This window comes from Aulonocara stuartgranti, assembly GCF_965226115.1.
Source record: "Aulonocara stuartgranti genome assembly, chromosome: 19".
NCBI lineage: Eukaryota > Metazoa > Chordata > Actinopteri > Cichliformes > Cichlidae > Aulonocara > Aulonocara stuartgranti.
The window spans coordinates 24,896,365-25,040,543 of record NC_138955.1 but is presented as its reverse complement, the minus strand read 5'-3'; the positions used below and the strand labels follow the sequence as shown (position 1 = coordinate 25,040,543).

The window sequence follows — 144,179 nt, the reverse complement described above, 5'->3', positions numbered from 1 at the left end:
GAGAGAGCAGAATGTCCTCTCTTATGTTGTTAGCATAATCTGCCCACGACACCACAAGACTATCTCTGCTTCCTCCTCCGCCTCCCCAGTAATGCTGGAGAGTGCTGTGAAGTGGATGAAAGATGAAATATTCATCTTCCTGAATTTATGATAGAGAACAGTGGATGGGGGCGGATGGGTAATGTTGGTAAGAGTGAAAAAGAGGAAGATGAAAGGTGTCTAAAGAACTGAGAAACATTAGACCAAGATGTCATGTGAAGTGAGGAGTGAAAGTAAACAGAGAAAAGCACAAAGTTCTCCTTTACATTCTTACTGCCAAACTCTTCATTTGAAATCTCAAGTGTAACAAATGACAGAAACTACCAAGTAAAAACAGATCAAACTTTTCTTTCTTTTAAAACAAACATTTTTCAAGAATGTCCTTGAACGAAAAAGGAACTTTTTCACAGTAAATTTGTTTCTACACATAATGATACCAGAAATGGTGAGGAAATGTGAATACAAATAAGACTAAAGAAGAGACAGAACCTTTAAACTTAAATTATTGAACACTGGTGACCTGTCCAGGGGGTACCCTCCCTCTCGCCCTGGGGTAACTAGGATAGGCTCTGTGCGCCTCACAACCCTGATAAAGATAAGGAGGAGAGAATGGATGGATGGACTAAAGTCTTAGCATTAGTGCCATTTCCACTTTGGCTTTTGAAGTCAGAAGTGACCACATTTGAAAAAATAGGATTCTTAACTTGTCAGTCTGTATAGACACAGTAGAGGTGGGTGTATTGATCCAAATATCGATAGTATCCATACCAGTGCTGATATTGATATGGGATCGATGCTAGCAGGATAGGATTGGTAATTTGTTTCTATCCTCTAACTTGTCTCACTTTTTTTAATGAAAAAAATATACCTCAAGCATAGACTATGAGAAATGTATAGCCTATATCACATTTAAACAACAGAAGTTGACACCAGTGTTGTGGAGACCGGCACATTTACATTCCAGGTCTCCAAAAAACTGCTTTGAGTACTCAGAACAGAGAAGCGCTTTATAAGAACGAATCCGTTTAGCATTTACTCACTAAAAGTGGAGCATAGACTTCTTAAACTGGCTGTTCAAGAAGTTCAAGTAACTACTCAGAAAGCTGTATTATTGTTAAACAGAAACAACAACAAAACACATGCTTTTTTGAAGGTACAGTTCAGCCATTTAAACTAGCTGAGGTGATGATTAGCAGAAAGCCAGCAGCTCCAACTGCCTGTGTCGACACCCACGTGATACTCGTTTAAAAGCCCCTGGGCCATGAGAGCAAAAGGTGTCATCATTTTTCGTTTGTTGTGCTGTGCTTTGTCCTGCAGGTGCTGATCAGAGGCTAATTAACTGTATGAGCTACACCTGTGTGCTCGGCTATAAAAGCTCTATCATCTCTGCAGCCTCTGGTGCTGCAAGGGGAGGATCGCTTACGTGGCATCCTGAGCGGCTTTTCGTTTGTACTTGTAATATACTTCCGCCTATCAAAACAATCTTTTACACTCCTGACCTGTTGATAAATACGTCTTCTGGTAAGTTACTTGTGTTATCACGGGGCTCTATGAGGACTGACTCACTTTTGGAGTCAGCCTCAAGGAGTCATTAGAGGAACTGCAGTTTCTGGCATCTCAATATTGCCCCAGAAGTTGTCACTTTGCACAAACCCAAACCATTTTTTTTAAAGCAGAGGAAAAACTCCATCCTGAACCAAACTGTCCCAATAAAACACCCCCCCCCCCCAGACATGACAGTAAGGTCTTGATTGCTTATGAATTACAAAAAGAAAATCTGAAACAGCATCTGCTGGAGTACAGATCATTTAAATTACCTGCATATTCATAGAAGTTACTCGTCATTTGTCAGGGTTTGACTGTGGCAGCACAAATTCATGCTTTTAAAAAAACTGCGAGCTGAGCTGTTTCACATTTGGCGACCTTTTTAGAAAAAGAGAGGGATTCTGATGCTGATAAAGCATCGAGTTCATACTGTAACCCTGTGGACGGCAGGCAGGGGCGGAGTTCTGCTCATGAGGCAAAGGAGAAGACAAAGGAGAGACAGAGAACAGCACCTGATCCCCATTAATCGTGCCCGCAGTGTAGATTTCTCTTGGTTTGTGTCAGCAGGAGCAGCAGAGTGGAAAGAAAGGACACAGCGAGGGAGTGTTTGAGTCCAAGTCGTGACATGAAGAGTATTACACTGACCAGAGTTAACAAAGGAACACCGAATGGGTGCTCTGTCTCACCGAGAGGTTCTAAAAATAACCCACCTGGTAAAGTCACTGTTTGATGACTGAGTTACACTTTAACAGTTTCTTATCATCATCTCAGATAGTAGCTAACTTAAATTTAAGGCATTCACATTAACTTTGTCTGCATAAAAGTAGAGAAAAGTTGGTCCAAAAAAGTCCAAATTGTAAAACATATTTAGAGTAAAAGGAGTTTTCCTTGTTGCTATTAAATTATTTTTGGTATTCTGATTAACTTGCTGCATGTTCACACCAAGAACAGACAGACTGTAGGAAATAAATCCTTAAGTCTCTGCATTACACTGTGCTGCAAAAAGGGGGTAAAGGTTAGAAGGAGGTGGTTCTGCCACACTTTTATATATGTATGCATGTGTGATGTATTTATTCCAAAGTGCATACCTATGAACTGATTCAGGAGCGTAGTTGCTCATTACAGCCGCTCATAGATTCACAGCATTTATATGGGATCCATCCAGAACAGCCAAAGTCATGTACTGCTGACCACTGAGCAGATGTACTGTAGCAGCAGGAGGCTAAGCACCTTGCTCAAGGGCACCTTGGATCTGCTGAAATCAACCTTCATATCCAGTGAACTATCAGTCCAATTAAAATCTAATTTCCTCAGACTTATTTGGGTGGAACACACAAAAGTTGGAGTTTGGGAAAACAAAAGGTTTTGATTTTGGATTCATTAACTGTTATCTGTGACCTTGTCCTACCACTGCAGTGCAGTAACACCAAAAACAACACCTGAAGAAATGAACTGCAACATCAAATATGTTGTAAAAGATATAATAGATAAAAGATTAAAGTCTTGGGATTCAAGTTTTTCATCAGTATTCCAGAAAGCTGGCACACGACCTCTCTCGCTTCATAAAAAATCAAAAAGAAAAAGTTTAGAGGCTGACAGGAGAACAAGCACTATTTCATGGTTTTGAAAGTATGTTCATACTTTGTTTTAATTAGGGTATCAGGCGTATAATTAAAACTGAAAAAGGATGGGAAGCTAATGTGTGTTTTGAGCTTCTTCTTTTTTTTTTTTTTAAACACTTTATGTGACTAATGGCATAATTACAATAAATGGAATTTTTACCATATCATATTTTATTTGGAATGACAATGCAATTAAATTTACTTACAAAAACTTAATGGTAGGCAGTGTTGGTCAAGTTACTTGAAAAAAGAAATCAGTAACTAATTACTGATTACTTCCCCCAAAAAGTAATCCCGTTACTTTACTGATTACTTATTTTCAAAAGTAATTAATTACTTAGTTACTTAGTTACTTTTTAAAAACACGATTTACAACCTGAATAGGTGATAAAGCGATAGATCTTTCAGCCCAATTCTACTTTTTCTGCATAATTCATCATACAAAATGTAATCAAATGGAAAAGTCTCTTTTTAAAACTTGTGTTATTAGTTTTAATCTTTTAACTTTATGCATCAAGCAAAAATTTAATTATATGCAACATGCTCTGACTGGAAGAAATTTGTTTAACATTTAAACCTATTTTCTGCACATTCCAGCACATAAATTTTGTGTGTGTGTGTGTTTACACTCAGTCTTTCAAATAGATGCAAGTAAAACACAGCAGAAAATAAATAAAATCAAAGACTAGCGGTCCTGTTGCTCTATTTTCACCTGTAAAGCAGGAGTAGCGTAGGCGGAGGTTTACCCTGGTGCAGGTGTGCCGCAGCGGTCAGTGGAAGAATCCGCGAGTTTCTCAGCGCACTTGGTGCTTGCTTGGAAGTTTAGGGGTTTTTTCGCTGTAGAGAGAAGTTTTCTTCCCACGCACAAGGGACGCTAATGTTTTTGTCACTTTTTATGGAATTAAACTCAAAGTAAGGTCAGTACTTCCACGCTTTAAACGCTGCACGCTCATACTCTCTCCCACACTCGATATATGATCCATTGTTGATCTGCACGCAGCTGTTGTCACGAACATCGCACTTGCTTACGTCACTGTCATGAGACATTCTCACAAAAAAAATCACGGTTTTAGTAACGCAGTAACGCAGCGTTCTGTTCAAAAACGGTAATCTAATTACCGTTTTTGCAATAGTAATCCCTTACTTTACTCGTTACCTGAAAAAAGTAATCAGAATACAGTAACGTGTTACTGCCCATCTCTGATGGTAGGTACTAGAATAGGGAGGTAACGTGAGGTTTCTACAGGAAATAAAGACATAATTATACTGTAAATAATTTTAAGTGGCATGTAAGTAATTTACAGTAATGTGTAAATCATTTTACATACTGCATGAGTAATTCTAAATAATTTCACAACTTCACAAATTTGACAAAAAAAAGAAGTTGTAAGTAAATTTAAGTAGTAAGTAATAAGTGTGTAAATAATTTGAAGTACTACACAATTTCTTGATAATTTTTCTTGAAAAACAAACAGCATTTCCCCATTTTACATTGTAAATTCACTGTACTTTTTGGGGCATTGGCCAAATGATGGACTAGATATATCTTGCCTAAAATATGACTTAGTATTAAAAGTATTAGTATTAAAAGTTACTTACAGTATAATTCTTTCTTTGTTTCCTGTAAAAACTGATGTGGCACTCCCTTCTAGTGTACGTTCATAAACTATTTGTAGGTAAATATAATTAAATTGTAATTTCAAATAAAATATGTTGAAATTATATTTAATTACAGGGGAATTATGACTTGAATCGCAGGCCATATTATACTGTTACCTTTTTTAACCGTTTTCATTGATGGATTAAAAAGATTATTAGATTCTGGTTTTGTATTTCTGAAATGGGCCCTCTTTGTTATCTGGATTGCAGCCTGCAGCATTAGGCTGAGGATGGTAGGATGTTTGTAGTATTGCATACATATAGATACATCCTCAGTTTTAAGAACACACATGCTTATTCCTTTTTTAAGACTTTCATGTTCAAAAACTACAGCAAAAGGCAAAATGGAGTGGGTCTTTTATTCCTCAAGTAGCTGATGGAGAAAAGGCAGAAAACAATACATACACTTCAACCATAGTAAAGAAAGCAAAGTGTTTAAAGTTCACTTTTATATGCAAGAGATGTAAAATAAAACTGCTAAAGAAGACATTTACCCTTGTAAATGCAGTCGGATAAAATATTGTTTCGATCATTTATTAAAATTTTAGTGCAACACAAAGTGATATTCAGGTACTCAGACACAAAGAGAAACCTCCTCCTGTCAGATGAATGAGAGTAATAAATGTAAATTATATTATAATGCAGATGGTGCCCTCTGTGGGTCCCTCCCTCTGCCTCAACCCCCGCCTTGCCTTCTGGGTCACCACTACAACACGGGTCACCAGCAATTGATTTGCTCCGTCCCTACCACATGGATCATCCATTCAGCACTTCACGTGCTGAAGGCTGACGTCTGGCAAAAATCAATTCATCAGCAACAAAAAAAAGACCATTTGCTGCAACTCGCACACACTTCTAGGTTTGTAGTAGAGCGCTGTTGCCTCGCTGCATGGGAGCCTGCTTTAAAGCTATTGCTAGGCTATAAGCTCACTTACACATCAACCATCAGGCTGTCAGAGACAATCATGAAAGACCGCAGTGGATGAAGGCTGGCGCAGCTACGTGGCTGGAAGGCGGGGGGTGTTTTGACAGATACAGCTGATGTCCTGAAAATGACACCATTCATCTAAAAGCTCAGCACAGTGACGCTGCACTTGGGAATTTTCTGGTGTGATTAAGGGATCTATCCCTTGTTTAATAGAATAATTACCTCAGTGTGTGTACTTATTAATATTACATCCTTTTAAGCTTAATAATGCAATGAACCGTGAAAGTAATTGACATTATATTGTCCTAATTAAATGAATGCAATAAATCCGTCCCCTTGGTACACCAAGTGTTTAAATCCCCATTGTTGAACCACTGTAAACAGATGCAGAATATGCATCATAGTCATACACTGTGTAAATTAAATTAATCAGGGGTCAAAGGATTGTATTAGATTTACACTATTATTTCTATTACCGTATTTTCGCAACTATAAGGCGCACATAAAAGCCTTAGATTTTCTTTAAAAAGTGCGGCGCGCCCTATAGTGCAGTGCGCCCTGTGTGTTGTAAGGAGGACGCAGTAGAGAACACCATGAGAATGCTAAAGGGTGAAGTGTGGGCGTTGATCGTATATACCGGACAATCGCACATACCTGTCTAAAAGGACAGGTATGTGCATTATGTGGAACATCATTGTTTTAACAACCCTGAAAATGGCAAAGAGACACGCTTATGAAGCACAGTTTAAACTGAAGGCCATCAGCTACGCGGAGGAACATGGAAATCGAGCAGCCGCGAGAGAATTTAAGATTAATGAATCGATGGTTCGCAAGTGGAGGAAGCTGGAAAACAAGCTCCGACAGGTCAAGAAGACGCAGCTGAGTTTCCGCGGACATAAGGCGAGGTGGCCCGAGTTGGAGGAAAGACTCGAGCGGTGGATCATCGAGCAAAGAACGAGTGGGAGAAGCGTTTCGACGGTCACCATTCGACTAAAAGCGGTTTCGCTAGCAGAAGAAATGAAAATTGAACATTTCCGAGGAGGTCCGTCTTGGTGCTTTCGTTTCATGAAACGGTGCCATTTTTCCATCTGGACCAGGACTACGGTAGCGCAGCAACTTCCAGCAGATTATACCGGTAATGAAAAGCTGGCCATCTTCCGCTCCTACTGCAGCAAACACATCGCCGACAAACACATCCAGCCCAGCCACATCACAAACATGGACGAGGTGCCGCTCACTTTCGACATCCCGGTGAGTCACACTGTGGAGAAGAAGGGGACCAGCACGGTAGCGATACGCACGACGGAGCACGAAAAGTCTTCTTTCACTGTTGTGCTTGGCTGCCATGCTAATGGACAGAAACTGCCGCCTATGGTGATTTTTAAGAGAAAGACTTTGCCTAAAGAGAAGTTTCCAGCAGGAATCATCATTAAGGCAAATGAAAAGGGCTGGATGGATGAGGAAATGATGAAAGACTGGCTGAGGGAGGTGTATGTAAGGAGACCAGGTGGTTTTTTCCACGCATCACCATCGCTGTTGATCTGTGACTCTATGCGTGCCCATCTCGCAGCCGATGTGAAAAAACTAGTGAAACAAATGAACTGTGAGCTTGCTGTCATTCCGGGAGGCCTGACAAAGGAACTCCAGCCGCTGGACATCGGTGTGAACCACCCGTTCAAAGTAAGGCTGCGAGCGGCGTGGGAGCGATGGATGACCGATGGAGACCACAGTTTCACTAAGAGTGGAAGGCAGCGCCGGGCGATTTACGCCACAATTTGCGAATGGATTGTAGATGCTTGGGCTAACATGTCTGCTGGCACTGTTGTTCGAGCTTTCGCAAAAGCCGGCATCATTTCCGAGGAGCCGCACGGCACGGAAAGTGACTCTGACAGTGAAGAAAGTGAACCTGGAATGTTTGATGGAGATTTAGCGCAGCTGTTCAATTCAGACACAGAGGATGAGGACTTCGATGGGTTTGATTGATGACAATTACCGGTAATAAAAATGTGAGTACCAAACTCAGTTTTGCTCCCGCTTCATTTTTAATTACGCATACTTGTATGCGCCCTATAATCAGGTGCGCCTTATGTGTGTGTTAAATACAGTAATGGCACACATAACTGAGACTGCGCCTTTTAGTACGGTGCGTCTTATGGTCGTGAAAATACGGTATATATATGATATTATTTTTTGTATTTTAATACTTGTACTGAAATGTAATGTTTGAAGCACTCTGAGATGCTTATCTAGAAAGGCACTTATATGAATACATTTTACTTACTTATGACTTATCTTACACTCAAATCTCAGCAACAGCCAAATCAAAGAGTGACTGTTGGTCTGCTCCTTCTTGTTCAATGGTATATCCCAGCTCCTGCAATCAAATATCAATGATACTAATACTCTGTCGACAGGCTTTTTTTTCTCCAAAAAACTAAAATTAAATGTGTAGGAGTAAAAAAACTCAATAAAATATAGACAAACATAATCTAAATAAATAAGAAAAGCAAACTTGAGCCAATCTACTGGCCTGAGTGGCATCTTCCATTTGTATCAGCGAAAGACCAGTGGCACTTCCAAGGTCTTCCAGTTATAACACTGCTCAACATAGACAGACACTCATCTGATCTTTGCTTTCAGATCAGTGTCACTCCAAATCATTTACAAACAGCCTGCACCGGTGCAAAATCCTCTTTTTGGCATTAAAAAACAACTGTCAGGATTTACTAAAAAGACCAATTATACGACTGAAAGGCGTGGAGTATTCCTTATTGCACATGCGTATGTGTTTACCTTCTGGAGTGCAAAATTTTGAGAGGTCAAAAAATGATTTGCTAAGATGCAACACAGACTTACTGTAAATTGAGCTAATTTCAAAATAAGAAAAGCTGTTAGTTTGCATCTGATGTTGCTGCGATATGTTCTGCCAGGACCATTCATTTACTAGGAATGCCAGCAGGAGATGTTGTTAGGATAAGCATGTTAATTTGACATGGACAGACTGCACAAAGCTGTAGTGTCAAAGTTAGTCTCTGGGCACACTTCACACAATAATGGTCCTCAATACTACCAATATTTGGAGCACAGCAGAACTTGACATGGAGTGGTATAGAGGAGGAGAATACCAATACAGGGCACTTGCTTTTTACAGATAGCCAAGTTCCAAGTAAGCTCATGCATTTGCAGTGTTTAACACAATGACAACTCTGGAAGTCTTTTTGTTTCTCAGCACAACCTTTGCTCTCTAGTATTATAACTGTTACATACTATACTTGTCTACATATACATACTGACACTCCTTCCTCACTTTCCTTCTCCTTCCATTCCCCATCTTCCCATTTTTCCTAAATGATCCTTTCTCTTCCTTCATCTCTTCCAACCTCACCCCGTTCTCGCCCCCATTCACCCTGTATCTTTCATCCTCCTTCCCTCACAATTGAAATGAAGATTATTCTTCATCATCACAACTCAATAAAAATCAGTAAATATTTCTGCCTCTATGATGGTATACATTGTGGTTGTTGGATGCTGTGTTAGGATTTGAAAAGGACTAAGGCTCTCATTATTGGCATTTGTTACAAGAATAAATTTACAGGATAAAATATGTTAAGTGCTTTAAATGTAATATATCCTTAATGAGTCATGTGTGTGAGTGGAATAAATTTCATCTTCCTCACTATTCAGAGATCCTGCAGTCTCAAAATGTGGTCATTTGTTTTACGTGCATTCACAAAAACATTGCTTATTAGGACAAGTCATTTCTTTTTTTTATTTAGTAGTCATGAAATAAGTAGCCTCTAACTGTCTTCGTAGGCTCTGGTTTTGTAACACTTACATCGTTATTTACAGTTTACATCAACTTACAGTTTGTATCAACTTGAAATTACAACCTGTTTCCTTAACTTGCTATTTTTATTTAAGTCGAAGCATGCAAGTTATTTTCACTTATTCTGCGTTGTATGTAACTTATTATTTGGGTTGATCTGAATGTTAACTTAAATTAATAAGTCTATACTTTAGTAAACCAGGTGTTACCAGCTGACATAACAGAGTTTAGTTGTCACAACAGGTTTTTTTCAGTGTGACTAAGTTTAGAAAAGTGAGTCCAAATTAAAAGCCTGATCTAAAATGATACCAAGATTCTACACCAATGATTTGATATTGTTGGGAGGGGCCGATGTAAGGACTGACCTCTTTAGAGTAGCTATATTGATTTTAAATTTAACAGGCTTTGCAATCTCGTCCCGCACAGCAAGCAGACACATCCACTTTGTTTACTGCCACTGGCACACATCCAGGAATTCATAGTTAGCTTCATAATTTCAGTTTTCCCTTGTTTTTACTGGTTGGTTTTACTTCCTGTCATTCCTCCTATTTTCCTGATTGTCTGCCTGTGTGCTAACCCACTTTTTTCCAATGCTAGTTCTAGCTTCTTATGTTTTGTTTCCAAAGTAAAAGCTCACTCTTCGTTGAACATGCAGCCTCCACTGTTCTGGCCATAGGACCTCCATATTGCATCCTAACATATCTGGAATAAATTACAATGGCACACAATGACACACTATACCATTAACCAATAAGTAGTAATTCATTCTGGATCTTTTATTTTCAGTAATGTTTTTGTTGTTGTTGTTGTTGCATATGAATTCCCAGCCCATTCCACACAGAATATGTTGTTCTTAAAGCATTTCTTCATGCCATGCACATCCACACACACGTTTCCACAAAGACATAACTAATATTCATACAGTTGTCAATTCAGATTTGAGATAAACAATGAAGCTCTTATCAAAGATGTGTTTCTCTACTTCAAGCTGATTAAGTTAGCAGTGGTTAGGGGGGGAGTAGGGCCAATGGGCTAAATGGGGCAAACACAAAAGAATTCCTACTTCTGTTCCTTTGATGCCAATGTGCTCATTTCAACAAACCGGGGCAAATGAGCATCTGTGCCCTTGGAGAAGACAAAAGGGCAAACTGTCGACCCAGTGGGGACTTATCTGAACATGCTTGTTACCCCAAAACCTTTTTAAAAAAGAGACCTGGGATAAAACAGACAGAGGAAGGATTAATGAGGTTTAAGAGCTAAAGCAGGTTCAGAAGGGAGAAGAAAAATGGATAAAGCCTATGACGTGAGTAACATTAATCAATTAAAAAAAACATGTTAATGATAGACGAATGCCAACTTTTGTGCCAAACTTATGTAAATATCACTGTCGTGTTCTCTCTCTCTTCCTATCTACATGCATATATATATATATACAGCCCCAATCAAAAGTTTAAGATCACTTGAAAAATGGCAAAAATATATATTTTGCATGGTTGGATCTTAACAAGGTTCCAAGTAGAGCTTCGACATGCAGCAAGAAGAAATGGGAGTGAAACGAAACCTTTTACTGAGCATGCAATTTATTGAAAACAACGCTTAAACTGTAACAGGCTGTTTTACAGCTGATCAAAACTTTAGGACCACATGCCTTTAAAAGGCCAGATCTGTGCAAAAATGTGGATTCATTGTCATTTTCTGTCAGGTTTTTCTGTCACACTGTCATGACGTTCTGATGGCAACAGACTGAGTGGGGATTTTCTTTTTAAATCCTAGCAAATCAGGCTTCATACTGTAGTAGGATGCCACAACAGGTCTGGCGATCTCATCTATACATTGTTGGTGATGGCTTCAGTAATGGTCATGGTGGAGTTAACTTGGCATATTCAGCTAGCTTTCTAGTTCCTCTACTTTTTCAGCCACGCCAAAAGCTTCAAGGCAGCTATTTTCTTTCCCCCTACATTTCTAAATTTCATGGTACAGCTGCTCATACAAGACAACAACTTTTCAAGAATTCTGTCACCAAAAATCCCGCTGCCTTGGATCTGTGACTGCAAATGTTTCTGTCTGTCCTCAAGTTATGGCATAGTTTCTCTGTGACAGTGGTGACAGTTGCTTCTCCTTCCTCCATCTAGAGAAATTGCACCACGTTCATGTTTAGATGCACCATAAATTCTCACATACAGGAGGAGCACAGGGAATTCTGGAATACAGACAGTTGTTGAAAACAGACAAAACAAAAATGCCAACAATAAAATAAGACAGAGGAGCAATGTGTGAAGCAGTTCTTCAGTACGGGCAAACCAGAAACGCAAACAGATGAGGGCAAGGAAAGAAAAAAACATCACCCCAGTTCTTTAACACCCTGTTGAAAGACTATAAAATGCACACCCTGATTAACATCCAGACACACACATGCCAACGCACACGACAGCCAACACTGGAGGGGTGCGAGACACAACAGCTGTCCTTTTTTGAAAGGAACCACAATGGAGAAGCTCTGCGGGGTGGGGGAGACGGCACCTGCCTCTGTGAGCACCCTCCACCCCTCCCCTCTCCATCCTCACCCATAGGACACGACTGAGAGATGAAGGCAAGAGGCAATAAGGGTGAAGGCGTGCGTGCCTCCAGTCGGGAGTTGTCTATTCACCCCATTCAGCTGCCTCATCTGCATACTGTTTGACTTGCTGCTTCTAATTTGGGTGCCTTCCCCTTTGAAGGCAGATGTATGTAAACGATGTCTCTTTTCATCTCAACAAGGATTGGAAGATGATGGATTCTAGGTCATTAACCCCCGGAGGACTGACAGCTAACAAAGGCAAACCTGCTGGGGGGCATAATCACCCACAACAGTTGAGACTGACTGTCCAAAGTGTGTTGAATAATTCAGGGAAGTGTTCAGCCAGCAAATGAACACAGCTAGTGAGAGCCTTGACTGATCAGTGAAAACCTGAGGCCTTTCTAAACATATAGAGGTTTATTTCTTTATCAATATTAATAAATATGTACTGAGATGAGAATGAAGGTTCTCATACCATAATGATCTTAAGGCATATGTTTATGTTCATAAAGCGTATCTCATGTGATGTGATAGAACCAATGATCAGCCTTCAGTCATATGCAAGAGTTCAGACACAAACCTTGTGTTAGTGGAAAATGATTCTATGTTTCTTTACCTTCTTTTAAATGTACAAAGATGCCTTTTCTCTGCCCTTTGTCTATGGTTAGATTAGTTTAGAATTATCCTTTTAGACTTTCCCAGCGAAGACATATTGTTTTGGGACATATTGTTTTAGATTGTTTTATCTCTCACAGCTTTCTCACAGCTCTCTGCTGACGAGACTAGCGCCACATATGGAGTTGTTTATTTTATCTGTTTATTATTTTCTTATCCTGTTCTCACTGTCTTTCCTATAAAAAGTGCCAAGCCTCTGTTCACGGTGTGAGTTGTTTTTAACAGCTTACCCGTGTGCACGTTAAAGCATCAAAAGTAATTCTGTCTCATTGTGTCTTTATTTCTCCTGGGTCTTTTGCAGAGTTTTCCCCCAACATTTCTTGGTCCTTCGGAGCCGGAGCGCCTCCATCGTGTCCCATCTCCGTGACCAGTCCACGTTGTTCGCCTGTCGACAGCTCACACACCAGGTGTGTGATAAAAGACCAAGAGCGTTTAAATTCGGGTCTTGGCCAACGTCTTAGAAAGCGACCCACGGTGGTGGGGCCCGATCGAGGTGGACCAGACCCAGCGACACTGACCAGGTAGATACAGACACACTGACACAATCTTGCGTAAAAGCGCATTTTAAATTCAGGGAATTTAAAATAGCGGAAGTAGCTCGTCGACTGGTAGCTCGTCGACTGGTAGCTTTGGAGCTCTGGGTAGCTCCCCCAGCTGGGTCTAGAGAGTAAGTAGCTCTGGGAGCTCCCCTTATCATAAGGGTTCCGGTCGCGCGCGTCGAAGCTCTGTGTGTGTGTGTGTGTGTGTGTGTGTGTGTGTGTATGTATTGTTTTAATTAACAGAGCAAGCTGAATTTTCACGGTCCAATAAGAGACTGAGCTGCTCCTACTGTGTTTTTCTTTTACTGCTGTTCACTGACGTGCTGGTGAGTTGAGAGAACGGTCGAGTTCCGTCTCGTAAAGTTCACACCGCTTTCGGAACTAGTCCGAAAGTCAAAGGGCGTGTGAGCAACCACTCTCGTCTCTAATACCAGCGAAGGTGATAGCAGCTGTATCGTGTATATATTACTTAAACAAAAATAAGTAAATACATAAATAAGATGGGTAATCAAGCAAGTGAAATTGAAACTCACTCCTGCTGATGAGCAGTGGTGAGAAAAGAAAAGTCCAGACGCCGGACAAAACAATGTCTGTAAATTGAGAGATTTAAGAAAACAAAATATAAACAGTCAGAAGAACAGAACTCAACTGCCAGTTTAGTAAAACCAGAAGACGAGACACTGTGCAGTCCCCACAATCCTTTTAGTAAACCGACACTCATTCCTGCAGCCGCATCTGCAGCAACACCCATATCAGGAAGAACATAATAATCCCTTATTAAGTGAAAACTAGAGATCACAGTAGTTTTGTAGTAGTTTAAAAGGGTTGAAAACAGACCCCACTGAGTAGATATAAATATAAAAAGTACGAAATAAAGATGAACAAAGGGAAAGTTACAGTAGAAATGATCTTTAGAGTATTTGAAATTAATAATAGCAAGGATAACAACCTGTAAAGTGATATTATCAATGAAACACAGTTGGCATGATGACCATGCCCACAATGTATAAAATGGATATAAAGCAAATAATTCACATGAAAATATTTTAATAACATAAATAAAGTATATTAAGGCTGTGTCACTGTTCAGCCAAGGACAGTGTGTGAAAAGGTAACTGTCTCCACCCTGGGAAAAGGATGATACTGCAGGTCATCTGAAGCCCTTGATGGATACAAAATAAAATATAAATAATATAATAGAACTGCCTGGTCCGCCATGCAACAGAGAGAACAAATGTGACCGCAGATTGGATGAATTCTAAATTATCTGTTTGCTGAATAAGATGATCCTAACTAACAAATTGGCTCAGTAGTAGTATAGTGGTACACACTGATAAAATATTATAATATGCTATTGCTGTTATATAAGACAAAGAGGATAATATTAACAATGACATAATATTAATATGAAGAGGCACCTTAATCGGTTATGTTGTGAGGTGGATAATTGTTAAGCAGTAGTCTGCATCAAGCTTAAGGTTTGCTGAAACTCAGTGTAATGACATGTGAGATGAAGACAATACGGAGAATAACTAAACTAATGAAGTGCATAGAGGCACTTGACCAGCTTGAAACCTATCATCCTAGAATGACACATTGCTGAGATATAGAGCACACCTATAATAACAACCAATAAGCAAAACCCTGTAGACAACAGCTACAACTACAGGAGAAGCTGAATTAAATATGTAGACACTGCTCAGCTGATGAGCATGTTCCACATTTTCTTTTTCTTTTTTGTTTCTTTTAGAGCAGAAGCTGCTGTAACACACCCAAAGAAAGACTCTAGGTCTGACCAATCGTCTCAGTCGTGGGCAAAAAGATGACAGTCAATAAAATTCTAAAAGATAATTTATTGACGAAAAATATATCAAGAGATAAAAGATAAAACAGTCCAGTGTCCCACTTATGAATTGTATAAAAACACACAGTCCCAAGGCCAGAGCCAGCTATGCCACACGGCCAAGTTACACTCCACATGTTGCCTTTAACAGGGTTAGAAGTTGTCCTTGGAGACCCACCACCCTGCAAGCATATAGTCAGTGGTCACTCAAGCCTCTGCAACTCTGCTGCCTTTAGGCTGTGGCATATAATAGGCCCTGGACTGCACAGAAAGACAAAACGACACACTTAATATAAAATTCATAGCGCAAAACCCATCCATCCCAAACATATCTGATTTCATCACATTACATACCTGCACAGAGAGACAAAACGACACAGCAGTGTTTGTAGTGTGGGCTATAAGTAGACCAGTGTATCAGTGCAATCAAGTACACCTGCCTCTAATTAGTCCAACGCCATTCCAGCCATTGGCTCACCAAAAATGTGACACACACAAAACCACTCCCATCCCAGTGCAACTTGACACAATAATATGGAGCTGAATTAACAGGCACATTAGTCTACCATGTTACAAGCTGCATGCTATTAAAAGCCAACATATGCAGACTTCTGCCTTGTTCGGGTGGCAGCATTTTTCTTTTTTCTTTTGTGTCCTGACACGTTTATGTCTTTGTTTTTTGTTTGATTATTTTGTTGGTTTTGGAAACAAATTTAAACGAACTTGTGACAATACTTGAGAGTCACAGTGACACATAGTGATTAGGCATATGATTGAAAAATGCCTAGGTTTAGAGCTGTGAGCTATGCAAAGTTAAATATATATATTTATATGTATAAATGGGAAACATTTCAAAGTTTGAAATGTGTGAGATCCATGATTTGTTTGAAAAACTAGAAATTATTTAAAACTGCCTTAAGTGAAAATGTAGTGTTGCATCTATTCTCCCAAACCAAGACAAAAAAAGAAGAAGCATTCTGTAACTTAAAAATAAGGCTGACGTGTTGACAATAGACTAAAACACTAATTCGCAGGTGGCTATCAGGAACAGAGAGGCGAGCAAAGTCACAAACACCAAGGCTGCAGACAGCCACGCAGAAACAGCAGATAACATAGAGACAACGCCTGCTAGAACCGTGGAGAGGAAGGTCACTTCACACGAGATTGTAGGAGGAGGCCACAGAGAAATAATGCAAAACAGTTTTGGGGCAGCCACTTAAGAACTTATTTGACCTTACAGCACAGGCCGAAATTGTGTAGGTTACGCAGTAACCACAGATAGTAAAATAATAGAAGCAAAACCACTTTCTTCTTCATATTCTGCACAGAGCGCTGAGCTGATAGCTGTGATTCGCGCATGTGAAATACACAAAGATAAACAAATAAACATATATACAGACAGCCAGTATGTTTTCTCTGCTGTGCATCATTTTGCAAAAAATTTGGCAAAACAGAGGAATGATTAGACCAACCGGAAAACCGGTTCAGCATGCCAGCCTGCTACAACGCCTACTGACTGTAATACATTTACCACAACAACTCGCATTGTGTAAATGTGCAGCACACAAAACTGATGGCTCTTTCATAACTACAGGCAATAACTTTGCTGACAGAGCAGCAAAACAGGCGGCGCAAACGACAAACATCACATTGATGGCAGTAGACACACATCAGATTCCACTGGATGTGTTGAAAAATGAACAACAAGCAGCAAGCACAGCCGAGCAGGCAAAATGGCTAAAACATGGTGCAGTTCTGACAAACAACTTAATGATGCGTTATGGCAAGCCAGTGTTGCCAAAATCCCTCCACAAAACGGCCGCATTTGTCAACGGGGGGACTGACCAGTATTGTCAACTCTCATTTCTACACTGTAAATTCTACACTGTAAATTTTGAAACATCAGCAAAACAATTTGTCAGAACGTGCATGACGTGTCAAAACAATCCACATGGACTTTATTGAGCTAAATGAATGCCAAGGGTAAAAATACGCCCTAGTGGTTATAGATGTATTCTCAAAGTGGCCAGAAATCTACCCAGTGAAAAAGGCAGATACAATTTCAGTAGCAAAATGTATGTCTAAGTAGGAAAATAAAGAGATGATTGTAAATAACGAAGAATGTAATGATGTCTATCAAGTGTCTTGCAGATTACAGCCCAGTGTCCGGGTTCTGATCAAGGTGCTCCAAAGGAAAAACTGGAGCGCACCCAGGTGGGAGGGACCACATCAGGTTCTCCTCACCACGCCCACCGCTTGCAAAATTGCGGAACGACCATCCTGGATCCATCAGAGTCACTGCAGGCGAGTAAGTGAAGCCATCTAAACTCAGTCGACACAGGCTCGCCCAATTGTTGTGATCTCGCCCGGTGGAGGGAACAGCCTTTCTGGCCGGGGGGTCTACTCACGACAGGAGGGTGTGTCCTGTTGTCATGAGGTGGTGGCTCCTAATAACTGCCCCTATCCTCACAGACGTCTGGCCTGTGGCCATACAGCATACCTGAAGATCGCAGTTGGTGCCTGTTGGGCCTGGCAACACACCCAGGCTACAGTACTCTTTGGTCCAAGGCCAACTACAGCATCCCAGCAAAAGCAACCTGGAGGTCATCATCACCCACAAATGTGAACTGTTCCGGACAGACCTACCTACTGACCTGGCCCCAAGTCTCAGACCCACTGCCTGATGTAATTCTACTGAACAAACTGAACGCAGCACAACTGCCAGTATGTGTGATGAATAATGGATCGCGGGCAGTGGGGGAGCTGCCTACTCACCTATGTAAATACATATACACTTTCTGCCCACCGAGGAATGAGAGGAAGTGTATGGCCTGTTCAACCAACACAACCTGTGCCAGTAACGCGACGCTGATGAGCCTCAACTGTCGCTCCGACTACAGCTACCGAATGCCACTACAAACAAAGACTCAGTACCAGACAGGATGTGCACGGACGGCACCCAGCAGTAGAGGAACCAGAGTTTTGGCTGACTGGTACTTCCTATGTGGCAATAAGGCTTATCTGTCACTCCCTGAAGGTTGGGGGGGGGTCTGTGCGCCCTGGTGCAACTATCAGATCACGTCTTCTTCATGCAAAGTGTTGCACATCACCCAAGCAGCCGACAGAGACGTGAAGTGGACATCGCCGCACCCAATTCTTTCGGCATTACAGTGGACACTGGAGTGCCGGGAGAGTTTCGCATCTGAGGAGGAGTGAAATTCTTACAGAGCTTGATCCCCGGCATTGGAGTTGCCGAGGTGCGGGATCACGTGGAAATCAACCGATATGCTCTGCTACGACACATCAACTTAACTAAGACCCTGGGAACGGCCTTAGCAGGAGAACAGAAGGCCATCAGAACGATGGTGGTGCAGAACAGACTGACACTAGACCTGCTAACAGCATCACAAGGAGGAGTTTGCACGTTTATCCCTGATGGATACGAAGCTGGAGGAGACATTTATGAAGCTTTGCAGAATTTGACCGTTCTGCAAAAATATGTCACTGACCACACACCTGGAGCAGCTACAGCACAAGGCTGGCTGGACTGGCTGGACTGGCTGTTCGGCGGTTCATGGCTGGCTGCTGTAGCAAAGCCGTTTGTCCTTGTAGGTCTCATCATGGTAGCACTGCTCATATTAGTGTTGTGTGTGGTGCCATGTCTAAGAGTAATGATTTCAAAGATGATAACAACTACAATGACTGCTTATGTTGCCGTGCCTCAAGAAGAACAGCATCCCGTCGCAATTCTGTTAGAGGAACTTGTAATAGCTGCCAATAAATGACGTGGTGATTAAAAAGGACTTGTCAAGTGATCATGCACTGATTAACACATTAGTAGTTTATACAGGTACAACATAAGGTTTTCTTATTCTTTTATCCTTTTATTTTTTGTAGTTTTAGTTTTATTGTTTTCTCTTGATTATTCCTGTTGTTATTTCATTTACTATGCTTTTCTTTGTTCTTTTATTATCTTTTTATTTGTTTTATTCTTTAGACCACATGATTTACATTTCTGCTATGTTGACATTTTGAAAATTAAAAAATTGCTAAAGATACTTAATAAATAACCTTCACAGACAATTGTTGTATACATTTAAAATAAGTTAAAACAGGAGGGAATGTTAGTGTTAGTGTTCTTCTAGCATTAATTTCAGCTCAAATACTGACTAAAAACCTTGAAACACAGGCCCTTAAAAACATATTAAAACAAATCTTTCAGGTCATTCTGTGAGCAGTTCCCTTATTGGACTTGAAGCGATGTCCTTTAACCATGACTGAGGAACCACAGCTGCTCTACATACATTTGAGTGCAGCCTTTTACTTTACACGTGCACATGTTATTTACAAAGTATAACCACAGTTAATACTCTTAGCAACCCATGAAATAACTGGTCCTTGGTTACTGTGAAACGTGACACTGTGATGAGATAAATTAATGCAAAGATAGAAATCACAACACAGCTGTTTATGAATTAATGACATCTATGTGTTCATCTATTATTTATTAAGCATAACCACCTATCCTTTAGAGTTTCATGAGCAAACCCTGACAGGTGGCTCCTACACTTCCATGCTCAGGGTTACCTTTTTTTTTTCTTTCATTCTGTATTTTTGTCACGGCTGCCGAGGCGAGCCGTGTGGAATAAATGAGGATCCAAGCGCAGGCAGTCGTAGAGGAGTGAAGGTGATTTATTGAACACAAAAGAATGTGGACAAACAGCAAACGGGGCTCGAACTAAACTAAACTGGGAAACAACTAAACTACAGAGCACAAACCTGAATGAAAACGAGCAGAGGAGGATGACGATGAACAGCAGGGAGAAGACACGGTGGAAACACAGACTGACACAGAGTAATACAGACTGACACGGAGGAACACAGACGAACCGGCAACAGGCAGGAGAACACACAGGGCTTAAATACACACACCAGTAATCAGGGGATGAGAGACAGGAGGGCAACACAGCTGGGAGGAATCTGGGCTGACGGGACAGGGGAAACGTAAACTGATCACACTCACATACGACACGGACCTTCACAATAAAACAGGAAACTCAGATACATGGAACCAGACAAGACATTGAACTAAACAGACAGATTCACAAACAGATGGGGAGACACCATAGACAGACAGGTACAGACGCAGACTTAGAGGCAGATCGAAAATAACACAGAACTTAAACAATCATCATCTAGAAAATGATAACAAACCAAAAGCGCTGGGTCACCGACCCAGGACCATGACAATTTTATAGTTTGGTTTTGTTTGTTTTTATTCATTGGATCAGAATCTAACACCACTGGTCAAGATGCTATCTTGTGTGTATATCAGAAAGATTACAAATACTACCAGGCCTATTTGCAGAGAAACCTAAGAGAGAGGTAGAGCGTGGGCAAAGGAAGAAAGGAAAAGAAGGTCTGACTTGTTTAAAAAATGGAGATACATGGAGTAGGGTTGTTGCTGATTTACATTATTGTCTTAATGATCTGTGCTCTCCAAGTGGCCTTTTGGTTGTAATATAAATACAGGAATTTATGCAGCTGTAATCACAGTGTGCATTAAAGAAATATACGATGTAATAATTACTGTTCAAAATTAAGTAAAGTAAAAGTAGCGTAGTAACCAAACTAAACTAATAAGACTATTATGTCATTGCTTTTGTTGCATGTGGTTACAATGTGTTTTCACTCTTGGATAAATTTGCAAGAATTTCAAGCCAGCCTTTTTTACTTTGTCATCACAGGGTATGTAGTATTTTGTGTGTGTGGTATTTTGAAGTAAGAAATGATTTCAAACATTTGTGAATAAATTTGTAACATGAAAAAATGTGGAACAAATGAAGCACTGTACATGCTGTCTGGATCTACGGTAAAATAGAAGGACGTAATTGTTCTTTTATCCAGCAAATGTTTGCTTTCTGTTATAATTACTGTATTTCCTGACATAGGAAGTTTGGCAAAAGTGTTTTTCACATTTCATTTTCAAACTAGTCCCTCACAAACCTACTTTCACCCAAATTTAGTTTGTTAGGATCTGGTTTTTAATTTGCTGTCGGCTCAGTGTTAGAACTTAAAAACTAGCAGATCGTGTTTGTGTCCCTAATAGAAATTTGAAAGTGTGTGGGACTGTAACTTAAAGTTTAAGACTTCCTGGGTAGTTATATGACAAAACATTCTTGCATCATGATTTGGAATAGCAAAAATAAACAAGTAGCATAATAGATTACTTTCTTCAGGGAGTAAATAAGAAACATAATGCAAGCAGTAAAATACAATGATAAAAACCCAAGAATAGAAAAAAAAAACTTGATAAAAACAAGAACACTATCAGCATCTAGAATATTCACATATTGTTTTTATGACAGTGTCTCCTTTATAAACATTCATGGTAAATTACAGCTGACCTAACAGGAAATACCGAATGTTTTTTCAACTTTACCAGACAATAAAACATTAATGACTGTGAACCACGGTACGTAAAGTATGTTGTTTTAGTGGGAGATTATTTGCCTTGCCACAACATGAGAATTTTTAGTTCACTAATGAGTACATCACTACATAACACACTCGTACCTATCCCACATCAGCACTTGAGTTGAATCTAGTTGTTGCCCCGCAGCAATGTTGAGTATATTCACAGGCAACATGTGCAAGCAGGTATTTCTTAAGTAGTATTTATGACTACTCTGTTATGTGAGATGAATACCTTCACACATGTGAGAGAGATGGGAGACAGGAGCCTATATGTTTCATTGCAACAAGAATCCCTGCAGTCAGAATTGGTTAATGTTGGAAGTAATGAAAGCTTTAACAAAAATGCCTGTTATTTATGTAGCACAGGTCTTGTTGCTCCTATAAGTTGGACATGAATCTCTGGGCTGTACTTTGTCACACATTGTATGGACAGAATTTCCAGGCGTAGCCCGATGGTGGAAGGTTTCCACTTTGGTTGCCTCAGAACAGAGCTGGAAAGTAACTCTGTTCTCTGTAAACTTTGTTATTGTACTCAAGTAAAATTTTCAGGTATCTAAACTTTAATTGGGTAGTTATTTTTCTAGCACTTTTTTTAGTTTTACCCTCTACATTCTACTTCTTATATTTTCAAAACATACTCGTTACTTTTGGTTTAACGCCTTTGAGGAGTTATTATCTCACATTACACGGGCTTTCAAACATCAAACTGATTTGAGCCTAAGCAGTAAGACATGAAAGGCAATCCTGTTCATTTATTTATTACAAGGAGACACCACATTAAAAGAGAGGTGAAAACCATGTGCCATAGTCAGGGTTTAAAGTGTTCTCGGCACAACACCAGAAACGACTGCACATGTCCAAAAGTTGGGATACTTCAGGATCTAGCTAGCCCTGCAGAAGACGAGTGAGTATAAAGGGAATAATATGTTGTGGCGAGTAATTTGAAATGCAACATTTCTGTCAGCCTGATAAACATCAGCAAACACACAAACTGTTTGTGTGCAGTTTGTTGCACAGTGTGTTGCAAGCTAAAGGTTCAGCTGCTGTAGTTCACAGGGAGAAGAAAGAAAGAGGGCTAACTTCACTCAGTGATGGAGGAAGATGAGGACCGAGCAGGAGAGGAAGAACAGAGGTTCGATTTAAAGGTAAGGACTTCTCAGTAGTGCTTGATAAACTCAAAATATAAAGCTTACATGTAAGTCTTCATGTTTTTAAATCACATACTGGGTTTGTACATGTGACATTATGCTTTTTTTTCATATTGTTAAACATGCTGCAAAACAAGTTGACGTTGACTAACTGCATTATTGAACGGTGGCATCAAAATCCTCTGCAGGTTAATGCAGGCTAAACAGGTTAGTTTGCTGAGCTGTGATGGGTTGAAAGTAAAGAGTAGTGTGGGACTGGTGCAGAGTGGCTGTGGTGCTCATGGTCAGAGTAAGGTTACATCAGGTGTAGCAGAGATTAATGGGATGTTTAGCTGATGATGCTTCACTGAATTTCACCTTTATACCAACTTTATACCATCTAGTATAAAGACAGCATTTACTGTCAGTGTACTTATGAAACATCATGTTAAATCTTACTGAATTCAGATGTGTAAATCTATAAAGAGCAGTAAACCCCAGAGCACAGATCACAGCATGTAGAAAATATACTGGAGCTCTCAATAGAAATTATTTTGACTTATTTTTCTTTTGCCCGTGCTATGCCATTACAACAAATATTAGGGTTCCCCCATCCGGTGAATCCCATTTTAACCCCCGACTGTACACATTTTCCTATCTAGAGGCAATTTAACTTTCTAGAATGTAGGCAACAGAAAATAGAGTTTTTTTCCTTATTTTTCTCTGCTCATGTTCTACTTAAATTAGACCAAAGTAAAGTTTGTATGGTAAAATTTGTGCATGGTTCATACTTGATATGGATGCTTTGAAGCAGGGGTCCCCAATCCCAGTCCACGAGGGCCGGTGTCTCTGCAGGTTTTAGATCTCACCCTGGGTCAACACACCTGAATCACATGATTAGTTCATTACCAGGCCTCTGGAGAACTTCAAGACATGAGGAGGTAATTTATCCATTTAAATCAGCTGTGATGGATCAAGGACACATCTAAAACCTGCAGGGACACCGGCCCTCATGGACTGGGATTGGGGACCCCTGCTTTAAAGTATCCTCAAAAACAAAGCTTTTCAGGTGGTTACAAAAATATCAGCAATTTCATTTCCTATCCATTTTCTGTTATGCAAATGTTTTTTGGTGCTGTTGCTAAATAAAATTATTTAGGTATTTGATCCCTTTACTACTTCCATTTCTCTCCCATAGGTTGCGCTAAAGAGCACTGCATGCCAGTGCTATTGACTTCACCAAGACAGTGAACTGTCAAATTTAGATTTTTGCCCGAGACAAACATGTATACAACCCATATTTACAACTGCTTACCCAAGTTCAAATCAACTGGCCAATGAGATTGTTGAGACACAAGTTTGGATGCACTGACCCAAACAGGAAGCTGAAGAAGCAGAAAGTCTTCACTCCTTAATGGGGTGGTCTTTAGAGTGTGTATGTTGTTTGTGCGTGCAGTTCATCTGGGTTAGTTGGTCTGGGTGTGTGCAGTTCATCTGGGTTAGTTGGTCTGGGGCAATACAAACACACATTTACCACCGTGTATAAACAAACATCTGCAGCCTGAAGTCTGCCTTCTGCTCTGTGTGTGACTGTGTCCTTGCATGTGAACACATGCGTGTTTGGGCGTGTTTGTATGCGTGCTTATGTTACACTTGTTTGATAATATACATCTGTTTTCACTATCACATTATTGAGTTATAGCAAAAGAAAATCCCCCAGTTTAAAGGTTTAGGTTGATGAGTTGGTTTAAACATGCATATATGTGAACACACTGCAAACCCATAATAGCCTATGGACTGATATCTACATGATACAGTATGGATTTTCTGCAAAACTTTAAAGGATGATGCATCACTCCCAAGGACCTTACCTCAAAACCTATTTTCTGCTTCCCTACAGCAGCAGCAGTTCTAGCTATGTCAGCAACACCAGCTAACATCAGCCAAAGGGAAGCTCCAAGCACAACAAACTCTACAGTGGCCAAAATGAAAAATTGTTGTGGCTTTGGATATTTTCATATTCATATATTTTCACATTGTATTGTTAACAGTTGAGTAGGTGATAAATTCAGGAAACAACCTGTGCACCGCAATCCCAGTGGCACACTCTGTACTCACAGGAGTATCCCAGATCCACTCAACGTGTCTACATATGTCTGAATCTTCTGTTGCCTTAGAGATGGATCTACTGAGCCTGTGCTGACAGGTCAGATTTAGGACTGAATACTGACTCTCTGAACCCGAAGAGACTGCCTGCCACAACTTTGAAGAATCAGTCAGACAAACTTTAGTTGTGCAGAAAGTTCAGTACAAAGAGTGCGCTGTGCAACACACAGGAATATTAAAACACAAACGATCGGGTTTGATCAAGCGTTAAAGCTGCCAAGCACCTGCTCTTCTCATGAAGCACACAGACCGGGGGAATTCCACTGACTGCTGTGATCCATGACTGATTTCAGGGGTTAAACCCACGAGTGACAAAGAGGTTAAAGAGGCTTTCTGTGCTTTGATGCGATGCAGAGACAGATTGCAAAGGTTATCAAACCTGTAGAGTTCAAACACCACAGAAGAAGGAACTTGGAATGTGCAGTTTTAGAAATCCTCCTGTGGTTTTAAACTTACACCTGCTTATTTTTTAACTTATTTCCTTATTTGTCTTCTCAGGATGCAGCTTTTAAAACATCACAGTCAGTGAAAGATCAGCTTCTGATGTCTCACTGCATAGAGACATCAGAAGCTGTGCAGTTGAAGAGGTGAGGAATTACGTACATTCTCAGGAATAAGAAAAACGTGCATCAGGAGGTTCCGATTAATCTGGACTAATATTTAAAATGATTATGCAAATCTTTTTGAAAACACTTTCAGTAAAACAGCATGCTTTACCTGGTAAATCCAGGGATTTATTAAGAAAGGCAAATTTCTTCTTTTTACCGGCAACTGAAGAGGTTCATTACAAGAACCTGAAACCTGTAGCAGCCACTCTCATCAACCATGACAAAGACATAATCAAATATACTGAGCAGAGTGGGTGATGCCTGGAAATGAATAACAAAATGAAAACGGGACTTTGATTATCAAAAAACTCCTGGAAAACATTGTGGGCCGAACTCCATTTTTACCACTCAGTCATGAACTTTCTGCAAACAGGCTCAACACAGTTTGAATGATGTCTTATGTGCAGTTGCATATACAGCCATCCTGATTATGATTCTAAAAAGAAAAGAAAAAAACATACCATACAGTATGTGACTGAGCAAAGTTCCCCAAGCTCTTCCAGTGTACACATCTCCTGTTCCCTTCGGCCCCAAAACTTTGAGGTACTTTGAGGGCAAATTTCTCTGAGGCATCACAATCAGCCTGGAGGAAAGAGCTGGGGAGGTGATGAATAAAAAATACGGTGGGAGTAGTAAAGCACTTTGTATTTTAAGCACTTGACTGGCTCTTTTTCAGCCTAGGCAGGTAAAGATTTTAGAGAGTTGCTCCAGGGCATTTTTTCGGGGGTGGGGAGTAAAGAAAGCTGCTGATGGACACAAAAGAACTAAAAGTAATAGATCATTTTTATAATGAATTTACAGATTCCATCCTTGTTTTAACATGATCAGATATGTCTGGGGTTTAGGTACCAGTGCATATTTGTGATGTGCTCCCACTAATCACGGTTTCTATGTACAATGCACAGCATGATTGTCCCCTAACTCCTCTGTGCTCATTCTGGGTTTACTCCTGTTAAGGTTCAAAATATTGGGGATGGAGACAAGAGCAAAAACCACAATAACAACACTGGTCCGGCCGGGTTGAGTCAAACGATGATTTAATGATCACACACGTGGGAGATGGACACTGATGCAGACAGCCTCAAAATCTCAAAATGGTGGAGCATTGCTCAAACTTTTATAGCCTCTGGTGCCTCCACCTTATCATACAAAGCCTAAACATTCACATGCTTTCTCTCACACAGCGCCTGAGCTACGACCTTGGCTCCCTGTTTATCTGCTCCTGCTGAAATGGGGCAGAAAACTCCAGCACACTCTGTTCTCTTCTACTCAGACAAATTAGATTTCTTATAACTCAGCAGTATAATGCATCATAAAACAATATCATTCATTCACAACAAGTCAGCAGTTTAATGTAATGCAAATCAGTTTAACTAATGCAATAGTTATCAGCTTCTTCTAATTCAGGAGAATAATGCAAACTAAAACTACATAATAATTCACAATCTTTAATTAGGGGTATAACATGGCATAAAATAATATCATAATTTTACACTCCATTGTTCTGTCTTTCTTTCATCACTCAAAGTCCCTGGCACGTGCTCTCGTGCACAATCATTTTTATATATTTTCAGCTTAATCATTAAGTGGACTCCCTATCCTCTTGCATGCCATATAGAATTATGTCCTAAAATCCAGAAATTTTGGAAAGATGTCATCAAATGTCTATCTGAAGTGTTAAAGGTAAAAATCCATTTAAAAGGTAAACTCTGTGTACTTGGAATATACCCAAGAGAATTTAAGCAACTGGAAAAACAAACTAAATTACTGGTCCATGGGCTACTTCAAGCCAGAAGAGCCACTACACTATGTTGGAGGAGTATGGATGCTGCCTCTGTGAGACTCAGGAAGAAGGAAATTGCAGACTCTCGGCCTGGAAAGACTAACATAGATTGCCACGGGCAAACAATGGGACTTTGTGAATATGTGGAAGCCATATATGGATATTTTAGGGAGTGGAGGTGAAGGACGTTTATGAGAAAGAAGGAAAAGAAGAAGGGAAGGAGGGGAGAATCTTGTTTATCCTAATTCCTTGTATTTTTGTAATACTGTGTGAACTATGCTCAATTCTACATTTGAATATGATGTATGCAGGTTTGATGTATGGATGGGTGTGTGAATGTGAGGGTGTTCAAATTTCAATAAAAATATATGGAAAGAAGGGGAAAAAAATAAGTGGACTCCATGTCCTCTTGCATGCCATATAGAACTATTGATTGTCTCAACACAGTGATTTTTCTTTTTGTTGAGCTCAAAGATGTTCTGTGTAGGTTTACAAGTAGTGTCGAACAGTAGGAGGTAAACTCAACAAACTCTCAAGAGTAGGAAGCTTTTCCATTACCATTTAAGTTTGAGATGTCTTAGAAATTGTCAGTACAGACAGAACAAGCTTTCTAACATAATCTTCCCATTACTGTCATCTTTAATCTCTTTTTGTTCCACAAGCACGTGAAGTCTGGATGCTGTTACTAATCCATGACGGTTAAAACAATTTCATCTCCGACCTGGTCCAGTTTTATGCTACACAATAAAACATTTCCCCAGGTCGACGTCAACGTTCTCTGATTTTATTAAAAGTGCGAATCGAGTGTGGAAAAACACAGAAATGGACGCGTTTTCAATATCGCTCAGCCTTTTCCAATTCCACTTTAGGTCGACATGCATTATTAAGAGCTGCATCTCTGTGAAAGTACCTGCGCTGTGTCGAATGAACAAATTGTGATGGCAAATAGGATGTGAGTGAGAACTGGGTCAGAACGACTCGGTACAATATGACTCAGCATTATCGCACATCTCTCCATTTCCTTACCTCCCCCCCACCACCACCACCACCACCGCTAAGCTCCCAGTGCCATACAAACACACTCAGTCCATTAAAACTTCCAAAGCTTCCATTTCCTACATTTAGATGCTCAGCGTGTAGCAGCCTCGCTCTCACCCTGCTGCAGCATGCAAACTGATCTGCTGTGAGGAGGGAGGAAAAAAGCTGCAGTCGATATTCATTTTCAATAAATCAAACTTTTCTTTGTTCCTACATTTCTCTCCTACTCAGGCATAAAATTACATTCTCTTCGCTAACATGCTGTCACCATTTCAAACCTCTTTACAGGATTATAAGTGCCTTTATTTTCAGTGCAGCGAGATGGGATTCCTTGCAGTGTTAATGCAAAACTGAATGCTACCCAGGGAGGCAACAGCCACACAGGACTTTGCTCTTTTTAGATCTGTTTCGATGGTTTGGATGTAGTGGACGCACTTCCCACATTCGCATTTTGGACTTTTCTAGAGGCCCCTGATTGCTCTCCAGTTCTAAACGGTGCCACGCACTCAGTCACTGTCAACAGCCTCAGTTTCACAAGCGGAGCTGCTTCACAGCAGCAGGCAAAAATAGACCTCGAAGTGGCTGCTATCGGGGTGAAGTCTTTGACGAGATAATAAATGTCTGCTGGAGGAGATGATAAATGTCTCAGTGCTTTCTCCGTTCCCCCCAAGAGGACATCATGTGCCCACACCCTGTCATTTCAGGAGAGGCTCCAAGCTCATTCGCTTCGAGAGAGAGAGAGCAGAGCAATCACTATTTTTATTGTCTGAGCAAAAAACAGGCAACACTTCCATGATGGCTTGTTCTGACTAAACTGCTTGCTGACTGTGTGCTAGATGTAAGGGGCAGCATGACCCCTAGAGGTCACATTAAGTCTTTCCAAAATGCATCAGTAAGAGCTCTTATGTAATAAAAAATGATGGCTCCCGTTTCAACCACTTATCCACACATGTACACTATCAATCACAGCGATAGCCTTTAGACAAGTGTATAATATATGCTGCTTAAAAACAAGTCGTTGTGACAACAACAAAATTTTACTCTTATTACATCTGCTCCCGTTATTATTACAGGTGCAGTTACAATGGCTCATAAAGCAGTTTCATGGCATCATGAAAGTCAGGGGACAGGGCTGCGTATAGGGCGGCCAGGGCAGACCTGAGTAGAGGCATCAGGAAAGCTAAGGCTGCCTATAGGAGGAGGATTGAAGATCACTTTGCTGACAACGACCCCAGAAAAATGTGGCAGGGGATCAATCACATTACCAACTACAGAAGCAATAACCAGGCAACATCTAGGACTGATGCCTCACTGGCTGAGGATCTAAACCGTTTCTTCGCCCGCTTTGAGACGACCAAGCCCTCAGCTGCCACACCACTTCCACCCGCCCCCAGCACTGGCACACTAACACTTAGGGAGCACCAAGTGAGGTGTGTTCTAAGGTCAGTGAATCCCAGGAAGGCGGCAGGTCCTGATGGAATACATGGAAAGGTTCTCAGAGCATGTGCTGACGAACTGACCGGAGTCTTCACTAAAATCTTCAACCTTTCCTTGTCATCAAACACCGTCCCACCCTGCCTCAAAACCTCCACCATCATCCCCATCGCCAAGAAGACAGCTGTGGCCAGCCCAAATGACTACAGGCCTGTTGCACTTACGCCTGTAGTGATGAAGTGCTTTGAGAGACTGGTCTGTCAGCACATCAGGGCCGGTCTGCCTCCCACTCTGGACCCTCACCAATTTGCCTACAGGACAAATCGTTCCACCGAGGACGCTATCACCATAGCGCTCCACACTGCGCCGAGTCACCTGGAGCATCGAGGAAGCTATGTGAGAATGCTCTTTCTGGACTTCAGCTCAGCATTCAATCATATCATCCCGGAGATCCTGGTCCAGAAACTGTCTCACCTGGGACTCTCCACCCCCATCTGCCTCTGGATCAAGGACTTCCTGACAAATAGACCACAGTCTGTCAGACTCGGCCCCCACCGGTCCAGCACCATCACACTCAGCACCGGGTCTCCACAAGGATGTGTTTTGAGTCCCCTCCTGTTTACGCTCTACACATCCGACTGCTCCCCTACCCATCTCTCAAACACCATCATGGACTCATCTCAAGGGGGGATGAGTCGGACTACAGAGATGAGGTCAACAGACTGACTGAGTGGTGTTCAGTTAACAACCTCCAACTGAACACCATGAAAACTAAAGAACTTATCTTGGACTTCAGGAAGGGCAGAGCAGACCCGGCCCCACTTTACATTCACGGGAGCTGTGTGGAGAGGGTACACTCCATGAGGTTTCTGGGCGTGCAGATATCTGATGACCTCTCCTGGACTGCAAATACTACAGCGGTGGTTAAAAAGGCCCAGCAGCGTCTCCACTTTCTGAGAGTGCTCAGGAGGAACAACCTGGAGGAGAGGCTGCTGGTGACATTTTACAGAGCCACCATAGAGAGCATCCTAACGTACGGCATAACAACATGGTATGCAGGGTGCTCAGCTGCAGACAGGAAAGTACTGCAGAGGGTCATCAACACAGCCCAGAAGATCACTGGCTGCTCTCTGCCCAGCCTGGAGGTCACTGCAAACTCTCGGTACCTCAGCAGAGCTGGCAATATCATCAAGGACCACTCTCACCCCAGCAACCAACTGTTTGAACTATTACCGTCAGGCCGACGGTACAGGTCACATAAAACCAGGACAAACAGATTCAGGGATAGCTTCTTTCCCAGAGCTATCACCGTAGTAAATAAGCACAAAAACAATTGAACCTATTCCATACCGTCACTGTCATTATATTATGCTGCTATTCATACTGTTTTAGCGCGCGGCGGACACTAAAGCGGTCGCGCCAGAATGTCACGCTAAAAAGAAAGATTCTTTAAAATACAAGGGGGAGCAAGCAAGTCAGATACCACGGGCACAGAGAGGAAGCAGGTCTGATCAGAAACAGTTTATTACTAGGCCAGGGAGCACAAATAAAACACCCTTAAAATGTACATAATAAAATGTTTGCTCTCTACTAAAAACAATTCTAAAACCCGTAAAACTACCATTTTCTACATTCACTAAACCCCCCCCCCTTGCTATAATTAGGCCACATGTTCATTATGGGTCCATCAGCAGGCCAGGAATTCCTCCTTTAGAGCAGAGTCCACGCCAGCCCCGTCTTCAGCAGACAAGAAAGAGCCACCCATCTTCTTGTCCTTCCGCTGGCCCATCACTTCCCAGCCCGGCTTGCGTTCTGCACCCGAATCCATGATGCGACCACCGCCACAGCTCCCCTTGCGTCGGTGTCCTGCAACATAACAAATAGGGGCCAGAACAATGGTCCCAGAAGCGGCCCTGGCTCATGGCCATGGTGACCCTCTCCCAATCCAGCTGCACCCAGTAAACAACAGTAGAGACCCTACTCACAAATGCAGGCAGAGGTAAACCTCTGCCCTGCTGCCAATCACACGCGTTGTCTCTTACTGTTGCCGTTCCATGAGGTCAGGACTTGGTCGCCGCATCACACTGGCCGTCTCGCATTAACCTTCCAGCCTCTCTCCTTCAGTGCCCAGCTAGCCTGTTTTTAAAAGGTCTTTACACAGCTGATAGGCCACCTCTGGACACACCCCTGCCTCAGCAGGTGGTCCCTATCAGCTAATTAGTCCCATGTGCAGCCAGTCCACAGTGGATAAAAACCATGTCACATAAAACACTAAAAACCATGCAATAGAAACAGAATAAAACCATGCAAATAAAACACTCATAAATAAACACTAAAAATCAGAATAAAAACAATATACAAGATAAATACAAATTTCCACTGTGTGACACTGTCATTATATTAATGCTGCTATCCTGTATATATTGTACATACTATTGTTTGAGTACTTACGATTGTTTTTTTTTTGTACTTTTTATATTTTACATTTATATTTATTATTGAAACTTGCACCAAGGGAGTGGCACTCCAATTTCGTTGTACTCTGTACAATGACAATAAAGGCTATTCTATTCTATATTTAGACTGCAGGGCTTGTTCAGAAATGGTCAGAGCTTTAAGGTGTGGACTTGGCATCAAAGTCCCTCATTAGTCAGATGGACTTTTAAGGCTCTGCTGCTAATGTGTTGTTTGTTGATAACAAATAACACCTTCAAAAATCCTGTGGAGCCTCTGAGTCACCAAATCAGCACAAGACAAGACACACTGACTCATAATTGGACAAATACTATATTATGAATAATGTGGCTGGAAGTTAAACTTTGTGCATGTCAAAAGTACTCAAGTGTTGACTTGTAACACTGTAATGCTTGTAGATCACCATATACAATTAATCTGGCAACAGTATCATTTGCTTGTTTATTCCGTTAATTCATGTCTCGTGCTTGGAGACACCTAATAGAAACATTATGTAATGTATGTAATGCTTTTAAATTAGGACTTGGTAACGTTATTACTGCCCAGTGTTGTCGTTACTCAAAAAAGGGTAATGTGTTACATATTACTCGTTACTTTTCTTTAGCCCTTTCATGCATAGTAGTAACTACTTGGACAGCTATTCAAAGGCTGTTTTCTTGTATTTGTGTCAGTGCTGATGGTATACTTGCACATAAACCACTCTATACCCGCCACCCACTGGTCGTTTAATGTTACTATAGATGTACGACGTGTTTCACTGTAATCATTGTTATTTAAACCTGTCATGCATGAATTATGACAACCTCTTTAGTATTTTATTCATCTTTTATGCCTAAAGATAAAAATACTTAAGTATAGTTCATGCATGAAAGGGTTAAGGTAATGCAAAATGTTGCTTAATTACTCGCCTGGGAAAGTAATTTGTTACACTACTCATTACATTACTTTCTCGTTACTCTGTAAAATGGCGTAAAACATATGTTGTCATAGTTACCAGTTAACAATATTACCCCCGAGACTACAGTTCCACACATCAACACAAATGCCTGTCCTAATGAGGACACGCATACAATCCTTCTTTTAGTTTTTCTAAGCAGAAAACGGACAATCCAAAGCAAAGTTGGAAACCAGCCCAAAGAGACTGCAAAGCGATCGCCACACTGATTAGACACATGAACTGGTAGGAATGGAGGATAGGAACCTGACTGCTCATCACTGCCTTTGTTACTTGTTAAAGTTCAGGTTCTGGCTGCTGATCTGGGGTCAGGGTGCACTCAGCTTTAAAATCAGCCTTTCCACTTTTGACTAGCTTCTAACCTTCACACACAATCACCAAAACTCGGGGTGTAGTATCTTGCCCATGCAGATTGGAGACTGGAGACTGGAGCCTTCTGATTAGAAGATGACCTGCTCTATCTCCTAAGCTACAGCCACCCTGTTAGCATGGGTTCATCACTATGGGGGTATTTATATCACACACCCTTGTCTGTTCTTATAATGTTTCAACTCCTTATCTATAAGACTGAGGTGTGCAAATGTTCTTTGACCTTCTGCTCTGACCACAATGAGGTGGTCAGACAAGTTAGAGGAGTTCTCAAATCCTTGTCTGAACACTTGCCTCTGTCTGTACGTGCCAGTATTTCAGCACTGACTGCGAGAGTGTGTGCACATAGATTCAGGAATGCAAAGAACAAGCATGTGGTCACAATAATCAGATCTTTTTGTTTTTTTCTCCCTTTTTTTAAAAAGAGGGTCTGGCTTTGCATAGCATCCTTTTGTTGGTTTCTAATAATGCCTGCAATCTGGACAACAAAATAAAAGGAGGAGCAGGGGTAGGGATGGCATGGGGGGTTGGGGGTGCGTGATTTTGTTTTGGGGAGGAAGACGGAGGCGGATGTGGCACTGACTATGAATCGCTTTAATTGCTTTTCTTGGCTGAGTGGGAGTAACTGATTGACTTCTGTGGTATGAAGAGGACAGACTTGCTGCCACAAGACTGTGCATTCATGCACGTGTGCACATTTGTGCAACTGATTCCAGTGCTTCTGCAATATTTGGAGATTAGCTTTTGTCTCCCTGCATTTACAGCATATGCATGTAGGGCTGCATGAACATCAGTGTGTGTATTTGTGTGTGTTTATGTGAGTGTAGGAAGTCTGTCAGCTGTGTGTGTGTTTGTCAGAAGCATCTGCTAAGGCACGGGCCAGATGGAGTGTGTATGAGGATTTGGTGTGGAGGCACGAGCTCAATTCTTCCGCCTCCTCCTTCTATTCTGCCTTCTGCTCTGTTGCTCCAATAAAGAGGAGGCCCAGCCGGGGGCCCGACAGATGTGTCAGTTTAACATTGGAGGCCCCTGAAGGAGACAAAAGGAGGCAGGAGACAGCAAAGTGACCGTGCAACTGGCCTGACTGACCTCTGAATTTAGCTATAGATAAACATGCTTCATATGTAGACAGGGATCTGCAGCAGTGACCTGAATTTACATGACTGAAACACCCCGCTAATTCACTTGTTGCTCCTTTTGAACCAAGCAGAGTGGTGCAGAATGTCATCCCAGTGGAAATGAAGAGGTTCCGTGTGTTAAAGGTTCAAACCTATCAATAAAGATGCATTAAAGATACATGTGGTTTAATGTGAATATACCAAATTACATATTGCGAAATACATTAATATTTTATATACTGCCATTTTGGTTAATTGAGCTTTAAAGCCTTCTGCCCCGTTAATCATTCTAAAAAAAGAACAATGCATAATTTTATTCTAAATTGTTGTGCAGATCCATTTTTCAAACTTTGAAATCTAATATAATACTTTACCCCTCTGCTGTATCATATAGCATATCTTTTGCATAATTACTCTTCAAAAATGTATGGAACAACCAGCTGATAAGAAATCTGAGAGAAAGAAGTTGATGGTTGTTGATTCAAAACAAGGGTCAAAACAAAGAGGTCTATAACAGCATGTAATCTAGATTTAATCTACATGCAACAGCCTTAATAGTGCACTAATCATGTCAGGTTAAGATGACAATGATATTAAATATGACATTCCAAACAGTGTGTAGATTCTTTGCACAAGACAAGTCAGCTCATATTTAGCTAGCATCTGTACTAGTATTTGCTAGAGTTCAGGACTCACATAGCAGCTATGATACAAAAAGATTAGAAAGCATAAAAAAATTAAATAACTAATAAAACACCAGGTTACTGTCAAGGGTGATGTAAGCTAAGTCGAGCAGCAAACATCATGGCTTTCCTGAGACTAAAGCAAGAATGGAATTGCAATCTCAGAGATTTTAATATAACGTTTTTAAATTTCTATAAATGTTGGATCAATATTTACTCAGGGTTTGTCACAAGTCTGTGGCGGCAAACTGAGCCAAATGCAGACACTCAAGGCAGGGACAGGGTTCAAGATTTTAAAAAAAGAAGGAGCTGGAGTTCAAAACCAGAGAACAAGAATCTAAAACCAAACACTGTTCAGGAGGTCGGTAGAAAGACCACATGGAAAGTGGCGGCGACGGAGCAGTTCAGGGGCCGACATCTTGGAAAGTGGTGGCGGCCCAGGCAAAGCAGATCCAGAGGCCAAGCAGGATGTGTGGACGCACTGACCTCTGGCAGAGATGGAGCTGGACCAGGTGACAGCACGGCAGCCACCGGCGGTCGAGCTGGTGGCGGCATAGAAGCTGGAGGAAGGTGGAGCTGCAGGCAACAGCGTGGAGGCAGCGGGTGGATAGACGGACTCACCAGAGCCCCCAGCGGAGACGGACAGCGGCGTGGGAGCCGCAAATGGCTGGGTGGACTCTCCTGGGCCTCCAGAAACACTGACAGACAGAGGAAACAGCTCAGAGGTAACCACAGGTAACACAGCAGTCTCAGAGCTGATAAAAGCAGAAAAACAGTCCACACTAAATATCAACATTAACAGTCTGTGAATGGGCGACCCAAGGAACAGAAAATGCAGCTTTAGGAAGCTGGAAAATGTACAGTTCAGTTTCTTTAGGATCCAGTTTGGGTTCAACAAAAACCTGAGGGTCCTCAGTTTTAACCTTCAGAGTAAAGTTCTCAGTCAAGGAGAAATGGTCTCCAAATGTCCTGCTGTGAGGTTATCAGTCTTGATTTTTGATCCGAGAGGAGCACAAGGAAAGCATTCATTTTCACTCACCGTGGTGGACAAACCGTAACCCGAGGCTTGGAAAGCTGGTGTCGGAAGGTCTGTTTCTTCTGAGAGGAGGGAGGCAGCGGACCGGGCTGCTAATCCCCTGGCGGGCCCAGGAGGTCGGCAGCCAAGGCTGGAGGGTGAAGGTGGAGTGTGGTGAGGAGGAACTCCTATACCAAGGGGTGTAGCGACTCCAGTAGAGCTCGAAATGACAAGTTGTGACTAAGAATCTTAGCACAAAAAACCAAAGCAGCTAACATTACTATGTTTGTGGGTTAGTTGCTAGTCTCAAATCTCCTACTCCTGCGTGTATATATACAGTGGACATCTCTGAATCTTGTTTGTAAAGATATGAAGTGGAAGGTCCAATTTTCCCCGATCCTTGCAGTTATAAGCAGATCTATTTTGCGGAAAGCTTTGCTTAGGAACTCAATGCCTTAATTACAACATTTTCATTAGTTTGTGTTTAATTTAATATGATTAACCTTTTAAAAATGTATAATGTCTCATATGGAGGGAAATGTATTTATTGTTGTCTTGTTTGCTTTGGTTCTTGATGATTGTAAATGGATGTGATTCCCTACTCTAGCTGTACACTCTTTTGTTGATTGCAATCATAGAACAAATTCCATTTTAGCCACTGGGGACACACATTATATCAGCATCACATAGATGCTCTCATTATGACTATTATTTTCAGGGTTTATTACGTTTTATATTTCAGTGCTTATTACCTTTCGAGTCTCGGCTGGCCGATCTACTCGTCTATTATCTGCTGTTGTGATGACTGCATTTTCCGTCAGGGATCAATAAAATGAAACCTATCTGATTTTATATTATTTTGCTTCACAGAAGGAGGAACCCCAATGCCAAAGAGTTTACAGCTAACAAGCAGTCTCATGATGCTTTTCAACGCTATGACTCCAAAAAACAAATCTACTGTTGATTTATTCCTCTGTGAAGTGCATATTTCTACTTGTTTGTGAATTCCACCATATTATATTCCCCAGTATTTTACAAGACATACAAATGTAATGAAACATCTGCTTTTGCAAGTGCTGTGTGTTCTTTCATTAAGTCAGATTTAACAATTAATGTTTTGACGGATTGCATCCGTGATCCCTTTCATGTCCCCTGCACACGTTCTTATAACCACTGGCACAAAATCCCTCTTTTACCTCCTTGTTCTGCATATTAACCTCCAAATGAAACTTGTACCCATGTATGTAGTTACACAACCAGTCAACAACCATTTAGCAAAAAAAAAATTATCGTTGCAGGCGGTCCACTGCCATAAACTGGCCAAGCACAAAAAACTTGGATTAAGTATATTTGACTTAGTATAGAAATGTGTGACAAAAGGACCCGAGGCTCACAGCGTTGTTAGTCCAGTGATCTTTTATTTTCAATTGGGGCAGCTTCACAGCAATCCTGATTGGCTCTCTCTTTAGGTCACGGCATCCTACTGAAATAGGGAAGGCAAGACCAGGTGATGTAGAACAGCTGTGTGGGTCAGCCTCCTCTGACACCACACCCTGAACCCACCACTCCACCCCTCCCCTGCAACTGTGCCACAAAATGTCTTGTTATGAATTAAGGGCTCGGTTTTGGTGGGATAGAAACTCATTATTAAAGAGCCTGAAAATAACTGCAAATCTAAAGGACTTGGTTCTATATTAGTGCCAGTTGTAATGGGTTTACTCACTTTTTAAGACCCCCCCCAAACAATAATACCCAATCATAATGTCTTAAAATGTTATAATGTATTCATTCATTTATGAATCATTTGCCTATAATCACTGTTTAGCTGCAAAGTTCAGTGTCAGTGACAGTGAACCTCCGGAAACAAACTTGTCACGGTCTGGCTGGCAGACCGTGGGGATGTGGGGAAAGGAGGACCCAAAACGCAGACTCTGCGATGCAAACTGGCGGTAGCGGCGCTGCTGCTCCTCCGGCGGCCTGCCCCGGGTCCGACGGCGGCGGCGCTGCTCCCCAGGCGGCCTGCCTGGGATCCAGAGGCGGTAGCGGCGCTGCTGCTCCTCCGGCGGCCTGCCCCGGGTCCGAAGGCGGCGGCGCTGCTCCCCAGGCGGCCTGCCCGGGATCCAGTGACGGTAGCTGCGCTGCGGCTCCTCCGGCGGCCTGCCCCGGGTCCGACGGCGGCGGCGCTGCTCCCCAGGCGGCCTGCCACGGGTCCGGTGGCGGCGCTGCTCCTCCGGTGAGCAACAGCGAGGTGTGGCACACGGTTCATGACGCGCTGGTCGCTGACGTGGATGCAGAGGACGTGGATGGCGTGGATGGCGTGGAGGCCGCGCCAGACGTGGAGGTCCCTCCGGTTCGCTGACCTCCGGCTCCGGCTGAGCGGGCCCCTCCTCGGCTGCTGGCAGCGAGAGCCCCTCCTCGGCTGCTGGCAGCGAGAGCTCCCTCGGCTCGCCGAGCTCCTCCTCGGCTGGCAGCGCCGGTTGTTCCTTCCGCTCGCCGAGCTCCTCTGCTGGTGGTTCACTGAGCTGCTCCTGCTTGCTGAGCTGCTCCTGCTCCTGCTCGCTGAGCTGCTCCGGCTCGCTGAGCTGCTCCCGCCCGCTGAGCTCCGGCTCGGGCAGAGCGAGCTCCTCCTGCTCGCTGAGCGAGCTCCGGCTCCCGCTCGCTGAGCTCCGGCTCGGGCAGATCGAGCTCCTCCCGCTCGCTGGACTCCTGCTCCGCCACGCTGAGCCGCTCCTCCGGCTCGCCGGGCTCCTGCTCCGGCTCGCAGGGCTTCACAGCTGGCGGTGCGGGCTCCTCCCGCTCTCCGAGCACCCTGAGCACCTCCGGCTGCGCTACAGCTACTGACGGTCGATCTGGAGGTGAAGATGGTGATGCGGTGTCTGCAGGTGGGGAAGGTGAAGGTAGAGTAGGTGATGCAGATGGCGAAGCCGAGAGTGCTGCGGTCGCTGCAGTCTGATGGGACTCTGGTGGAGAAGTAGCTGCAGAGGGAGAAGGTGATGATGGTGCGGCAGCTGCTCCCGGTGGACTGGACAGCGATGCAGGGACAGACGGGTGAAATGATGGCAGAGGTGGTCCAGCAGGCATATCGGCCTCCAACTGAGGATGAAGGTGAGAGGCTGACCGGACTGAAGACTCAGTCACCAGCTGGGCAGCAGACTCCGTTACTAGCTGGGCAGCGGACTGAGTTGAGGGTGATATGGCTATTATGAAGGGTGGAGAGGATGAGAATGTTACAGCTGGCTCAACAAATTCCAGGGGTCCAGAGGCAACTGAGGCCTCCAGTTCGGCCTCTGGGGAAGCCCTGGGGAGAACCTCTGTCTCCATATGGCCAGACTGAGCCAAAAAGTCATCTGGGTCTGTATGCTGTGAACTCCCTAGCTCCCAGCTCACAGTCTCAGAGTGAACATCTTCTGAGTTTTTGGAGGTAAAGCAAACAGTTTCTGATCCCACCGACTCTGAGCTAACTACCTCAGGGCTGTCTATGCAAAACTCTGCCCCAGTATTAGCACTCAGGCCACCTTCGTCCGTCGGTGGTCCAAAAATCCCCACTGGGAGTTCAGTTACACCTCTTACAGTCTCTCCATTGTTAATTGCCGTAGTGGCTATAGTCTCTATGTCCATGTTCACAGGAAGGGAATTTACGACACCGGCAGAGTCCATTTTACTCACTGTGGCGTCCAGAGCCGCTGGTCCTGAGCCTTCGACCAGCACAGGAGTGAGTGTAGAGGTGGCTGAACGCTGCTTGCGAGGACGCCTTCTCCTCCGTGAAGGCGGGACCGGGTGTACGGAAACAGTCCTCTGCTGTTCATCTGTGTTTTGATTTTCAATGACAGGATTAATAGAAACAAATGAGTCGGGTTTACTCACTGCGGTGATGAGCGCTGTTGGTCCGTTGCCAGCTGACTGGGCTGAAACCGCAGGAGTGGGTTGAGGCGTAACGGGATGATGGTAGAGAGTGCGGCATGCCTTCCGTAACGGCGGATCAAACGATTGTGCCGCGAGCATCGACGGGAAAGCCCTCCGCCGACGCGTGAAAAACCAAGCGGCTAGAGTCTCTAGGAGAGCAGCCGAACTGTCCATGCTCGGACCACCCAAGCCAAATAGTTCAAAACTCGAGCTCTCCCTTAAACTAGCGACCAGGTGCCTAAGTTTGTTAATGTCCAGAATGTTCGTGGTGAAGGTAGTGGATGAGAGATAATTGTCAAAGAACACTACCTGTATATGTCTCTTGGGTGGGTCTACAGCCTGGATTACGCTCCGGCAGTAATCCCATAGCTGCGTGAGCGATCTCTCCTCCGTGGCAACTCCTGAGTTTGCTGGGTCCATGGTGGTTGGCGGGATCATTCTGTCACGGTCTGGCTGGCAGACCGTGGGGATGTGGGGAAAGGAGGACCCAAAACGCAGACTCTGCGATGCAAACAGTGCTCTTTATTTACAGTGAAAAGGCTGTAAATACAATAACTCCCCGTTGCTCCCTCGAACCCCGTGTGCGTGCTTCCCTCCGATATCTGTGCTCGTGCTCCCCGCTGTTGTGTTTCTGCACCCCCGTGCGTGACGCAGCCGTCAACACTAACCCTCGGCGGGCATATACGCACAGCACAGACCTAAGCTAACACACACTGACTTGGTAAGATAACTCAATGATCCCGCGTCGGTGGGAGCTCCAAGACTCTCCTAAGTAGCTCCCCCGACGAGCCCTGATCAGCGGCAGGTGTGTGGCTTCGGGTGTGGCCAGTCCCTCCGCAGGGCCACACCCCTCAGGCCTGCAGGTGGCCGAGCTCCATCCTCCAGGCACACCCGCAGACATACACACCCATACCTCGCCTAAACATATGAGTGGGACACAGACTAACACAGCACAGAGAAACACACATATGTACACGCACAGAGAAGGGGAAACGACACCAAAAATACATAATAATAATAATAATACACAGGTCCATGACTGCCCAGGGATCCTGGGTCGCCCAGTCCCAGGACCCTGACAAAACTGGGCTTAAAAAAATATAAAACTGCTCAATTCTGGGGATCAGAGTTGTTACAGGATTGTGAAGAAGTAAAGTATTAGATGTTACTAGTTACTTTTCTTAAAAGTAATGCAGTTATTTAATTACCTACCAGAGAAAGTAATTCATTACACTTTGTGTAGCATTGATTTTACATTACTCAATTATCAGTTAACAGCATAAACTTTAGGCTACAGTCCCACATGCAAACACAAACCCATATCAGAATGAGGACACAAGATCTTTCTTTTAGTGTGTAAGTGTTTTGAACACAAAACCAGCAACACAAAGAAAAGTTTAAAACTTCAAAGAGACTTCAAAGTGATCGCCATAGTGATTCTACTGTAGAATCATTTTACAGGTAGAAATGGAGGCTACAGTGCTACACGTTTGCCTTTATTACCTGCTAAAGATCATGCTGTTCCCCTTCATCGTCAACCTTCATCATCACTCTGACTTTGGCTAGCTTTGTGTTAGCATGTTGTCTGTGTAGATGCTTGCAAAGAGCCTATGTTGTTTTTGGATTATAAGGCAGCTGTTTCTGCTGCACGCAGTTTGCACTTCCACCATGCTCCTGTCCTTTCATACAATAAAAACAACGTGCAAATCTCCACTCCTCAAATTGTAGTCCACTCCACCCTCATGCACAAAAAAACTAACATTAGCTGATTGTAGCACAACTGCGCAGGAAGAAAAGGGCATCTCTTTAGCCTTTATGCAGATCTCTAGAGAACAACATAACTGTAACTGTAATGTGATTACTGAAGTACACTAGAGTAAAGCCTTACATTAGTAAAGCATTACTGCAAAATGTAATTTCATTACAGTAACATGTCACGCCTTACACCCATCACTGAGGCGGACCCTTGGTTATGTTTCCTCCCAGAAGCCTGTTTGCTGTGACATCTTTTACTAAAGTTGATCCATGACCCAATTGCCTCAGCCGCAATTTTTAGCTGCTACGCGCAAACAGAAACATCAAACTGTAAAATGTATTTCACTGATAATTTGATCAATCTGATATGCTGCCGACACCAAATTCAACAAGCATTTTCAAGCAATTCCATCTTGGAGTAGAATGTGCATACTGAAACGTGGACAGAAAGCTGAACTGATTTGATTAGACGAGCGTGTGCGACCCACCAACATCACCACTGCAACATGATACGGTTTCAAATAGCCAACCTACAGCGGCAGCTCTGGTGAATGTTAGAGAGAATTAGCTCCCAGTGATTTAGCCTGAGAGCATCTGTTTGTAGATGGGAGTTTGATCTGTGTGTGTGTGTGTGTGTGTGTGTAGTCTAATTACATGTACTGCTGTGTATGTGACATTTTGCATGCATGGCCGTGTGTGGGGGACTCATGCTGTGCTTACTGTAACCTTTGTTTACCATAAGCACAGGAGACAGATGCTGTAGGCTGTGACTCTGATGTGGGTTGTTCTGTTTAGCTTCACTGAGTGGGGGACACAATAGGACACTGAGGACATCCCTTTCAATTAAACTGAAAACTTTAACTGCTCTATGTGTGCGTGTGTCCTTTTGTCCTTCAGTGGTTGTGGGAAGCAGTTTATGATTTGTATCTTTGAAGAAATAACATTTATGTTTGTTTTAGTTCTCATAATCAAGGTCATTTTGGCTGCTGTGTTGGTCGCTTGTTTGCATACGCATGGAAACATGGCAGCACAGCTAGTGAGTTGCTGGAGAAGGCTTAATTTTGATAGTCAGCGATTGTATTTACTCACATTATAAAGCTCCAAGTGTGAGCTAATGTGTATCGTAATGCTAGTTTTCAATGCTCTCGGTTAAAGCAGGCTTTTTGCTGCAGGTTCTGTGGGTGCTTACATAAACGGGCGCTTGATTCTTCATTTGATTCCTCTTTCATATCAAATTGACCAATTCAGTGCAAAATGCAACACTGCTGCTGTTGCAAATAAAAAAGAAGGAAAAAGAAAACAAGAGCGACAAGTGCCAAACTGCAGAACATCGGTAATCTTGTGAACTCATGAGCTAATGTATTTATTGGTGTGTTGCAGCTTGTTTCTAAAGTCACAGCTGCACATTTGAGATCTGAATCTTTAAACTGGATACATTTGAACATTAAACTTTACTTATTGTGTTTTGTTATGACACTGTCCCATGAAAATCATTATAGTTTGTTTTCAAATCAAAGTGAAATTGATTTTACTGACTGGATATTTCCTGTGACTGTGGAGTCCATCTGGCATTTGCCATAGAATACCAGAATTTGCAGGTCCACCACTGGCGCCCTGTGCTTTCACAGATGAGAGCAGATTCGCCGTGAGCATATATGACAGGCATGAAGGGTGTGGAGAAGCTGTGGAGAACATTGTGCTGCCTTTAACATCATACACTCTGAGTTGGGAGTCAGTGATGGTCTGCAGAGGCATATCCACGGAGAGATGCATGGGTTGCTACAGGCTAGGCAGCCCTGACTGCCATTAGGTAGCTGGATCTAATCCTTGGACCCTGGTGCAGTGGGTCTTGGGTTCCTCCTGGTGCACAGCAATACCCAGTGTCATGTGGCAAGAGTATGCAGGCAGTTCCTGGAGGATGAAGGAATTGATACCACTGATTGGCCCAATGCTCACCTGACCTAATGTATAACCAATAGAAACCCCCTGGGTCATTTTTTCACTTTGATTTTTGAGGCGGTTTTTGAATTCAGCTCTCTGTACATTGATAATTTTCATTTCCATCAAATGACGTGGCATCCTTTCTTTCTTAATATATCACCAAGTCCATATCAGTATAGATATAGATAGTATAGATGGTATAGATATCACACATGATTTTTTTTTTTCTTATTAAGCTCTTAAGTGTTTTCAAAATTTTCCTTTCATTTTCTATCAGTGTAAATATCTGTAAATTCCAGTGACAATGCAGAGTTTTGTGCTGCTGCAACAAAGACATGGCCTTATTATTATTCTATTAGTAGGAACGTTTCATGCATTAAAATATATTCTGTCAGCAGATAATCTATAGCACACCTAAACTGAAACTACAGGAATCAGAGAAAATGTGTCATTTAAAGCAAAACAATCAACATAACCAGCTGTGGACAAAGTTGTGTTCAACATTAGTCACTATGGTGATCTAAGCAGGTAAAAAGAGAGACACTACTATGACTAAACTATGACTTTTAAGCTCAACATACTTCACTAGCTTGTTAATCTCCCCTTGTAATAATAATACTTCTGGCCGGGTAAATGCAAATGAACTGTGTGCTAATAACAAAATTAATTTGCATTATTATTATAGTATTCTGAGATATCTGGGGGACCAGATGTGTTACTGATGTGTTACTGGTCTGTGTAATAGCCGAATAGATTTATTTCCAAGTAGTTTGAGAAGACCACAAGGCTAAAATGAATTAAAATTAAGTCTGAGTGAAACCTCGTCTTTTAAGGGTCTTGACATACACCAAACATGGAAGGTTTGATGTTATTTTAGCGAATTGTGTTTCTTTCTTTGGTTTCAAAATAAACAGTGCAATGACAGTTTTCTGCCAATCACAATAAAGTACTGAGTAAACGCTGCAATTGCGAGAACTATAATCTCCCTAATTTTTAGTTGGAAAGCATTGCTATATATCTTGTGGTAGCATCTATAATCACATCCACTCTCGAAGGAGTTTTGCTTTGCCGCTCTCTGATGTGTCCTGACCATTAAAAGCTCTGTTTATTCTTGCGGATGGGAAGCAGAGTAGGGCCCAAAGTCCTCTGTGTGCCATTCTGTGTGTGTTAGTGCTTTTACAAGTCCCAGTCGCTTGTCATTTGCTGACATCTTAGCGCTCTTCTCTGCTGTGAGCCTAATCACAGAGCTGCTCGGGTAATTATCTTGCAAGCAAGGATAGAGACCAGCTAGCACAGGCAGAATATTTTCCATTCATTCCCCTCTGATGACTGTGTCTTCAAACATCTTTTAACTCTTTTTCATTTTCCCCTCTCGCTCCACTGATGAGGCAGCTACTGAAGTGATTGTGTCATGTCTGAAGGGTGACGCGGTTGTGTAGGTGCATGTGTGTGTAACCCAGATGGAAACACCTTTGTGGTCGGGCCGCACCGTGAGTCAACATGAGATAAGGTGGAGATGTCTTAGAGAGAGTTGTCACTCTGACAGGAAAATAAACACAGACTGACTCGTTTGCACTCTGAGCCCATCTGCGCACACACACACACACACACACACACACACACACACACACACACACACACACACACACACACACACACACACACAAAGGTGCAGATATACAGTCATACACTCCCTCATCCATACTTATGACACAAACAAGGACTGACTTGCTGTTACTCCATTTTTATCAGCCTCACGTACACACACAAACATTCAAAAGCTAGGATAGACTGAAGGCTGTAAAATGAGGTTTAAAGTGATTCAGCCTAATTTTTCTCCCGTTTGACTTTTTTTCTGTCTCAAATCAAGGTCAATCGACACGAATCCAAGTCAACTTCAGAAAATATCATTATTTAAACCTTTCCTCTGTACTGAGAGGCTGTATAAGTTATTAAAATGGACATTGTTGCCATGAGCATGGCTGGCTGTGGACCATAAGGAGATGGTCCAGTATTCCTGGAATGCTGTGTTTTTTCTGTGGCATTCACTTTTCTAGAGCTTTAGTTAAGCACTTTTGAGGCAAGCAGAAAATTACCAGTGACTCTGGCTCATTACAAGGAATTTAAGAATTATCTGATATCCAGATTTGCTTAAGCAGATGAATTTTTGCAGCAGTTTTCACCTCTCACTTTGGCTCCAAGAAGCTTTATTGTGCTTCAAAATTGTCCAAAATGTTTCTGTTTCATAGAGCTTAATGTTTAAGTCTCAACACACAGTGAAGCTGTTACTAATTGAATTAGGAGGTAGAGGTATCTGTTTGGTTTAAGTTTTAACAAACTTTGCCATGTCAAAGTTAGAAAATAATTCCAGTCAAGTCTCAAACCATTTCAGGACAACTCAAGAAATTGTGCAAGTAAGAGATGTTCGAGACAGTTTGCAAGTAAACAAAAGAACCTACAAGTAAAGCTTGAAGGTTTTCTGTTACACAAAGACAAGTTTTATTCTTGTTCAATTAACTAAAAAAAACTGTGGTCGTTCTAGAAGTCTAACAAACTAACCTAGGAGCAAAAGTGCATTTCAAGATAAATGCCCCAGGAAAGGGATTTCTCCAAAGGATTACGGTAGGCCAAAAACTCAACAGGGAGCCTTTTACAGAGATGAATCATGATTAAATCAAAGCTACTTTCAGAAAAATACCTCAAAGCATCCAAGACCAGTCCAAGTTAAATCATGAGTATTTCATAAGCAATTTTTTAAAGCACTTAGGACAAAGTAAAGGCTGAAACTAAAGTTAACTGAGGCAAGTAAATTAGCATTAGCAAAGGTGTCAAAGTAAGTGAATCACGAACTTGTGAGTCAAATTAAGTTGGTATAAGAAAAGGTTTCTGTATATAATCTATACAAGTCCATGTTAAGTTTAAGTTGTTTCGAGAAAATTACTGTTTGAATTTAAGTCACAAATGAACAAATCTGAGTTGATTGTGAAGGAAAAGATGATCATACACAGCAAATTCAAAAGTGTTAAATGTTTTGGTGTTAATAGTCTTCTTGCAAAAGTAGAGTTAATTTTACTCTAAGTAGAGTCACATTCTTTTAATGTAACTCTGAGGTGTAAAATGATAGTAGTTAAAATCGAGTGTTAAAAATGAGTGTTTCTCTGTCAAATCTGGAGGTGTTACAATGGAAACATTAACTCTTGACCTCTTAACTCTGAACTCCTACAGGGGCTATGACACCAACAGAGTAAATTCACAGACTCCGCCCCCAGCACGGCTCCAATCGAAGCTGAAGTGAAGCCGTTTCAGAACATTTTGCTCTACATATTTGAGTTGTTTGCCATGCTTGGTAAGTCATTTTTTCAAAGATTGTTTCAATTATTATTATGAGCTTTTACTTCTGTGGCTCTTTGGAGTTGAGACAAAGCTGTGTGAAAGGCATTAGCCATGTTGCTCGGTGATAGCATAATATTCTGTTTTAGCTAGCTGAAAGGTATTGTTTGCGGGCAAATACCACAGCCTTGAAAAAAAGCTTGCATGTGAATTTTCAGTCAAATTTTTGGTCAAATACACCTAAAACAATGTCTAGAATGTGAAATGTTGGTATAATGGTGCTACTTGAAGCCTGAAAACGATCGCCCATAAAAAAAACGAGCAAACAGCAGTAGCAGACGTCCTGACTGGTTTCTACGTTAGCATAGATCCCTCCAGAGTTTTGTGCACACGGTTTAGGTAAAAATGAAAAAGGTTGAGGTTTTACATTTAGTTCAGTATTACCTGTTGCCTGTGTCCTTGTCCTTTGGGAAAATACTTTACACAAGTAATGGCTCAAAGAGGATTCCTTTTTTTTTTTTACTGTGCTGCAATTGTTTACTGGATTATTTGTGCCATTAATTAGTGTCAACTAATTTTTATTCAATCTCCACACAGGATATGCTTGTGAAGATGGAATATGGGGGAGAGCAGAAGTGCGTTGAAGTTCCACAAAGTGATGAATGAAGGACATGCATATTGTATTGAAGAAATAAGTGATGAGAATGCTGTTATTTGCATTTACCATGTCAGACCTTTTGATAAACAAAATTCTAATGAAAGTGAGAACATGTATACTGTTACATCTTTCAGAAAATGTTTTGAAATTGTGGTGCACAGTTCAGAATAAATGTTTTTCAAAAACCATTGCATCTTTTTAGTAAATGTTTATTTCCAAAATAAATTTCTAGAAGTTCAGAACAGTAAAATTCCCGCTTTTTAGAATGAATTAGAAGATAACTCTTACGTAGTTAAACTAAAATACTCTTTGAGAGTTAATATATAAACTCTTAACACCAAGTGTTAAATTATCAACTCCAGACAGATTTGGTGTTTAACACTAAATCAGAGTTAACGTACCAACTCTCCAAAAAGAGTTAAATTAACACTCTCTGGTGTGGACCCATATAGACACTTTAATAGTGTTGAAATCAAATCCGACAGTGTTAATTTGGACATGCTGGATTTGCTGTGTAGTGTTTAGGAGTCAGTTCTCAAGTCAAAGTTCAATCACTTATTCTACAGGGTGGGCCATTTATATGGATACACCGTAATAACATGGGAATGGTTGGTGATATTAAAGTCCTGTTTGTGGCACATTAATATATGTGAGGGGGCAAACTCCTCAAGATGGGTGGTGACCATGGGGGCCATTTAGAAGTCGGCCATCTTGGATACAACTTTTGTTTTTCAAAAGGAAGAGGGCCATGTGACACAGACTTATTGGTAATGTCACAAGAAAAACAATGGTGTGCTTGGTTTCAAGGTAACTTTATTCTTTATTCTTTCATTCAGTTATTTACAAGTTTCTCTTTATTCGAAGAGGTTAACACATGAGGAGCGGATCGAAATCGTGTTGATATCTGGTGAACGCAGTAACCGGGTCATTGCAGCAGATTTCAATGCACGACACCCTACGAGACCACCCATCTCCCATGCTACAGCTAGCAAACTGCTTGCTAAGTTTCGTGAAACTGGTTCAGTGTTGGTTTTGCCAAAACGTGGATGCAAGAAAACTGTCACTAATGAAGAAACATCAGTGGCTGTCCTAGCTTCATTCGGCAAGAGCCCACAGCGTAGCACTCGCCGCATGTCACTGTTGAGTGGCATTAGTCGAACATCCCTTCGGCGGATATTACCTACTCACAAATGGCACCCTTACAAACTCCAGCTACTGCAGCATCTCAACGAGGATGACCCAGATCGGTGCACAGAATTTGCAGAATGGGCAAAACAAAAATTGGAACAGGACCCTCAATTCACGCAGAAGATTCTGTTCAGTGATGAGGCAAACTTTTATGTGAATGGTGAAGTTAACAAACAAAACCACCACTAAGCCACAATGGATGGATCCCTCCAAGACTGTTGGAACAACAAAAGTGATGGTTTGGTGTGGTATATGGTAATTGGTAAATGGTAAATGGCCTGTATTTGTATAGCGCTTTACTTGGTCCTAAGGACCCCAAAGCGCTTTACACTATACACAATCATCCACCCATTCACACACACATTCACACACTGGTGATGGCAAGCTACAGTGTAGCCATAGTCGCCCTGGGGCGCACTGACAGAGGCGATATGGGGTACAATGATAGTGGATCCATTCTCCATCAATGGAAACCTCAAGGCCACTGGATATTTGAAATTGCTACATGATGATGTGTTCCCCTCTTTATGCACTGAAGCTGGACCGTTCCCTGAGTTTTTCCAGCAAGATGGTGCACCACCACATTATGGGTGCCAGGTCCGAGCATTCCTAGATGAACAGTTTCCTGGAAAGTGGATTGGTCGTCGTGGGCCAGTTGAATGGCCCCCAAGGTCTCCCGATCTGACCCCCTTAGACTTTTATCTTTGGGGTCATCTGAAGGCAATTGTCTATGGTGTGAAGATACGAGATGTGCAGCACCTGAAACTACGGATACTGGATGCCTGTGCTGGCATTTCTCCTGCGGTGTTGCTATCAGTGTGTGAAGAGTGGGAGAAGAGGGTTGCATTGACAATCCAACACAATGGGCAGCACACTGAACACGTTTTATAAGTGGTCAGAAACTTGTAAATAACTCATGAAAGAATAAAGTTACCTTGAAACCAAGCACACCATTGTTTTTCTTGTGACATTACCAATAAGTTTGATATGTCACATGGCCCTCTTCCTATTGAAAAAACAAAAGCTGTATCCAAGATGGCCGACTTCTAAATGGCCACCATGGTCACCACCCATCTTGAGGAGTTTGCCCCCTCACATATACTAATGTGCCACAAACAGGACTTTAATATCACCAACCATTCCCATTTTATTACGGTGTATCCATATAAATGGCCCACCCTGTACAAGGCCTTCAAGACAGATTCAGGACAAAGAACTCAGAAACAGTTGCCAACAGTTAATAACTTGTCAGTTATTAATAATGGCAATAAAAAAAACGAATTGTAACACAGCATTTGAGCATTTTCCTAAATTAAGATTTGGCAGGCATGCCTAATATAAGCCAAGGTCCATTATCCAGCTGAAAGAGACCACAGGGAATACCATTTATATGAAAAGGGTGTACATGGTCTGCAACAATACTTAGGTAGGTGGTACATGTTGTATGGGGGTGGGGGGGGGGGGGGGGGGGGGGGAGGTGTGGGTTAGACAACAATAACAACTGTTTTAAATATTCTAATTTGGATTCATAACAATAGATATAAGCAAACAGAGTTGGAAGTATCTGGACAATTTGAACATACATATCAATTTGATTTTTGGAGCCAGTCTCAAGTGGGCATGAAAGGAACTGCAGTTTTAAGCCATTTGGAAAAACATGTCACTATGGATACAGAGAAAATGAAGCTTTCTAACATGTTAAACACTATAAAAATGCAAATTTGAAAAGAGTTCTGGTACCTAAACACTAGACAGCAAAAGAAAATAAAACTATATTTCATACTAGAGCTATAACTCTTTTAAACTGGAAACTCTCTAACAATGCTAACAGTTAGAGCACCCTCATTATGAGGCGAAGCTTTGAGGTGGAGAATCTATATGAACGTCATTACTTTTCAAATTACTCGAGTTTCTCAAGTAATCATTTCAGACCAATTTCTCATCTTTGCGTATCTGCACCTGTTGTGCTTTCAAATACTTTCCATGTTTTCAAGCTTATATGAGACTAGAAAGGTTTCATATAATTTAGCATCGTTGCTCAAATGCAGCAGTTTGAGACTGAGACACAGAGCAGATGGGAGCTCTGATTGTGTTATTGTTTGCTCTTCTATAACCATACCTTACTTCCCACTTTCCACTGCTGGAGTACAGGTGAGCTCAGATTGACTCTACAGCCATGTCCTGCTTCTACTGCACACAACAGCTGCAGGCTTCATATATGCACACTTGATATGATAAAAGAAATAATTTGATCTGACCACAACCTGCAAAATCACCATTGGTGCAATAAAGACTCCCAACATGGAACCAGGAAGATTTACCTGGATTAGGAATGAGCTGTAATAGTATTAATATTTTTTACAGTAGCAAATGCTGTAGACAAAAACTGCATAAGGTTGCTATTACTATCGATTTTCTACAGAATAGTTTGGATTTACTCAATTTCCTTTTATTGGTAGAGAACAGTTTTACATGTCAAACAATAGCTACCATTAAAAACAACATGCATGTGACCAAAAGCAACAAGTTCATTGCTAACAAGTGCATGAAAATTAGGTATTTTAATTTCAAATTAGGTGCAGGTTGTCATGCTTGAGCAGCAACTGTAAGCCAAAAAATATTTAACCAAATGCCTCCAAAGTGAAAGCAGGATTAAAACAAATAGAATGAACAGAGAATTTTAAAAAGTAGGGGATATATGGAAGGAGCAAACGTTTCCCAGTAGAACATTGTCCAAAGCATCATGCTGCCTCTGCCAGGGTACCTTCTTCCCATAATTCATCCTGGTGCCAGGTGTTCCCCAGGGAAGTAATGCACATGCAGCCGGCCATCTACGTGTTACTCATCACACCAGGACACCTTCTTCCATTGCTCTTTGGTCCAGTTTTGATGCTCACATGCTCAGTGTCGGTGCAGCATGGGCACCCTGACTGGTCTGAAGCTGTGTAACCACATAAACAACAAACTGTGATGCCCTGTGTATTCTGAAACCTTTATATCAGAACCAGCATTAACTTTTTCTCATATTATGTTACATCTTCCTGAGTTCAACACTTAATCAGATACATATTTATAGTCAATGTAGGAGACGTCCAGTAAAAGAAAAAAAGAAAAAAACAACTGTTTTTCTAGTGCTCAAAGTTTAAGACAAGTGCTAATTCATACTTTTCTTCCTCTAGCAGTTCTTTTTGTACAGGTTCTAGCTGACTTAATGCTCCTTTTAAGAAAAGACCTACATTTCCCTTAACTGCCTGGAATGAGGCCAGAAAACAAAGTACACAGTTACTTTCTGCTCTTTATTCTGGATGCCAAAGATGATTACTGTTTCATCTTAATGTAGTTGCAACATAAATTGGAGGAGACGCCTGCCCAACCCAGTCGTCTGCAAATTATGTTAATACACAATTAATTTGCAAGAGCTGGAGGAAGAGTAGTGTGATTCTGTGATGATTATTTTTCTCAGTATAGCTACAGAATGATAAGTGTTTTTGATGTGTTTGATAATTGCATATTTTTTTTAATTGTATTAAAAAAAAGTTTTACAGAACCCAAAGCAGAAGGTCAGAAGCAAAAGGAAAATGTTGATACTGTTGAGTTAAATCACTAAACCACAATATGACCTCTGTCATGTGCTTTTTCACATGCTGCATTAAAAATTCTTTGCTATGAGTCCTTGCCAAACTTTATCCTCCAATGACCGTTCTTGTTTAATTAAATCATCATCAGCTGTTCGAACATAACCCAAACTCAGTAAGACTGTTGACCGGCACACAGCTCCTTATAACACTCAAGTAGCTCGTCTGTAAAGCAGTAAACAAAAAGCACAGCAATCCTCCCTCCTCATAATTGACTTACTGTATATGAGCCTTCTGCTGCTGCAGTCTGAAAAACTACTCTGTCACAAACAGTGATTAGGGAAGGCTTCTTTCAAAAAGAGGCAAGCACAGTTTTATACCTGAAACGATGAGTGGTGAAACTGCGTGGCTTTATTAGACAAATATAACAAATTCACACAGCAGACATAATTGATTTAAAGTGCTGCCAAATTAGCATTGATATAAGTCAGAGACTTGGGTTGCATTTGCTCAACACTTGCCATTGAATGTTTTTCGGTCACGCTCTCTTACCAGCAGACCACCCAGCCTTTGCAACCTCCCACAACTAATGGAGCAATCAGAATCTTGGCTGAAATCCTCTAAAGTGAAACGATGGTGCATGTGAGAGGCACGAAATTCCCACAACAAATCTAATTCACTCAAATTTTCTTTAATTGGATAATAAAGGCGATATTTCTTGCTGTGTGGGGAAATACCCTTTCAAATCTTGTCTCGATTATCAAGTCCCACAGGAGGCTGCAGAAGGTCTGAGGTTCAAGGTGGCTCTGGCAAGGGAAGGAGGGCATCTCTAGTTTGATAAGATTATACAGCTCCCTTTGTGTAAATGCTGCACGTGTATCCCTTAAATCTCATGTTTAAACCCATTTTAATGACTCACGTTTAATCCTGCTCACTTATAGACTGGTTTATTGTTTCCTACAGATTTATGTGTCTTTCAGATGTATGTGGATTTATATATCCTGATTATGTTGGTTATACTTGTTTTCTCTTGTCTGATAAACCACTTGTTTAACCCCCTTTAATGAAAAGAATTAATGAGGTATGTTGTGCTTTCTTCCTTTTTTTCAGTTCAGTGGTTAAAAGAGACCAAAGGATTTACAGTGTGTTTGAACTTCATGTCTGTCAGTCGGGCAGAGTTGAAAACTCGTACCACATTTTTCCAGTTTTGAGGGTGCCTGAGTCAACCACTATCTTTGATTTGCTGAAATTCAGAAAGAAATCAGGCATTTTACTCCAATTCTATTTGCAAATCTTGTTAATAATGCTTATCTTATCTAATATAATTGACACATTTATTGACTGATTGCATAAAACCAACAGAAATAAGAAACCCATCTCGAGGCTATATTCAACAAAAAAAAACAACCAAAGTGAAATCTAAGTGGGTGAAACAGTCTGAGGTTTCCATTTCAGAGGATGATTAAAAGAATATCTGTCTGATGCAGCGGAGCTCTACCAGCTCAGGTGTTTGGATGTGCTTTTATAACCCCTAAATAAAAGAATGTGCAGAGGAGCACAGCACAGCGAAAAGTGATTTATTTTGGCGGAAGTGCAGAGAACAGGTAGCAAACCACTACCATGTATTTTGGAGTTGCCTGGTCGTTTTTGCCAACTGGGGAAGAGGGGGCATAACAAGGTCAGTACAGCCTGTACTTGAAAGTGAGATGGACTTTCTACACCCATAAATGGTTTAAAAGTGGACTAAATCGACTGAGTCAACTAAATTGGCCAATTAAATAATATTCAAAACATGAAGAAAATTACTTTTTTTAAATTTTTGGGCTAATTACTTTACAAAAAATTGAGAGAAATGCTAAATTCCCTGTTTTTTATTATTACGTCTTTTATCTACACTGATACTCTGAGTGCATCTATGACCAGCCGTTTCTGTGTCTGTGTTTATACAGCTAAACAAAAAGATTTTAAAAAAATGCTTATAATAATGTCAACAGTTTGTTATAATATCAAATAAATGGTTATAAAACAAAATTACAATGAAAAACTCAATTAGTCCCGAAGTCAAAATTAATCTTTTATCAAAATTGCATGGCTGCTTAACCAACAGCTGTCGAGATATTAAACAGCCTTATGGCGATGCAGTCAAAGGATCACTCACACATGCTGACAGGGTGATTTTGGCAGCAAGCAAGTACAACCACGCGGAGATCCTTAATGCAGTTAGCAAATTAGCCGTTGTAGGCAGCTAATTTCTCTGTTTACTTTCAGACAGGCTAAATACAATCATTTAAAGTTATTTCCCCAAAATCAGACATTTTTCCTCTAATAAAAGCCATCTGATAGAACTTGTTTGCTTCTACGAGAGATGGAAAAGAGAAAAGTTAGTGTGATGCATAGATCAGCAATACAGCAACACCGATCTGTCTGCATATAGCAGGTATATTTAGCATTTCAGTTTGACTCAGACTGAAATATTTTAACCACTGAAGATGGTCCTCAGATTATAAGTCTAAAACTCAAATTGTTTTTTATTTGAGAATTAACCAAATATAATCCATAGAGTGCAGATAGTAATTGTAACTCCGAAATGACAACACAGGCACGGCTTCTTCAAGACGGGCGCTTCGCTGCATTTATTGAATGCCGTGAAAACTACAAACATAAAACACAAAGGCTTTAAGCGCTTCAGTCTATCAAAAGTAACACTTGTGCTTTAACAACAAAAATTACCTTGTGGCCGCCTGCCACTTCGGAGGTCCTAGAAGAATAGCTTTACAGTCTTGTGCATTCTAAATTAAAACATAAAATAATTAGAACACCATACATTACAAATTTTCACAATATTACAATACAGTTATGGCAAATGACAAATACCTTGTACCGCTGGTAGACTAACCAGGCCTTTGCAGATAGCTCGCTGGACTCCTTAGCGTGATTATTAAACGTGGGCTCACAGCCTATACTATCACGCCCAAACCTCGCGATAATAGCGGTGTAACAAAACTGGTTCTTTGTGACAAGATAAACACACCCTTACAATATTGACCACAGAAACGTACAAGCAAGAACATTTTAACTGCTGGAACCATCTATTAAACTTCTTTATACATAAGCCATTTCTGTGACACTTACAGTAATCTTGGTCTGCTTAATCAGGTAGGTCAAATTAAAATGCAGTGGTTAACTCATAAGTTAATTCGAAGCCCTGTTTTGCTCAGTCCATTGCAGGTGGAAACTGCGCCCGTGGAAAGCCAACATGCTGTTGGTCCCAGCTGACTTCCATTATACAGGGCAGTTTCATTATTTTTTCAGTTAACCAGAAACAAACAAAAAATTTTAAATTATTGTAAACACAAAATGACAGATTTTCTTAACACTGCATCCATAAACCAATCAGATATTATAGTGTGGATTTAGGACAGTGAAGAATCCTTCACATGCAAAGCTAAATAGAACAATATATTTTTTAAAAACGAAAGGTTCAAATATATCTAATAATGCAGAAAAAAATAAAGAGGAGAAAACCAGTAAACCTTACAGCGTGTGACCCCTGGCAGTGGCTCATTTTGCCAGGCTGGTAATCCAGACTATGTGCATGGCATGTGTTCCTAGGGTCTCTTTTAATGAGATAGTCATGGCCTAGTTAACATCAGGCCCGGGCAGGTCTCATTCCTTATTGAACTCCAGGGACGAGTGCTTGTGAATCCCTCAGCGAGCAGGCCAAGGCGCATCCCTCCCCCCAGTTGCAAATTAGAGCTGATCATTCAGCCACTTTTTACAAGGTGAGTGATTGGCTTTCATCTGCAGGATTACACTATGCCAGAGACCCAGCAGGCAAACACCTCCAAGTAGTTAATAAGCAGATGTGTGAAGAAAAAAAATGACATTGTGCCGTAACCACATCTGAAGTCAGAAATAACAGAGCAGGGAAAACGATATTTCTTTTTATGACTCACTGCAGGCAGCCTGTCAAAACGTTCAGTTGGCAGATCTCACGTCAGCCAAAACCACAGAAGTGATCTTTGAACACTTGAAATCGCCTCATCCCAAGAATCCCTTTTTCATCCCTTTTTTGTACTTGGCTTTTTTTCATCTATACTGGAAACACCCCTTCCTGAAGAAATTTTAAAAAGTTGCAGTCAAAGAGGACGAAATAACTACATTATACACATTTTAATTATTTGAAAAAATGGTGAGGGGTAGCTTTTTGTGGGGGTTGGGGGTTAGCTAGCTACAGAAAGAGCAGTAATTTAAAGGTTATATGAACATACCAGACAGTTTAGGGCAGCGAAATAGCAACACAGGTTTCAAGGATAACTTTAGTTCCTTTTGATTGTCTTTTTTCGGTCCTTCTTTACTTTACATTTCCTTTGCTCACAGATCAGCAGCTACATGCTTGAAGTTCAGTTTAAGTGCAACAGTTGTTGTAGCAGCCCGAACAGACTTGAGCTGGGGTTGTAGCAGGACACTGCTTGGAATTGGATCAGAGCTCTGTTCTTCTAGCACTGTCTAGAGCAGAGGTGGGGAACTCCAGGCCTCAAGGACCGGTGTCCTGCAGGTTTTAGATATCATCCTGGGTCAAATGATTTTTTTCATTACCAGGCCTCTGGAGAATTTCAAGACATGTTGATGAGGTAATTTAGTCATTTAAAACAGTTGTGTTGGATTAATGACACATCTAAAACCTACAGGACACCGGCCCTTGAGGCCTGGAGTTCCACCACCCCTGGTCTAGCCTCAGTATCTCATTTGTACAGGCTGGAACCATATGCTGGGACTACAGTATGCGGTGGCTCAGCATGCTGCTGCACTTTGCCCACCTGGCATTACACCTTGATTTGGACAGCTCAATGGGCAGTGTGGGCATCACTGCATGGATGATGTTTTGGTTTGTATTCAGATTTCACACACCGACTTCATGTGACTGCTCTTGGGAACCTTGATGGATCATGAAGCTAATCTCCAGACATGCCTGTGAAACCTCTCACAGAGGAATTCATAAAATCAAAGCACTTGCATGCAATTTGTCATCTATCTGTAACTTTGCCTACAAGCCCCTGCAAACTTATACACTTCAGCCCTCATTTATAAGGAACAAAGTCCAGTACCGGATAATTTAACTCAAGTCAAATTTAGCAAAGTTCAATATGTAGAATTAAACCAGAATTTCAGTTTTGAATTATGTTTAACTCTCTAACTAAAGAAAATGAGTGGGATTCATTTTCCTCTTCTCCTGTCACGGTCCTGGGTCGGTGACCCAGTGTTTTTGGTTTTGTACTTTTACTTTTGATTTTATTGTAATAAAATCAAAGTATGACTGTTTGTTTTGGTTTCTGTCCTAGTATTTCAGCTTCCTAGTTTTGGTAGTACTTCCTGAGTTATTGTTTTTAGGTTTTGTTATTTGGTTTCCCAGTGTTTATTCTGTGCTCCCTCTTCTCTGCGTTCCTTCTGTCTGTCCATGGTGTTATTTTGTCTGCACATGAGTCTGCGTCTGTTTAGTTCCGTGTCTCGTCTGTCTGTTGTGTACTTCCTGTTGCTTCCTTTTTAGGTCTGTGCCTTATGTCTGTGCGTTCAGCTTCGTGCTCTCCCTGTCTCGTCAGTGTAATCAGCGTCAGCCGTGTCTCCCAGTTGTTTCCTCTCAGCTCTGTTCACCTCTTGTATTTAGTGTCTGCGTCTCCCCCTGCTCGTGGTTGCGTCGTACCCTCACTTCCACTGTGCGTTCTGTTTGCCAACCTGTTTAGTTAGTTTTCTGTTCAGTTTCTTCCCAGCAATAAAACTGAGTATTCTGAGTTACTTCTGCCTCCATGAGTCCTGCATTTTGGGTCCTCTCTTCCTTCCTTCCTGCCTGCACACAGCCACGACATCTCCTGGATCGCAATCTGTTTTTAATGCGTATATTATTGAATTGACCAAGTTGCATGGTCAGAGGGAGAATAGAAGCTTTATATCTAACCAATGCACAATCATTTCCTAAACGCACGATCAGTCTTTATAGCTGCCACTAGAAAACTATGGAAAAGCAAATTAAATTCATTTTCAAATACAGTTCTACAAATACTTTTAATCTAAGAATTTTTTTCAGCTGCCATAATAAAAAACTAATTATGAGATGATACTAAGTCATGAATACAAGACAAGTTCTTATTTTTTTTTCCCTTTAGTTAACACACTGTGCTCTATCATGTGCCTAATTCTGACTGCGAGCACACAAATAAGATGTGGCATCTGAGTACTCACAACAATATTTTGTTCCTTCAGCAAGTCACCTAGGCCGTGCTGATTTGAATCACCACTAAAGAGAGGAGAGCCTTTTATCTTTCGGATTATTTGCCTTCCACAGACGTCACAAAAAGTTTGAACAGTGTAAGTCTGGGAGGGGATAAAAGGGAGGAGGATAATGCTTTGGCCTCTTCCTCCCAGATTGCTCTCCCCTTTGAACAGCAGCAGAATCGCTTTAATCACCAAGTACAAAGGCTACTCACAGAACCACACTCTGTTTAATTATTGCTGACACATTACAAGACAGTTACACGTTCTGGTACTGACAGTGCGCGACTCAACTGAATACTCCCCACGAGTGTAGATGGGTACACGGATAGTCCAGGAAACATTATTAAAACTAATTTAATATAGAAACATATTGGAAACAAGCAGCTGACATGCTTTTGCTGCTCAACAAATCGAATCAAATATGAGAGTTTATACCTGCCGGAATAGGCAATTTCATACAGTTGAAATTCCATTGCTTCCCAATATTCAAATCCACTTACCTAGTTCAGATTTGACAGTCTTGTCTTTACATATGGAAAGAGTGAGGTTTCTCCATTTTCATGATGTCTGTGCAGAAGTGGAAAATGAACAGCTGAAACAACAGTTGATTCAAGATGGAAATGACTGTAGTAGAACACATAAACCATGCTCTGCTTATCAGATTTTCAAGTTAATTAAGTGAAATTCTCTGGTTTCACAACAGGAGATGGAGATATTTTCATGACTAGCTTAAAATTAGAAATGTGTTATGCCTTGTCAGATTCTGCCACTAAAGTGTTTTAGTTGATTTTTTTTTAGAACAGCTCAACTGTATGTATATGCAGTCCAGACGACTCTATGGGCAGTGATACACTTTTTCTTCTGCAGGCTCTCTGCTTCAGCAAATTCAATTTTAAGTGTAATTGCATAATATATTAAAGTGCCAAGTTTCAGCTTTAATTTGAGTAGGTGGAGGTTAATATAGAAAGAAATGTCTGCGCCATAACGTCCTTTTAACACCTAATGCCAAGAGTTTAGAGGTCCAAGAGTAATTGGACTGGAAAAGTCAAACACAGTCATCATATTAAAGGGGGTTGTAGAGAACCCTTTTCCACAAAGATATCAGCAGACTGTTTGGATCATCCTTTACTTCAGTCACCTGCAGTGGTTATTTCCGGCGTGTGCACTTCATGGAAAGTAAAGCAGGCAGCAGTGTTAAAGCTGCTGCAGAAGTGTAGCTTAACGACGGTTCCCAGGAATTTGTAACCGGCGTGGAAAACTTCAAGGAACTGTCAGATATTGATGTGGAAATTGAATTTTTAGTACTTTTATAAGCCTGACAAGTCTGGCTGCTCAACACCAACCACTATGCCTGACTTGTAGTGCTTGTAGTGCATTTTAATGTTGCGAGCTACAAAAATGTAAATGAGGATAGCAGGAAGCCACCACTACTCCGGTGCAAACAGTTAATGCTGACTGTTGTTGTCCTTGTTCACAGTACCATGCCCCGAAAGTGGCATCAGGATAGTGTGCTTCGGTGTTGTTATGGCATGTCATGCACCAAAGAATGCTTGTAACCTGATGCGTACATAATGGCCAGGCTGAATGGGAGAGTATGCAAGCAGGTTTGTCTCTATAGGTATTGAAGTAGTACAGATTCCCAAATGGCCAAGTTGGAGATTGCTGCAAAAGAGTTGTTCTGCCAAATGTTCTGCCAAAAAGTTAGGGAAAAAAACTCCACTTGTTTGCTGTTTCAGCTTCTTCTATTCATATTCCAGCAGTGAATATTAGATTTTTTGAGTTGCAACAGTTTTCTCTTAGGAGTAGACTTAAGCCGAGTCAGGCATGCCTCAAGCATGAGTGTAAGTGGTTAGTGGACTGTGTTTACGCCAAAGTTCACACAGGCAGTAGCCAACATATCAAGTCTCCTTTTCATCTCTGTATCGCTGTCTGTATGTTTGAGATTACTATCCTTCAGAATGATCAGCTGTTGACATCTGAAGTTTCCATCAAGTTTCCATCATTCATCACTTCAAAAACTCCACTGGAATCTTTCTGCATTTTTGTAAACTGAAGCCTGACCTTTTTGTTTTGTGCACTCCCAGCAGTTTGCATCATCTAAGGTTCTTGAGGGCATCCCTGACCTGTTAAGAGTGCTTTCATCACCACACAAGTACTTCTCTACTCCTCCATGAGACTCATGCTTCTTACTGTATTCAAGACTTACAAGGTCTTGAATAATCAAGCCCCATCTTATCTTAGAGACCTCATAGTACCATATCACTCGATATGGTAATATGAGGTCTTACTTATGAGGTCTTACTTATGAGGTCAGACTGTGGGCTTACTTGTGGTTCCTAGGATATTTAAAAGAAGAATGGGAGGTAAAGCCTTCAGCTTTCAGGCTCCTCTTCTGTGGAACTCTGCTGCAGGTCTCTAAGTCAAACGATCACTGTGGCATTACTGAGAGTTGAAAAACTGTCTAAATTCTTTCATCTGTAATAAAATGATCAGTGTGGCTGCTCTACCAGGTGTAACAATTAAGTTTAACATCCAGACATCCATGAAAACAGAAATTATGAAATTTTAACGGAGTTAGAAGTTAGCAGGAAGTTAGCTCGCAAGCTTCCATCTAAATATAATATACCATGTTCAGACTGAGGGGTTTTGGAAACAAATTAAAACATACAGCTCTGCTATCACTTCTGACATAAATGAAGACAGGAAAGTAAACAGCAGTGACATTTGTAGGGTTAATGAAGTTTGGCTAGCTGGTATATAATGATGTGCTACGTGATCGTTAGCGACACAGCTATGTTAGCATAATATAAACAGTGAAGCTGGAGGATGAAAGCTAATGAACGGAGAAGTTCTTTCAACTCGATAAAAGTTAACGGGAGGATTCCCGATGGTTAGGGGCAAATGCAATCACATGGCAGGATGCTGTAAACGGACCAAACTTCAGTCAGGAGAACAACTGAGATAATCCATCCATACGAGGTTAGTCATTAATATACTGCAGCATGGGCTGAGCTATAGTTACATGCAAGGTTTTAAAAACTGAGCTTTAAAACAATAGCGGTAATAAAAACTGAGAGAGGCTGACAGTGATGACTGACTGTTTCTAGGGGCTTGTTGAGATTAAATAGAAGAAGATAAAAAGCATTAAAACATGTTAAAAACACAACAGCCTAGTTAAACGCAGAGTAGTTTGGACCTCAAAGTGACTCTTGTCGTGTCTCCCTCCCCCGCCCCTTCCGTGAACCTGGTGCTGAGAGTTTTTCCTTACCACTGTCACCAAGTGCTTGCTCACAGCAATGGCGTGTCCAGCGGGGTGGCCTGGGGGGGCACAGGCCACCCCCCAAACCAGACTGGCCACCCCAGGTGCCACCCCAAAGGCAAAACAATAAAATTCAATCAAATATCAAATGTCCGATTATGTTTTCACGGTGACGCTCAGATATCCGAGTGTAAGTGAATGCAGCATCGCTTCTGCGCTATGCGCATCACGTTAGCAAAGGTAGGAGAGCCAAGCGCGAAAGATGGCACTGCAGGAAACAATTTTTCGGTGAAAGAAAATGAGGACAGAATAAATGTCCCGGTAAGTAATATTAAGTTTGTTGAGTTTAGTAAACTTCGGTGAAATTAGAATACCAAGGAAAAAATAACACTTAAAGAATTATTGCAGCCGTCGAATATTTCTGACAGTATGCTACTGAGGGCAGCTAACATAAGAGTTATGAGTTATAAGATATAATCTAAGTCGTAACATTGCTGTATGGAGCTGCAGATTTGGTTGCAGGTTAACATAGCTGGACTGGCCATCGGGCATACCGGGCATATCCCCAGTGACTTATTTTTTATTTTTTTTGTAATGGCATGAACAATGAGAGGTGGTGGATTGGCCAGATGCAGGTCGATGTGTAGAAATAACTCCGTTGTTTGGTGGTGGCTATGACGGGGCTTCCACAGAGGCAACAGGTGGATGAGGGAAGGGGAGGCAGGAGGAGAGACCCGAAGCAGCCGCCAGTCCGAGTGTCAGGTGAACTGAACTTCAGGTAAGTATGACCTGCAGTCTATCTGGGTCAGATATAAACCAAGTTTAGGTGGAGTTTATTTTCATGTTGCTGACTTTTTACTGTCAGTTGCAATAACTCATACTGCGTTCTAGCCAGTTTGACGGAGTTTTTATACAGCTGGGTGGGTGCTATGATGTTACTGATAGTGAACTTTATTTTATTCATAAGGTTAGTAGAGTTGCCAACGGCTCCTTAAAAAAATGGAATGGTCCCTCATTCAGAGAAAATATTACGCGTTTCATATTGAGCTGAGAAGAGACGCAGTTTGTCCCGGACTTTAGCTAGAATGGAAAAAAGACACAAAGCTGGATTTATTCTGTCCTTACGCTGCACAGCTGGCTCTTCTTCTCTCATTCTCTCCCCTCCCTCTCCTGTTGCTACTTCAATCATGAAACTGATCAATGATCAGCTGATCAATGATCAGCTGATCGGCTTTTCTCTCTTGTTTGTTTATCGCCCACTTTGCGCCAGAAAGAGGAAACCAGCGGATATTGCGCTAAACAACAGCAGCACGTTTAAGCTTGATCAGCTGTTGTTAGAATGTATTTAATATTAATTTCTAGTATCAGCTGATGTTTGCTGGAGCCACAGCTGTAAAGCTGCTGGTCATGATGTCTGTTTAGATATGTGGTGAGAGGGAAACATGAAGATGAAACCAGGAGATGTCCTTACTGAACCATCAGAGCTGAACAGGTGATGGAGAAACAGGTTTACCTTTTAGGTGACATGAATGAGTTGAAGTTATGAACTGTTTCTGAGAGACAAATAACACCAGGATCCTTTTTTATGTAGCTGACAGCTGGTAACTGTGCAGGGGCGGGTCTAGCAAAGTTTTGCCAGGGGGCCAGGTAGGGCATTAACAGGGAAAGGGGGGCACAAAGAAATACTTTTCTTTCTTATTCTCATTTAAAATACCTAGTTTTTATTAAATAATTATCTAAATCTTACAACCAAAGTTTTTATCTGACGTAAAATGTATAGAAATCATACATATACCAACAAGACTGTACATCACTGTCACAACAGCGTTTGTTTTCAGTCAAAGTCTTTATGGCTTTACTACCTGGTGGGCCGGTCTGTAGTAAAAATGCCCAATTTTTTTGTCCCAGTCCAGCCCTGCAGGTTAATACTGGCAGTGTCACCATGCCAGCTGACTGTATTTTATCATCAGCCAGTGTTGTTCTTTATCAATATTACCAAAGTTTACCATAAGGCAGCATAGAAAGTATTTACTTGCTTTCAGGTTTTATTCAAATGTTAGTCTTTTCAGTTGTTTCTCCACTTTTTTCCTGTTTCAAAATCAAACACCAGTTTGTGAGAAGATTATCTTCTTTTTTTAACAGGCAGATAAAGTTTTGCATTGGCTAATTTGTCAATTGTTTGTTACAAATGTTCGTATTTTAATTTTCAAAAATGTTTTTGCCCAAAACATATGTGCACTATATGTCAGTAAAAATACTATGCAAATATTGCTGTCCTTGAATGCTGAGTAAGCACTGACAAAGCACTGATTGTATCTCTTGTACTTTATCAACGCAGTATCTAAAAACTTTGCACCGTAGTGGTTAAAATCTCATTCTAATAAGAGTTAAAAGTGCATTTGGTTATTAGGTTTATAGGATTATTGAATTATGGTTAAGGGTTGGTAGAATTTTTTTTTTAAACATTATCTGCCAATTAAATCTGCCACCCTTCTCCAAATCTGTGCCCCTACCTGGCCCCCCCAACAAAAATTTTCTAGACACGCCACTGGCTCACAGGGGTTTACCATAGTACTGGCTGTGAAAAAATATTGTCACAAATCCACAAACACATCTCCTCTTTATGGAAACGTATATGATAAGAAGCTTAGGTTTCCTTTGAGTGATTGTTCTGAAAGGTGCCCTTTTTTCCTGTTCCCTGATGTCAGTTGCAGAACTCATGCTATTTTGAGCTTTGTTGAAGTCAAACTTTTTTGGACACTTTTTAGTTTTCTTTCTTTTTTTTTTCAACAAGGGATGTCCGTCTCCATTAAAGCGATTCCCCTTCTGTGATAGTGATGTGGGAATTGAACAGGACAGTCGACAGTCTACGCTCTGTCGCTTCATCCCAGGGTTTCTGTTTGGCTCCACACAATCTGAGCAGTGTGTGTGTCTGCGTCTGTCTTTGTCTGAATTTGTGTGTGTGCAGTCATCCTGAGTCTCATTGGGCAACGCCAACATAAAGTGAGGATACATTTAAAGGGTCAGACAGGACTGTGGGTGGAGGAGAGGACAGCCGTGTGCCAACTCTCTGCATGCTGTCAGTACCCATCTAGGTCTAAGACACACACACACAATAAAAACCTCAAAGTACCGTCCAAACACAAACATGCCATAAATACCACACCTTCCAAAGACACACACTCATTTCTACGTCACATAAATAAACATCACAGAAAACACACTCATCACAAAAGACACACACACACCCCTTCAGACCACAAAAACACACCCTCTTCAAGCATAAGACACATGAGCCGTGACAGTGGTGTCGACTCTTTTCACATATCGCCGAAAACGTGACTCAGCTTGTGTGTTTGTTTGTCCACATCGGCACAGTGTCCTGTTTCAGAGCATATCAAGGATTATATGCTTTGATTGTGTTATTTTTCTTATTTTATTGAAAGAAGGTTCATCATGAGACAAAAGAAGTCATGTCTCTTATTATTAAACTGGCCCATTAAACATTTTCTTGTACAATATAATATTTCAAACTTTCAACTAATTTCATATTTTTCAAATTATTATGCAGAAAAAATTCAAAAGGCAAAAAGTCCCACTTTCATAAAGAAATTCATACTTTCTTTAATCTACAGGTAATTTTTCAGAATATGCATTAATCTCACTTTCAACAAGACAAGTGATTGAGTGAATGGGTCTTTTGTGGGAGTATCCTGTCGAAGCTAAGAATCACCCTCCAATACTGAAATAATTCAGCTAATATGTAAGTGGCAAAAATTGCAATTCCTCTTATGATCTCTCTACAAGTCACTCAGCATCCATACACTGCCATGGTAAAATTAACAGCATTAAAAAAGCATATTTACAGTTGTGTTTTGTGAGGTTTTGTGTTTCAGTGTTCATTCTAGAGTACAGTAGTGGTGTTTTTTGATTTAATTGGCAGTTTTCATGAAAACCTGAAACAAAGACTTCTTGGAGCCTCTTCAAGTACAGTTACCAGCAGCAAACCATTTTATGTCACATCATTTCAATTTCAAATGCTTATAAAGCAAAAACAAAGACGCTCAACAAAAGCTGATACGGGAAGGAGTAGAAACCTACCTGTCAGTGAAAGAAGTCATGTCCCTAATGATAACTGAAACTAAGACACAATTAAAATAGTTGAGTTGGGAAACGCTGCTTGAAGCATCTCAGTCAGATAAATATGTAACTTTAAACATCTTTAAACATTTGTATTTAAACATTTACCCATTTCAAACACGTTTGATACTTTTAATACAGAGAAGTTTAGAATTCAGCACCTAAACAGCAAGAATCTGGTGGAGACCCAAAACGAGGCTAAAATAAATATTCAGATTACCTGAAATCATAGATTTTCACAGAATTTTGATTTTGAAAGCAATTTTTTGGCACCTGGTACAAATATTAATTTACTATAATAAATATATTTCTAACCAAAGACAATGTTATGCTTGTCTGCAAATATCACATTTTTGCATATTAATTTGCCCTGATATGGATTATCTCATAGTCTGTAGGCTTTTTGGTTTAGGGGGGTTGTGAGATTGAGATACTGGTAATCTAAGTTCATAGTGTCATCTGTTGTTTGGTTTTTAACATTATTCCTGGGATTATGAGCTTTTAGTTATGTTTATATTTCAGTACTGTTTGTGTCCAAGACCTCGTTACAACTCTGTGTATATATAATGCGCGTTTCTTTGTCTCATCGTCTGTTAACCCTTCTATTATGTTTGGACCTTAAATATGGACTTTCTTTTTTTCTTTTTCTTTTTTTTTTAGATAAGACAATGTAAAATTATATAATTATACAATTTAGCCGTAGCAGCAGAACAAAATATTTCATAATGCAATGGTTGGGTGTTGATAGCATCAGGTTTTGTGTATTACACATTGAAATATGTGCAGACCCCACTGTGTGTCTGTGTGGTCTGTTTTTATTAGACAAAATAAAAGCTCACCTTTTGTTCACTCGGTCTGCCTCCTGTGCGTCTGCATGTGGGTCTTTATTACCTTTACTTCGTTACACATTAAGATTTATTATGCCAGTATAACTGATGAAAATGTATTACTTAGCACTTAACATGTTGTATTTTGGTCACAAATGTGAAACAACAACTGTAAAAAAAAAAACAAAAAAAACAATAATAACACCTAAAAGAAAAAGGACATATCTGAGAATATCTTCCAAGTTACAGTCACGGTATTTTGTGTGTAAGGAAAATGTCCTAAACCTTACCTGAGCTTTAGAGGTAAATGAAGGTAAATAAAGGAAATGCTGTTAATGTGCCTTCTTCCAGTTTACACTGTCAAGTGGAGGCGAAAATAAATATAAGAGAAAACACAAAATAGTAACTAAGTGCTGCTATTACTCTGTCTTTAACAACAAAATTCAGAGCAGCTACATTTTCATCTCCTGCTCTATTTACTAAGATGAGGCGGGGAATTTAGCTTTTATTTTGTTTGTGTACAGAGATTTACTGAGCTAATATATTGGCCACAGGAGTGCTCAGTGCAATAAAAGAAGAATGCAAATACAGCACCTCCACACTCGTGTCTCTTAACCACATGCTGTTATTTGGCAGAGATGGGGCATACAAATATTTAATAAGAAATTTAGAAAGACACAATCCCATAAGAACCTGTGCTCAAGTGTTTTATTTTTGTGTGCTGTAAATAATAAGTGAATAATAATTATTGTCTCTTAATCATGGCACCTGTTAGTGGGTGGGATATATTAGGGAGCAGGTAAAGAGCCGATTTTGGCCAAAATTGGCATGCTTAGGATTTCACCGAGTTTGACAACTGGGTCAGAGTATCTTCAAAACTCCAGCTCTTATTGGGTGTTTAGACTGGGAGACTGTACTGCAGACTGGGAACATCTCTTTCCTTTGGGCAATGTTCTGCTGGGAAACCTTGGGTCCTGCCATCCATGTTGATGCTGTTTTGACAGATACTGCCTACCCAAGCATTGCTGCAGATCATGAACACCCTTTCATGGAAACAGTATTCCCTGATGCCTGTGGCCTCTTTCAGCAGGATAATGCACCCTGTCACAAAGCAAAAGTGGTTCAGGGATGGTTTGAAGAACACAACATCCAGTTTGAGGTGTTGACTTGGCTTCCAAATTCCCCAGATCTCAGTCCAATCAAGCTTCTGCTGGACAAACAAGTCCAACCCACGGAGGCCACCTCAAAACTTACAGGACTTGTTGTTCACATCTTGGTGCAGATACCAAAGCACGCCTTCAGAGATCTAGTGGAGTCCATGCCTCGATGTGTCAGGGCACACGTGGCAGCAAAAAGACGAAAAATACAATATTAGTCTGTGGCCATAATGTTATGGCTGACTGGAGTACGGTCCATATGATTCTTTGCTGCACTCTAAGCTACAAAGTATTTTCTGTGACATTTTATGAAGAATTAAAACGTGAAACAACAAAATACTATGTTCAGGAAAACAACAGAAACATGTTTCCCCTCCTGTTGCCAGTGATTCACAGGTTAAAGAGGGAAATTAAATGATGCACAAATAGCAGTTTGTGTATTCTGTTACTTCTGTTCTGATTACCAAACATGATGAGTTTTTTGCTAGTCTACCGGAACAAAGTTGGATATTTTGTCTACTGCAGCTGCACAGACTTACTAAGGGGTCATTGCATTCCACTCATTTTCATTTCACTCATTTTCTTCCATGTTTTTAGTCCACACATCAGTTATAAAATAAAGTGACATGGTCATCTGTCTCTGGTAGCAATGAACCTACAGAGAATTCTATACTGAATTTGTAGATTCTCTCGGCTTTACAGAGTTCAGTAATGAGTTCATTGTTTAACGATCCAGATACAATTTCATTCATTCTTACTGCTCTCATACAGCCACTGACTCACAGCAGCCAGATGCTTTTAGAGAAAAAGCTCTCAAGAGCCACTATAGCTGCACCTTATTATGGTTACCGCTCAGCAGCAGACAGCTATAGTTAGAGGTGAACATGTTAATATAGTGGAGAGCTAAAGAAGCGGATAAAAAGTGAATCAGTACTGGATCTACGGAGGTTCATCAGATTCCTCAAGTGAACACAGACAGGACAGCATCAGGTCAATAAAAAAGATTGAGTGGAGAAGTGCATTTAAGTTTAAGTACAGAGAAATAACAATTGACAAAATAAGTCGAAGAAATTTCATTGTAATTTTTCTTAATCAGATTATGCTGATACTTCTGTTAGTTCAGCATTTGGATAGATGATCAGACAGGCAGTCAACATTTTACCATTTGGATTTTATCAGATCTAAAAAAAAATGTTTAGTGATTCACTTTGTTGGAACAACTTCATTATATTATTTAACTTAAGTTACACACCACATCTTAATAAGTGAAGCTACAGTTCAACTTCAATTACAATTCAAATATCCTTTATAAAACATATAAGACCTGCAGTGATTTATATGATGGCTGTGTTGCAGAACCCAACATCTATGTGCATACATTTAAAGCCAAAAGGTGAGCGGAGCAGCAGCAAGACCCCCACACAGAACAAAGCACAGCTAACATTCAGAAATAGCATGAATAGCATTTAACAGAGGAGCTGGGCTGGAGGTGGGTTACAATGCAGCTTGTAGAAGCATCAACAACTCTACGCAGGCTGAAGCCACTTAAATAGTAAATAGTTATCAGCCAAACCATCAGCTGATGTGGAGTTACTGAAGTCAGCTGATCTGCCTAGATTGCTGGCTGAAATTGAGTCCCTGACCTCCCTGAATTAATCATATGCCCAAAGTAACAATATATTTATATTAAAAGAATGGGTTAACTCTTAAACTAGTCAATAGTGGGTTAGTTTAAGCCCAGCATATTCTCCTGGTTGTATTTGTTTAACAAGGTCTTCAGTAAAGGAGTTCTGTAATAGTGTAATGATGTGTTTTTGCACTGTGGTGTTAACGCTGTACTTCAATAAACAACATAAATATTTAAGTACTCTTGTCAGGAAACTTTTACACAGATTTGCCATGAGCACATAGGACAAAAATAGGACAAAGTAAACAAAAATAAACAAAAAGTTTCATAATTGTCAGTTTCATCCCTTCAAAATTTCTGCAAAACCAACCTTTTTAATGACTGGGCCAAATTTAGTGTGAACAATAATACCCACATACACACACAGTCACAAAGACTCACACGCACACACACACACACCAGGCTGTGAAGGCATGTTTATGAATGATGGATTGCCTGGTGGAGGCAGAGGAGAGGAAACGCTGAATATTCATAATGCCTTTTGAAGCGGACCTCCTCCGGCTACATCAGACATCAGTCATACGGTGAAGGTCGGAGTAAAGCTGACTCACGATAAAATGACCACGTCCACCCCACCCACTCACACACATACACAACCCTCAATCCCCATCAGTCCAACCTTCCACAGTATCCCCCCTGCCTCAGTACGCTTGTCCGCTCAGCATGTGACGCATACCATCTGTAGTCAGACAGCGGCAAGCCGGCACACACATGGAGATGATATAGAACACATGCGCGCGCACACACACACACACACACACACACACACACACACACACACACACACACACGGAAATATACATCCAACATGTGCAATGTAAGCCCACAAGACTGGAATCATGCTTTAATACACATGCCAGGAAACATTCCACATACATGCAAGCATAAGAAAGCAAATACACACAAACATACACAAAATGACTTGCAGACACACAAACACATACACAGGAAGTCAAATCTACATCCACACAAACACACACACATGTCAAATCTCAACTGCCGCTTCATCACTCAGACTCATCTCTCGGTCAGGATTGGTTGATTCAGTTTGGCAAGTCATGTACCGTGAACCGTGATTGGCCGGCTCACGGGAGCATGCTAATCTTGACACATATTGAACCAGCTGGTAGATCCTCTGAATACCAACAAGGTGTGAGGTAGAGGAAGGACATGGAAAGCCTGTGTATTCATATTAAATTTAAATTACTTTTGTCTTGCCTTGGTTTTCTTGGCTGGTTGATCATATTTATTCAGCAATTTAATACTTCTGCATCTTCTACACTTCTCACAGACAGAATATGTGTATATCAGTGGATGTTTTTTTTCTACATATACAGTTTCTTGTTGAAAATAAAAACGTTTTTTAACTCAAGTGGACTCCCTGTTTTAAGAAATTTATTACCCACCGGCTAAATTAGAAAGGAAAAGTCAATAAAATCTATATTCATACTGTCCTGCTGCCAGGTTTCTGGGAACTGGAGTGTCCTGCTGAAATGTCACAGGAGATTTTTTTTTCGAGGAGCTTGTCAAGTGTTTGTTGAAAATTGGCTGCCTCCCCTGAAAAAGATGGAAAATAGAAAACTGTAATTTTGCTGCACTCTCCCTATCCTCCGAATTCTGTGCGACCCAGACTCAGCAGAAACGCTGCAATCACAGGAAGCGATTACAGGGCAAATCAGGGCATCAGTCATAATCCTGCTTGCCACTGTGCAAGTGCATAGTGTTTTGTCATAGAGACCAGACACTTTTTTTTACATATTGTGCTCGATAACCTGTCAAAGATGTTTTAAACGGCTGCTGCAGTCACCTTCACTCACCTTCTTGTTTAAACCCTCTCCCCTCCCATCACACACGACTAGATGATTAAACCTTGCTGCCATCGCTACTCGTCAACAGAAAGAGCTGGTTAATCTGGTTATTCACTTTTTACTGAGTTCATATTTTATATACAGTGGTTAAAAGACACGGGTGTCAAACATAAGGCCTGAGGGCCAGAATCGGTCCAGGGCTAATTCTAATCCGGTCCACTACATGTCATTGGAAAATGTGAATCAGAGAATCCATTTTGGACTTTTAAATGTACTTCAAAAAATTTGCAGGTTGTACTACTAATAAAGACTTCCGCCACAGATATTCATACTACAGTAATGAAGTAATAGATACAGATTTAAATGACAGAAAAGTTGCTATTTTTTCACCATCTAGTATAGAAATCTGTTGTTTTTATACAGTAAAATAAAATAGGACTTTTTTTGTGTATCAACAAAACGCTCCACTAATTACAGGACAGGGAAGGCAAAGAGCAATTGAAAATTTTGGGATAAAACTCACGTGTATTTCTCACAATTTAGGCGACAGATTTCTTTAATCTTTTGTAGTTTCCTTAATTCTTCGTGCTTTCTGTGTTCTGTTCTCCTCATCGTCCTGTTTGTGTTGTTTTTCAATGTTTTCATGCTTTTTTACTTCCTGTCTCTGTGTTCATTTCTTGGGTGCCCCAGACAATCATCCAGTAACCACTTATTGATTGCTTTTACCTGCCTCTTGTTCCTCCAACTACCTGCGTGTTTATATATAAATGCAAAACCAAATTGTGGACAGCCGTGTGGATTTTATTCTGCCCATACTAACACTAGTAGCATTAGCAATACTGTCCAAATGAACACTGTTAAGTACTCTGTGTGCAATATTGCATAAAGCATGAAGTGCCACATATTTCCATGACATTTAAAATACAGCTTGAATGCTGAACAATGTGAGTTTCAAACAGTTGCTAAATATATTTGCAATAGCTATACAATGTTTAACTACGGAGCCCCGCAGGGGACATGGGAGAAAAAAAAATTAAGACGGACTTTTGCGAGATCTCGCAAATCAAACTCAGGATCTCGCAGGTCAAGACCTACTACAGCCGGGAGGAACACCGCTTTCCCGGCACATCGTGCCTCGACCTCCCAGTCGGCTTCGAGCCGGCGTCCGAAGAATGCGGCTAAAAGTTTTGCGAGATCCCGAGTTAGTTTTGCGAGATCTCGCAAAAGTCCGTCTTAATTTTTTTTTCTCCCATGTCCCCTGCGGGGCTCCGTATTTAACCACCATCCACTAGGTAGCAGATTAAGATTTTGAGTGTTTTTTTAAATTTACTTTTTTAAAACTTTTTTCTTTAATTTTGAATTAAAGAAAATTTACCATTGGTAAATTGGTATGGCACATTCACCAATTTACCATAATGTTATGGTGTCACAAAAACAGATCCAGTGTATGTCAGTCACAGATCTTTAATGAATGAGCAGCATGCAGCTTCATAATCAGATCCACCACTTACTCATCGCATCTGGTTTCATAACAGCAAGGTGGCCGAAAATAGATAAAGCTTCATAACAGGATTTCACAAACCAACAGGCAGCAACATGGTGGCTATGTTCATCTTTTATATTGTCAATAGTATCACCAACACTAACATGACAGATCGTGGAAGTGTGGCCAAAATATCTTTATCATCGCCCGTTATTTGGCCACGGTACAGGTCATCAAGAGTAGCTGAGACACACACACAGATTTTCTTAAGCAGCTTCATTCACCACCTGTTCACAGCACCACGTACTGATTAGCTTTATGTTACATGACAGCTTGTCAAGATGAATGACAACAAACACAGCACATAGAAAGTGGACCAACTAAGAAAGACTGACATATTTTACACTTTTCTTTTCTTTCTGTTCTTGGAGGTTTTTTTTATAAGCAGTGATTAATGTAGCTAAACAATAGCAATTAAATATATACACTCCAATTAATTTTCACTCGTTGCTTCAATTTCGATTTGAAATGTAACCAATATGTTGACTAAGTAGTAAAACGTAAAAAACATGGGGCAGAGAGTACAGGTTTGCAATGTTTTTACCCCTTAAAATTTAACTCTGTGTGTGTATGTGTGTGTGTGTGTGTGTCCTTCATGCTGTCCTCACTCAAACATAAGTGCTTGTTTGTGCATATGTGTGTGTGTATGTGTGTGCATATGTGTGTTAGAGAGACAGTAAGCCACATTAATACGACAGCACCTAACTCAGCACACCTGTTTTCCTCCAACAAATTCAATTTGACGCTTCCTCAGCAGAGCATGATGTTCTCGGGCGCGCTCGGCGGTGCCATCTGTGACAGAGCGTGGCACGTTTTCTTCGGCTCTGCCATTCCCACAACTTGTCTTCTGAGGCCTTAGATGTACTGCAGGCTCGGTCAAACATGCAGCAAGGAAAAGGGAGAGCCGAGGAGATGTCAGCGGATCTAATTTGACTTAGGGACACGTTTCCTCCTGTGGGGAAAAAACAGAAACCAGCCTGCCAGTCTGTCAGTCGCCCTGTAGCTCCGCTCGAACGCCTCTGAAGTGATGCAGTGCATCTGCAGAATATTAGAAAGTCCTCTTTGCAAACTGGGCCGCAACCTCTCAGTTTCACCAAATAGACTATTATACTGATTGAACTGAATATCAGCCCAGCCAGTATTTTTGTACTGTTAGCGTTATGGAAGTTGACAACAGACTAAGACCTTTAAAAACCAACTAGTAAATCTGGCATTGTACAGTGTGGTTTTCATTTATTCAGCTGTACAATTATGTTGCCTGTAATTAAGTCTAAATGCTCAATTACCCCAGTGGCTTGGATCATGGTGCTTTTAAAAAGCTTCCAACCAAACTCCCTGAAGTACATAAATCAGCTCAAGTGGACAGTTTAGTTTTCCCCTGATGAAATGTTTAATAAAAAATCTAAATAGGGTGTATTCTTTAACCAAGCTAGCAGTTTATGCCATTAGCATGCTAGAATACAAATGACACTTTTAGTTAGTGACCGCTTGTTTTGTTTTTCTTGTCTTTTTTTTGCCTGTCCCGTTTGGTTCTTTTGCCATCAGAATTGTTGTCTAAAGGCAAAGAAAGATGCCCAACGGATTTACTTTACCAAATGGACCATCCCATCCTTGCCGTATTGGTCTATTTGATTCATCTTTGCTTTTATTGTTTATTTTATTTTCATTTGGTGAACACGGGACAGACTTGACTGGGGAAAAGAAAAGGGAGAAAGAAAGAGGGAATGAAAAAGAGCGGTTGTTCTTGAACGTAGAACAAAACAGTATTTTTCGTCTCGGATCTTTTACCTGTGAGTCAGACAGATAGTAAATTGACAGCAAATAAGTTGCCGAGCTAAGTATGGAGGGGTTTGGGGACATTTTAGCGCTCAGGCTAGTTTTTGTTGCCCATTTCAACATTTATTTATGGTTGAACTCTAACAAATATATTTTTTCTACTTTTTTTTTTGTTTGTTTTACAACAATGAGCATGAGATCATTGAACAAGTTCTGAATTACGTGTTAATATTAATATTAAGAACCCCTTAATAAATATATGCATAATACATCCATACATAATAGTGTGCATAATACTATATGCTGTGACAACAAGGTCAAAGGGACAACTTGTCCTAAACTGCCATGTGTGCTAAAGTTAGCTAAATCTCAAAGTTAGTTCAATATAAAAGTGGAGTTATTATTTTTGAAATAGAAAAAGAAAGAGAACAACATGAAAGTTTTAAAAAGTGCAAAAGGTAATTGATTTGGGCTTACCTAATCATACTATGATTTTGACCACACGTGGATATAAAATTGACTATAAAGTGTTTAGTCAAGTTTGATTTTAAATATTAAAGTCAACTTTCAGTATGTCCTCCTGAGAGCCAGCCTATTGGTTTATGCTCTCTGTAATGGACTTTTGTTTTTGGTCTGTGTCTTTGACTTATTTAAGCTACCCGTCCATCCTGTCGTCCTTCTCTTTCCCCAACCGGTCGCTGCAGATGGCCCCGCCCCTCCCTGAGCCTGGTTCTGCTGGAGGTTTCTTCCTGTTAAAAAAAATTTTTCCTGCCTACTGTCGACGAAGTGCTTGCTCATAGGGGGTCATATGATTGTTGGGTTTTACTCTGTATGTATTATTGTAGGGTCTGCCTTACAATATGAAGGCGACTGTTGTTGTGATTTGGCGCTGTACAAATAAAACTGAATTGAATTGAGTTGAATCAAATCACATGATAGGGTTGGGCAAGGTTTCACAATGGGTCCATCTGAAACCTTGGCTGATTGTGACCTATACCCGTTTTCACACATTGGCTCGTGTGATTAGGTAGAAGAGCAATAGGGGGTCGATGACCCTCTTGCTGACACTCCCACAGGGCTTAAATCTGGGACTCTCCACCAGTTGCTAGAACTGAAGCTTCTGAGATGAGAGGTGAAACGTCTTCAAGGAAACGAAGTCCAGACGCTTTTCTTTCCAGGCTCCTTAGACTACGATGACCTGGGAACCTTCACAGACATGCCCTAATAAGTCCTGATGTACTAAATAGAGGAGATCCTGGGCTTTCCATTGGTATCTCTTGAGTTTCTGTGGTCTCTTTAGCTCCAAATAGGCACGAAATCACCAAAAAAGTACAGTTGAAAGATTATTTCTTCCTCCGTTCTCAGGAGGATATGCACAACCCAGCGGGTTTACAATAAAATCCATAAAGTGCGCAGATTTCTTATTAAAACACCAAAAGACAGGTTGTAGTTGGTCACCGTTGAGCCCTGGTCCATGGCAGATTAACTCGGTGACTTTTTAAACAAACAGTCAACAACATTACACGCTGTAAAACGTGTGTTTATCATTTGTTCCATGAGCATTTTGTTAGGAAACAAAATTCTGAGGTTTTTTCGGGATAAGTGACTGTTTTGAGGTGTTAGTTGTTTCAAATGTTTCAAATCGCATTGTGAAACTTTTTAAATCATAAAACGACCCGAAAGGATATTATATTAGACTTGTGGCAAATAGAGAGACAAAGCAACAATCGCCTTTGTTATGCTGTTACGAGAATTATGTTTTCAAAGAGTTTGCAAATTACCCTCTTAGCTGTAAAATGGAGCTTCTATTATCTCCATTTAGTGTGTTGTATGCTCCATTTCAGACAAAGAGAAGGAGGGAACGGAGATTGAGAGAGAGAGCGAGAGGGAGGGAGGAGACAGAAAAGGAGAGATTAAACGGACCATTAGACCAAAATGACTCCTGTGAAGAGGGATCAGAAAACAAACAGGGCTTTAGAGAACTGCTGGCAGCGTAAGCAGAAGCAATTACCATCATTATTATTGTGATCATGTTTACAGTGATTATTTTCTGCCTGCTTACTGCCTCAGCGTGATACGGCACGATTGATGAGGGAGGGATGTGCGTTAAATTTGGGGCAACACTTGGAGATCCACTCAGAGCCGAAACGGGACACATCACACTGGAAGCCTCTGGTTAGAGAGCGGGGAGGAACAATGATGTTAAAGAGCAAAGAGTGAATTGTTTCCTGAATGTTTCCACTTTGATTAGTTTAAAAGTTTATTGCTTTGTTGTTCAAATTTGCCCATCTGTAATAGTTACTACTTATGTGATGCTAGTAGGTAGCACTTTGGTGGAGGTTTAATCTATCCTCATTTAGGTCATCTTATTATAACACTCTGCCTCAGCCTCACCAGAAAAGGAAATTAGTGCTACAGCCTTGGAAAATAGCACTGAGTGAAGAGTGTGTGAATAACCGCTACGCTTGCAGCCCAATGTTAACTGATGTAGTGTCAACTTATTTCTGTTTGTATATATAAGTACATAGAAACTGCACAGAAGAGATGCTGGATCCTTTTTGCTCTACACACTCTCCGTTGTGAAGTAGCACAGCATGTAGGTAAACTGCTGTGTGGCGAACAAACGAGGCAGAACACATTAGCATCTTGAAACAAACTGTTATTGTTTAAGGCCAATTTTGATTTTTTTTTATTAGCCTTTTAAAAAATGAATCTCCATTCAAACAGTTCCTACCACAGCAAACAGGAGGTCTGGGCTTTTTATTTTGCCTTCAAGGAGACAGACTATTGTTTATTTTTCTTTTTATTAGTCTTAACCAATAGTTCCTCAGAATTTTCTTTTAAAGTTTAAGCTTTTTCATGAATTTTCAGTCCAGTCCTTGTGCCTGAGCATTTCTGTATGAACGTTTTTGTTCATTAAGAGACTGAAAACTGAATGAATCAAGTTGACCGACTCAAGGGATAAACCAATGTTGTGTTTACACAAAAGAGAGAACTTTAGGCACTTTGCAGCCTGTTACAAAATATTCTGTTCCTATTTCTTTAGTTGAATCTACAAAAAACACAGTTTGACTGATTTTTTACTAACAAGGCGATTCCAAAACAGTTACTAGCAAGTAACATCTCCGCATGGTGTGCAGTCCGAATCAAAGAAATGAAATAAATAGAGAACAAAATAAGAAGTAGTAGGCCTAAAAAAAAAATAAAGACAAGGTCTGACAGATGCATCCAGGCCTTCAATTGATCCATCTACTGTTTGCTGAAGCCTCATCAGACATGGACTCAGTGCAAGTAAGGCTGCAAGAAGTCATTGTTACAGAAGGAAGACAGGAAGAAAACACAAATTACCCCAAAATTAGATTGAAAACTCCTTAGGCTACGATGACCTGGATGACTGAGAACCTTCACAGATAGATTGAAAACCAGTGGCATCAGGTCTTATGCAAGGATGAATCAAAATTTGAAATTTTTGGTTCAAGTCATCATCAGTGTAAATAGAGGAGGTCAGCAGAGAGATACACTAGTCTGTAAAACATGTTGGGTGCTCTGTCATAATGTGGGAACATTTCAGCTAGTGGTGTTGGTGATCATGTCAAAACTGACTGAATTATGAACGCAGAAACAAATAGCACAGAAACGTGTTGTCAGATTTTCATCCACCATGCTGCACATCTGGAAAGCAGATGGAAAGCTGATAGATAGCAGTTTGATTTCTTTCAGCATGACAGTGATCCCACACACACTGCCAGTAAGAGCATACCTAGTAAAAGCACACATGCACAGGCTTGCCCAGAGCCCAGACAAAATAGCAGGACAAAAAACAGCCAACATGCAAAGAAGAAATACTAAACGTCCTTCAAGTAACCTGGAGAATTAGTCCTAAAGACTACATCTGCCTGAACACAACACAGTCTAAACTAAAAAGAGTTCAGCCTGTGTTGAAGAATAAAAGTGGCCATGCAGAATATTAACTTTCAAGCTCATTAGAATTGTACACACTGTGTTTTTGTCTTATATTTCCAAGTATTTTGTATGTTTGCACACAATCACCTCACCTATTTTGAATTTTTCTTGCAAAGCATAAAGAAAAGATGTGTGGCTAAAGCCTTTTGCACACTGTTGTGCAATCAGTCGGTTGCAATTTTTGTAGTTTTACAGTGCAATGGGATTGTAATGGCATATATAGTCATCAGGCTTATGAATCAAGTAATCTTGAGAGTTTTCTGTTTGCAGGGTGGAGCAGTGGTATGATGCTTAGCGCTGCTTGACTCCACCGGCCTGCAGGAGTCCTTTCTGTGTACAGTTTGCATGTTCTCCTGTTCTCCAAATTGGTCATAGGTGTGAATGTGGGGGTGAATGATCGTCTATCTTTCTTTGTTAGTCTTGTGATAGACTGGCGACTTGCCCAGGGTGTACCCCGCCTTTCACCACATGACAGCTGGGATAGGCTCCACTACCCTACTCCCACCACACCAACACTAAATGGGACAAGTGATTGAGAAGATAGATGGAGTTTTCTATTTGTTTTGGCTGAATATATATTTGATTGCTGGTCTTGATGTAAAGTCTTGTCTGCTGCATCTAAAAAAAAAAAGAAAATGTTTTTATTATGGCAGGACTGCCAGTTAGATTAAACGCATTCACTGATTCATCATTAATAAACATATGCTCATAAATACACAGTGGAAAAAAGGAGCGTTCATTAAAAAAAGGGTACATAAATATTTATATTTGCAGTAAATAATTTTGTAACTACATACATCCACATGCATAATGTGAATATGAGTAAAAATGAGTAATATAAGACATAATATGAGATAAATCATACACAGCAAAAGAGAATAAGCACAAGGCAACTGCGTGCACTTTAATAAATAGAGAACAGCGACAAGCACACAAAGCTGTTCAAAGGACATGTTTGCATTTAATTTCAGAGATTTCACACTTTAAAGCAGATTTAAATCATTTTATTCAAAGATTTGACATTTCATTCGTCATTCCCCGGCCGTTAAAAGTGCAGCTCTGCCCCTCAGCTATCTGCTGATGATGACCTCATCAGCCAAAGGTGAAAAATATTTCCACAGCAGGCAATTAGCTCCTTAATGAGAGTGAACCGCTGAGCTGCGTTAGCTGTAGCCATGGTGACCGCAGCCATACTGCATCAGCGGCAGAAGTGGTGGCGGGTCCAACCACACACACATGTCAAAGATGGATCTGTATTGCCTTGCCATGGTGATGTTGACAAATGAGCGTCTTTAACTGGGCGGCCTATTAGCCTGCCTGCATTGTCCACTCCTGAATACAAGCCTCCAGCTGATTTCATCTGATTTGTCTGACGTATGGTGGGAGGCTGAAGTACGTCCAGTCTGGTCGATGTTTTATTTTTTTCTCTGCTCTGAATGACTTAATTAACCTTTTTTGTACAAAGTGATAATAGCAGCTCGGGGACCCTCTGCTGCCTCTCCTCTCATCTCCCATTTCCTCTTATTCCTCGATTTTAACATTCACTCTGTTGCTATCTGCTGCTCTCCTTCTCCATCTCCTCCCCTTCTCTCTTTTTTTTTTCCATCTTCACCACTCCATCCCCCCACCCCATTTCCCTTAGTGGTCTTTCTCTGTACAGCCTGATTGCTCATAATCACTCACAGTCTGTTTCTGTGACTAATAGGCCTATTAGAGTGGGATCGAGGCCGTATGGTCGCCAGGCAGCCGCAGTCACAGTTTCCAGTATTCACTTCCTTCCCTCCACACATGCTTCTGTGTCTCGTTTGTGTGATTCAAAAGAGAATTTGTGGCTCAGTAGGTTGAGTGTAACATTAACAGGCCAGGATTCACGGTTTGACTGATGCAGTGGACCCAGTGACCCAAAAAGTAGGTGCAGCTTTAGTTGTGTGTTGATGGGATAAAGACTGCACAACCGAGTGCAAACACAATAAAAGAGCTTCCTTATTTTTAACATGCGGGGCATGAAAGTGAGAAAATACCAAACAATAAATTCTACTTGCCATTGCACTGAATTACCTTAACTGAATATTGAGTTCTTTCAGTCTATTATTTCTGATAGTGTAATTGGAAAGCAGTTTCCAGTGCTAATATCTGTAGAATATCCCCCACAGGACAGGTTTTACTTAATGCTTTTATTTTGAAAAGCATGCGTGCACTATGATGGACTGGATGTCTGCTACATGGGTAAATTTCGTCATGCAGCATTAATATTTAGTGTCTTGTGTTTCAGAAGATAAACACAGTGGCAAGCACGTGGACTAAATGATGCTCCAAGCCCTGTTGGAGTGATGTTGGGACACATGGACCTCTGGAGAAAATTTTGCATGAATATTCTACACAGATGGAAAAGTATAGTAAACAACAGCAAAAAACATGTTGGATTTTTTTGTGCATGGCCCAGGAAACGCATTAGTGTGTGTCTCCATAGTTTTACTTCAGCAGTTTGTTTAAATGTCTTTTCCAAAACGGCAACGATTCAGGTCAAGAAAGCCAAACCACAGAAAAACATTTTCCCAGGACTGGTGTCAAAGAACTTACTGTCATTGAGCTGATTGGAACACAGTTAACACTGGAGATGCATATTTTCAGGCTGCTTTGCAACCCGCCCATCTCCTCATGTTGTGACTTAATCTCTGTCAGTGATGCATGCTCTCTTTAATTAAATGGAAAATGGAAAACAACGTTTATTTGACTCGAATGGTTTTGACCGAGTCCTCCTTTTAAACCCTAAACAGCACCAGTTCTAATAAGTAAAATGCATTGCAAATGAACATCTTCTATCTTTTCGTGTACTTCCAGACTGACTGATATCATAGTTATGTTGAGGCCATAAAATGTGTTACATGACTCTTCTGAAGATAGCACTTTAGGAGAATATTGTGTTTTTTGCATGACGACATGATAAGAATCTAATGCGCCTTAAACCTTTGAGCAAGAATGTGTAAGCCTGTATAAATATAGACTTATGAGGTAACAGAGGAAATATGGTGCGATATAGTGACATTGGTCATAAAAAATAGATTAGAATTTAACATGTGCAAGAGCTACTGTGCAGATGTTCTGTGTCTCCATTGGACAGATAAGTACAACTCATGGTAAAATGCCAGCTTGTTTGCAAGAGAGAGAGAGAGAGGGTGTGTGTGTGTGTTTGTCTGGCGGCAGAGGTCTGAGCATCTCGGCCGCCTAAACACTTCTCCACACATCACATCAGCACACTAAGCTCTTACATAACCATCGCCTGGGGGAGCTTCGCCTCCATGACCGAGACCAGAGGAGAGGAGAGGCTGAGAATTAAAGGGTGGAATAAGATTCACAAATGAGAAAGTAAAGAGAAAGTGACAGAAAGAAATGGAGAGGGAAGAGAGGATGAGAAAAGAAAGAGGACTGACAGATCAGGGAAAGAAAAAACAAACTAGACCGAAAGAGTAAAGGAAAAATAATCGGAAGAAGTATTTGAGTAGTTATGGGCAAAAGAGAAAATGAAATAAAAAATAACAGCAGAGAGCAGGGGAGTCCAAAGAGCAGGGATGACAGTTCAGAAGGTCGGACATCCACAAGGCAAAGCAGAGGACCAGTTCAGGAGGTCAACCCAAATGCAGGGCAGAGCAGAGGGACAATTCAGAGGGTCAACCTGTGGGCAAAGCAGGGTGAAGGGAGTTCTGCAGAGGTCACATTTGTGGCCAACAGTTGACGTTTAACTTAGCAATTAGATAGCAATTGATAAAGATGGTGAGGATTTGCCAGGGGCTGGGTAGGAGGCCAGCAGTGAAGGAGATGGGACACCTCTGAAAGCCGGCAGGTAGCCAGCAATGGGAAAGGAGGTGGGACCCCTCCCCTCCAAGGGGCCAACAGTGAAGAACCTTGGGAGGCTGGGCAGAAAATTGAGCAGAAGTTATAAGGAAAGGACATGTAAATGGAGAGTCCTCTTCACACACTAAGGTTAATTATGGAGTTCCACAGGGTTCAGTGCTAGGACCAATTCTGTTTACAATATACATGTTTCCCTTAGGCAGTATCATCAGAAGGCATAGCATATTTTCACTGCTATTAGCCCCAACTTTATCTATCCATGAACACACACCAATTAGTTAAACTGCAGGAATGTCTTGAAGACATAAAGACCTGGATGAACTCTAATTTTCTGCTTCTTAATTCAGATAAAACTGAGGTTATTTTATTCAGTCCTGAAAATCTTAGAAATATGGTATCTAACCACATTCTTACTCTGGATGGCATTACCTTGGCCTTCAGTAACACTGTGAGGAACCTTGGAGTCCTTTGTGACCAGGATATGTCCTTTAATGCACATATTAAACAAATATGTACTGCAAATATGACTGCTTACTTCCAATTGTGCAATATCTCTGAAATGAAAAATATCCTGTCTCAGAGTGATGCTTAAAAACTAGTTCATGCATTACTTCTAGGCTAGACTACAGTAATTCATTATTATCAGGAAGTCCTTAAAAAAAAACCTGAAAAACCTTCAGTTAATGCTGCAGCAAGAGTCCTGACAGGGACTAGAAAGAGAGAGCATATTTCTGCTGTATTGGCTTCCCTTCATTGGCTCCAATCCTACTCCTCACATACAAGTCCTAAATAATCAGGCCCCATCTTATCTTAATGACCTCATAGTACCATATCACCCCATTAGAGCACTTCGCTCTCGCACTGCAGTCTTATTTCCCAGTTTAGATTAGGGTGACAGACACGAACTCTACTTTCAAGATTAGGCTTAAAACTTTTCTTTTTGCTAAAGCATATAGTTAGGGCTGGATCAGGCGACCCTGAATCCTCCCTTAGTTATGCTGCAATAGATGTAGGCTGCTGGCGGATTCCCATGATGCATTGAGTATTTATTCTTTAGTCACCTGTCTCACTCATTATGTGTTAACAGACCTCTCTGCATTGAATCATACTTGTTATTCATCTCTGGCTCTCTTCTTTTGTCCTGTCTTCCTTCTCTCACCCCAACAGATGAACCAGGCTCAGGAAGGCTTCCCTGAGCCTGGTTCTACCGGAGGTTTCTTCCTCTTAAAAGCAAGTTTTTCCTTCCCACTGTCACCAAAGTGCTTGCTCATAGGGGCTCATATTGTTGGGTTTTTCTCTGTATGTGTTATTGCAGGGTCTACCTTACAATATAAAGCGCCTTGAGGCAACTGTTGTTGTGATTTGGCATTGTACAATTGAATTGAATTGACAAGAACAACGACAAGGACAGGAACTTCTATAGACAGAAGGATTGGCTCAGGGAAAACAGAATCTAATGTGGAGCTTGACTAGAACAGTATGAAACATGTCAGGCCAGACAGCTCTATCACATAGACAGATGACATTGAGGCTGGACCTCAGACTGGGTGTGGATCCTGGTCGGTTGAGCAAAAAAACAGGGAGACCAGTTCATCCAACATGATTAAGATCTGAGGCTGAGGATTTAATGCTGGCTGCTGGGAATCTTTTTTCTTTGCAGGTGGAAAGCAGGTGTGGAGCCAGGATGTTACTGTGAAGAGGAGTGCTGCTGCTGCAGCAGTGGTAAAGGATGTAAAGAATGTTCATGTGGAATACACACATGAAATGTTTGGAAACTGACAGGTAACAAAACACAGCTGAAACTAATTAAGACAAACCAACAGTGAGGCATAAAACAGAAATGACTAACAAAACAAAACAGGAAGTGACTCAGCAGGAAATCACATACAGAAACAAGATACACAACGCAAGAAAAACTAAACATAAAAATTTAATATTAATAAACCCCAAAAACACAAAGCCCAAGTCCTCAAACGTGAATGTTCCACAAAGTTTGCTAAACAAAAAAAGAAGCTAATCAAGAAAGCATAAACTAAAACTTGAGAAGAAAAAAGAAAAAGCCCTTGATAGAAGGAAACTTTAAAACCAAAGTACATATATTTTGGCTTTGTGCATGAGCCATTGGCTATTTATAGTAACTGCTTCCATTGCCTATTGTCGTAGCAAAAAATCTTTATGTAAAAATCATAAAAAATGAAGTAAGTTACAATTTTACCAACTGGGAGATTATTTTTCAACATGTTGAACTGCAATCCTTAACCAGTGTCCTTAAATGTGACTAGCAGGGAGATGTGTGTGACTCGGTCCCCTCCCTGCAAGTTGTGTGGGATTCTCCTTTACAGGAAATTTTGGCTATGGCTGTAATTAACAGAGTTTTATTGTAGCCTATAAATGGAATTCTTAGAAGAGAGGCCTGGTCAGCGTGGTGGGCCAGTTTCAAATGCCCTTCCTTTATACTTACTCATACTGTGAGTTGTGGGAGTATAGATAAAAATATCTTCAGACCCTCTGTACCTCCAGCAAGGCTTCTCGAAATCATGAGTCAGTAACAGAAAATGTTCGTCTGGATCTATATTAGGCCTTTTTTCCAATGCGGACCTTAAAAGGCTGTCTTGGGGTGGGGGGCTGTATATTTTTGCCTAAACTGCTTCTTTGGGATTTTATTCAGGGCAGTTTTCAGTGTAGAATAAACAGACTGAAGTAGGGAGTGGCAAGATTTCAAAACCAACAACAACAAGAAAGATAAAGAACAGAAGACTGCTGAACTCACCATCAGCTGTATAAAATTCACTATATAGGTGGATGTAACAAACAACAAAGGAGCAACCATCTTGGTTCTTTCCTTTGTGGGTGTGGGTTTTTTGCTCTCACTGATCCACAGTGATACAACCTGCATTAATGTGGCTCTATTCCACAGAGTGTCTTTTGTCCTACTTCCCTCCTCTCGCCCACGCCATCATGCCAGATGACAGTCCCTCCCTGAGCCTGGTTCTGCTGGAGGTTGCTTCGTATTAAAAGGGAGTTTTTCCTTCCCACTGTCACCAAAGGTCTTTACCTTACAATCTAAACACTTTGAGGTGACTGTTGTTGTGATTTGGTGTTACACAAGTAAAATTGAATCAAACTTTTATGGCGTGTTACATTCTGGTTAAGGCTGTAACTATTATGGCCCTTGAGAGTCATTTGGATTCTACAAGGAAAGGAATGTTGATCCAAGAAGGAGACCCTTCTCATCCCAAGTTCCTACAGAAGCAAAGCAGCAATCATGATATATGAATTTGACCTACAGAAGAATCATTAGAGAAAGCTGTTTTTTTTTCCCCAATCTAACGCGGTGCAATTTTTTCTCCTGTTATGTTCAGAAACATTTTTAAAGTAATCCTGGATCCATTCACACACTTCCCAAACGTACAAACAGAATTCGCCAAACTCTGTTAACAAGTTCTTAGATAGTCTGCAGAGTAGTGAACTAGCAGGACCAAAAGCACAGTTTGCTTGTCGGAAGTGATATCATCACATGGACAAAAAGTCCCAGGCAATATCTGATCTCACATCACAATATTGAAAATCTATTATTTGCCAGCAGTAGTAAACAGAATTCTGCACATGAGCTCATTATATCTTCTGAGATCAAACGCAAAGTTCACTCCTTTTCTTTGAGGAGTTCCCCCTGCTACATTTGTCACATCTCCTCCTGCAGAGCTGTCAACAGTCAGTACAGGTGGAGGCGGTAGACAGGCAGATTCACAGAATAAACCCAACAGCCCAAACCTCTTAATTGCGGAATAATTTATGGAGTGTTTATAAAAAGAAGCCGTAGTCTGTTATCAACGGGAGCCCCTGGTAATGAGGCCAGGCAGGAGTGTGAGCAGATGGGAGGATTCTCGCATGATAACTGTGTGTGATGCAAACTCACTAATGACTTACTGTAAAGACAGTGTGACGTGTGCCTCAGTCATTGTTTCTGTGAGAGAGTGTGAAATCATCACTTATGCAGGCAAGTGTGACATCTGCAGAACAGAAGAAAAAAAGAAGAAGCAGACAGCAAGTTTACAATTAAACTTCAACAAATTTGCATCACTTAAAAACGCACGTGTCACACATAAAGCAACGATGGCCCCTGGGCACAGACACGTATACGGGCCCCAGACCTTCTGCTTATTTTGCAGTTCTTCTTTTGCCCCTTTCTAGCTCGTGTAGCCATTTTCACACATGCGGAGCAGTTCTGAATGTTTCTACCCAAAGCCTGAAGGACGTGCGTGTGAGTGTTCAATGCAGTCAGGTCAGATGATAAGTTTTATTTAACCTGTGAGCTGAAGACTACCTCCTGCCGAGTGCTACATGTGAGGAAGGAAAGACTTTCTGGAGTTCATGTGTGAAAACAGCTTTTGTTGTTATTCTGAATCCTGTACAGTCAGAGTCATTTTCATTTTTTTGCACTGTAATATTTTGGGTTTTTGTGGATTTCTTTTTTTGTGTGTGTCCACTATACTCATTGTATATCACTGTATTATAAATGTGTGGTCTATTGAAGTCCTCATTGTGGTCATTTTGAAATTGCTTGTGGGGAATTTTGGTGAATCTGTTTAACATTTCATTTTGCATTTTTATTTCCGATTAACTCTCCAGCAAGAATCATAACTTCAGCCCTGGGACTGGGAGTTTAAGTGCTAGGCCCATGTACACTGACATGCACTGTAACAAAAAATAATTTCCCCCAGGGATCAATAAAGTATTCTGATTCTGATTCTGATTCTGATACACATACATCAGTAATTCACCCATTTCTCTCTCTCTCACACACACACACACACACACAAAGAAAAACAAGGGGAGAATAAGAGCCCGATCTTCAAAGGAAACAGTTCAGGTGGAGGAGATGAAGCAACTCAAGGGACTGGCCGGGTGACCAGCATATGAGAAGACATGGTGGTTTGGTAGGAGGCCACTGATGGCTGGGACTCCCAAGAACACAAAGGACAAAGCCATCAGTGAAGAATTTCAGGGGACGGCTGGAAGGCCAGTGATTGAGTCGCTCTGGTGGCCAAGGTGGTGGCTGATGAAGGAGGTGACAGGGCACCTCAGGAGGCTTTGCTGGAGAGAAAAACAAATAAAACCTCTGGGCTCAAAACCCAGGACCATGACAGCTGCTTTATAACTGTATATGAAAGATGGACATAGCCCCTGTGATTTGGATTTCTGGACTCCATATTTTTATTGAGTCAAAGGAGCTTGCAAAGAAAAGCGTCTGGACTTCTTTAAGTTACTTGAAGACGTTTCACCTCTCATCCGAGAAGCTTCTTCAGTTCTAAAGTCAAATGGTGGAGAGTCCCAGATATAAACCTAGTGGGAGTTTCCCCCCACAGAGGGACAAAAGGACCCCCTGATGATCCTCTAATCGCCTGAGCCAAGGTGTGAAATTGGGTGTGGGTCCCAATCAGCCAGAGTTTCAGGTGAGTTCATTGTGAAACCTGGCCCCACCTTATCATGCGAATTCCTGAGATCAAATGGCCCAGGATGTGAGTGGGCGTTAAGGCGTCTGGGAAGGGATCTCAAAACTGGATTATAGATGGCAGAGAGTTGGTGCCGTAAACCACCGCCTCTGTTCAAAGATGGTCGCTCACAGTGGACATAGATGGCTTCTTTCACTCCTCTTTCAAACCATCTGTCCTCTCTGTCCAAAATGTGAACATTGGCATCCTCGAAAGAGTGTCCTTTATCCTTAAGATGCAGATGGACTGCTGAGTCTTGTCCTGTGGAGGTGGCTCTGTGGCACAACACAGAAGAGGTGAAACGTCTTCAAGTAACTTAAAGAAGTCCAGACACTTTTCTTTCCAAGCTCCTTTGACTACGATGACCTGGATGACTGAGAACCTTCACAGACATATTTTTATTGAGTTTTTTTATTTTTATTTTTTTTCACCATTCCCATTTTTTGTGCGTGTGTGCCAAAAGCAGCCTTGGTTAAATCTTAGTTACATGGTCCTGCAGACCATAGTAAAGAAACTACAACTCAGAGAGTATGTGGGTGCAGTATTTTACTAGCGACCAAAGCAATCACAGGGAGTTTTCCGGTACAGCACCTTCTTTGCTACCAGTTTTAACAGCCAAGCGTCTCCAGCAATCACACACCAACCAGTCAGGGAATAAATATTTTTCCTGAGTGAATGAAGGATACCAGGTGGTTGCCGGCTTGTGTGACTAAGGCCTACCCAAGCTTACCAGCATTAGTGGGTTGCCCAGCACTCAATTCTCTCACCCAAATATGATGACCTTTGGCATCAAAAATCTGAAGTGGCAATGGCCAAAACGTTGAGGCTTCAAATTTCTTCTTCTTTTGGCTGTTCCCTTAAGAGGTCACCACATTGGATCATCTGCCACAAGCAGCTGTCCTTTGCTGTCTGGCAATTTCTTCACCTCCACAACACTATTCCCAATACTTTCAGATTACCACATGGTAGAGTTTCCAACTGGCACCCTGCTGGCTAACACCATTGGACTTGATTGTTTTTAGCCTGGGCCCAGCCGATCCCCTATGGAAATCTTATTCTTGATGATTGTGTTAGGAGCAGTGTTGGTCTAGCTACTTGAAAAAAGTAATTAGTAACCAATTACTGATTACTTCTCCAAAAAAGTAATCCTGTTACTTTACTGATGACTTATTTTCAAAAGTAATTAGTTACTGAGTTACTGAGTTACTTATTAAAAACATGATACACAACCTGAATAAGCAATAGACCTTTCAGCTAAAATTTTATTTTTTTCTGCATAATCAATCATATAAAATTGAATCAAATGAAAAAGTCTCTTTTTAAAATTTGCTTTATTAGCTTTAATCTTCTAACTTTATGCACATTGCATCTAGCAAAAAATAAATTATATGGAACAGACTTTCACTTGAAAAAATTTGTCTACATTTAAACCTATTTTCTTAATATTCCAGCATATAAAATAAAATAATGTTTTGTGTTTACACTCACTCTTTCAAACAGATGCAAGTAAAACACAACAGAAAATAAATAAAATCAAAGACTCAGCGTCACTGAGTCCTGTCACTCTTAAATCTATTTTCACCTGTTTAGCAGGAGTGGAGCAGGTGGAGGTTTGCCTGGTGCTGTAGCGGTCATGTCAGTGGGAGGGATGAGGAGATTTCTCTGTGAATTTCACATTCACTTACTGGGTACTTGCTCATAAGTTTAGGGGGGGTTTTCGCTGTGAAAAGAAGTTTTCTTCACACGCAGTGTACAGTGGACGCTAATGTTTTTGTTACTTTTTACGAAATCAAACTCAAAGTAAGGTCAGTACTTTAAACGCTGCACGGTCGTAAACTCTCCCGCACTCCATATTATCCATTGTTGATCTGCACACGTCTGTTACCACGAACGTTGCACGCGCTTACGTCATTGTCATGAGACATTCTCACAAACAAAATCAAAGTTTTGTAACGCAGTAACGCAGCGTGCTTATGGGAAAGTAACAGTAATCTAATTACTTTTTTGCAATAGTAATCCCTTACTTTACTCATTACTTGAAAGAAGTAATCAGATTCCAGTAGCGCATTACTTGTAACACGTTACTGCCCGTCTCTGGTCAGGAGTACACTGGCTTGTGGGCCCTCAGTGGTTGGGTTGTTGAGGCTTCAAATTATGAGTTCCAAAAATCAAAATCAATGTGGCTATCTATAGCTTTTATATGCAATCTTTCATGGACATTCATATTTATTTTTTAAAAATTACTGACTTATGAGGACTTTGATTTAAAAAAGAGATAACCTCACGATGTGAGTGTGTAAACCACACAACCACAAGTGCACGCAAACACATTCGCACAGCTGTTCCTCCGTCTGTACTGTGAGAACTCATACGTGTATTTATGTGCAACTCTGAGGTTTTGCAAACAAGCCTGAAGAACAAAGACTAAAAAATGAATATAAAACTAAAAAAAAACCTCTCTTCACAGAGCCAGTGCACACTCTCACACCCTCACGCACATTTTGTCTACCAGACATATACACACACTAACCAATTCCCTCAATCGGGGAAACACAACTCACAGTGGCACTTGGAGCTAAGTGGTAATTAGCTCTAGAAGGCTCTGACCTGGACCCACAGCATGGACTATTTTTTTAAAAGTGTAATTCAAAGGAGATGTGTGGCTGATTGCCCAGGCATTGAGGGGAAACCTGAGGCAATAAGACAGAACTTGGAGGAAAAGGAGGAGGAAGCAGAAGAGACATAATTTCTCTGCCACCACATCAAACTGTCAGGAATGTCAGGAACATGGTTTTTGTTTCTTTCAAGTGTTATTTTTATTTGTATTATGTGCAATTTGTTAAATGATGTGAACAACACCATGATGGCCAAATAAACATGTCATTCAAAACCATTTCTTTAAGGATCTGGAACACTTTTATTCAAAGAAATGGTTATTGTGTGGGTTTATTGTGAAAGCAGAAATTAAACTGTGCAGGAGTGTCATTCCGTTGGCAGCTGTTGTTAAGGGACGTGGAGGTATCTGAAATGAAAGCAATCTCACTACAAATCAGAGCGTAACACTAGAGTCACTGAATACATTTTAAAACTTGAAAGAGAAAACAGTGTATTGTAAAGTTCCCATATATTCTCAAGAACCAGACGTTTTGATCTTAGTTTGTCCGTTTATTTGGTAACACGGGCAAACGAGCCGTTAACGCCGGGGAGATGATGACAGCAGCTTAATGGATCACACAAGCCTCTTCAAATCTGATAATGATATCTCTGCATGATGTGACAATGTTTCAGGGAGTAAACGGCGATCAGCCCCCAGCAGCCGATTCACTGCAGGACTCAACCTGTGAGTATGCTTCCCGGTGTGTTTGAAGGATCAAAAACTCTTTTCAGGCACTCTTCCTTTACCGCCATGAATCTCAAACTTGGTTTCATCTGTTTTTTGAACATCCACTTTGAAATGCTGGTCTACCCGAGCCCACCCCGAGTGTTTGGTCTTTTTTTTCCCTCTTAAGAATTGGCTTAAAGACGAAACTCATCATCTGAAGCCACTATGGCTTCACTTTTGTTAAGTGAAGTATTATTACTTTATTTAGCAGCTTCTTTCAATGCAGCTAGTTCATCCATCTGTTCTCTCCCACTTGTCCAATTCAGGGCCCTGGATAGGTCCCCAGTCTCTCACAGGGATAACACAAAGACAGACAACTCTTCACAATCACATTCACACCTGTGGCCAATTTAAAATCATCAGTTAACCTAAACAAACTAACTGTGTACCTTTGGCCAGAGTACTGGGAGAGAACCCACTCAGACATGGGAAGAACATGTAAACTGCACACAACAAGGCCCCAGCCTGGTGGACTTGAACCCACAACCTTCCTGCTGTGAAGAAACAGTGCTAACCAGTACACTTTAGATACCAACATACTAGCCATGATTTGATGTAGAGAACATGCCTCTTTGGTCAGTGTTCACTATGATTAGGCTGTATTTATACAGTACTGTTAGTGGAGATGCAGCAGTATTTCTATTGGGTGGAAGTGGCTACAAGGTAGGGTTTTTTTAGCGTGTATCTGATCACATTCCAATGAGTTTCATGTGAATGCTTCTTCAGTGGAAAGAAATCCAACCTATTGCACAATGGATGAACCATGGTCAATGTTAATAATCCGTTTCGACTTGATTGCTGACATAGAAAAACTGCAGGAGCTGAAAATCGATATAAAACCTGAAAGCAAAGAGAAATTGTCTGATCTAAATCCAATTGAGAACCTTTGGGGATGGATGGCAGGGGAAGTTTACAAAAATGGACAACAGTTCGTCTCCACCACTTGGTGAAATTTTCCCATTCACCTCATGGAAATGCATGCATCAAGCATGCCGCAACGAATTTTTGAAGTGATCAACAATAATGGCGGAGCTACTCATTACTGAGTTCATGTTTGGAACTGTAAAATAGCCTGTTTCAGTTTAAGTGTTGTTTTCAATAAATTGCACGCTTAAAAAAGTTTTGTCTCACTCCCATTTCTTCTTGTTGCATGTTGAAGCTCTACTTGGAACCTTGTTAAGATTCCAACCATGCAAAATATGATTTGTTGCTATTTTTCAAGTGGTCTTAAACTTTTGATTGGGACTGTATTAGACAGTAAATAAGAAAAACAAACCTCCAACCCAGGCAGAGAATGGCTTTTTTGGTTTAATTATTGGTAATTTGTTTTAAGCCCCTTTGATTTCAGATTCACTTAACAAATTGTGTAAATCTTCAAACATATATGAACCTAAATGTATTAAGTAAAGTTATCCAAGTGTGGATAATAAGTGATACATAAGAGGAAATAATAAGAGGAAATAAGAATTCTTCTAAATGACAATAAATATTACAAGTCTGAATATGAAGAAATGTATTGCTGTCATATTCACTGTGGATTCTTTTTAGAAATTCATTCATCATTCATTTACAGTTTTGCATTTTTCCTGCTTTCTTTGACCGACATAATTTTGACTCATGGTAATTTTAGTAGGATGTAGTTTACTGTAACTATATCTCAGGGCTGCGAATGCTGTTTTTGGGTCTTTGCAGGCATGAAATCTGGGTGAAAATGAGCAGTTCCTTTAAAAAGTCGGTTTTGGAAAGGCTTTAAAAAGTAAAAACTACTCTTGCGTGAATGCAGGGGACCTCACATTGTCTAAGCCCACAGCATACTGTGCTGGATCCCCAAATCCCTCATGGTAACCCGATTTGGAATAATGGGGTTTTCAAATTATGGCAGGGATAGCAGACAGCAGGGTGAAGAGAAAAATGAAGGGTGAAAGGCAGGTATGTCCTCCAGACTCATTCAAAATATCCAGCTGTGAGAGACAGCTGCTGTGTAGATAAGAGAAAATGATGATCATTACGGGAGGAGGGAGACAGGAGGGCGCGGTGTCAGACACATTTCCTCTGTCAGCGATCAGCTCATTAATCTTCCGGTGACCTTCAGAGGACTAGTCACTTAGTCGGAGAGGAGGAGGAGGAGGAAAGCAGAGAAAGGAGGGACTCGGTATGCCTTTGGTGGTTCTGGGCTAAGGTGTATAACCTGATAACATGGGTTCAAATCCTGTCTGTGACCTTTTGCAAATGTCAGACATCTTCCTCCTGTACCTGTCAGTTCTACCATCATCTATGGATACTACAACAATAAACAAAAAGCACTTTGTTGGTCTTATTTAAAACTAACAGACTGTTACTCATCATCTGTTTCTAGTCATTTCAAGTTGACTTTAATGAATGGCACAATAGCAAAACTAGTAAACACAGGACACAATTCAAAAGGAAAGGAAGGGGAATAAGCACAGGAGAGGAGGAAAGGGGAACAAGGGAAAAGGAAATGAAGGGTGAAAAGGAGGAAGAAGGAAAAGTAATGGATGCTAAAAATTGTAAAGAAAGGAAGAGAAATGAAAACAAAAAAAAGGATAGAAGACTAAGAAAAATTAAAGTAAAAGGGATTAAAACTTTAAATAAAGAATTGTCATGCACTAGAGGGACACAAGCACAGAATGCAGAAGAAAAGGTTTAGACAGTTTACTGAATAACGACAGAGAAAGCAGTAATACTAATGGATTTCCAAGAGGGGATAAGATGCCTTCTCAACACACCAATCTAGAATAGAACAAAGAACAGCCTCCAGCCTAAACAGGACACCAGTAACAAGCCCAACAGCAGTCAGGTGCATAATCAGCAATCTCACACAAGTGAGGGAAGCCAGGTGAGCTCTGCCCCTGAAACACACAAGCAGACCAGTGATACGCAAAGGAAAGAGGACTCAGGAAAGGAAAGGAAAGGAAAGGTTGGATCCAAATGAAACAAAATTTCAATAAAGACAAAGGGCATAAAGGAAATAAATAAAGAAGGGCAAAAGGCAAAAAAATACGTAAAAGTAGAGAAATAAGAAAAGGGAAGAGGAGTAATTTAGAAAGGAAGTAAAGAAGAGAGAAATAAAGAACGAGGAATCTTTTTGTAACCTTCAGAGGACAAGTGATTCAGACTGAGAGGATGAGACTGGCGGAGGAAAAACAGAGAGAAGAGGACTCAATAGGCCTTTGGAGGGATCCAGCTAATGTGCATAAACTTAGCTCTATGAGGAGCAGGTGAGGAGGAAAAGAGGAGTAAAGGAAGGAAATGAAAAATAGGAAAAACAAAACAAGAAGAAAATAGGCCAAAGAAGAGAAGTGAAATAAAAGAATAACTTAAAGGAGAAAACAAGAAGTAAAGTCAGGAAAGGGGAAATGCAAAAACAAGAAATGAAGGGGAAGGAATGAAAAGTTAAAGTGCACTGGAAGTAAGAAGAAGGAAGGAAAAAAACAAACAAAAAGCACATGAAGTGAAATCTTAATATATGGAAACATGGAAATATAAGAGGAAAAAGAGGAAAAACTAAGAATATGAACTAAAATAATAAGGAACCCAAGGGGGAAAACTCCTGATGAGTGTTTGTGCAGACAGTTTTGAAGGATGGGACTTTCTTACAGAGATGAAATTTCTATGCCATCATTGCTGACAGGAGACAGATGAGTCACGACAACACCTCTGCAGAGAAAACAGCCAACGGAGCGAATCACAACAACAACAACACCGACCAAAAAAAAAAAAGATATCCAAGGTTAACAGCTCTGTGCAAGCAGCCCTACAAGCAAACCATATCAAAGTATTAGTTCAATACTAATATTAGTGAGGGGGAAGCAGGCGTGAGGCAGGAAACAGCAAGCCGACTACTGCTTTCAATTAGTCACATAATCCTGTTACTTGGCAGTCATTGCTAATGTCATCAAGGCTCTAATAAGTAACCAGTTCTTGGTTCGAAGAACACCAAGGGAGAAGAGAAAACAATACAAAGTTTGAATACAGAGTGCTTTTTTATTCTCTCTGTTTTGGCTTCTTTATCCTCAGACTCAGACTCATCAAGGTCACCTCGATGCTGTCAGACTGGGTTAAAATCAGTCCAAGCTGTACCTTTTTAGCCTCATTTCATCAGAGGCTAGCTTATGGGATGGATGGTATTTGGTATTCTGTCCCCAAGAAGTAAAATAAAAACAAAAAATCAGTAAATTCACAGCACTTGTTTGCTGTGGACAGTAAACGACTAAAATCCATCCATCTATTTTCTGAACTGTTTGTCCAATTTAGGATCAGGGGAGCTGCAGTTTCTCTCAGCTGTCATGGGACAAGAGGCAGGGTACACCCTGTACAGATCGCCAGTCTACTTCAAGACCGCCTGAAACCCTTTACTCCAAATTTCACTGATCATCAGACAGATTGCATCACTATAACTATGCTGCTAGCTTATCTGAAAGTAGTGGAGGAAGTTGTGCTAGATATGCTTAAAGGAGCATGACTTTTGGAAGCTCATAGTGCAAGTCTTAGTGGAGCTGTACAATCATCATCATTAATGTTTCACCAATCTAAAGTCATCTCATAAATGCAAGCAAGTTTGGTTAGCAAGCTACATCTAAAACTGTACATTAGTATTACTAATAAGTGGTGAACCTTCCCCTGAGGTTCTACTAACGATCATGTGTGTTGTTGCATGATCCAGTGGTGTGAAACAAAACATGGATCATTACCATCACCAGGGTCAAGGTGTAAAGCTTCTGCGAGACACTTGCCCCACCCCAATGTGAGCTGTTGAGGTCACAGTTAAGGTATGAGTCGTGGTTGAAACTCCTAAGAAGGAATCTCCAGACTGCATTGTAGGTGGCTGAGAGTTGGTGTTGTAAACCCCTACTACTGTTCAACGATGGTCATTGTCTGTGGGCGTAAATTGCCTCACAGCACACCCTATGCTGTTTAGCTCTGTTTTGGTGTTTTGACCTTGGGATGAACCATCGTTTGTCTGTAGGTGCTGACGGTTGATGCAAGTGCACTGGGATGTCATGCTTGAGTTTCAGACAAACCTGCCACATAAGGGATGACAGTGTTGCTGCATCTGCTGTTCTGCTTTTCCCTTGTTGATGTTTGAAGTTCTTCACTGTGCATCTTCAAAGATTCAGCTGCCAGACAATATGTGGTCACAAACCACAAAGTCCAGTTTTTTTTCCAAGTACTCAAGACAATTTAAATGATGTAAAGTTGGACATTTTACATCTATGAAGACTATCTCTGCAAAAACAGCCTCAAGCGGTCATTCAAACTAATTCGGCTTTTGGCACCAGTTCTTTGGCTTAATTTTTCCGCCAAATGCTATTGAATTGATGCATACTTATATCAAACATGGCCATCTAAAAAATCAGGACAGTATAGTACATGTCTATAATCAATTTCCTTGTCATTATTTCTGCTTTTGGTTGTGTTTGATGTTAAAGAGAGTAGATACACCTAATGCAGCACTCTGAGACACACCCTTGTAACAGTCATAATAGTGTGGTGTCTCTTTAAGACAACTTAAGGTAAGGGTTAGTGATGTCACAAGTATGCGCCACTGCCCTCTGTGGAGTGTGAAAGGAAAGTGTTTGCAGACCTTATGTCTGTGTGGTCGTAATTTTTTCTGACTGTCCTTTTTTTTCTACCGCTCCTCTCAACCAATAAGTACAACCCTCGTTACACCCTTTTCCACTAGTATCTACTTGGCTCGACTCAATTCAACCCAACTCGGCTGACTCTACTGGGTTTCCGTTGTTTTCCATTACAATCAAGTACCACCTAAAGTCTGTGGGGTCATTATAGCAATGCTCCGACTCAAACACCAAAACAATGGAGGATGTCGAGGTGGTGGTATACCTGCTGCTCAGTGTATAGGTTTTTGTCAGGCTCAGGGTCCACAGTGTTGTTTTTTAGGCCTTTCCCTCATTGTTGGGTTTAAAAAAATCGCATGTTTTCATTACCGTGAAAGAGTCAATTTCATGACTCCGCGAGTGACACCACTGACTAGCTAATAGACATATTTAGCCACCAGCTAATTGAAACCCAAAAAACCAAAATGAGTTGAACAGAGTGGTGGTCCCCATCTTTAAGAAAGGGGACCGGAGGGTGTGTTCCAACTACAGGGGGATCACACTCGTCAGCCTCCCTGGGAAAGTCTATGCCAGGGTGCTGGAAAGGAGAGTTCGTCCGTTAGTCGAACCTCGGATACAGGAGGAACAATGCGGTTTTCGTCCTGGTCGTGGAACACTGGACCAGCTCTTTATCCTCTCCAGGATACTTGAGGGTGCATGGGAGTTTGCCCAACCAGTCTACATGTGTTTTGTGGACTTGGAGAAGGCATTCGACCGTGTCCCTCGGGGTGTCCTGTGGGAGGTGTTGCGGGAATATGGGGTGTCTGGCCCATTGCTACGGGCCATTCGATCCCTATACAACCGTTGCAAGAGCTTGGTTCGCATTGCCGGCAATAAGTCGGACCCGTTCCCGGTGGGTGATGGGCTCCGCCAGGGCTGCCCTTTGTCTCCGGTTCTGTTCATAATTTTTATGGACAGGATTTCTAGGCGCAGCCAAGTGGCGGAGGGCTTTCGCTTTGGTGGCCTCAGAATCTCATCTCTGATTTTTGCAGATGATGTGGTTCTGTTGGCTTCATCGGGTGAGGGCCTCCAGCTCGCACTGGAACGGTTCGCAGCCGAGTGTGAAGCAGCGGGAATGAGGATCAGCACCTCCAAATCTGAGGCCATGGTTCTCAGCCGGAAAAGGGTGGAGTGCCCACTCCGGGTCGGGGATGAGTTCCTGCCCCAAGTGGAGGAGTTCAAGTATCTCGGGGTCTTGTTCGCGAGTGATGGGAGAAGGGAGCCGGAGATCGACAGACGGATTGGGGCTGCAGCTGCAGTAATGCGGACGCTGCACCGGTCCGTCGTGGTGAAGAGGGAGCTGAGTGTAAAAGCGAAGCTCTCAATTTACCGGTCGATCTACGTCCCTACCCTCACCTATGGCCACGAGCTGTGGGTAGTGACCGAAAGAACGAGATCGCGGATACAAGCGGCAGAAATGAGCTTCCTCCGAAGGGTGGCTGGCCTCTCCCTTAGAGATAGGGTGAGAAGTTCGGCCATCCGGGAGGGGCTCAGAGTAGAGCAGCTGCTGCTCCACATCGAAAGGAGCCAGCTGAGGTGGTTCGGGCATCTGACAAGGATGCCCCCTGGGCGCCTCCTGAGTGAGGTGTTCCAGGCATGTCCCACCGGGAGGAGGCCCCGGGGCAGACCCAGGACACGCTGGAGAGATTATATCTCTCGGCTGGCCTGGGAACGCCTTGGTATTCCCCCGGATAAGCTGGAGGAGGTGGCTGGGGAGAGGGAGGTCTGGGCCTCTTTGCTTAGGCTGCTGCCCCCGCGACCCGGCCCCGGACAAAGCGGATGAGGATGGATGGATGGATGGATGGAGTTGAACAGAGCTGAACCTGGTAGGTACTAGAGGAAAAGGGCTAATAGTAGAAGCCCCACCCTCCTGCTGTTCAAACCTTCAGTTTGTAAAGGTTGGTCAATCAAAACAAAATATCTCTGTTTCTTTTAAACAGAGAGTGAACTTAGTAAAAGAAAAAATAATAATATTTTAAACTGAGTGTCCAAAAATAAAGAATATGGAGCATTATGGGCCCACTTTAAGCAATGGTTATGATGATTGTTCATTCTAAAATATTAAATCAGTTATACATTATTTAATATGTTTGAACAATTATGTATTATTCATGAATGTGTGCATCAGATAAGGTGACCCATGCAATACTTATGAATGCCTATTAGCAGTTGTACTTTCCAGCATCATGTCATGACCTTTAGAAGTTAGTCCAGAGAAGTAGCACTTCAACATATACGACTGCAGTGATAGGGAGACGCAAACTTTTTTTAGTATGTGTTGAAATGGAGTTAACTTACACAGCGCCAAACTTTAAAACCTCTTTGGCCTCGACATGCACTCTCTGAGCTGCTTGGTCACCGGATTACAGTGCAGAAACACTCTGGCACCACAATGTCTTCAGACTTTCTCCATGCTTCTATTCATATTGTCTAATCCAGGCTGCACCGAGGGACATGTGAATTTCCGTGCCTATGCAGCTGAGTGCATTTGCATGTTTTTTTTTTCTTTTGTGTGTGTGTATGTGTGAGTATACATGTGTGTACATTGTCTCACCACAGTATGTGTTTCTTGTGGATGTGGCCTCGTGGTATTCGGCGCATGCGAGTCTATATTTTTAGATGAAATTCAGACTGCATGCAGCAGCACGTTGAGCTCAGTCATTTTGCGTTTCTGTTCTCTCCACACCCTCCCGTGCCCCTTCGTGAAATATTCATCCGCTTTGGTGAAGTGACACACATCTATTATTCATTCTGCTCCCCTGGTGTCAAGCTACCCATGCAGCTACAGTGCTGTGAAACCTGAAGGGAGCTCTGCTTTGGGCTCCAGCACGCCGCTTTAGCTGGCTTACAGTATGCAACACTTTGCAACACCAGCTATTGTTGTGGGGGGATGGGGGGGATTTGCATAAATTGAATAGGAATTTAGCAATTCAGTGCTTCAGTGCATCACCAAAAAAAATGAGTGGCGTTGAAAGACAAATTGAGTTTAAATCGAAACTGAGATTTTCACCCGTTTTTAAATTATTTTATGATGCCTGTTGTGTTTTCTGCCGTAAAAAGTACAGCAGCTCATTGCAGAGTAGCAGTTACATGTTGACGAATGCCACAGTCTCACTTCACTGTGACGCCCATAAAATGTTTCTTTTACTGCATTTTATTACAGTCACTTTGTGGTGAGGTTGCTTGCTTAGCTATAGTAAGATGAAAGCCTTCCAATATTAGAGAGAAAGCCACAACAATCAGATGACCGCTTTGAAGCAAGCAGTGGGTCAGCAGGAAGAAACTATGTGGGTGATCAGGACAAAGTGGTTGAGAACTGGGCAATTACAGTGACACAGGCTTCTGAATTTAGGGTTTAACACAGACTGTTTTGTCACCATCTGTAATAAATAGCAAACTAATCTTTGTGCCTAACATAGACATCCATCTATCCACTTTCTTGTGCTTATCCATTTCAGGATTGCAATCCTTGGGTGTGAAGTACGGCACATCCTGGACAGGTTGGCAGTCTTTAACAAGAAAGAAATCTTAAATTTTCCAGCAGAATGTTAGCTCATGTACTTTCCAATCACCACTATATCATCCGATGAAACTCCATGATATAGTCAAACAGCCACAGGACATGCAAGTAAATGAAATTTCAGTTGGCCTCAATGCTTTAACATTCACATCAGCAGCCATCATTTCTTGCTTGGCTTCTGTCTCTTTGTATGCTTGTTCGAGATGTTAAAAATTATTTATGTTTGATTTGTTTAAATCAAAATGCAAGTAGGGAACACTGCTAAAATTTCAGGATTCATTATATTAAAATGTTCCTGTTCTGCACTTTGAAACTAAAGGTGAATAAAAGTTGCACTACACCGGCTCTTTTTCTGCTTTTGATGACAAAGTTGGAGGTTGAAGGAGGGTGACTGGGTCTCTGTGAAGGTTGGTGATGTACAGTTTTGCCCCTAAAGAGCCACAGAGGATACAGGTGTTCCATCTGACGCCCCGTGGGACCTGAGACTCTCATCAAGCAAAAAGCTGACAAAACGCATCGATAAAAAACACACAGTACAGTATGTTCAGCTCACTTGTTTGACTGAGTGAAGTTGTGAGAGCAAGGCAGCGGTGTTGACAATGAGCACAGAGGTCAAATCCACAGCAGCATGCTCCACTGTCTCCTTGACCATGAAATAACTAACAAAGCTACACTGACAAGTAGAGGTGAGTTTTTATAGCAGTGTCCCAGCCTGATTAGCCTGGCGGTTGGCAACAAGCCTCGGCCTCACTTTTCGTTCAGTAACAACACCAACAGGGATCAGCAAAGGCTGAAAACCTCTGAATGTTGTCCCCCAAACCTGCCAGCGAGCTACTTCAGTGGCATTTAGATAAACCATTAACGCATGCTGTATGCTTTACTGTTTTAAACCATCTACTGCCTGGTAAAGAACACCTTGTGGCTCATTTAGCGCTTATTATTTTCTGTCTTTTTGAAGGTAAACTCAAAGACAAGTCGCAAGTCACTGGAAACAGTCTCAATCATGGCTTTCTTAATCATTTACAGCAAGTAATTCCCCTGTTCGCTAATGAATAAATGCATAAATAACATCATTTATCAGCATTCTTCTTTCAAAACTGTGCAAAACCGAACATATTGTATATACAGTTGTGGCTGTATATATGTGCATAGAATAACCTAATTGATAAATTGAATTAAAGAAAGTTTTAGGTAGACCACTTATTGATTTTAAGATTTACTGTAGACTCTGTGTCTGTACTGTACTGTGCAAATGTATTCAATCACCCTGGTTAGCTTATATTTTGCTTCCAAGGAGCCAAGCTCTTGTGTTTTTTGAGGTGGAGCAGTAGTTCTCCAGGCTTTCTGAACGTCTTGAACCAGTTTCATGTCTATACATGGCAAACAACTCAGCAGAGAACCAATTAAATCATATCTTTGGGCACTTTCTTATTTTTTTGTATATTTGTCACACCTAAATGTTTGTCATTAGACAAAAAATAACACAAGTAAATAAAAAATGCAGTTTCTAATTTAAGGTGTTTTTTATTAAGGGAAAAAATGTGAAAAAATTATTGACCCCTAAACCTAATAACTGTTTGGACCACCCTTAGCAGCAACAATTGCAATCTAGCGTTTGTGATAACCAGAGATGTAACGCATTAATGTAATCTGATTACTTTTTTCAAGTAACGAGTAAGGTAAGGGATTACTGTTGCTTTCCCATAAGCACGCTGCGTTACTGCGTTACTTTTTTGCGAGAGTGTCGCATGACAGTGACGTAAGCGAGTGCGACGTTCGTGGCAACAGCTGTGTGCAGATCAACGATGGATAATATATCAAGTGCGGGAGAGAGTATGAGCATGCAGCGTTTTAAGTGTGGAAGTACTGACCTTACTTTGAGTTTGATTCCATAAAAAGTGACAAGAACACGCGGATTCTTCAACTGACCGCGGCACACCTGCACCAGGGCAAACCTCCGCCTGCCCCACTGCTGCTTTACAGGTGAAAATAGAGCAACAGGACCGCTGAGTCTTTGAATTTTTTTATTTTCTGCTGTGTTTTATGTGCATTTATTTGAAAGACTGAATGTAAACACAAAAACCTATTTTATTTTATGTGCTGGAATGTGCAGAAAATAGGTTTAAATGTTAAACAAATTTCTTCCAGTCAAAGAATGTTGCATGTAATTAAATTTTTGCTTGATGCGTAAAGTTAAAAGATTAAAATTGATAAAACAAGTTTTAAAAATGGACTTTTTCTGTTTGATTACATTTTATATGACGGATTATGCAGAAAAAGTAAAATTGGGCTGAAAGATCTATTGCTTTATTAGTTAGGTTGTAAATCATGTTTTTAAAAAGTAACTAAGTAACGAATTAATTAGTTACTGATTACTTTTTTCAAGTAACTTGACCAACACTGGCGATAACTGGCAATGACTCTTTCACAGCTTTGTGGAGGAATTTGGCAGAATTGTTGTGATTCAGCCACACTGGAAGGTTCACAAGCATGAACCCCCTTTTTAAGGTCAGGCAAAAGCATCTCAATCGGATTCAGTTCAGGACTTTGACCAGGCCAAGTATTCATGCTTCATTTTGTCAAGCAGGTTCTATTCAAGTGATTTCTTGATTCAACAGGTCTGCCAGTATTAAAGCCTGAGTGTGGTTAATTCAGTTAATTCATGATTTAAGAAGAGGAGCAATAACTTTTTTGCACAGAACCAGTAGATTTAGATAATCTGCCTCCCTTAATCAATTAAATCATCATTTAAAAGCTGCATCTTCTGTTTACTCAGATTATCTTTGTCTAATATTAAAAGTTGTTTGATGATCTGAAACATTTAATTGTGATAAATATTGTAACAGCAGTCTGGTGAGTGGCTAGTAGGTCCAGCAGGCATGTGGTGTGGACGTTAGCAGGACAACTCGGAGGCCATTCGGTTAAGTAGAACAACAGACCTTTGTTTGTCGTTAGCAACATATGACCATACAAGCCAGGTCTCCACAGCTCTACTCAGCCCATACATACATGTGTGGGGTTAGGTAGTCACCAGCGCTAGCCCGTTACAACGGTATGGTTTCTCTCTGATTGCTCGGCTGTAATGGCTGCCACTGCCCTCACACGCACTAGGAGACTCCCCAACTACTACAATTGTAGGACAACACCCCCTAGCGGTGCTATACCACAATAAAAACGGTTGTTACAATGTGCAAAATACTATGAAAACACAAAGGAGGCAAACACTTTTTCACACCACTGTATTTAGCAGAAGTTGAAAAAACACATCATTTGTTGTCATTTCTGTAGTTAAATCTATGAAAAATGCTCAACATAACACAGTTTGACAGGTATACAATTATATTGTTTTTAGTGATGTTATAGATGTTGTCAAAACTGATTATGAATGTAGAAAAGTGGCATCAGATTTTGATCCACCGTTCTGTATCATCTGGACAGTATGTGATTGTCAGCTGCTTTTTCAGAATGACAATCACAATTACACTGCTAATATAGTAAATGCATACCTGGATAGGAGAACACACAATGGAACACGTCACGGATTGGCCTCCCCAGAACCTGAACCGCATTGTTAGTGAAGCAGGTTCTAATTACCTGGACAACATAAAACACTCTGTGTTTAAATTCTTTAGTTCAGGTGAGAAAAGAAGCAGAAAAAGGCAGCAGTAGTGAGTATTTCTACAGACTCAATGAAATGCCCTGCTGCTCTTATTCCCTCCAGACTCACTCTCATTCCCAGGGGGGGGATCCGGCCAGTTCACTGCACATTCCATGATAAGAGTTAAGATGACAGCCACAGGAACGTAAACTGCTTCTGTTTGCAGGGAAACATCAATCACGAGCAACAGCCGCCTCACAGGTGGCAATGGCCTCTTGTGACCCCAGAGTTCTTCTATACTTTCTCCCGGTTCCTCCTGTGTGCGTAATAAGTGTATGTGGAGTATTTACACTTAAGGTTTACTTTTTCACAGCTATGAAGGTCCAGTAAGTGCAAGGGTGGGAAATTACTTCCAGTCACAAAGCTGAATGCTGTGAATGTGGCAGATAATAAACGATAGTCTGTATTTATATTGCTGAACCTTTTATTGTGGATGTTTGATTGGTGATAGCCTAAAAATAAAGCACAAGCTTTGCAAAAAAAAAAAAGTGATTTAGTGCTTAAGCTTAATTTACAAATTAATTGGAGTAGTGGCACTTACAGTTGACATATGGTGTCTTAGTGTATGGCTCTGCTTTTAATGTCAACAAAAACCTATCAGGGGTACAGAATCCATTTAAGGACTTCATTTATATTTAAAGAAACAGTGAAGTGTTGTAGTAAGGAAAGTCATAAAGTTTAATGGTAGTATTATTAGTGAAAAAAGCAGGGGTTGCTCCAAAGAAAAACAGTCAGCAGTAGATGAGTACCCTGGTTGCAGCAAGAACTCAAACATAGTCCCTGGTTCCCGTCCTTTGTGACCTGACACTTTCCTCATGATTTCATGGGCTCAATCGGTAATTTTAAGCTATATTAGATAAAACATTAGGTAATTTTGGAAATCATGGTCATTTTTACAAAAAGACAGGATTATCTAGGGTATGCTTCTTAAATAACAACAAGTCTAATTTATGATGCATGCTGCCAGTGTCAGGTTAGGGCTGTGTGCAGGAAGGAGTGGTGGTAAGGAGGACCGAAAGTGCAGACGTTCAGCAGCAAGAGTGTACTTCAAAACAGCTTTAATGCTAAACTCAAACAGTAACAAAACTGCAAATCCAAAATAAACTTAGACAGACAGACAGACAGACAGACAGACAGACAGACAGACAGACAGACAGACAGACAGACAGACAGAACACACAGCAAGATGAGAGTAGATCACAACACGGACACAGAGAAACACAGGGCTTAAATACACAGAGGGAGCAATCAGGGAATGGGTAACAGGAGGGAAACACAGCTGGGGCAAATCAGGCCTAACGAGACAAGGGGAAGCGAAAATAGGTACATTAACATAAGACATGGACCTTCAAAATAAAACAGGAAACATAACACAGACTGAACTTACAGACACAGACTCACAGGCAGGCAACTACAACAGAGGGAACAGAGACGTGGGACCAGGGCAGACACAGACACTGACTGGACACGGGGATATAGCAGACAGGGGAGACAGCAACTAAGGAATACACAGAGACATAAACCATAAGAAAGAACTCAAACAAAACCCAAAGACTAGAAATGATAAATAATATATAAACTCAAAGCCCTAGGTCAACGACCCAGGCATCCTAACAGCCAGTGCAGGGTCAGTCATGGTAAAATGAAAGTACATCCTCTATCACATTTTACAAGTTTTACATATCAAGAAATAATAAAAATGGGTCTTAAAATTAAGTAAATACAACATACGATGAAAATCAACAACATATGACATAATAATTTGTCATTATTTATTATTATTATTCAGTATTATTTTTCTGTATGACTTTCACTCTCATATATCTCTTCTTTATAACATTTCTTCGGTTCATTAAGGTTCATTCATTTATGCACAGCTCTCTCTCTCTCTCTTGGGTTTTCTTCAGTCTCTGAGAGTATTGACTTGTATTGTCTGACCTTGGTGTGAATTTTCTGAGATGTCTGTTCCTGGGAAGATGGTCAGTTATCTATAATAGTTTATTGTGAGTAATTTTATTCATTGTAAAATTAAGAATTTCACATTATTTATAATGTAGTCATATTTTTTTCAAAAATAGTCCTTATTTTCAGTATCTAAAGCAATAATATTTCCAAATATACTCAAAATATTCGATGTAAAAAAAATAAAGAAGTACAACAGTTTTACACATATGAAACTGAAATGCCAGCTGTAATAAAATATAGACTTAAACAACCTATTCTGGCTGACACTGGATGACATACATGGTCCGACCTCATATGTTTAACACGTGACCGAAACTAAAGTTCAGAAAGAGTCTGTGAAAACTGAAATACACACTTACTGCTTCCATGGGAATTGAGTAAGGAACTGCCAGGTGCTTCTACTTGATTTTGGTTTGGACATTTTGCTGGTCTGGAGCATTTTGGTGAGCATCAACACAATCCTAACACACAACTAATCACTGCACCGCCCTGTAGCACTAACTGCAATGTAAGAAAATCTATTTTTACTTAATGAATAAATTAGATCAAATATAACAATTATGATTCATGTGTAAAATAACTGTAATATGGATCAAATCTACTGGCAGTGAATCAGTTAGCAGCTGTTTGGCATTCTTGTTGTATTTTCACTGTCCTTGGACAATCCATAGGCTTACCTCCAGTTAATTCAGCTGCTGATTAATCTTTTATTGATTCGCTTACAATTGATTGTAAAGCTTGTTGTTAATCCAGAATGCTGCAGTCAGAGTACCAGAAAGAGAGAGCAGATTTCTCCCATATTAGCATAAGTCCAGCATCTAATTTAGGATTACAGTTTAAGACTGTGTATAAACCTTGTGTATAAACCTTGTAATCTCTGGATCCCCTCCACAGTGTGTCTTTTTTCCTGTTTATCTCCCTTCACCCCCAACAGGTCATGGCAGATGGCTGCCCCTCCCTGAGCCTGGTTCTGGTGGAGGTATTGTGATTTGGAAATAATTTGGAAATAAAAGTAGAAATAAAATAAAATAAATGCAACTGATTTAAATTTAAGATCGCCAGATTAGCTCAAGAGCAGTGCATGGATTAGGTTTCCATGTTGGAGGGACATGCATCTATGTCTTACATCACCAACTGGAATGCAAAGTGTCAATGAAGACATAGGTGAGCAAGTTTGGTTTGGAAGAACTTCACAGGCCTGCACAGAGTCCTGACCTTAACCCAGTATAGCACCTTTGAAATAAATTAGAGTGGAGACTGCAGGCCAGGTTTTCTCATCCAACAGCAGTGTCTGACCTCACAAATGTGCTTCTGGAAGAATGGCCAAAAGTTCCCATAAATATGCTCCTAAACATTGTGGAAAGCCTTCCTAGAAGAGCTGAAGTTGTCATAGCTGCAAAGGATGAACCGGCATCATATCAAAGCCTATTGATTAAGAATGGGATGTCACTCAAGTTCCTTTAGGTAGACAAGAAAGTACTTTTAGAGATACAGTATCTATCTGCAAAATTATCTTAGAAATTATATTGCGTGATCTTTTTTAATGCATTTTTACAAATATATTAGGGTAAAATAACAGTTTGTTACATGGTTTTATTGCTGAGCTTTTTGTTGTTTCCACTTGTTCTCCATATTTTCCATTTTCTATGTCCATGGCATCAAGTCAGAAACAAAGGCAATACTTCATTTTTCAGAATGTTACCTGTTGGTTAGGCCATTCTCGATATCATCAGCTATAAATGGAAAATATGTTTCCTCTCCGCAGGGCAAACTCCAGCTTGAGCGCAAATACTGTGAGTTCTTATTGCTACCATTTCCCTTTTCTTTCCCTTGGCTTGTCAGTTTGTGATCAGCTGCTGTCAAAAGCTTTTATCACAATTTGCTTTTCATCACAGTTTCACAGTCAGCTCTGTTAAGGTGCGTGTGCAGCGAGGTGCTGTTTATTCGTCCCACATGCTGCGCTATAGCACAGAAAAGTCAATAAAGTGGAGAAATCCAGTGTCACCAACAATCAGGTGCAAATCTGCTGCAGCAAGGGTGAAGATTAAATTTATTTTAAAGATAAATGGAGCAGTAACAGAAAGTCTGTATGAATTTTAGTTTCTTTGTGTTGACAATTCTTTCAGTGAGGTTAGCTGTGCATCCTATGGGAACATAAATCTCTCTTTACTGAGATCTTATCTTGCTGTTATTGTCCAAACCCTGAACGGAAGCCTGCAGGAATTTGATGTTTCCCATCATGTTGTCATCAGTGAAAATAACAAGGCTGTCGCAGCTTCTGAGCAGGATAAAAGGAAGCTGAGAGAGGATGTCGAATGAGGAAAGGTGTTAAAACATCCAAAGATTAGCACAAACCTACACAGGACATGAGGCCTCCTAATCCCTGACCTCCCAGGGAATTCTGTGAGACAGCGACAGGGATTTGAGAAGTACCTCAACCTGATTTGGCATTCAGAGAGCCTGACAGGATATAGATAATCATCACTTCCTCTGATGACAGGAAGTCAATCCCATCCATAAAATTTTCCAGCTCAAACTTGGCAATTGTTTCTTTTTCAGCATGACTTCTGAAGTTCCTTGTGCCTTCCTCAGGAAGTCTGGGAAAACACTTTGTCCTGCTTGAGGGAAGAGGAAACAATAAATCAAGGAAATTAAAGATCAATTCAGTTCAGTTTTATTTATACAGCACCCAATCACAACAACAGCCACCTTAAGGCGCTTATATTGTACACATCTGGAGAATTTTCACTTGTTCCATTGACAGATTTTTTCACTTACTACAAGACATGTTTGCTTGAAATAAGTGAAACAAATCTGCCAATGGAACAAGTGAAAATTCTCCAGATCCAAGATTCACTGTCTAAAAACAAGTTCATATATCTCACTGAAATGTTACTCTGTAGCTGATTATGTCTTATTTTAAGTGTGATGAGATATTTTGACTAGAAATTAGTCAAATATACTTGGTAAGATTTTGAGTTTTTTCAGTGCATGAAGCAAGATCTTGCACGGAGCTGCAGACTCAAGATGACCACACCAACAGTTCTCACGTTCTCTCCAAGCTTCTTGCAGATGGTCTTGTAGCCAATTCCAGCGTTTTGCAGGTGTACAATCTTGTTCCTGACATCCTTTGGCACATTCAGCAGGAAATCTGTTTTGTTGTTTTGTTAAATAACATGAAGATTTCTTGGATGAATCTATATCTAATCTGTCAAGCACCTAACAGCTGAATTGTTTCATGTTGTTTTAACACTAGTACAGTATGGGTAAGTTTTCGTAAATGGGCCACAACCAGTGACAGTGTACCTTGACTCTGTTATTCAGATTCTGGCCTCTCCTGTGAAACACACTCTGACATTTACATAACTTAACATAACTACACACAAACAACAAACAGGCACAACAACACAAGCCTTTCACTGCTGATGAATGCCTTTTTTCAAAGTCATTCAGGAAATATACTAACTTTCTGAGTTCTGATACTCAAAGTGTCTTTTTCCTTCCTCTTGATTGTGGTTTGTATTCATGTCTGCTGCTCTGGTCACTGAGCACAGACATTTTTCTTTAAAATAAAATAAAAAACACACATCATCAGATTAAATGAGCACCTTTTGTTCTTTTACAAAATCCAACCTTTGGCTTTGTCTAGTGAAGCATCTTGCAGCTGCCCCTGTGGCAGACAGAAAAAAATACTGCACTTCTCAGATTAAAATGACCTTTAACCTCATCTTGCACCTTTGAATAATGGTAACAACTGTATCAGCAGCACAAAACCTATAGTGGCACAAAAGCTGCATTCACAGCCTATGCTTCAAGTAAAAATGATGACCTTTGGCCAGTACATTTGGTCGGACTGCAACAATCACTCCCTTACATTATGTCTCTCTTTAATGTAATGCTGTTTCTAGGACAAAGAACAGCATAGCTAAACTGCAGCATCGTTTAGTAAAAGTGACTGTGGTAACCTTTGACCTCTCCTCTCTCCACTCTTTCTAGGCTGCTGTGATGCTAAGTAGAGCATAACAGGCTGGCTTGACAAGGTGGTAAAGTGACAGCTCTGTCAAATCGAGGCTAACGATTTGATTGCCTGCCCCCCCACAGGCAGGCAATGTGTGGATGTGTTTCATTTCACACAATGAAGAGTAAGAATTAGAAAAAGAGAAGGGGGGAGGAAACTAATTTAGCCATTGTCAGCTACCTGAAGCTTACTGCTTCCGTGCACACCCTCCTGGTGAAACATGAAATATTCATGTCATGCATATTTGGAGGGAAAGCCTTTAAAGACTTCTTTGTACATCCTCCTTCATTACAGCATGAAAACAAAGCTCATTCAACCCCCTCCACGTGCAGATCAACCGCAGGTTTTATTCAGCTTTTTGCCTCCTGCTGATTTTTCACCAAAAACAACATGAGATCAGGTTATATCTTTTTAAACCCCGAGTTTCTCTCCTGTGTATAGTCTCCATGAATACCTTAATAGAGTTAGACTCCACTATTACAGGTGACAAAATACCACCCTTCTATCCATTTTTTTTCTCAGCCACATCTCACTGTTGCTGCAGTCAGCAGTCTGCAGCAGACGACATCTTCAGAGACATCACTGACATATTCATTTGTCACCAGACACGCTCATTCACACACCTCAAAGGAAGGCTTCTCACTCACTCAGTCACTCCTGTGTGAGTTACCAGTATAAGGATGGAGTTCTGTTTCCTGTCCTGATACATCAAGCTTATTTCAGAATAGGTTTAGACTTAGATTTATCATAGTCCTTTCAGAAATCCCATTTGTGCTTTGTGCCTTAAAGACATCACAATTAAACACATTAATTACACTAACAACAAGAAAGAGCTGCAGTTGAGTCAAATTACTTCACTGACCTTTGAGAATTATTAAAAATATGATTAATTTGTGTTTTAATACTCCTGCACTGTGTTGTTAGGCTATAGGCAACACAATTCAATTCATTCCAAATGTGTTTATATAGCCCAAAATCACAAAAACATTCACCTGATGGCACTTTATAGAGTAATATAAGAACTGTATAGTATTTGTGAAAACCTCAACAATGAGATGACCCACTATGAGCAAACACTGTCATAAACTAGCTGTGTGATGCAGGCAGGGTTGGACCCAAATGCAGATTTGTCAGGCAGGACTTAACACAAGAACACAGCTTTATTGCTGGACACCAGAAATACAAAACTAACTAAAGTGGGAACACACATGAACTAACGAGGCAGGCAGAACACAGGAGGGCAAATGAAGGAACACAGCTGAACACGATCTAACTAATGAGACAGGGGGAAACAAAACTGACACACACTGAGCGTGGAACACAAGATGTGTGTTAATAGAATCAATCTCTGCACTGAATCATACTTGTTATTAATGTCTGTCTCTCTTCCACAGCATGTCTTTTATCCTGTCTTCCTTCTCTCACACCAACCAATCACAGCAGATGGCCCCGCCCCTCCCTGAGCCTGGTTCTGCCGGATGTTCCTTCCTGTTAAAAGGGAGTTTTTCCTTCCCACTGTTGTCAAAGTGCTTGCTCATAGCGGGTCATATGATTGTTGGGGTTTCTCTCTGTATGTATTATTGTAGGGTCTACCTTACAATATAAAGCGCCTTTAGGCGACTGTTGTTGTGATTTCCCGCTGTATAAATAAAATTGAATTGAATTGTCACAATATAACAGGAAACAGTGAGACATAGACTGTCACGAGCTTGACTACAGGACATGGAACACACAGACATAAAAACATATGACGGACCGGGGAGACGAGATGGAACACTAGGAGGAGAAAATGGGAACAGAAAAGGGAAAGAAGACATAAGGACACATGCGCACATAAACAGAGACGCACAGAGAGGGACACAGAGGACAGAGACACAAGGTGAACCTAACAAACAAGGAAATGTAAACTCACAGGTGTAATAAGAATTAACTCAGAAATAGCCAGTTGAACTTTAAATAATACATAACAGTCACCAAAACACAAAAAACTCAAAATGCTGGGTCAACCAGCAGAACGACAACAAGCACTTGGTAAGAGTGGAAAGGAAAAACTCCCTTTTAGCAGGATAAAACCTCTGGGACAACCAGGCTCAGTGAGGGCGAGCCACTTTTATCTACAGACTGAGAAAAATAAGAGAGCAGGACAGGGAGACAGGAAGAAACAAAAACTACAGCAGGGAGAAAACAGAAGTCAATGACATGCAGCAGTGGAATATCCTGTGTCTTCAGTTTGCTGAGTCAGGCTTCCAGACACAAAAACTCACAGCTTTTCTCTCTTTAATATCTTTACTTTATTGTTTTTTAACATTTTCACAGTCTGGTCCATTGGTTAGAGAAAACAAGCACTTTGATAATTTTATGAAACTGTATATCAATGTCTATTTACAGTACATATTTGTTCTTTATTCAATTACAAGTCAAGAGCCTGCAATTTTACAGAGAGAACCCCAGTTATTTCATTAGAGCAATCACTTAGCTTTAATAAGCGCTGTCCATATTATGAGATTTATGTATGAGATGAGCACAAAAGTAGGTACAGTGGGGCAAAAAAGTATTTAGTCAGCCACCGATTGTGCAAGTTCCCCCACTTAAAATGATGACAGAGGTCAGTAATTTGCACCAGAGGTACACTTCAACTGTGAGAGACAGAATGTGAAAAAAAAAATCCATGAATCCACATGGTAGGATTTGTAAAGAATTTATTCGTAAATCAGGGTGGAAAATAAGTATTTGGTCAATAACAAAAATACAACTCAATACTTTGTAACATAACCTTTGTTGGCAATAACAGAGGTCAAACGTTTACTATAGGTCTTTACCAGGTTTGCACACACAGTAGCTGGTATTTTGGCCCATTCCTCCATGCAGATCTTCTCGAGAGCAGTGATGTTTTGGGGCTGTCGCCGAGCAACACGGACTTTCAACTCCCGCCACAGATTTTCTATGGGGTTGAGGTCTGGAGACTGGCTAGGCCACTCCAGGACTTTCAAATGCTTCTTACGGAGCCACTCCTTTGTTGCCCGGGCGGTGTGTTTTGGATCATTGTCATGTTGGAAGACCCAGCCTCGTTTCATCTTCAAAGTTCTCACTGATGGAAGGAGGTTTTGGCTCAAAATCTCACGATACATGGCCCCATTCATTCTGTCCTTAACACGGATCAGTCGTCCTGTCCCCTTGGCAGAAAAACAGCCCCATAGCATGATGTTTCCACCCCCATGCTTCACAGTAGGTATGGTGTTCTTGGGATGCAACTCAGTATTCTTCTTCCTCCAAACACGACGAGTTGAGTTTATACCAAAAAGTTCTACTTTGGTTTCATCTGACCACATGACATTCTCCCAATCCTCTGCTGTATCATCCATGTGCTCTCTGGCAAACTTCAGACGGGCCTGGACATGCACTGGCTTCAGCAGCGGAACACGTCTGGCACTGCGGGATTTGATTCCCTGCCGTTGTAGTGTGTTACTGATGGTGACCTTTGTTACTTTGGTCCCAGCTCTCTGCAGGTCATTCACCAGGTCCCCCCGTGTGGTTCTGGGATCTTTGCTCACCGTTCTCATGATCATTTTGACCCCACGGGATGAGATCTTGCGTGGAGCCCCAGATCGAGGGAGATTATCAGTGGTCTTGTATGTCTTCCATTTTCTGATGATTGCTCCCACAGTTGATTTTTTCACACCAAGCTGCTTGCCTATTGTAGATTCACTCTTCCCAGTCTGGTGCAGGTCTACAATACTTTTCCTGGTGTCCTTCGAAAGCTCTTTGGTCTTGGCCATGGCGGAGTTTGGAGTCTGACTGTTTGAGGCTGTGGACAGGTGTCTTTTATACAGATGATGAGTTCAAACAGGTGCCATTCATACAGGTAACGAGTGGGGGACAGAAAAGCTTCTTACAGAAGACGTTACAGGTCTGTGAGAGCCAGAGATTTTTCTTGTTTGAGGTGACCAAATACTTATTTTCCACCCTGATTTACGAATAAATTCTTTACAAATCCTACCATGTGAATTCATGGATTTTTTTTTTCACATTCTGTCTCTCACAGTTGAAGTGTACCTCTGGTGCAAATTACTGACCTCTGTCATCATTTTAAGTGGGGGAACTTGCACAATCGGTGGCTGACTAAATACTTTTTTGCCCCACTGTACATGGTATTTTATAGTTTTTAACAGGTATTTTGCTCAGGAAACATAGTTGCCAGACATCATATCAACTGTCTCCAGAACAAATCATTTATGTTTAAATGTGGAAAGGTTAGTGACAGTATGCCAGATTTTCTCTTTTCAAATCAAAAGACAAGCCTTCAGCTGGAAAAACAGTTTCCGGACACTGTTTGTCTTTATTGGCAAGGATAGTGGAGCAAGAGAGGAAATACTGAGCAAAGAGAGTCATTGACTTGTGTTGCAAACTGTCTGTCTAGGATTCAGACTGGCAACATATTGCTCACCACATTAGCAGCCATGTTTTCCAGAAAGCATGACGCTGCAAGACAGTCTCTCCTGCAAGAGAAAAATTTTGCTTTAAAAAGAAAGGAGGTCAACACATGTATACAAACAAGTGTACCCATAATTCCACAATACGAAGCGGGTGGCCTTGTGTAGCGGAGGCAGGCATGACCCACATGTCTCAAAGTGCCTTTTACCAGCCAGCAGCACTGACAGACAGCTCACAAGCTACAGCTAATTCTAAGCCATTAGTCTCCCACACATCCATCCAGGCCGGTGTGTTCATTTGGCACAGAGCACCGTTTTATTTACAGAGCAATGGAACCAGTAATTTGGCTTCTGCGTAGCACCGCATACTCTGAGCCACCATCTGGACAATCAACTTTTAATACAAGAATATCCACCTTAACAGTCTGCTCACTTTGGTGTAAAGTCTCCTTGTGAATCACCACACTCAGTTGCTATATTTCAATATAGATGTAAATTCGTTCTTCAAGGCCCGGAAGTCTGATGGATCCCAGATTGAGGGGTTACAAAAAGACAAAATGCTGTTAGCTTTGATTAATTTATTCATTTTTAGGGTTGAAAATTTGATTTGATATAATCATACACTACCATCATTGCAGTAATGTAATGAGGAAATAATAAAAATGTAATTCAACACTATTAAGTGTTCTTCCATGTGAATTCTAATTAGGGATTGAGAGAAAGCTCTTGTTTTACATTACCAGCACTGAAACATCGACCCATGATCATACGACAGGCTTACAAACAACAAAGTTGCCAACCCAGATATACTAATGTGTATCACACATATCGACAAGTTTGGTAAATCATCTGAAAGGCTGTATGTAGCAATTGTTAGATTATAATATTATTTTATGCCATGTTATACCCCTAATTAAAGATTGTGAATTATTATGTAGTTTTAGTTTGCATTATTCTCCTGAATCCGAAGAAGATGATAACTATTGCATTAGTTAAACTGATTTGCATGACATTAAACTGCTGACTTGTTGTGAATGAATGATATTGTTTTATGATGCAGTTATAAGAAATCTAATTTGTCTGAGTAGAAGAGAACAGAGTGTGCTGGAGTTTTCTGCCCTATTTCAGCAGGAGCAGATAAACAGGGAGCCAAGGTCGTAGCTTAGGCGCTGTGTGAGAGAAAGCATGTGAATGTTTAGGCTTTGTATGATAAGGTGGAGGCACCAGAGCAGGGGTGCCCAATCCCGGTCCTCGAGAGCTACTATCCTGCAGCTTTTAGATGTATCCCTACTCCAACACAGCTGAATCAAATGGTTTGATCTCTTCAGCATGCCATCATGTTTGGCAAAGGCCTGATAACAAGCCATTCATTTGATTCAGGTGTGTGGGAACAAGGATGCATCTAAAAGCTGCAGGACGGTAGCTCTCGAGGACCGGGATTGGGCACCCCTGCACCAGAGGCTATAAAAGTTTGAGCAATGCTCCACCATTTTGAGATTTTGAGGCTGTCTGCATCAGTGTCCATCTCCCACGCGTGTGTTCATTAAAATCATCGTTTGACTCAGCCCGGCCGGACCAGTGTTGTTATTGTGGTTTTTTCTCTTGTCTCCATCCCCAATATTTTGAACCTTAACAGTCTAACTGTCTTGCAGCTGTAGCCTGTATAGGTTTGAACCTTTGCTAATTTTCATAAATATGTAGGTGTGCTTGGCTTCTCCCTTTATCTCCCAGAAAAGGTTTTGCGGAGGAGTTTGACTTGCCTGCACACTTAAGATGCACACACCACCTCTCTTTTATGTTGGGCTTCTTTCTTTGCACATACTTTAGACAATATTGAGCCTCCACATTTGCATTAAAAGATTGCAGATAGAGCTATCCTTCTTCAATCTGAGAGTGCCCCTGCACAAAGGCAGTTTTATACCCAGTACCCACACAATGCCTGTGCTGTACCCCTGAGATGAACTGGAAAGCTGACTGCAAGCCAGGTCTTATAACCCAACATCATTGTGGGCTTAAGTCTATTGTGGCTGAATGGGAGAAAATCCCTCCAGCAGCTTCCAAAAGCTCATTGAAAGCTTGAAAGCAGAAGAGTAGAAACTGTTATAGCTGCAGATTACTGCCTATAGCTTTAAAAGGACATTAAAGGATAACATATGGGTACTTCATTGAATCTCTCGTGTATGTTTTGTTTCAAACAAGTTATTTTATATAGCCAAAATTATCTGTACATATACCTTTGGTTATATAATGTGATTCTACCTACATTTTTCTGGCGTCTTTCCCAGGTCGTTTTGATCCTGCAAAATCTATGGCACATTTGAGAGTTCATATTTCATGCATGCAGAAGCAAGAACAACATTACTCTGCATTCTGGAAAATATTTCAAAGGTATTTTGCTTCACAAGAAGTATTTCAGTGTGTGACTGTTTTCAATCAGTTGTATTTGTGAATATTTTGCAATCGTCAACTGAAGTCTTGATATATAATTCATACCTCTCCACCGAGAGGAAAACATTTTCAGGGGAAGCTCTGTGTCAAAATAAAGCAGGTTTGCTTACTTCCTTCTCACCCAGGAGGTTATCTCACTCAGCCGGCTTAAAATAGAGCAAAGTCAGACTTGGCACCGTGACGCTTCAGGGAAACCAGGAGCTGCTTCAAAACCCTGAATTATACACTGCAGACTGAAATGTGCTTTTTTTCATCTGTGACACAGTTTGGATGTTTGAAATGTTGTCCAAACAAATGAAAAAATCAGACCATCTGAAAACAGATGTACGTTTTCATATTTAGAGCCAGAGTACTGGCAGGGGGTTGTAAATTGCCTTTAATGTCTGCTTCCTGCAGAAACACCAGGCTCTTTGAGTTTGTTGAAAAGGTCGTTTGTGGTATACTATACCCACAAGTTCAGCCGCTAGTTAATGTCAATATTAACGCAGATAAATATGTATATGAAAGGAGTCCGACATTAGTCACAGACTCAGTGAAGCTCACTTCTGTTCAGTGACAGCGATACTGAGGTGATCTGTTGAGGATATCCAGAACTTTTCTGTTTTTGCCACAGTTAGCTGCTGTTAGCCAGCGTTAGTGCAGTGGTCTTTGAAGTGAATCTAACATTGTTGGACTTGAATACTTAATGAATAAATTGTCATACAATGTGAGAATGTAATCAAAATGTGATTTTTAGGACACTCGAGCCGAGAATTAGCTGGCATACCGTTATGCTAGCTAATGCTAGGATAATATTTGTTGATGTATAGCAGGCACATTGTCAGCTGTCTGGAGACGGGAAGTTTGCATATCTTAGCTGCTGATAATAGTTCGGTACAATATCAAGAATAAATTAGCATGTTTATGCACATTTTCATGTTTTACAGCCCTGTGTCCAGTCCAGGAAATGAGGCTTGAGGTGAAGAGAAAGACGATCAGGCAGAAATGAGGGAGGAAAGAGAGCAGTGGTGAAGGAGGAAACAAACATAATGAGAAAGAGGTGATAAAAATATATGCGTGCAAATGTTAAATGGTAATATTTTTGTAATCTTTAATTTAAAATTAACTTGGATGAGATGTAGCATGTACGTTCTATTCTCTAGCAACATACATGAAAGACAATTAAGCAGAATGGTGATGTCCATCTCAGACACTGTATTCAAGGTGATAGAGCAATATGGCAGCTTCCACAAACCAGTTGTCACTTTTAATGGATTAATTTTAGGTTTCTGAGAATTCATCAGAATGTTGGAAAAGTAATTAACAACTAATCAGTGTATATTTATGAGTACGTAAATCTTTTTTTATTAAACAACCAAAGGAAAAAAAAATTTACTGTACTTGTTAATGATAACATTTTGAGATCCACAATAAGTTACAGATACCACAGTGTGTATGTATTTAGTCAAATTCCCAACAGAACAAGGAGTTTCCTTTACAATTTGATGCACTTCTCTATCAGGTATGACTTCACATTTCTGTCATATCTGAATTCTGTTTGCCTTTAACTGTTGCTTTTTTTTGGTTAAATGTTTGTAATAATCCTATTTGATGGATGCTGCTGTTATATCACCGTGGCAGATTTTGTGGATTTTACTGGTTTCTCTGTAAGATTTCCAAAACACAAAAGGTGAGATTTTTCTTTTAATGGGGTTCTGATCTCGTGGCATAAAGCTGACCACAGGGACTTTCTGCCTGGTGAGCCACCGCGCTGTCAGAAATCAGCACTAATTACTGGCAAGCTAAATCTCCCCTCCCCACCAGAAACAACTTAAATCAATTACCCATATTCCAGACGGCTGAGCTCAACCCTCATCCTCTTTCTCACGATCCTGCAAAACTGTGGGAAGACAGTTTGGTCACCCCTCTACCCCATTCCCACCCCATCCCAATCCTGAGGCTTCATTTCTCCCTTCCCATTTCTCCCTTTCTCTTTTTTCTCCTCTGTCCTTGGTGGCTTTTGCAGACAGAGCTATAATCTATACGCTAAGCAAACAGTCCAACTTCTGTTGGAGACACCTATTGTTACTCTGAAAGATTATTAAACTGGTCACACACATCAGGTAGAAGGAGAAAGCAAATACAGTGAGAGTGTGTCCTAAGTGACCCCGCAGCTACTTCCAACTTGGCAATTTCTCCACTGTACTCAGTGACTTTCCACAACTTCATTTCTCCAAAGTGAACAATGACAAATAGGGGCAGACCATAATACTGCTTTGCTAATATATCAGGCAGATATTAACCTGATGGCAAACACTGGATGTCAGCCAAATCAGCCACAGCTCATAATGATGGACTATCTTCTGTGACAGCAGCTATATAACAAATAAGTTAATAAAACCTCTAATGAAAATTTATTTCGTTTATACATCTAATTAAGTCATTATTAAAGTCATGTAAAGGTAGAGTCAGTCTATATTGAGGAGCTTGTAATTCTAGGCAGATATCAGCATCCAGCTTTTGTTTTAATGGTGTTTTTACAGCTGGTTTTTCTTTTTTTTGTCTCTGCTTATTTTTGGCTTGAATAAAGCTAAATCTACATTTATACACTCTACAACACTGTAACAAAGTGTAACGTAGGGTCACCAATGTCTGTGCTCACCAAAACAGCGACTTGGCCACTAATGTATGATATGATACTATTCTCCCCATTAGTCTGCACCCATTAATCCTTAAAAACTGACCTTTTTCCCTACAGATTTATTCAGAATCTTAAAATCAAGTATTAGGATTTCACTGTAATTAAACAGATGTGCCTCTGACCTATCACCTTTTCACAAAATTTAAATAGAAATTAGTAAAGCGTGCTGTTGCTGGCATGTTTAAGATCCCCCAAACATCACACTGTAAACTTGTTACAACAACACATGCAATGTAAAGACTGCGCTCTCAATCTGCTCCAGAGGTAACACCGCAATTAGCCATACTGTTCCTAATGACTGCACATTTGCACAGCCTCTGTGTCCACTCCTAAGGGGTGCAATCAGTGGGTCTTTTTCATGTGAGTGCCATTAGTGTCAGAGGTGGTTGTAGCAAGTAATTACAGTGCAGTCTGCAGGTATTCTGTTTGTTATGTTGGAATTGTAATGGCTTAGTAGACTTTAAAAGAAAAAGAAAAGATGTGACTGTGAGGTTAAAATACTGAGTTTCAGCGTTAGTTTGGAGGTGTTTACAGGTCTGTGAAAAAAATAGGAAATGTGTCTTTACATCTGACTAATGCAGCTGTGTGAAGGTTAACTCACCACTACAACCCTAATTCTGAAAAAGTTTGGTCACTGCGTAAAACCGAAATTCGAACAGAAGGCAATGATTTGCAAAAATTCATAAACTCATATTTTATTCACAGTCAAGTATAGAAAACATATCAGATGTTGAGCCTTGAACCACTTTAAGGAAATTATTGTCTCATTTTACATTTGATGTTAGCAGCATGTCTCATAAAAACTGGGACTGGCCCATGTTTACCACTGTGTACCATCCCTTTTAACAAGAGTCTGTAAATGTGTGGGAGCTGAGGAGACCAGCTGCTGGACTTTTGGAAGAGGACTGTTCCATTTTTGTCTGATAGAGGACTGTAGCAGCTCAAGATTCCTGATTTTTATTTCTTGTATTTTTCTTTTCTTTCCTTTTGTCAAATGCTTTCTGTTGGTGAAATGTCTGGACTGAAGGCAAGCCAGTTTAGCAGCTGGACTCCTCTACTGCAAAGCCATAGTGTTGTACCAGACGTGGGATGCAGTCGGCTGTACACACGCTTTGGGAGTCAAAGCCAGAGGGTGTGTACAGTCAGGAAACAGTACCTGAAACGTGGCTGACTTTGTCTATGTGGAGCCGTCAAACCTGCAGCCCTGTATAGAACGTCTTTGGGAGGATGACGCAGGTGAGAAGTGGCTCTATGGCTGTTGGTTCTACAGACCCAGTGAAACCTTTCACTTGGCCACACGCAAGTTTCTGGAAAAAGAAGTCTTCAAGAGTGACTACTACAACAAAGTGTCCATGATAAGGTTTTGGGAAAATGTGTGGTCATTTTTGTGAAGTACTATTTCAAAATGCAACCCGAGGGCTTCAGAGCTGAGGACATTTATTTACGAGAATCCCGCTACACTGCCAGGATCAAATTTACATTGTCCTGCTGAAATATTCAAGGCCTTCCTGAAAAAGACATTGTCTCCGTGGGAGCATATGTTGCTGTAAAACCTGTAGATTCCTTCCAGTGATGGTGTTGCCTTTCCAAATATTCAAGCTGCCAATACCAGAGAGACTGGTGCACATCCTCACCATCGCAGATACAGGCTTTTAAACTGAATGCTGATAAAAAGCTGGCTGGTTCCTCTCCTCTTTATTCTAGAGGATTTAGCATCAGTGTTTTCCATAAAGAACTTCAGGAAAATTTCTGTATGATAGAGCTCTACCCTGCTTTTGTGGATGTCACGTTTACAGACAGTGATATCTGGAAGTGTTCCTCGGCCAAAGCTGTGAATTTTTTTATGCAGCACTGCCTCAAAAATCAAAGATCACATTCATGCAGGGCTGTGAAAGGACATCAGATGTCCGACAGCATTAGGAGTTTCTTTCACTGGAACTAAGGAGCTGAGCTGAGCTCCTGAAGAACAACCCCACACCATAATCCCCCCTCCACCAAACTTTACACTTGGCTCATTGCAGTCAGACAAATACTCTTCTCCTGATGGCTGCCAAACTCAGACTCATCCATCAGATTGCCAGACAGAAAAGGATGATTTGTCACCCCAGAGAGCACGTCTTCACTGCTCTAGACTCTAGTGGCGTTGTGCTTTACACCACTGAATCCAGCACTTTGCATTGCTCTTGCTGGTGTAAGGCTTGGATGCAGCTGCTCTCTATGCACTGTTCTTGAGCTAATCTGAAGGCTCCATGAAGTTTGGAGGTCTGCAGCAATTGATTCTGCAGAAACGTGTAGACATTTGTGCACCTCAGCATTCACTGACCCCACTCTGTGATTTTACGTGCCTACCACGTTTACTTAGTAGTGAGAAAATTTCAGCACTGGACTTGTTGCACATGTGGCATCCTATCAGAGTACGTGTGGCTGCAATCAAATTTAAAATGAGCTGATATTTTTCATGAAACAGTAAAAAGGTTCAGCTTTTATGTCCTATTGTGAAAAATCATTGCATTGTGTTTTTATTCATATTTTACACAACATCCAACCTTTTTTTGAATTGTACTTAAGCACAGGGCAATGTATACTAACATTGTGCCAGGGAATCCCACACCATTAAATTCTCTTTGAGTAAAAGATTTTGATCAGTTTGAGATTATAATCTACTAGCAGATTTAGTACCAGTTACACTCTACTCATGTTAGCAACTCTGTTTATTAAATTGGAGATTTATTTTGCTTATCCCTGCAGAGGAAAAGTTGTTGCTGCAGCAGAAAAACAGGATTCAGCAGGGAAACCAAACTAGAATAGCAGCATACAAACAGAATGTGAAATAAGCAGGAAAATGGAATATAAACGACCGCTTGGTTATGTAAACACATTGTGCTGAGACTTTCAATATGTTAAGCAGGCTGCGAGGTATGGAAAGAGTATCTACGACTAATAGTTTCGCCTTTACTTTCACATTTTCCTGTTCAGCTGTGTAAAAGTAAAACTCAGGAACGTGGTGGCAAGTATAGTGAGTATAGTGTTGTTAGATATCAGTATATTTCTCTCTGAGTTCTTTGCTGACTATCAGTGTCAGGGAAAATGAAAGTGACAGTCATCATCGTCACCTCCTCCACTGTGCTGAACCTAAGTGAGCTGAAGTTAGTTAATAATATTGTTGTTCTTTAGGGAAGCAGATTTAAACAATCAGGGAGTTTTCAATGTTTTTTTTTTCTATGCATCAGGCCTCTCAGCTGAATCAAGTTTGTAGTGCTGCATGAGAAATTTCAATTATTTGTCATTCTGCTACATGTTGAAATCTTAACCAGGCTTCATGTATGCACAGCTAAGATCTTTAGTAGTGCGATTTCTTTGGGGGAAAGCACTTTACCAGCCCCCCTCCATCTCCAGTCAAAAGTAATTAAAGCCAATACAGCAAATAGTGTTTGGGAGGGATAGTTGTCTTCATAAAAGTAGCTTTTGCAGCTTTTTTCAGCTAACACCAAAGTCGACTGTGATCTCAAAATAAAATGGAAAATAGCAACAAGAAAGTTTTATTATTAACTGTCTGGAGTCGTGCACAAAAACACTGATCTCATATGAGAAAGAGCATTGTACAAGATTTACTGTAGCTGCTCGCATATCAACAACATTAAAGAAGCAACAGGTTGACACTAAGTGTTAACTAAGTAACAGGAGTTAGGTTATTAGTTTAAAAGGTCCTCAAGTATGTCTTAAGTGATTATTAAGAGAATGGCATTCGGGGAAATATTAAGGGATCAACAGTTTATAGAAACATAAACGTTAGCATGTTATTGGCCACCATACTGTTTTACTGTATGGACAAACAGGCATCAATCTACAAGGTTTGTCTGCTACATCAGGCCTAGAATAAAACAGCTGAAGCTGTTTGTAATGAGGCCATCAGTGGCTGGAGTTTGTGGATTGCCAGTCTCAGAGGTAGTCCTAGCCTACACTTGGAGGCAGGACCATGTGTGGGGCTGAGGTCATCCCAGAAATGCCAGTGGGATTTGTGAGCTCTGTGGGTCATGGAAGGTGGATGCTTCTATGTTTCAATCAGAAATAAAATCATTTTGAAAGTAAAAAAACTGCTGATGAGATATTTGAATTATACATGTTAAGAAAAGTAAAGCTAATTTTAGGCTCCACTGCTGAGTGCCTGTGTTTACATGTGATGACATGGCATGCCGCCGTAGACTTTAACCACGTGTTAGAAATTTTGGCACAAAGGAACCAGAAATACAAAAATGCTTGGGTTGTCGCTCAACATCAAATAAATAAATAAGTCAATCTAATATCATTTAGATGGGTTGACCGCAGTTTAATGATTGACTGAATTTAAAACCGATATGACCGCATAAGCAGCTGTAATCCAAGCAGAAAGTTCCCACTGTGGGAATGCAGCCAAATGCTTATTGGGAAACATTTTTGGAAGCCGTTCCTTCCAGGCAACGCTGCCCGTGTTCACTCTGCATGAACTCTACTGTAATGGAGATGCTGGTTCAAATACAAGACATTTGGCATGGAGGATGTTTACAGACATCCTGGCTAGAAGCTAATTTTTATCCCTTGTTAAAAATAAAAAGCAGACATGTTTCTGTTATTCTGCTGTTTGACTTCATGTGTATTGTGTGTATTTTTCACCAACCTGAGGGCAGAAACACTGAAGTCTTTCCCTTTCCCGTGCAGACAGACCGACAGACAGTGTGGGAGGGGAGCGAGGGGAACAGGGGATGTGGGCGTTGGGTTTACCAGACTGGGGGTCCTGTCTGCAGGGAGATGGGCTATCCATCCAGCAAAGCCCCTGGCATGTTCTATCTATGGAAACACAACAGACACTTCAGAAAACCCCAGATCTGGTATCCTCGCCTCAGACGGCTGCCGGTGTGGGAGGAGGAGGAGAACTTCTGCGTCTTGGCTCTCTGAAGCACCATAAATAACAAATATGTGGGCAGCTTGGAGAAAATCATCCAACCACCAAATTGGAAATAATAACTGTTTTTTATACTTTGTTACTCTATTAGTCTTCTCAGTCTGCTTATTGCCCCCAGTCTGCTGTGTGTCCGTTCAAACTCATACATCCACATTTCCTCTTTGTCTAAGTACCATAGTTGAATTTCTTATCCTGAATGTCCCCTGTGGTTTACGCCACATTATTAGACAGCATTGCACGCTCGATGCCAGTATCTTCACTCGTGTGCCACAATAAGCTACAAAATTGGTTGTCAGAGATATTTTGACCAAGTTCGAGCATTTTGTCTGTGCTGGAATTCCAAAATGCAATGGCCCTTGAGAGTAAAGTGTGCTCTCAATCTCGCTGTTCCCAAATTGTCCCTCCACCGTGTCCAGCCTCACCAGCTGTGCACACACAGAATAACATTTAGTCTGATTTCAACAGCCAGATACATTCTGCTCTAATTAATGGCTGAACCAGGCACCATACCAAGCAGGTAATGTTGTTATTAATAATAACCTAAAATTTCACAACATAAGCTTCAAAGTTAATGAATGAGCCAGAAAATTACCACAAATTCTAGAGTAATTTTCAGATGTAAATTATAACATTCAAATAAATTCAGATGGAATTAAACAAAAAAATGCAGCAGAATTGAACCTCTTAATAATGCAGACATTCATTATCACTATAATCAACACTGAAATCACACCAACACTTAAGCAAGTCAACTGGTAGGGGCAACTGTTGGAATAATAGACACTGAATAAATGCGGAACTGTTGAAGCTGTCATAGGATGCACGCATGGTTGTAAAGCCAAATGCAGACAGTTTGGTCAGGTGGCTTGTCAAACTATGATATACTGTACAAGCTGCTGTTAAGGTTTGTCATCTGTTTTAACAAAATGCACTACAAACACGTTCAGTAAATGTTAAATGCGTTAAAATAGGAAGTGCATGACTTACTGCACTGCAGTAAACTGCATCTGATTGGAACATTGACTGGTTTGGGCTCGTGATTCTGGCGACAGAAAGCTTGCTATCGCTGTGTGTTGGAAGCACTGCCCTGTTTCTGCTCATTTAGCATGTGCAAATTCAAGCACTTTCATAATGTTTGCTTATTTGTATATAGGATGAAGCATTTTTGTGACTTTTCTGATAGGCAGAAAGACCTGAAATGTGACCGAAGGGAAGACAGAATAAGGTCAGAGCAGCCTGAAACAGCCTGAAAAATAAGCAGGCAAACCTGTGCACAAAGCAAGGAGATGGTGGGATTTTTATTAGAGACATAAAGACAAGGATAAGTATACTGAGGTGAAAAAGTGGCTCACTGAAAAAGAATGCCCTCCATCTAGATGCTTAAAAGTGTAAATCAGCTACCAAGTTGACGTATCCGAGTCAAATAGAGTTCACACAATGCAGTATGTCCCACATCAGGAAGGCTTTGCCTTTGTCTTTGTGTTGCTGTATATACAGAAAGTGTAAAAAAAAAAAAAGGCTTTTAGGATGATCACAAATGCATACTTTCTTAGGTTAACATTGGTAGTGCCACACTGTAAATGTTATAAATATCCATAATTTAGTACTGCAAATAACAATAAGAATAATGACACACAAAAGTGTCAGTACCAGCTGTGCTGTCTTTGTCTCATCCAGTTGGCATACAACTTCACACAGCACGACTGCAGACACGCCATCTTTCACTAGCAGCTGGAGTAACTCAGGTTCACAGCACTGAACAACTCTCAATGAAGAGTTTTGTAACAGCAGTCACACTCCCATTCCAGCAATATTGAAGTATTAAACAGTTATCATAAACATTATCCTGGCTAGCACACATGCTAATGTTAGTCATTTAACTATTAGCAATTACCTGATTACCACATAAGCCATCTGTGATCATTAAGGTAGCAGCTATGGCTAATAATATTAACATAACATTTATGTGGAAGCTAGGCAGCAGACATTATCAGTCCTGCCCATCTGTAAAGTTATTAGGCAATGTTCATTTAAAGGGAGAAAACAATTATTGGTAGCTAACCTTTGACCGCCAATGAAAATTTGGTGCTCAGTCACAAAAGTCACAGCACTGTTCACTTGCTAGTTCTGACTAATGCTTAATATGCATAATCTTTGATGTACAAACCCAATTTATGAACTTTAGTGTAAAATTTAAGGGTTTGCAAATTTCACAAATTAATACTTTATTCACAATGTAAACCTAAAACATTTTACTGTTTCATGAAAAATCTTAGGTCATTTCTAATTTGATACATCTTTAAAAAAAAGTTGGGACATGGATAATTAAAGGCTGGAAAAATAGGTGGATTGAAAAGAAACAGCTGGAAAGACATTTTGAAACTAATTAGGTTCACAGGCAACAGGTTAGTAACATGACTGGGTATAAAAATAGCATCGGAGGGAGGTTTCTCATCAGAGAGAGCTTTACCAATATCTCTGTTGGTGTGGAAATTCAACAGAGATATTGAGATGAGGTGTGAATATCAATCCAGACTTTTCACTTATTTTAAACACATCACGAAAAGAAAAATAAATCAAAGACAACCAAAGACTGGAATCCTATATCTGACAAGAATGGACAACATTCCTCTCCCAATAGTCCAACAACTGGTATACCCATTTATGGACTGTTGTTAAATGAAGAGTGGATTCTACAAACTGGTAAACATGGCGTGTTTTCTTTAGGCGTGCTGCTGCCATCAAACTCAAAATGAGATCATATTTTTAAGAGCATTTTCTCAGTTTAAGTATTCAATATGTCTTAAATGTTTCATTGTGAGTAAAATAAGGGTTTATGAGGTTTTCAGTTTCCACTATTTGAACTACCATAAAGAAGCATATAAACCATATAAAGTCTTGTATTAAAAGCTGGAATTAGGTAATGAAACTTTTGCATAAAAAAATGCATTAACTAATCTAGTGAGAAAATAACAATTTCAGCATTTCATTGTACATCAAAGCCAAGGATGATTGGATAAACAATAATTAATAAACAGAACAGAATTCCTATTACATTTCCTTGTTTTCCAAATATATCCTCACAGCAGGACATGAAATTAACACGGCTTCCAGCACTTGTTTTAATAAATCTCTATTTTTAATTTAAGCTTCTGATTCTATTTAGCAACTAAAATTGCGGTGTTTCATCTCAGTTAGAGGATTTCTTTCGTTTGTTGTGTGTCATACCTTTTTCTCACTGAATGCTGCTGTATCTGCTGATATCCAGCATCACTCACACTCAGTAAAATGCTGCTGACAGACAGAACAGCATTGCATTAATCTCCTGTCATTATCGTTGGCAGTTGGCAACACACAAATTTCAGTTTTTCTTATTTTCCAGACGGTCAACGGTGACGAGACCCAATTATGTCCTAGTTATTACAGGCTCATGACAGGCTGACGAAAATGGAAAGCCGATTCGATTCAGAGATTATCTAGGACTACCTTCATCGATGGATTGATGTGGATGAATGTCCACATCTCACCCATGTGTTTTTATTTGTCCCCTTTGTTCACTGTATTGGAGGCCACGATGAAACCAGATGGTCAGATACAACCAGTCAAAAAGACAAGCACATGGATTCAGACTAAAACACAGGCTGGAGCTTTAATGCTGTAAATTTGGCAGATTGCCTAATTTCTCATTTTTTCTCTTTAGATTCTCATTTTCTTTATTTTTTCTCTTTCTTTTTACACTAATAATATTTAGGTACCTTCACAGACCTGTAGGCAAAGAACACTGTTTTGGGTGTTAGCTTATAGTGTAGTCTTGTAGACCTGCTGCATTTGGTTGCATGTGGGTAGGTAACCTCAATGAAAAACAAATAATAGGTTGGATTTGTTGAAATGTAACCTTGAAAACATCTACATAAGCTTTTTATTGGTTTTTGCATTTGTAAACAATGACAGGCAAGCACAAAATCTGAGCCAGGAAAAAAGCTAGCTACCATGGAAGCCATTGTTCCCAGTTAGTAGACTGGGCATTAGCTCTCACTGATAAACAACTACTAAATAGATTATGACTGAGTCACCATCCTGAGTAATGGCAAACCCATAACTCAAAGTAACAATTGATGTTTCTGTTAACAGATGGTTGCAACTCAAGGCAACTTATGCAGCTAGCTAGCATCTATGTTTCAAATAATGTTTCACGACTAGCTAAACACTGTTGCCTCAAAGGAAGAGGTTCTGTGAGAGGTTAAAGCTAACCAGTAGGTCTTGAGTTCAAATCCACTGTCTTGCCAGGGCCTTTTCTGTGTGTGTGTGTGTGTGTGTCATGTTAATTGGTGATTCTAAATTGGCCTTAGGTGTGAATATGCGTTTAAATGGTTGTCTGTCTTTCTGTGTTCCCTCGGCTCCCACACCCCCACCCAAATAAGTGCCAGGAAGTGTATCAGTACAAATGTAAGGTGGTTTGATTTTATTAGCAACTTAAATAACCTTTTTGTGTATGTTACAATAATGTGATGTCCACAAAGTAAGCAGATTTCACATTTTGCAGCTCTATTGATTGTTAATCACTCAAATAAAAATCAATCCCTTACTGTTTTTCCCACCTTCACTGCCCTGATTGGCTGAGGGACAACTACTGTGTGTCCTGTGCAAAATGACACTGCGGGGATTTTTATTCAATTCAATTCAATTCAGTTTTATTTATACAGCACCACATCGCAACAAGAGTCACCTCAAGGCACTTTCTATTGTAAGGTAGACCCTACAATAATACATACAGAGAAAAACCCAACAATCATATGACTCCCTGTGAGCAAGCACTTTGGCAACAGTGGGAAGGACAAACTCCCTTGTAATAGGAAGAAACCTCCAGCAGAACCAGGCTCAGGGAGTTGGCCATCTGCCACAACTGGTTGGGGTGAGATGGTGGACCTAAAGTTGATATGCCCTTAACTCATATGTTGCAATCACTCAAAAATTTAAAGGAGCCCCCCTTCAAGTTACTCCAACATGTCAGCTGACAGTGTCACGGCTTTGACTCCTGGTGACTCAGTCACATCACTGCCCGTAGAGCTAAATCGACTAATGTTAAGCAAAAAATTAAACAAAAGAAACAAAATGTGGAAGTTACATTATTCGAGTTTCTCCCTCCCACATTTAAGGTTAGACTAGCCACATTCAGTTATTTATCATCATTATTATTATTATTAAATGTCATCAGCTCCTCTCACCACTGCATTTTTCTCCCTCTTCCTCATTTTTCATCTGTCACTCCCAAGAATAACTCCTCGATTTTCACTGAGTGTCTTTCCTTGTTGTCATTGAGCTTGTTTAAATAGAGTCATGCAGGCTGCTTGTGAGGGGTGCGAGTGGATTCTGATGGGGCCTCCATAGGGAAGTCATGTCTTTCCTGCTGTCATTGCAAACTTTGCACATTGCCACTGCTGTAGTTTGATGTTTGTTAGCCTTCGGGGCCCCTCTGACTCGCCTGGTGGCAAGCAGTGCCTGTATTTGCACTGACTTCCATCTTTAGCAAATAATTATTTAGTACTGGGGAACACCCCAATTAATCTGCTTTGTTTGTTTGCATGGTATTATTTTTCTCCTATAATACTGTGAGACAGTGAATCTTCTCACCACAATTAATTCTACAGTCATTTCGGTATACGCTGTGGTTTGGCACTGGTAGTAGTAAAACTAGTAAAATCGTTTTTGAATGAAGAAAAATGCTCAAAACTGTGACATTTGGTTACTAAATGTCCTGTATTTCATACGTCCTTTCTTCCACATTTCTCAGTTTTTCCACTTTCCTTTCACAAATTTGCTTCCTCTCTGTATCTATCTGTTTATCCCTCCTTCGCTATCTTTACCATCCAAGTCTGCCAGCTCCCATGCAGATCTGAGCTTGGGCAGATGGTCACGAGCGAAAGTGTTTACTTGCACGCGGGCCCTAACAAAACGAGCAGATGCCTGCAGAACTGCAGCTCCCCTCCAGTCACCATGATACTGAAACAGGCCCTGCAGGAGGAGAAAGGAATCAAAGAGGAGAGGAGGAGAGTTAGATTAGCACTTAAAGGAAGGAAGGAGTTTGTTTTCTCACACTGAAATGCACGTTATTACATGCTCTTAGTGAGTGCCAAACCTGACTTTATTTAGTTTCTTTTGCATTTTCACGAGTCTGAAATTGTCATCTTGGTTTTCTTTCTTTCTGTGTCTCTTCTAAGCCTGCAGAGATTTCGAGGTTTGCTCTGACAAACACAGATCTTCCAACTTCCCACAGTGCCTGAGCTTTCTAGTCTTTATCATACAGAAGTGTTTTTTCCCCAGGTTGAAAATGTTTGATGATTTTAAGATTCAAATGAGCAAAATTTGATCAAAGCTTACTCTATTTGGCTTTAAAGCTTGTATGGTCACTGCCATTGTGCCCGAACAATGCTGTTGATTGTACCCACTTGGAGAGTTTGAGAAGAATCACTGGGTACAAAGCATTTCACACATCCTGATTATTAGTAATGTTACGCTTCATAAAGTAGCTCTGGGCGTTGGGTCCATGAGCCTGTTTCTGCTGAAGCTTCATATCAGTGTTAGAAATTTCGAGGTCTTGATTAGTGAAGCTAGCAAGGAAGGCTTATATGAAAATTTAATTTCCTCTGAAGTCTCCACTGGCTGTTTTTTAATATTAGATATTTGGAGAGCAAATGTGACCAAATGAGGCCTTACTGACTTTATTTGTGTGTAAAAAAATATATATATATATATCAGGAAAAATCTTTTTAAAAAATAATTGGGATCTACAGGGAAATTTAATGGGTTCATCTCTGCAAATGTTCTATATTTACACCAATTTTTATAAGCAGTAAACGGGGCGCTAATCTTTGTACCTTTCTAATTGCATTTTACGTTTGGGCTTGTCATAGGAAGTTCCTAGTTACGCTGGTATTTTTATGGTCCACCTGAAACCTGTGCAGTATGTGTAGCAGAAATGGATTATTAGCAGATTTTTGAATTACTGATAGATTAAGATCGTTTATCTTTCACGACTAAAGTTATAACTTCTTAACTATTGTATTTTAGTGGCTTTCATTGTGAAATTAGCTTTGTATTGTTCAATGTCGTTATCAGAACTCCTCCTTACACACAGTGTAAAGTGTTGTCTTGAAGGTATCAACAGTTTTCACGGATTCAAGTTCAGTGGAAGCGAGTTTCACAACCCGGGAGCCAAAACTATCTCCTTTCGTCCATAAACACTAAATACTAAACATCCAAGGTGTGGACACTGAAGCTGTAGAGAGCTACAGGTACATTGGTGGTCATCTGAACAATAAACTGGACTGGACTAACAACTCAAACGCCCTCTGCAGGAAAGAGCAGAGCAGGCTGTACCTGCTGTGGAGGCTCAGGTCTTCTGGAGTGAAGGGCCCACTCCTGAAGACCTTCTATGACTCTGTGGTGGCCTCAGCCATATTTAACTGTGTGGTCTGCTGGGGCGGCAAAATCTCTGCAGGGGACAGGAAGAGACTGAACAGACTGTTCTAGGATGCCCTCTGGACCCAGTGGAGGTGGTGAGTGACAGGAGAATGGTGGCTAAGCTGTCATCCCTGTTGGACAACATCTCCCACCCCATGCAGCAGACTCTGACAGCACTGGGCAGCTCCTTCAGTGGCTGCGGCAGCACCCACGATGTGGGACGGAGAGACTCTGCAGGTCTCTGCTGTCAGACTCCACAACAAAGACTTTGCAGTTGACCAAACACGTGCAGACAGACACACACATCCATACATGTGCAATACCACTAAGTGTAATTTTTCTGACAACATAGTATTTTATTCTATTGTATATAGTGTGTTATTCTTTTATCTTATTCTATTCAATTGTTTTTCTTTATTTTTGCTGCTGTAACTTTGCACTGTCCACTTTCTGCTGTGACACAACAAATTTCCCAGGTGTGGGACTAATAAAGGTTTATTTTATCTTATCTTATCCTAGACTGAGGTAACAAACAAGCATATATCAATTGACCACCAAGACCTAGTAGTTAAATATCAGTATAGAGAATTCACTAACAATTTTACCATGAAGAGCTCTGAAAGTGATCACCTTAAGCTGAACCCTAAGAGGACTGCACTGATGTCACATGGGACTTTTTAGGGACAAGATAACAACTTGTTTATCAAAACTGAAGGCCTGATCAAAAGCAACACTAAAGAACAAACGATGAAATGGATCCAGGATTCTCAATCACTGTGGGCGCATGCGATTGTAAAAATATTGTTGGCTGTTCGCTCCTCAGACTTCTATATGCATGCGCCTCTGTGTTGTCCTTACGAATGATACATTCTGGACATCATCTACATAACATGAGATCTGAGGATGTGAACAAGTATATAGCATATAGTAAGTTACTGTTGCTTACATATCTTTTTAGGAAAGGGGAGTTGAACAAGTTGTGTGAAACTCTAAAGTTGTGTTGTGCTGGACAGCTGCATGCTTGGAGGTGAACACGTGAACTGTCCTGATGAGTTAAACACTACTCCTACATAATTAGAGTAATCTTTCAGAGATGTTCAGATAGTGAAGATACAGCTGCTGTCACTTGTCTCTCTGTCTTGCCATCATCTTATCACACGCACACACACACACCTCTTCAAACAAACAAAAAAAATACATGTGCCCAGCTCCCATCATCGTTTGCTGTGGTGATCCTAACCAGTTCCTCTCTGTAATCATGTTGATTGGCACCCACGGCAGAGCCTTTGATTAATGCTACAAATCATCGTTAGCGATGCAGGAGTTGCACATTCGAAAGGCACGCGTTCAGATTTAGTTGTGAGTGGAACCTTCTCCCCACATCCGCCCCCCCCGCCACCAATTACTCCAGTCTGAATGTTGGTGTGGGATGCTACATAGAAGTGACTTTAATGAACCACTAAAAATAGATTTCATTTTTGGTTGGCGTAGAGGGATTAATTTGCTTCTGAGAACAGCGAAGAAGGAGCGTGGATCAGAATGTCCTTGAGAAAACATTCACATCTACAAGTTTATGGAAATGCTTGCAGGGGCGAATCGTACTGCTTATAGATTATTTTGCCTCCTTTTTTTCTTGTTATCGATTCCTCACTGAGAAACTTTGTCAGCTGCATGAAACCTTTGGCAGCTTTCAAGCTTTGGGACAAAGCGGAGGGAAGCGTTCTGATTGACATCTTTCAAACACCCACTTGATATTTATTGTGAAATGACCCGTTTAATCTCCACAACACTTACACCTACATATTATTTTAGATTGTTAATACCATATGTGGGTCAGGTTCAAGACGAGCGAGTCAGTGCAGTCTCCCCCTGGCTGTTGGCATAAAAACATAATGATAATAATAATAATGACATCAAATTAGCCTTTCAAAAGTAGAGTTAGTTGATTTTCTTCTCTCTTGTTGCCTTGAGAGAAGCACCCAGTGGCTATCCAATTCCCTCTACTCGCCTGATTTATGAAGCAGACTTTGTGCAGAATATTCATTAGCAGCCATAAATATCCTCCTCCTGAATATTCATAAATCCGGGGAGAACACGAGAGAATAAGACTAAGGTAATTGTCTAAAGTCTATCTTTCTCCAGAGCCTTGGTGTTTTCCTGCACAGCTTATCTGATGCATCTTAGTCAGCTTGCTGCTAACTCTTGTTTTGCACCATAGATCATCTCTTAAGAGTAAAATTCATTTGAAATTTAAAAAAAGATATAAAATATTCAAGATGAATCAATCAATGTAAAGGCTACCTCAGACTTCAGGGCTTATGTACTTCAAAACAAGAGCATTCATTTCTAACGGCTCGATGTTAGAAATCCTGGAAGAAAAATTCAAAATCAGCCGCTCATCTCTCCTGTTAGGAGCTGCTCTTTTTCAGTCTTTAAATTTACTGAAGCAGCACTCCTTCTGTATCTGTACATGTGAGCGTTTGTTAACAGTGTGCGCAACTCTGTATCATTTCTCTGCAAGTTACCAATTAAGCAAAAAGAAAGTGCTGAGTGCAGATCTGGAGGAGGGTGATGTCAAAACAACCGTAATGAGAACCTTCTCCTCGGGACTGCTAGCCAATCAGAGAGCTCCCTAGGTAGATATTAAAATGATGTCAGCTGGGCCTGGTCTCCGCTGTGAGGCTGAGCCACAGCTTAATAATCTCACCACTTTAAACCTGTTTCCAGTGATGAAATGAATTCCTCTGTTTGCATCAGCGCCTGTCAGTCTGGATTTTGGGTTGTTTGGGTTTTTTTGCTTTAGTACTTTCACATAATTTCAGATTTGCATCCACAAAGAAACGTAGCAGGTGCTCACAGGGAGCGCTAACGCAGTGTAAGATATGATGAATAATGCACTCAGTCACTGTACCGTAAATGCAGCATGTGCGCATTTAATATTCCTCAGAGATGAGTATCTGAGTAAAGTGACATACTCGTGCTACGTCTGCAAAATGAAACAAACAGCGACTGATACTGATACTTTGTGGGGGGGGGTTACTGAAAACAGCCAATCCGATGATCAGTTGAAACTTTTATGTCACGATCCGCCCAGTGCTTATGGTGTTCCTGATGATTGCTCACCCCACACATGCCTTATAATCATGCACCAGAGCAACTAAGGCAAAAGCAGCTGGTGAACAATATGTCGGTGGCAGCTGGTGGTGATATTGGGTGGGTGGGCTAACAAATGCATTATATACCCTTCGGTGGTTCACACTGTCATAGCAACACCTTGTCATTGCACTGAAACAAGACAACAGAGAACTGCCTGGGATGATCTGAGGTTAAAAACTCTCTCACACACACAGACATGCATCTTTCGGCTAGTTCTTTCCGTCCACACTGCCATGTCTCATTTTCTGAACCATAAAAAAGCAAGAATGATGGTATTATGGCTGAATGATCGGAATGCTGCAATGTCCAAAAAATCAACTCCAGTCCTGCAACTGCAGCGCGGGATGCATTACAAATTGCTAAGAATTGCCAGTAAATTCAATTCAATTCAATTTTATTTATATAGCGCCAAATCACAACAAAAGTCACCTCAAGGCGCTTCATAGATAGACAAAATCCCAACAATCATATGACCCCCTATGAGCAAGCACTTTGGCGACAGTGGGAAGGAAAAACTCCCTTTTAACAGGAAGAAACCTCCGGCAGAACCAGGCTCAGGGAGGGGCGGGGCCATCTGCTGCGACCGGTTGGGGTGAGAGAAGGAAGACAGGATAAAAGACATGCTGTGGAAGAGAGACAGAGGTTAATAACAGATATGATTCAATGCAGAGAGGCCTATTAACACATAGTGAGTGAGAAAGGTGACTGGAAAGGAAAAACTCAATGCATCATGGGAATCCCCCGGCAGCCTACGTCTATTGCAGCATAACTAAGGGAGGATTCAGGGTCACCTGGTCCAGCCCTAACTATATGCTTTAGCAAAAAGGAAAGTTTGAAGCCTAATCTTAAAAGTAGAGATAGTGTCTGTCTCCCGAATCCAAACTGGAAGCTGGTTCCACAGAAGAGGGGCCTGAAAACTGAAGGCTCTCCCTCCATTCTACTTTTAAATACTCTAGGAACAACAAGTAGGCCTGCAGAGCGAGAGCGAAGTGCTCTAATAGGCTGATATGGTACTACAAGGTCATTAAGATAAGATGGGGCCTGATTATTTAAGACCTTGTATGTGAGGAGCAGGATTTTGAATTCAATTCTGGATTTAACAGGAAGCCAATGAAGGGAAGCCAAAACAGGAGAAATATGCTCTCTCTTTCTAGTCCCTGTCAGCACTCTTGCTGCAGCATTTTGGATTAGCTGAAGGCTTTTCAGTGAGTTTTTTGGACATCCTGATAATAATGAATTACAGTAGTCCAGCCTGGAAGTAATAAATGCATGAACTAGTTTTTCAGCGTCACTCTGAGACAGGATATTTCTAATTTTAGAGATGTTGCGCAAATGGAAGAACGCAGTCTTACATATTTGTTTAATATGTGCGTTGAAGGACATGTCCTGGTCAAAAATGACTCCAAGGTTCCTCACAGTGTTACTGGAGGACAAGGTAATGCCATCCAGAGTAAGAATCTGGTTAGATACCATATTTCTAAGCTTTTCAGGGCCGAGTACAATAACCTCAGTTTTATCTGAATCAAGAAGCAAAAAGTTAGCGGCCATCCAGGTCTTTATGTCTTTAAGACATTCCTGCAGTTTAACTAATTGGTGTGTGTTATCTGGCTTCATGGACAGATAGAGCTGGGTGTCATCAGCATAGCAGTGAAAATGTATGCTATGTCTTCTAATGATGCTGCCTAAGGGAAGCATGTATAATGTAAACAGAATTGGTCCTAGCACTGAACCCTGTGGAACTCCATAATATAATACTCCAACTGCTTTATCGCAACTATTTTCTAAACATATTGAGTCAAACATTATGTGCTAATTTATAAAAATTAGGATAAACATGTCCAGTTAATCATGTTTTATTTGAAACTACAGCGTTGGCTTACGACTATTGTGCAAGAAAAGACAGAGGAGAAAACTTCCACTCTCTAAAAGAAACATGGCAGCACAGTTTAGGTTTGCAAAGCTGTATCTGAACAAACCATAAGACAAGTCCTCTGGACAGATGGGAGGAAATGTGTCACAGTCCAGGTGAGCTGCTGGGAAATTTCCACTGAATCCATGTTGTCCCGGAGCTAATCTGGAGCAATCTATTAAGGATATTAAAGACCAGCATTGCTGTCTCTTCACTGCCAGTTTTTTCAAATTACCCACGTTGGTAACAGGCTCTCACGCTTCATGCTTTTCTTGCAAAATCTAATACTTATCTCATTTTTCTTATGCTACAGTTCTCTGGTCACATCACAGATCTACTCTTTGGCTCAGCTCACCACTCGGACACTGTCACTGTGAGCATGTTCGAATGTTTGTCCAATCCAAATATAATTTTCCTCGAGCTAAGTGCAACTATTTGGTGGAAGTTTTTTTCATAAAAATATTTAAAATTGTAGCCTTTCTTTTTTGCCTTTAAAAGCAATTTAATGTATTTATAGCAAATAAGTGCTCTCCATCGATACACTTCTAGATACACTTCTGCCACAGCTTATGATTAATGGAGATGACTTCACTGCATTATATAAAACAATGTCAACAAGTGCAGTGTGTCCTGTCACAGCTTCATTTTCCCAGACATTCATTTTACATTTTAATTTTAATAAGGCTGGACAGTAAATTCTTAAATAAACAAAGTTTTCTCTTTAGACTGTGTGTGTGTGTGTGTGTGTGTGTGTGTGTGTGTTGTGTGTGTGTGTGTGTGTAGTTTCTCTAGTACTTTGCTTTGTGCATCATATTCCATCTAAAGCTTGAGCTTCATGACTAATTACTGAGTAAATAATGTAAACCCAAACAGAGACAGCTGGGAGTCTAGGGTGCTCATTAGGGCGAGTGGCACCGCTGAATGAAGTCTATGAACGTGACCCGTGATCACTCAAATCAAGTTGCTGGTGCGCCAATCAGAGCAAAGGCAGATTGTATTTACTCTTAAATGATTTGGTGGAGTTTAGATTTTTTTTGAGAGAGAGAGAAAGGAGGACAGAAAAATATTAACTGTCACGGTACTGGGCCATGAGGCCCAGGGTTTAAGTTCTAATGCATATTTTTGTATCCACATGTGTAGTTTAACGCATCTAGTTGTTTTCTAGTTTGTAGTTTAGTCCTTGGTTTCTTAGTCCCTTATGTCATCTCCCTGTACTCAGTCTCCCTGGTTCGTGCGTCTACATGTCATGTTTCATGTCTATGTGGTTATGTTAAGTTCATGTCATGTTTTATCTCCATGTCTATGTCTCCGTGTTTCCTGTTTTATTTTGTAAGAGTCTGGTGTTCTTTGTTCATTGTAGTTAGTGTTACTCTCCCCTGTATTGTCATTATGTTTCCTTCTAGTATTGTCTTGTCTCGGATGGACTGTGATTTCAGAACGCTAAAACACAAAGCAAACATTTAGTAGAACTTCACAAAGCTCATAGCATGGCTGCTGATTGTTACTGAGGACAGAAATGAAAGTCTAACATCTTATTTTTTTGGCTGTAAGCACACTGAAGCAGAACTGTGTTCATAACTGTCCTTGTTTATTGGAAATGTCTAGATTTCTGGCAGCAGCATTAAGCTTGAGTTAGCACAATGCTTCAGTTTGTATGAATTTAGAGGGAAAAGTACTTGTTTGTGTGGCAGAAGGTTCTAGTTTTAAGAACAAAGTTGGCTTTTTTTGTCTACGGTATTATTTTCTTATTTGTGTTCATTTCAGTCTTCTACAGTCAAATAGTCTGAGAATGGATTATCTCTTTAATTGAATTTGCACAATTTCTAAATATTGCAAGTCACATTCATTTTTATCATTGACATATCACTGGCTATAAACACCCTCTGTTAGACCACCAGCTCTTTTGCTCAGAGCTGCCAATCTCCCACCCTTGCTCTCTCTCTCTTCTCTAAAGCCTCTCCTTGTCCTCATTAACTCCTCAGACACACTCCTCATCCTTCCTCCTCTCACATGCAGGATCATCACAGGAGTTTTAGCATCAGAGGAGCGAATGCCAAGTCCTCGTCTGCTGAACCCTGCAGGGTGGCAGTTTATTAAACCATCCTTCCTACAAAAAGTGAAACACAGAAACCCAACAAGCCTTGAGTGCTGCGTAAATCAGTCCACATTGAGAGCGAGGGAGAGAGAGACGGGGTGAAACCCGCTTTAAAAGACGAGGGGGATAAAATAAGTAATGGCTCAGGAGGTGAGCAGGAAAAGCCCCACAGCGAAGGCCTGATGGGCACCAGCAGGAGGAGCGGGTGGGATTTCATTGCGAGTTGTGGCACCGCGTGTGATTCGGTTTGTTAACTTATTCTGTCTGCAGATGATTTGTTATTGTACATGCCAGTGGTCTGTGTTTATGCAATCAAATCAGTGCCAACTTTGAGCCATTTATCAGGCAAAAGATGATGTTTTTATTGTTCAACTCCAACCTTCTGTAGCCCAGGGCTAGCTTAGACGTTTATGTTGTTTCCTTTATTGCACAGTTAAACAGAAAAAAATACTTAAAGGAACCAACAGAGAAACAACAATAATCTGAAGTTTTTTATATATATTTGTGAGTGTGTGTGTGTGTGTGGGGGGGGGGGGGTCTTAACAAAGGCAAAGTTTTCATAAATAAAAAACAAACAAACTATTTATACACCAAATGCACCATTTTTCCTCTTCACTTTGGTCCAGAATAGATGGTGTGAGGTAGATTTTTGCAGCTTGTTTGCTAAAAACATGCATCTACTGGTGCTGGAGACAAGGATAATGTATACTTTATTTATCCCCATGGGGAAATTCCTCTTTGCATTTAACCCATTCACTCAGTGAAGCAGTGGGCCACCAATCTAGCGCCCAGGGAGCTGTGTGTACCTTGCTCAGGGGTACCTCAGGGTAGCCGTTCAGTGGACTCGAACCCCGACCTTCTGATCATGGGGCTACTGAGCTATCCCTGCCCCACAGGAGAAAGATGTAAATGTAAATAATAAGTAAAAATGTAAGTAAGAAATTATTCTTAAAAAAAATCAAGAAAACCGACACTGTAAAGATTTTGATTAGTTAAATTAAAGCTTAATGAAAGCTTTTAGTAGCATAAACATCACTATTCTCAAAAGGAAGCAGGGTTATTGCAGTGCCACTACGATAATAAAGTCATTCAGCTCCACTAACGGACCAGTCAGAACTGCCAAGCAGACACTATCTGGCCCTCAGGCTTTATCTCTCCCATATGTCGGGTGTCATCTCTACCTATGAGCCCCATGGCAGATCTTCTACAGGCTGACAGGATCAACAGGCTCCAGCAGCGGGGAGTCTCATCGCTGACGGCAAGGAGTTGGGCTTCATGGTCTGAATGTGAGACAGGATTGGCCCTGAGCAAATATCTCGATTTGATCTCAGGCATGAATATTGAACAACAGCGAATTCCCGTAAGACTAAATTCTCTGGATTAAAGGCGCTGTCACAGAAAGCACTCTGTGGAAACCTGCTAGTGAAGTCTGTGAGGGTTTATATAAAAAGGGCAGACTAAAAGATGTTAAGCTGTGTCAGCATTTAACAAGCAGTGATCACATGATATATTTATTCATTAAACACAAACTTGACCGTTTTTAAGTCTTCCCAACAGATTTCTGTGGAGACTCACACAGTGTCACAAGCCAGTCACATCCTGTCCTAAAAGTAAGTTAGAGGCTCACTGCAGTCAACTCTGGCTGGACAAAGGCTGATCTTTGGCCAAACCACAATTCTGTGGATATCTTATATCATCATGCTGTCAGCAGAGATGAATTATCACCTCAGCTCCCAATAAACAGTTTCACTGTTGTGTTGTAAACAATCTGATTTTCCTGAGCCCTAAAATAGTGTTCTGGCCCTTGGGCGGGTCTCTAATGCCCCCTTGCCCAGTCCCTTCCTCTTAACACAATGTCCCTGATAGAAGATTGCTCCGGGCACTCAGGTAGGGAAAGCGAGATCGTTAACTGATGACACAGCGGCGCAGCATCCTGCTCGGCAGCGCGTGTGAACCTCTGTGGTCATTGTCTGGAAAACAATCCATGCAGAAACTGGAGGGTGGAGTGATGAGGCTCGCTGCAGAGTCCAAACAGCCAGCTATTCTCCGCAGTGTCAAAACAAGGTCATGTGGACGCAGCTCATAACACATCATTCCCACGCAAACAGGGGAGTGTGCAGCAGTGCACCGAGCTGCAGAGCAACCGGCCGCCAGGGGATGAATGATTTATCTGCTGAGAGGGACTCATACAGGCAGCTAATGGAGCTGGATGTACAGCTGCAGAGGATAAAGGGAGCAGGGGAGTAACGACAGACAGAAACAGGAAGCTGAAACAGGAGGAGACTCTCACTTCTTTCTACTTTATCATGTCAGGCTAACAGGCCAGACAGCTGACACATGCTTTTGTCCATAAGTGTGTCTGTTTGTGTGTCAGACTGTGTCAGCAGAGAGAACAAATACGCATTGTTGATGATTTGGGTTTGGTTTTTGTTCATGTGCGTGTCTGTGTTCAAAAGTACAAACTCAAATGATCATTTTCTGTCCTAGCTTTTTCTGTTTTTATGATCACGACAGCTGAGTACGCTTGACAATGGACCAGTCTGACATTTCATCTGCTGGTCCTATTTTCCATCTGTCCTTTATACTTTATAGCCGGATATACTTTCAACTGTTGAGCAGAGACTGTTTGCCTTCAGAGTAAAAGTTGTGCCTTTTGAAACATGTTGGTGCAGCTTTCTGTGAGACCGTGATCACTGACTCGTCCACTTGAATTGTAAATTGACTAAAGAGCATAAACATGATGACCCACTGCATCAAAGATTGTAACAAAGGCTCTCTGTTGTGAATATTACATTCATAATATCCTAGCAGAAAAAGTTATGTTGCCAGTGTTAAGTGACTGTGTTGTATCTGCATGCTTTAGAAATATAAAAACAAGTTTCTGAGATTGTAGCAGTATAAAGAGAACCTAACCAGACATATATTTTATTTAACTCAATTTAATTCAGTGGACAGTAACAAAGTATCGATCCAATACCAATATTAGTTCTGATATCGATACTATTAATATTTAGATCAGTCTGCCCACCTCTAATAAATGCACAGAATAGAATTTATGGAATTTTTATTTTATTAGTGGTGGAAAAAAAACTAAAACAAACAAAATACATATTCATATGACTGCTTGTAAACTCATGAAAATACATGAGCTGGTATAGCAAAAAGACGTTGATCAAAGAAAATAACACAGTGCATATGGATAATCAGAGTAACTGCAGACACATGCAGCTTTATACTGCTGAGGTTTTATAACCTTTGTTCTCAAGGGCACTACTGTGAGCATCAACCACAAGTGATCGAGGAGAGAATGGGGCAGCAGGAGGGTGGAGAAGCAGGGGAGTGGAGAGGATGGATGGAGTGAGAGAGACAGGCCATCAGAGCCAGCGGTTCTTTAATGAACATCCATCTGCTATGACCTACAATTAAATAAACTGCAGAGAATGGATTGGATATAAGTCCAGCATGTACACTGGACTTTTATATAGGAACACTTCCAATCAGAGCAAAGACTTAGCTCAGCTGAACTCATTGGATATGATCTGGTCAGTTAAGTAGCAGAGCGGGGTTGTTAACTGGTTTCAGTTGCTTTGGTTTTAATGACATTACCCTCTCCTCTTTCCTGCTGTTTTCACTAGTTTTGCATTTGGTTAGGGTCAGTGTTACTACTGGTAGCATAAGGAGATATCTGGACTCTACAGAGGTTGCACGGGTAGTTCAAATGCTCCACGATGGCACATCAATTTGTGCCATTGGCAGAAGCTTTGTTGTCTCCCAGCGCGGTCTCATGAGCACGGAGGAGATTCCAGGAGACAGGCGCTTACTCTAGGAAAGCTGGACACAGCTATTGAAGGCCCTTAACCCATCAGCGGGACCTGTAGCCGCTGTAGCTCAGGAGGTAGAGCAGGTCATTTTCTAATCAGGTTGGTGGTTCAATCCCCGGCTGCTCCAGTCTGTATGTCAAATATTCTTGGGCGATCGAAAGCACTTATGTGAATGAAGCAGGTTGTACAAAACACTTTGAGCGCTCAGGTAGTGTAGAAACACTCTATATAAGAACCAGTCCATTTATCATTTCCCTTGAGGAAAGAGGAATAGGATGAAGGCAGCACAAGCAACTGGTGTAAACGTCTCTGACCAGACAATCAGTCCTCCTCTGCTCACTTCCAACCATCGTGGGTTGGGATTTAGCATAGAGTACCAGAATTGGCATTCTGGAGGATGAAGATATTTGACATGAGCTAAGGTGTAAAACCATGTGCGTGAGGCCACTGAGG

At 40.9% G+C, this 144,179-nt stretch overlaps 2 long non-coding RNA genes across 2 annotated transcripts; one reads left to right on the top strand and one right to left on the bottom strand.

Annotated features, from left to right (window-relative positions):
• Positions 1 to 15,223: 15,223 nt before the first annotated feature.
• On the bottom strand, positions 15,224 to 15,736 carry LOC309695033. Its single transcript, XR_014273027.1, has 2 exons — positions 15,588 to 15,736; positions 15,224 to 15,494 (listed from the first exon to the last, which is right to left on the bottom strand). It is a non-coding gene; the product is annotated as an uncharacterized lncRNA (long non-coding RNA).
• Positions 15,737 to 62,398: 46,662 nt separating this feature from the next.
• Positions 62,399 to 132,854, top strand: LOC309696121. The gene is made up of 3 exons (XR_014273333.1): positions 62,399 to 62,681; positions 63,053 to 63,138; positions 132,815 to 132,854. It is a non-coding gene; the product is annotated as an uncharacterized lncRNA (long non-coding RNA).
• The last annotated feature ends 11,325 nt before the right edge of the window (positions 132,855 to 144,179 follow it).